The following is a 144,179-nucleotide window of genomic DNA, read 5'->3' as shown; positions in this document are numbered from 1 at the left end:
AGACCCTTTTTATTTGACCCTGCTGATTAATAACAAGTTTGTGAAGAACTGCATGATAGACTCAGGTGCAACCATTAACATAATGCCAGTAGGAGTCATGAAGGAATCATGGTTATGGGTTTATTGTAACTATGGGAGATATTATGCCATGTATAATAGGTCAGTACCGGTTATAGGGATTTTAAAGAACCTAGAGGTTAAAATCGTAAACTACCCAGAAGCTACATATCATGTAGATGTGACTATGGTTGATGTTCCCCCACATTATGGAATGTTGTTATCAAGACAATGGACTCTTGTTATGGGTAGTAATGTTCAAATTGATTTGTCTTATGCCACTACACCCGTGAATGGTCAAGATATTAAGCTTGAGAGAGAGTCGAGGTTTGAAACCATAGTAGAAAAGGTAGATCCAAATAATATGGTGAATTTTTGTGACATTGAGATGGGAAATTTTAGAGTTGAGCTAGCTCAGCCTCTCTTGCAGAACTCAAACCCCATTAGCATTGAAGCCCAAAAGGATCAAGGAGAGTTATGGCATATGTATTTTGATGGAGCATGTAGCAAAGAGGGCTCACGGGCTGGTGTGATATTCATTGCACCTAATGAGAAAACTTTTAAGTATTCTTTTCAATTGTTGTTTGAATGCACAAAAAATGTGACAAAATATGAGGCCCTATTGCTAGGATTGAATCTTGTTGTTAAACATGACATTAAAACATTGTTGGTATGGGGAGATTTAGAGATTTTTATATCACATGTTAGGTCAAAGTATTCCTCTAATAACAAAAGATTGAAATAATATTTCCATGTTGTTTGAGACACAATTCAATTTTTTGATGCATTCAATGTAAGTTGGGTGGAGAGATCCAAGAACATAATGGCTGATTTTTTAGCCAATGTGGCTTTGAAAAGTGATGATATTACTTTAGTTGGGATTTCAGAAGTGGAAGTAAAAAATAGACCATCTATTTTAGACAACATTTGCAATTGGCAAGTGTTCAGTGATGATAATGATTTGTTGAAGTTCTTGCATTGCGTGGATGAATATGAACATCAAGAAACATATTTTAATGCTTTTGTAGAAGTTACAGATGGTGTGTTGATTGTTTTTGGAAATTAAGTTATCCAACAGAAGACAAATAAAATCCCAAAGGGGTTGGTTTCTTTAGAAAGGGTATTTGATAATAGGGATAACCAAGTAACTAAACCATCCGCTGTCAACAAAGAAGACTTGGAGGAAATCAATTTAGGGACTTAGTCATCTCCTAAAAAGGTATACATTGGCAAGAATATTACACCTCAAATTAGATCCATGTTGACTACATTGTTAAGGAAATATAATCTTGTGTTTGCATGGTTGTATGATGATTTGAAGGCCTAGAGAGAGGATCTATTTCAGCATGAGATTCCGCTAGATCCAAATGAAAAGCCTTTTAGGCAAAGGCAAAGGCCTATTAGTCATGTGCTTAGGCCTAAGATGCAAGAAGAATTGATGAAGCTCAGGGATGGTGGTATTATCAAACCAATAAGGCATTCATGTTGGGTCTCAAACCTTGTCACGGTGAGGAAAAAGAATGGTGACGTCAGACTATGTGTAGATTTTAGAAATTTGAATATGTCATCATCAAAGGACAATTATCCCCTACCAAACATGGAGGCTATGCTACAAAAGGTAACTGGCTGTGAATTACTATCCATGATGGATGGTTTTTTAGGTTATAATCAGGTGAAGGTGAAGGAACCATAGCAATATAAAACTTCCTTCACAACTCCATGGGGGACTTATGTGTATGTAAGAATGCCTTTTGGCCTGACAAATGCTAGAGCTACCTTTCAGAGGGCCATGGATGTAGCATTCTTAGATTTAATTGATATCATCATGATGGTGTATTAGGATGAATTGACAAAATTTTCTAAGAAAGTTGAGTATCATTGCTTCCACTTGGAGAAGGTATTCACAAGAGCCTTAGAATATGGGATATCACTCAATCCCAAGAAGTGTCATTTTATTGCGACTGAAGGAAAATTTTTGGGTCACATTGTATCAAAGGAAGGAGTGAGAATAGACTCAGAAAGAGTAGAAGCAATTGATAAGATACTAATTCCAAAGACTATCAAAGCCCTACAGTCATTCTTTGGCAAGATCAACTTTGTCCGAAGGTTTATTTCAAATTTCGTTTAAATTGTTAAACCTATTTCAAGGATTATCTAAAAGGGGGCCAAGATTGACTGGATAAATGAAGCCATAGAATCATTTTCAACAATCAAGAGGGCAATTAAGGAGGCTCCTATTCTAAAGGCCCCTAATTTTAGGAAGCCCTTCCAAAAAAAATATTTTTCATCATTTCATATTGTTGCTGCAATTATGCATCAAAAGAAAGATGAGGGTCATGAACAACCTATTGCCTTTTATAGAAAATCCCTCCAAGTAGTTGAACTTAAGTATGACATAGTGGAGAAACGAGCATATAATTTGGTGAAAGCAGTTAAAAATTCCACATCATACCTTGTAGGTGCCAAAGTTATAGCCTATGTTCCTAATATTGTAGTCAAAGATATCTTTGTTAAATTAGAAGCAATTAGCTGAAGATACGGATGGAAAAACAAAGTTCAAGAGTTCAATATTGATATTAAAATTACTAAATTGGTTAGGAGAATGGGATTGGCAAAACTCGTGGTTGAAGAAAAATTGGAAGTTCTCCAAGTTAATGCCTTATCTGCTTCAAAAGATACAGTTTGCAGCATTCAGTGTACCCCCTGGTACACAAAAATTGTGTATTACCTCAAGCACTTGAGGTGTCTAGATGAAATGAATGAAAAATCAGAAAAGAACCTTGAAATTGCAATATTAAAGTCATGTATTCATCAGTGGTGATTTGTACTATGGAGATAAGGATGGTTTTCTTTTATTTTCCTTGGATGAACAACAAGCTAAAGTGGTGTTAGAAGATATGCTTTCTGGAGTATGCAGAGGTCACTTCATAGCTAGCACTACTACTCATAAAGTGTTGAGGGCTAGTTACTTTTGGCCTACCTTGTTCAAGGATGCCCATAATCATGTGTAGAAGTGTGAATCATGTTAGAAGTTTTCAAGCAAGCTAAAGTACTCGAGGACATTGCCACTCAGACCTATCCAAGTTGAAGCTCCATTCTACCAGTGGGGTATTGACTTCATTGGAGAGATTGCAGAGAGGTCAAGTGGTGGACACAAGTGGATATTTGTAGCTACTGACTATTTTACAAAGTGGGTAGAAGCCATCCCAATAAGGCAAGCAACAAGTAGGACTGTCATCAATTTTTTGATTGATAATATTATAACCAGGTTTGGTGTCCCAGTAAGGCTAATTATGGATAATGCAATGAGTTTCAGATCATAAGAGTTCACGAAATTTTACAAATCATAGGAATCTGCATATCATATGCATCACCATACCACCCCCAAGGTAATGGGAAAGCAGAATCCAGTAATAAAAGCCTCATGAAGATCATAAAGAGAACATTGGATCATAACAAGAAGGCATGGGACTCCAAGTTGAAGATGATAGTATGAACAGACAAGATCACAGTTAAAAAAGCCATAGGGAAATCTTCTTTTTAACTAGTGTATGGCAGGCAAGAAAGATTGCCAGTGAACAAATTATCCCTGTGTATAAGGTCATCCAGGAGAATGACTTAAAAAATGTTTGATCCCATGAAAGAGAGAATGGAACAACTCATGGAATTGGATGAGATTAGAAGTGATTCTCATAAGAAAATTCTGAAGTTGCAATAGAAGAGCAAGTATCTGTTTGACAAGAGAGCATCTGAAAGAAAGTTCAATGTTAATGAAATGGTGCTCCCATGGAATGCTAGAGCTCAAGAGAAGGGAACACATGGTAAGTTTGAGGCTCTATGGTTAGGCCCTTGTGTTGTAATAGAGAAGAATGGTGAAGATTCATATTTCCTCACAAACATGAATGGTGAAATACTAGAACTACCTATGCATGGAAAATTCCTAAAGCATTTCTTTGCTTAAAATTTTTCTCCATGCATAGGAGTTTAGGTCTTGTATATATTTGTAAATACTCGGTGTATTTTTTTCCCTGGTCTATTGCCCCAAATATCTGGATTCTTGCCTTGACCCTGCGGTGTCAAGTGTCCCCAACTAGAGCTACTATTGGGAGTGTTAAACTTTTGCTTCTATCCATGTTTTTGACCTCTTTGTGAGATTACTAAGTAGCGTTCTATAAAGGTTTTAGGGATATGGTTGTGCTTTTAAACTAAAACCCTTGGTCCTATTATAATTATTTGTTGATCGACGATTGTGGGTTTGCTTCTTTTAAGTTGTTTCAACAAGTATCTTCAATCGTGGGATTACCGACCCCTTATGTTGTGCCTAGAAGCTTTGACCGATCATTTTAAATCAAAATTCTTTTATGATACCTGTTGGTGCCCAAAACCACAGATTGGAAAACCCAAAGACTTGCCAACTCCTTAGGAAATCCAATCAACCTTGGCCAACGAACAGGGATGGTCGAAGACCAAATCCCTCTGCACTTCAGGCTCCACAAGACCTAGGTGGGTGTACCCTTCCCTATCACGCACAAAAGAGTTATTTAAATATGGATTTAAGCCTCTAAGCAAGTTTACACAATTGGCAAATAGTGTTCTGCAACTATGCTATATCATGTGCTTTAGCTAAATACTTTGAAAACTGAAAACCGAATATGAATATGAATAAAAGTGTATGTTAAAGATATTGTATATTGAAAATGAAATTCTTTCAGGACTTGAATGAAATCTGCAAGGATTAGTTCAAATAGGATATGGAAGAATGTTTCTCTGTAAGGACCTTATGCATACTGTTAGTAAATAGATTTGTCCTTCAACAATGAATATGCAAATTAACTCCCAATGCCCAGAATGAAAAACAAAAAAAGCACTAACAGTTGGATCGATTATCATGAGATTGAAAATCTTCCTCTGAATTTTAAAGGGTACAGCTCCCCGGTCATATATTCAATAAATTAATTGGTTTTAAACCACACATTTGCTTTTAACCGGAAAGCAACTAAAGGCACTAACACCTACTCATAACCATGAAGTAAATGTGAAGATGACTAAATACTAAATAAAGTGAATGCAGGAAAAAGAAAACACAGTTCAGATTCCCAACACCCTTAGAAAATAACTAAAGAGGTAGGAGCACATATCCTTCCCAAGAGGTAACTCAATCTGAAAACAAAATTTCAGAATTAATCACATCTACAGCTTGTCATGACAAGAATGGTACTAAAAAATAATATTAATGAGACAAAGCTCAATAAAATCTGAAGACAGCATTAAAGAATTCAAAGACTCCTGAATGCCTTCTCCATTCCTTCAATATCAAAATGAGTTCAAAGACTCAAGTTCTGTACATTACAACTGTAGGAAAAGAAAACATGCTCCCTGCTACATTAAAAAACTCATAAATAACCTCTTCTTTGTCAGCAGCACACAGACTTCCCAACAAAGATTGGAACCCTTTTCCTTTGAAAATCTTCCCATAAATAATGTTTTGTGCCCCGCTGCTTTCGGTTAGCATAACTTTTTCAGTTTTGAAGATAACTGATTTTTGAAAATATTTGTAATTCTTCATTCATTTCCAATGCTTTTTTTCCTCTTTTTTTTTTTTTTTGCATTCCCAATCTTTATAAACTTTGGTTTAAAAGTTTACAATGATGTAGATTAGAAAATAAATGACATGTGTAACAATATCTAGACATGTGGTACTTTGTCATAACACTCTATATCAACCCAAAATGAAAAACTCTTTATGTTGGGCGAACTAAAAAACAAATTTATGACAGTCAAAGTATGTCTCGGTGTGGGGGCCATAACTTTGTTTTCCACCGTTGGATCTTTCTCAATTTTGGATATGTTGGCCAAAACCTAGTTTTCTGCATTTTGATTGGAGCGATTTCAAAACTAATGTCCCAGTTGAAATATATTTGCTACTGTGTGAGGGTCTATATGTCTATCATAAAATCAGACTTGCCAAAATAATGTTCTTAGTGACTTTCACATCTTTTGCTCTCAAACACTCTGCACCATAACTTTCTTTAACAATGGCCTCAGATTAGATCATGTGGATATGAACATCTAATGGATATTATTGAATCCATTCATATGGTTGACATATAGGGAAGCAACTATTTCCATGCAGATTTGGAAAACTCAACAATCTTATCCTTCATGAGTTCGACGGTAACTTCTCTCACAGGCAGCACACAACCAATGGTGGTAAACAGTAAGTCACCAACCAAATCTAATCAAAGAACAAGTTACTTGGAAACTACAAACGATTTCATTCTCAATGTATCTTGCGAATGCAAGGAGTCACTGATGTTTGGAGTTTGAGAATTTCAAGTCAGGCCCAATCTTTTGATCCCTTTGAAAGCCTGTGAACTGAGAGGCTGAGTTTACAACTTTGAAACTTTGAGATTGAACCTGTGCCTTCAAAACATTGATCATTAAAATTTATTGAAGTTCTAAAAATAGTTGAACCTTCTTAAACCATTGAACCAACCTGAACCTTTTTTGAATCTGGTTGAAATTTTTGATGCAAAATCTAAAATGCACTGCCACACTTTTGAACTGGACTGCTGAACCTGCATCTTCGTACCTGATTGAACTGTTTGAACCTATGAACCTCACTAAACCTAGTGAACTGTGAACCTTGAACCTTGAACCTGCGAAGTTCAATAGTTCAAGTTCAATAACTGAAAATCACAAAGCCCAAAATTTGAACTTTGAAGTTTTTGAACCTGCGGGCTTGAACCAAAATAGTTCAAATTCAAAGAACAAAAATTACAAAGCGCGCTCTAGCTGAATTCGAACTTTGAACTTGAACCCAAACTTTGAACTTGAAAAGGTTCAAGGTTCAATTTCAATGACAGTTGTTCTTTTGGGCTACCATAGAAAAACTTGCATAACTTTTTACTAAGAGTTTTGTTTTTTATGAAATTTTAACTGTAGAATAAATGGGCCTAGTAGAGCACAACCCAGAAATCATTTTTGCATAAGAGACAAAAGAATTGAGATTTAATCGTTTGGTTATATGGGTAAGCTAAAAATAAAACAATTAAAATCTCTCAGCTGACATGGAGTTTGGCCACAAAAACTTCAATATTAAAATATTAACAATATCTAATTTTTAGCTGATTATGAGACTTTAGGCACGAGCAAAAATATAGGGGTAACACATACAAATCAAAATCTTAGAAATAAATGACAGACCAGTACCTCTATCTAGGAATATGCACGATACTTTGTGGACAAATAATTCGATTAAACTCTTGAGACAGTTTTCAGGCAACTTGTAACACAAGAATATCAATACAGAGGTTCCATTAAGTGCTATAAGAACATGAAGAAGCAAATCTTATATTCAATTATAACAACTTGTGGTGGCACACCGTATTAAACCCTTTATCAGATTTATCAAGAGGACAAAATGAAATTCATCAACACAAAAGTATACATGAATTCTGGAACTGAAACAGCGAATCTTGTATATTAATTTCTAGAGAGTGAATGCATACTGTATGCGGGAAAAGAGGGTCGATAGAACTCAAAATGTGAAAAATGGAGCTCTATGGAGCCTTGCTCACACACCCATAGGACTTCTTGGTGCAAGCTATGGAGTTATGAAGCATAACTCAGCTTCCCAAGGATGGTTCCATGGTTCTCTATCTTGCACGGTCCCTCAAACCAACGTTTTTGCTCTCAAATCACTGAGCAAAATGGTTTAGGGATGACAAATGCAAGAATGAAGGATGATTTTGTTGATTTTAATGTGAGATGCATCCTAAGTTATGCATGAGTCTAGAAATGCAATAAACTAATTATAAGATGACAAGGTTAGTAAACAAACTCTCCTAGCATGCTATATTAATTAATGATTTAAGCTAATGATAATAGAAATACTCTAAAATGCATATTAGATTAATTTCTATTTTAAAGAGAGGCTAAATGATGAGCATATATGAAATGAAAGCTTGAATGTATTTGAGCATAAGTATGATACTACAAACTTGGATGATCAAAATGGAGGGATGAGAGCTCTATTTATAGCAAAAATAGGGCAATGGATGGCCAAGATTGAAAGATTCAATCAAGGGTTGAGTTTGAAAGTTGGGAATCCATGTTTGCAATTGACACCAATGAAATGGTGACAAATTTCAACATAAGACTGGTTGAGAAAAGGGGTTGGAGACATTAAATGCCCGAGAAGACCTCATGGTTATCTTAGGGGTAATGGTTATGATTAAGTCAAGATTACCCATTGGATAAAGCTTTTATTAAAGGATAAACTCTTGTGCAAATAATTAAGGGATAACCATGGTCAAAGCAATGAATGCTTGAGGAGACCCTTGGGTTGGATGGAGGTTTAAGTTAGGCAAAAAGTCTCTAACCATGTAAGAGGGTTGAGTTAACCATTAATGGTTTGTAAGAGAAAGTTGTTGGAGACTTGGAGCCTTTAATGGTTATTGAAGACTTTGAGGGTTTGAGAAGTGACTTCCCTTTGTTTAGGGATGTGACAAAGTTTAGAAGATGGGTTAGGTTAATTTAGAAGTGATTAGAAGAGTCTAGAAGGGGGGTTAGGAATAGGGTTTAGGAAGTGTATGTGGGAAAAATGGATTAATAAAATTAAAAATGTGAAAAATATGTAAATACCAATCCACACACACACACAGGACTTCTTGATGCAAGCTATGGAGTAACGATGCGTTACTCAGCTTCCCAAGGAGGGTCCCATGGTTCTCTATCTCACAATGTCCCTCAAACCAATGTTTTGCTCTCAGATTACTGAGCAAAATGGTTTAGGGATGGCAAATATGAGAACGAGAGAGATTTTAACTGTTTTTAATATGAGATGTGTTATAAGCTAGATGAGATGCTTGAAATGCAATAAACTAAATGATAAGATGACGAGATTAGTATGAAGATTATCCTAGCATACTATATTTAATCTATGATTGAACTAAAATGGTAAAGAACTTATTCTAAACATGCATATTAGTCTAAAAGAGGCTAAATGAAGAGCATATAGATGATATGAAAGCTTGAAAGAATTTGAGCATAAGTATGATGCTACAAATTTGAAAGATGATTGTTAAAAATGGAGGAATGAGAGCTCTATTTATAGCACCAACAGGGCAATGGATGGTCAAGATTGAAAGGTTTAATCAAGGACCAAGTTTGAAAGTTGGGGATCCATGTGCACAATTTGCACCAATGAAATGGTGACAAATGTCCACACAGGATTGGGTTGAAAGAAGAGGTTGGAGGCATTAAAGGCCTGAGGAGACCTCATGGTTATCTAAAGGCTAAGGGTCAAGTCTAAGTTAGGTTTACCCACTGAATTAGGATCTAATCCAAATATAAACCTTTGTGCAAATGATTAAGAGATAATCATGGTCAAAGCATTAATGACCTGATGAGACTCTTGGGTTGGGTAGAGGTTGAGTCAAAACAAATGTTTTAACCATGTGGGAGGATTTGAATTAACCATTAATGGTTATTGGAGACTTTGGGGATTAAGTGGTTGAAGGTTGGAAGCCTTCAATGGTTTTCAAAGACTTTAGGGTTTTAGTGGTTGAAGGTTGAAAACCTTCAATGGTTATCCAAGACTTTGGGCCATTTGAGAAGTGACCTCCCTTTTCTTAGGGATGTGACAAAGTTTAGAGGAGGGTTAGGTTAATTAGAATCGATTAGAAGATTCTAGAAGGGGTTAGGAAGGGGTTTGGGATTTTGCAAGTGGATGGGGGGGGGTAATAGGATTTAATTGAATTATTTGATTTTCATTCAATTTGGTTGCAATTTGGAGAAATTAAATAAATATGATTTATTCAATTTAGGATAACTATTTAATTAAATTTGAATTTAATTAAAAGTGGCTAGGGGGATTTAATTGAATAAAATGATTTATTCATTAAATGGGTATAGTGAATTTAATTAAGTGATTTACTTAATTAAATAGAAGAATGTGAATAATTTAATTAAATTGGATTTAATTAAATAGAAAAATGAACATAAAATATTCATTTAGGAATGTGGTCATTTTTATACGTCTACAGGAAGCAAGTGGGAGATGTAGGATTTTGCAAGTGGATGGAGGGATAATAGGATTTTAATTGAATAAAATGAATTTCATTCAATTTGGTTGTAATTGGGGAAATCAAATAAATTAGATTTATTCAATTTAGGATAAACTATTTAATTAAATTTGAATTTAATTAAAAGTGGATAGAAGGGATTTAATTGAATAAAATGATTTATTCATTAAATGGTAAAAAGAAATCTAATGAATTTAATTTAAATAAATTGAGTAATTTACTTAATTTAAATAGAAGAATGTGGGTGATTCAATTAAATTAGATTTAATTAAATAGAGAAATAAACATAAAATATTCATTTAGGAATATGGTCATTTTTATACGTCTACATTTTGCCCCTCTTTGAAGTGACGTGTGTGCACATGTTATTTCAAAGAAAATGATGTGTTATCGTGATTTATGATCAAATGAAATTTTTATGTCGCTTTTATGATTTTCAAGTCGTGCCCTAGATTTGATTTGATGTGTGATGCCCCAGATTTGATATTTGAAGGTGATGCCCCCTCGGGAGATGAATCAATATTTGAAAAATTTTGATTTGATTTGGTGATTCGTGTTTGGTGTGTATGATTTTGTCTATGTGAAATGTTTAAATTGATTCATCTCCCAATAATTTACATGTTTTAGGGTATAAGGGAGACCGCGAACAAATTGTATGCCCATTTCTCTAACCCTAATTTCATTTTTCTCCTATAAAAGGGGAAAAGTGTTTTGATTTGATTCATTTGTGCATTGTTGACTTTGGAGAAAGAGATTTTGAAGAGAAGTCAAAATGCCCATTTTGTATTCCAGGCATCGTTTTGAGCGCGTTCGGAGGCACCGGAGACCTGCCGCATATGGACCACTAGTAAGTCAACGCTTTTGACCCTTTTTTGATTTTTTATTTTGTCATTTTTGGTCAGTTTTTTATTTTTGAAATCCGGTTTCATCGATTTAGCGCATAAAAGTCATAATTTAGCACATATGATAATTTAGGTAGCGCATAGTATTTGAATTTAGGGCTGCATCCGAAACAAATAGGGTAGTGCATAAAAGTTCTAGGTTAGCACATGGCGGTAGAGTAGCGCATGTTGAACATAGGGTAGCACATTAGGTCAATAGGGTAGCGCTTGAGTTAGACCTAGCGCATAGGGGTCACAGGGGTTCGCATGGGTAAGGGGTTTTAGCGCGTAGGTTAGACCTAGCGCATAGGGTCAAATAGGTAGCGCCAGCAAGTTATAGGTTAGTGCATAAACTGGTTTTAGCGCATAGGGTAGGTTGGGTGGTGCATGGAGGAAGAAGGATAGCGCGTAGAGGCAATCTAGTGCATAGGGTAAATAGATTAGCGCGTGGGGAAAGCAACTTAGCGCATGGGTGTATTCTAGTGTGGGGAGAACCTGTTTTAGCACATCAGGAAAAATTTTGTGAGATGGGGTGATTTGTGAATGAGAAAAATTGATAGGATAAAGCCAGTTTTGTCAGGATAGGTGTAATTGGTGTGTTGTTGTGTTTTGTTGTCATGGTTTTATTGATTTGTCCAATATGAGTGTTGATATAACTTGTTTTGATTTGCGATATTTCAAGTTATGCATAGATATTAATGTGTTGTTTTGATTAAAGCATGATTTGTTTTTGCACTTTGTTTCAAGTTCAATGTGTGAAGCCTGATTTGTGTTACAAGCTGATATGGGTTGGAAACTTGAGTTGTTTTACAAGCTGATATGGGTGGGAAACTTGAGTTGTTTTACAAGTTTATGTGATTTGGGGACTTGAGTTATTTTACAAGTTTTGATATGGTTTTTGATAACTTGAGTTGTGTTACAAGCTGATATGAAGTGATAGGATGTTGAACTTGATGTAGATGAGCAAATTGTTTCATGTTGTTGATGTGATTTTCATTTTGATATCTTTGTTTTGATTTGGAAATTGATATTGGACTTGTTTTGTTGGTTGATAGGAGCGATTGGGCGTGGTTCAGTCGCATGAGAAATTTCCTAGGCCTTGGACTTTGATACCACGGTTGACACAGGCCAACCTGGACGTTATCGAGAGATGCGGTCTTACGTCCCTATTGGATATGCCTCGGTTCACTGTGAACCGGGGTTTACTTACAGCGCTCACAGAGAGGTGGCACAGCAACACGAACACCTTCCACTTTGTCACGGGTGAGATGACAGTCACGCCAGAGGACTGTTATAGGATTCTGCGCATACCAGTAGTAGGTTCATTACTACCTTATGAGCAGTCGGAGGAGGGTGGCACAAAGGCACTTCGCCGCATATTCCATGATGAGACAGTATGTGGATATGAGATCCCTTGGCAGGAGTTTCTGGACTTGGATTATGTACCACTTCCATCAGTACTGGCAGGGTTTATAGGTGGCTTTCTATGTCCCAACTGCAGGTCGAAGGGACTATCTGTGGGATGGGGGCTGGTTTTAGAGGACATGGTTACACAGGGCCGCAGGTTCGCTTGGGGATCGACTATGCTAGCCCATCTGTACAGGGATTTGCACGAGGTGGTATACCCGAGTTACAGCAGTTTGTCAGCTGGCATGACGCTCTTACAGGTATGGTGTTGGGAGCACATTCCAGCAGCCAGGCCATTAGCAAATAGAGATAGGCTCGTTGGACGTGCCTATGTCTATGGTTACAGGGGTCTAGTTGTCCAGTGGAAGCTGGGCAAACTAGAGCATTGGAGGAGAGTGTTGGATGACATTGATACGATCACTTGGCGACCGTATACAGGGTGTGAGGTATGGGTGGAGGACGGGCTGGAGATGCCCTATGTTTTCATGACAAGATACCTGATCGGGAGGAACCCATTCATGATCGAAAGATTTGTGGTCACCAGAGTTTTGCGACAATTTGGTCGACAGTAGGGTATACCTCAAGGGGCCTGCTTGTATGCACGCCAGAGGCAGGACATACCAGATTGGGGTCTGACTATTGATAGTGCGGCGGTGGTAGAGGAGTTTGTCAGCTTAGCGGGCCAGATATGGGATTATGCCCCAGAGATTTTGGATGTGGGCATGACAGACGAGTTTGCCAGATTGTTCACCATGCGGGCAGTGGCAAGGATATCAAATCCAGAGGAGATGCGACCGTCATTTGATGATGATGATGATGACGAGGGAGGTGGAGATGATGAGGATGATGGAGATGGTGGAGGAGGACGACGAGGGAGAGGAGATTGGGGGAGGAGAGGAGATAGAGGGAGGAAAGGAGATAGAGGTTTGGAGAGAGCAGTTAGATGGGCGGTGATGGACAGAGGGAGAGGCGGGGTGGCCATTGGAGCAGGTGGAGAGGGGAGGGTGGGGGAGGTTCCAGCTGCAGTGGGGGGAACTGATGAGGCGACATGGCCAGCTCAGAGGAGGAGGACGGATGTGCTCCCGCCTCCAGCACCAAGGATAGGCAGAGGGAGAGGGGATACCCCTACATAGGTACCCCTATGGGTCCGGATCCCCACTCATGTTGAGGATGCACATATTAGGACCCTATAGGTGATGGTACAATAGCTGCAGGCATAGCTATTGACATATCAGCGACAAATTGCGCAGTTGATCACTGAGCAAGACACGGAGATAGAGCGGCAGGGTCGAGCGGAGGAGCTTGCAGTGAGCGTGTAGAGGGCAGTGGCGGGTGGTCCGATGAGAGACACCCTAAGAGAGCTATCTTTGAGAGATTAGGAGGTGGAGTACTACCGTCCTCACTATGAGGCTGCGATACCCAGGGATCGCTGAGTACAGAGCTTTACATAGTCGAGATCTAGTCGATCTCGAGATACTGGGTCGCAGTTCAAGAGCCGAGCTGTGACAGGGCCATCGAGACATGATCCCCCTGGAGATCCAAGGGTGGGGACTTCTGGAGCTAGACCATCTCCGTCAGGGGATAGCCATACTTGAGAGACATTGTCTCCATTGTATTTTTTATCATTGTATTCTTTGTACTGGGCATAGATACGACAAATTTTGTACATTTTGATCATTTTTGAGATATATATATATACGACATTATTGTCTTTGATCATGTGGTGTGTTATATGGATGTATGTGCTATGCGTTCTTTTCTTTACTTTATGATGATGCAATGCTTAAATATATGATATAATGTATGATGCAGGTTGTATGCTTTGATATGCTGTGAGATGTATCTTGAAAATGAGATGTATGGTAATGATATGCTGTGAGATGGATCTTGAAAATGAGATGTATGGTAATGATATGCTGTGAGATGGATCTTGAAAATGAGATGTATGGTAATGATATGTAACTGATTGTAAAATGATATGCAACTAATTGTTTTTGGAGCATCCTCATTCTGTATTTGCCATCCTGATATAACCATATGTTATTTTCTTTCGAGATAAGTGTCATCATTGAGCTTTGGTTTGATTTTGGGATATGTTGAAAATTTATACAAGCATAATGGTATAATTGAACCATAATGACCTGAGAAAAATTTACATGATGTTTGATTTTGCAAGATAGCACAAGCGTCAAGGTATAATTGAACCAGGACGACCAGAGTGCGGATTGCGTATAAACAGACAAGATTAAACCATTGGTATGCGTGAAGTGGAATCATGCCTTCAGTGATATTTGATGTATCACGTCTCAAGGCAAGTATTCACACAGTACAGATGATCGCCTCCCAGATAGAAGACTAAGAAAATATTGGAGTTTCTCCATGATCTCTAGCTTTGAAGCATTTAGTGAGAAAAGGCAGAGAATCCAATAATTTTAAAAAGTTCAAAATGCAAAAATAGTAAAGATTTTATGTGACAATGCAACATTTAGTACTTCTGAAAATCATCCATCCTTGGTATTTCTGTGATTCTTTGTTTTGTTTTGCAATGAAGTGTAGTTTTGGTTGTTTGGATGTAATGTTTCTGAGTTTTGCAAATAGTTTTGATGTCTTGAATGTGTTGCAAGTTTTGATGATTTATTGCCCCTAGCTGAGTGTGCCTCTTGATGTGAATATGTACAGTGATTTCCAAGCCATGGTGGAATGTGGATATATATGGATAGACCAGGATGTGACTATGCTAAGTATGTCCTGAATGGATATTTGCTAAGTGTCGGGCGATGGCCGATAGTGTTTGATGGATATGGATAAAATGGTATGGATATAGATAGAGGATTCATCCTCTCACAATAGCGCCTATTACCAGGTTTTCACCAGTTGCTTTTATTGTACCTTGTTATTTGTTTTTTCTGGATTTTTTTAATTTTTTTGCTTGTTTTGCCTTTTTCCATGTATTAGACTACTCAAGTGTAGTACTTCTTCAGATGGATGTTGTTAGTTGGTTCATCGAGCACATCTCCTTCTGAAGTTGTTAGCTGATAGGTACCTGATCCATAGACTGAGATGATGACATAGGAACCCAACTAGTTAGGTTCAAACTTCCCTTTCTTTTCTCGATCTTGCTGATTTCTTGGATTTTCTTTGAGAACTAGGTCACCAACTTTGAAGTTGCGAGGGATGACCTTGTGATTATAGGTCCTGCACATGTGTTGCTGATATACTTTGAGATGAGTGTAAGCATGTTGACGTCTTTCATCTAACAGTTCCAGTTCTTGCAGTCGGTTAACTCGATACTCTTCATCTGGGATTAAACCTTTCAAAGAGACTCTGAGAGATGGGATTTCTACCTCCAGAGGTAAAATGGCTTCTGATCCATATACCTATGAGTATGGTGTTGCTCCTGTAGGTGTGCGAATGCTAGTTCTATATGCCCAAAGTGCTGGATTAAGTTGTACATGCCAATTTTTGCCTGCATCATTCACTATTTTCTTTAGGATTTTTAGTATTGTCTTGTTAGATTCTTCTACTTGACCATTTCCCTATGGGTAGTATGGTGTAGAGAACCGATGTTGGATTTTGAATTTTTCACATACTTCTTATACATCTTGGTTTTTGAAAGGTTGGCCATTATCCGTGATGATTGAACTTGGAATACCATATCTGCAGATCAAATAATTTAGGATAAAAGAGGCAATTTGTTTCCCAGTTACTGTGGTCATAGGAACTGCTTCTATCCATTTGGTAAAGTATTTTGTTGTAGTTATAATGAACTTGTGTCCATTGGAAGATGAAGGATGAATTTTGCCGACTAAGTCTAGTCCCCGCTGACAAAAGGGCCAGGATGTTGTAAATGGTTATAGTTCCTATGCTGGTGCATGTATCAGATTACCATGGATCTGGCATTTAGGACACTTTTTTGCAAAGTGATAAGAGTCTTTTTCCATTATCAGCCAGTAATATCCCATTCTCAGAAGCTTTTTAGCAAGAGTAGTACCACTTGAATGCGTGCCACAAATACTTTCATGAAGCTCATGTAAAGTAGAGTCAGATTCATTACGATCAAGGCAACGATGAAGAGTACCATCTAGACCTCGACGGTATAAAGTATCAGTAGTGAGGGTATAACGGGCGGCTTGTCGGATAAAATTACGTTTCTGGTTATGGGATTGGTCAATGGGTAAGATATTGTTCTTAAGGTAGTCGTATATTGGTCCATATAACAGAGAATCTGAACTAGTCAAAGCATAGATAACATGGGATTCAGAGTGGTCATAGGCTGGGGAGAACAGTTGCTCTACCAGGAACTCATAACGACTCTGTTGCTCTGGAATTTGTAATAATGAAGCGATAGTAGCCATGGTATCAACTGCTTTGTTGTTCAACCTTGGTATCTACTCGAAGGTGATGTGCACAAAATACTGTTTGAAGTCATCCACCATTCGTTTGTAGGGTAGCAGCTTGTCATCCTTTGTTTGATAGTCATTGTTGATCTAATTGACGACTAATTGTGAATCTCCGTAGACTTTTAACTCCGTGATTTTCCATTCTACGGCCATTTTGATGCCTATAACCAATGCCTCATATTCAGCCACATTATTTGTGCAGGGGAACATAAGCCTATATGATCTTGGTATAGTGTGTCCTTCTGGAGTGATGAAAAGAATACCAACACCTGAACCGTGTTGGGTGTAGGATCCATCAAAGTATAGAGTCCATTGTTTGGTAGAAAGAGCAAGAACGTCCCTATCCGGAAATTCAATCGCCATAGTTTGTTTTCTTGGTAGCAGTGCTTCAACTAGTTGATCTGCAATTGCTTGTCCTTTGATGGCTCTTCTTTCTATATATTGGATGTTGAATTCATTGAGAATCATGACCCATTTAGCCAATCGTCCAGTAAGAGCTGCTTTGCTAAGTAGATATTTGAGAGGATCAATTTTTGCTACTAGCTTAATGGTGTGTGCTAGCATATAATGTCGGAACTTCTGAGATGCGAAGACCACTGTTAGGCAAGCCTTTTCAATGAATGTATAGTTGAGTTCATAGCCATTCAATGTCCTACTGATGTAGTAGATGGCTTGTTCCTTTCCTTGTTGATCTTCTTGTGCTAATAGTGCCCCCAGCGATATATCTGTTGTTGAGATATATAGGATAAGTGGCTTTCCTACGACTGGTGGTACTAGAACTGGTGGATTCATCAGGTACTGTTTGATTTGATAAAAAGATTCTGCACACTTGGTCTCCCATCTAAATGGCACATTTTTGTGTAGTAAATGATTGAATGGTAGACTTTTATCTGCTAGTTGAGCGATGAATCGCCTGATTGATTGAAGTCATCCTTGTAGAGATCTGAGTTGACTAATATTCTTTGGTGGTGGCATCTCCATAATGGCTTGTACCTTTGCTAGATCTACTTCAATACCTTTAGCTAAGACTATGTAGCCTAGTAACTTGCCTGATGTAACCCCGAAGACACACTTCTTAGGGTTGAACCTGACTTGGAATTTCTCCAATCGATCAAAAATCTTTTCTAGGATGCCGAGATGTTCTGCTCTAGTGAAGGATTTAGCTAGTAAATCGTCCACGTAATCTTCCATAAATGTGTGCATCATGTCATGAAAGATTGTAGTCATTTCTCTTTGATAAGTAGCCCCTGCATTCTTTAAGCCAAAAGGCATAACATTCCAACAGTACGTTCCCCAAGGACAGGTTAATGTGGTTTTATCTTGATCTTCTAGGGCTATTTCGATTTGATTATACCCTGAGAAACCGTCCAATAGTGAGAGCATTGCATGGCCCGCTGTGAGGTCTACAATTATGTCAATACTGGGTAGAGGAAAGTCATCTTTTGGACAAGCTTTGTTGACATCTTGAAAATCAGTGCAGATTCTGATACTGTCGTCTGGTTTTGATACCGGTACTATATTAGAAATCCATTCTGCATAGTCAATGGGTCGGATGAATCCGACATCTAATAGTTTCTTCAGTTCAGCTTTGACCATGAGTGCCACCTGTGGATTCATCTTTCGTAGCTTTTGTTTGACTGGTTTAACTCCTGGAGAGATGGACAAGTGATGCATGATTAAGTGTGGATCTACTTTGGGCATATCGGCATATGTTACCAAGCAAAGTTAATTTGTTGTTCTTTAAAGAAAATGATAAATGTTGATCGTTCCTCCTCTGCCAGAGATTCTGCAAGGTGTATGTTTCTGACTGCTTCTGTGGTACCAATGTTGATTGATTGAGTGGGCTTAATCAATGCAGGTGATCACTCATGAAAGTGCTCAGGAAGAGTGTCAAGCCTCCCATCTTTAGGTGCCTTAAAAAGGTTTTCACCCTCAAATGCGTCCTTTATTTTTACTTTTTTGTGATCTTGAGCTGCCATTGACTGGTTTTCAGCATCAGATCTTTTACTTGGTTCATTTTTGCGACTGAGAGACTTGGCACTCCCTGATTGGCAGACATCATTACTTTGTTCACTAGTAGAGCCTGTTTCCGGGTTAACGGTACATAGGTAGTGGATAATAGATTCATCATCTGGGAAAATTGGTATATCATGGATTTCAGGTTCATCCCAGTCTATGAGGTAAGGAAAGACAAGTGGTAAGGAATCATTTGGTGGATTAAGTTCTGCTACTGTAAGTGTTAAGATAGAGGTTTCATTGTGATTGTTCTTGGTTTTAAAGAAGTCCAGGATTTCGTCGAGGTCTTCGATGGTATTATCTTCCATATAGACTTGTTCATAATGTTTTTGTTCACTTTCCTTGGCGTCATAGATGCTTTGTGGTCCAAATTCAAGAGGTCTATCTTCTGTGTCATGCTCTTTCTGAGAAAGGGGTATAGTGCCAGTGTTATTAGGGATATTTGTAGTAGCATTTGAGCAGGTACCCCACTCATATTCATTGGAATCAGTTTCAGAGGCATCATCCCAGATTCTATCAGTGCTGTAAACTGGTATGTTGTATGGTGAAAACAAATCTTTGATAATGGATACCATTTTGATAGTTTTTGTTGATTCGGTGTCAGATCCTGCTTCTACTTTCTGTATTTGTTCATAGACTGTGCCTCCTTGGGGAGAAATAACGGTATCCTAAGATGATTTTATTTGTTCTTGAAATAGTGGATTTTGAATATGAGCTACTGCTACAGATATGGCCTTCTTTTGGTTTAGAAGCTTTTCCTTATGTAACTTCTATTCTTGACGTTCCCATGCCTTGCGGATTGTTTCTGCTGACTCAAATAGTGCTTCCTGCCAGGATTCTTCTTTGTATTTCCTCTTTACTTTCCATTGAGGTTTCACAGTTATGCATGGCGGCTTTCTTAATAGGAAAGTGAGCTTACAACCCAATCCTGTTTTGTCTCTACTGGGTTGTGAAGGAAGATCTATGGGTTCAGTGACTCCTTTACGTTTCCCAATAGGTCCTTTACCATCATATCCCATTTGCTGCATGATTAAGTATCCTTTTCCATATAGATGTGTTGGTAGAACAATGTCTAGAGCAGCTGCTCTGTTATCTTCTTCCTCATCTTTGTATAACCAGCTAAGAACATCCTTATCTTCTGATTCGTGTGCTAGAGTGCCCAATTGGATGAAGGTACCATCAAATTTGGTGATGGGCTGAGTGACTAGATGTGTTGATGTAGTAGGCAATCCATGAGATCTAGGTGATGTTGGTAATTTGGCCAAACACAAGGGCTCCAAAGAGTACTCTCCCATACCTTGGTCTTTGAATTGCATTTGCTGCTTGAAATCCCCAGATAATGAGTTGGACTTTGCTGTTTGTAGATTTGATGTTGAAGATCGTTGCTTTTCTCTATTATGAGGAATTAAACTATCCTGGGCTACCCCCATTGCGTTGCAATGTTGAAATGGATTGTGATCAACAGATATGGAGATTTCTTGTCCGTCATAAGGAAATTTGACACACTAGTGATACGTAGAAGGCACTGCTTGCATTTCATGTACCAGGGTCGCCCCAACAAAATATTGTAGGTGAGATCTTTGTCTAAGACCTGGCACATAGTATCCTTTTGCATTGGTCCCACTTGAATGGGTAACATCACAGTTCTTTTAGAGGACCTTTCCTTATCATCATATGCCTTTATGGTAATCTTCTTATGGGAATCAATAGACTCTTCTGAGAAGCCTAATGCACGGATAAGCTTTAAAGTACATATATTAAGTCCAGCTCCTCCATCTATTAAGACCCTTTTTACTCAGTGTTTGTAAACGATGACTTCGATATGGAGAGGAGTGTTATGCAGATGACTCAAGGAAGCATTGTCATGCTCTAAGAAGGTGAGGTTATGAGGTCTTTTCATATGGGCGACCATGGCTTGAAATCTGTCTGTATCCAGATTTTGAGGTACATTGGTTTCCAATAGCACTTGTTCCAATATGTCTTTGTGTTTCGGTGATAGTTTCAGCAATTCTAGTATAGATATCTGAGCTGGTGTTTTACGTAGTTGGCTAACCAAGTCATATTGGATTTTTGGTGTAGTAGTTGTAGGCACAGTATGTCCTTTTAAGACATATTTCTGAATTCGGGTTGTCACATTGACATATTCATGATCACGCTGATCTCAGATGGTGATGACATTTACTTGATGATCTTCAGTTGATATGTGATTTATGGTGTTGTTGTAGATATGGTTGATATGAGCTCCGCGTGTATCATTCGAGGTTGAAGCTACATCTTTGTTGTAATTTGGAAGAGGATTTTTAAAGGCTCCATGATCACCATTTGTTTTGAGACCATCCACCGCTAAGTCACCTCGATCAATCATGTCTTGCACAATGTTTTTGAATCTCATGCAATCGTTCATTCGATGACCCTTGTTACGATGGAAATCACAATAGTGTGAATCATTCCACCAAGGTGGTTTGATTTGGGGTTCATAGTTGTTGATTGCAGGCAAGGAGAGAATTTTGTTTGCCAAAAGTTCTCTGAATGCTGATTCTAGTGATTGCCCCAGTGGTGTGAAGACACGCTTTTGGAAATTGTTCGTGTTGTCGCGTGAATTGTTATTAGGTCCTGGATTCATGTTTTTGCTTTGAGTATCGTTGGTGTTGTTTGGGTTGAGTTGTCCTTGATTGGCGTTTGGTGCATATGTGTTAGTATTTGGATTAGCATTTTTAGGATTTTTCGTGGCTTGAGGATTTCCAGATAATGCAAGCACTGGTTGCTTAGATTTGGGATCATTCGTTTCATTGTTGCCTTCATTTTTGTTTGTAGTCCAGAATCGAGATTTGTCCAAGTTGTTGTTGTTCTGGTTGTTGTAATTTGATGAGTTTGTTCCTTCCTTGAAGAATTTGAGTGTTCCCTTTTTGACACAGGCTTCCTCTACTTGAATGTCATTTTCAATCAATTTAGCGAAAGACGGTATGCATTGGAGTTTGAGCCTGTAACTCATTTCACTATTCAAGTTGTCGATGAAGATTTCCATTTTCTCCTTTTCAGGAATATCTCAAGGATATCATGATACCATACGCCGCCAGCGTTGAAGGAATATCATGAATGTTTCGTTGTTCTTTTGTTTGGTGTTGCAGACGTCTAGCATGGTTATGGCGTGTTGGATGTTATAGGAGTATTGTGTTATGAATTTGTTAACCAATTCATCAAACGATCTGACAGGTGGTGTAATTTTGGATAACCATTCCATTATTTGCCCTCCCAAGCTTCTTGGGAATAACCTCATCAGATAGGTGTCATCATGAGCAAACTCAAGACTCATGGTACAAAATTCTCTGACATGATCACGGGGATCACTTTTTCCATCGTATTTGTCAAATTTAGGCACATCTGAGTTTGGAGGAAAAGGGATCATGTGCAATCTCCTGTCAAAAGGATAAGGACATATTTCATTTAAAGAGTACCACATTGTTGTCCCTTGTTGTATGTCTTGCATTTGCATTTGTTGAGTAAGGGCAGCCAAAGGTACATTGTCTTGTCGAGGGAAAAGTTCTTCCCTTGTATTGATCCTAGGTTGAAACGGTGTTTGGAACGGTATGTTTTGCTCGGGAAGGTATTGTCTCGGTGTATGTTGCTCCAGTATGTTTTGATCTGAGATGTTTTGCATTGGTATATTTTGTTCTGGTATGTTCTGATCCGGGATGTTTTGTTTAGGGTCTCAAATTTCCCTTTCTCGTTGTAGTTCTTGATATTCGTAATGCTGAGGGTGTGTCCTAAACACATCTGCGTCAAGGTTGTCAAGGAGTTTTACTCCTTTACTTGTGAGCATGAGCAAATATTTTTCTTTGTCATTTTCCATAAGCCTTTCTACAAGCTTTTGGAATGAAGCATTTTCCTGACATTCTTGAAGAAGCGCTTCAAAAATTTCAGTATCCTCTAGGTGTGGACCCTCAAAAGGATTTGACAACCTTCGATTCATACTAGACTTCGCGTGTGTCTTGCTCTATTGGTTTTGTTGAGAGCGAGTAACAGGCATTTTAGTAGAAACTTTCAGTGACGAAGGGGACAAAATCCTCTTCAATGTGGTGCTCGGGGGTTGGAGGTTCTGGCTGGGGTGTGTTATAAGTGATACACTCATCAGGTAAGAATGTCGGATTGATCCTTCCTCCGCGGTTTATGATTTGATTAAAAGCGGATTTGACAATATGCCCTTGTTTTTAAAGGCTCTTTGTCAAATTTGTTGGATTTGTTTTGGATATAACGTTTGACATGATGAAGGAATACTCGATGAGTTTTGAAGAGTTGACGATTGATGTATAAAAGCTTATTTCTCTTGATGAATTTGGAAAAACTAGGTTGTTGTTTCTTCAACGTGATGTTACGATAAAGGTTCTTTCTTCTCAGAATATGGGGATTAGTCATGCATGAGTGATCAATGGTTTCCTTTGATTTGTTTGGATTCAGTTGATCTTGTTTTGAAAATTTCAAGTTTTACTCTATCAAAATGAAGGTTTAGATTCCCATTCACGACAAAGTGTGCCAAATGATATGGATAAAAGCCTCCCGATATGGAGACTTGATTTGACAACCTGATATTGTTTAAAACAAGTGTTTTTTAGATGAAATTCGTAAGATGGTAAAGGATTCTGTTGATACTTATGATGAGGTTTTTGGATTATGATAAGATAGATATGTTTTACCGTTCGATCGGTTTTGGATTTTTACAACGTTTGTTTTGACACAAATTTGGTTCAAGAAATAGCTTTTAAAGTCTTGTTTTCGCTACTCTGCTTTGATGAAAATGTTGCTGATGAAAAGAGGCTTCTAAAAATGTTTTCAAAAATTTTAAAATTCCTCATTGTTATGCCCCCTGTCTATATGTTTTTGGTCATGCGCTAAAATAGAGATGAAATGCACTACCAAAATTACTCCACGCGCTAAACGAATGACCACACGCGCTAGGCTGCCCCCAGACACGCGCTAAAGTTTTGACTGTTCAAAATTTGTTTTCTACCTGTTTGAAAAGTTACGCGCTAATCTGGGTCTGTGACGCACTAACTGTTAAACCTGATGCACTAATGTTTGGTTCCTACGCGCTAAGCTAATGCTTCAACGCGCTAGACTATTTTTCTGATGCGCTAAATGTTTTAACACTGTTTTGGACTTAGAATAAAATGCTACTGTTTGGAACAGACGTGCTAACTGGATGGTTTGATGCGCTAACTGAAATACCCTAAGCGCTAAGGAGTTGTCCCCATGTGCTAATCAGCCCTGTTTTTTCCTTTGGTTGGTTTTTCTGCAATTTTTGGGTTTGATTGTGAGTTTTTCAGCTTAGATGGATGATTTTCTGAAGTAATAAATGCAAGCACAGCACAAAAAGTATAACCATTTTGCCTAATCTAACAAAAAGTGTATGTTCTGCGAAGATGTGTTCAAATCCCCAATGTTTTAACAAGTTTGGATACGAATAATACACTTCAGAAAGACTCTTTATTCAAAGGTCATAAATAACATCATAGCCCACTAGTCTTGATACTCCGTCAGCTCAAACAGTCGTGTCACCCCCTAGAGGGCGCCCGTTTTTTTGCCTTTTGCCAAAAATTAACCCAAAGTGAATTGCTTCATAGTTGAGTAGTTATCTTGGGAGATATATGGTGAGTAATCTTGGGGGCAGATTCTTCCCCACCCTTGCACTATGATGTTATAAATGTCTGGTTATTGACTCGGTTCAAAGTTTCTATTTCTATGGCTCGTAATCAGGCTTCTTGTTCGGTCGCAGTGATAAACTCCCTCAAGAGGCTTCCCAACCTTTAGAACAAAGGCTTTACGTATCTCAAGGATACTGGGGGATGGCTAATCGTTGTGCGCAACCATTGAAAGGGACTTTCATCTCCTTCCACTTTTGATTATAGTGGGTTGGAATACTTGGCGTCAAAGTCGTTTCCCACTTAGGTCGTTCCCTTCACACTGGCCATAAACGGCTTTAAGAGTTGATTTCAACTCCTCGAGAAGGCAGGTCTGCTAAAGGATGTAAATGCTTGAAGGAAAGAAATCTTTTTAAGAGAGGTCTGGCTTTTTGATCACCCAGTTAAGGGGAGAGAATATACCTTCCTCTTTCGATACAAGGCAATCAAATTTCTTTTTAAGCCTTCAATTCAGTGATTTGCTAACCTTTACTTGGAGATGTTGCTCCAAGAAAAGCATGGTGTTCCTTTTAGTTTCTCAAAGCAATGATTATTTAATCTAGTGAAAGAATCTGGTCAACAAAGCAAAATTATCGATGTAGTCAACAAAAGAAAATCGAAAAAGGGGAATAACTTCCCTCTTTTGATTTTGAACAAAACTTTGTAAATGAGGTTCTTTCCTTTGCGAAATTTTAAAATGAATCCTTTTATACACCAAAGGATGGTGAGGTTCTTTTTAGAGCTATGTTTGCAAAAAGAAAAGTTTGTGTTGTTCTTTTTAGAGCCTAAAATAAAGGTTTTCTCCTATGAAAGCAAGAAAATTTTTGATAGTGGTTCTTTTTATAGCCTAAAAACAAGGTGAGTTCAATTTTAGGAAACGAAAATCAAATTTTAAACTAACATAGGTAAGTTAGTAAAAATCTAACTATCTTGATCCTAAGACGAAGCTCCCATCTACAATAAAGTTGTTAGAAACCTGCAAAATAACCAATGAAAAGATGTTAGGTATCTCAGTAGACTTCCACAAGTCTAATTTCTAACTTTTGGTTACAATTTTTGTTTTTCTTATTTCTGTCTATGATGCGCTATAGAACAAATTGTACGTGCTACAAAATCACGATAATGCGCTAAGATAAATCAGTGATGCGCTATACTGTCTTCGGGATGTGCTACTCTATGTTCCAGAGACGTTGCTCTATTTTTCTCCTGTGCCAAAACCTACAGGAAAAATTAGTATGGTGATGCGCTAATAAACAGACTTGACGTGCTAGATGATGGACTCAATGCGCTGAACAGTCAACCAAATGCGCTAGGCTATTAACCGGATGCGCTAAATAGTTAACTCAACGCGCTAATTCATTTTTCCCGCGTACCTACATAAGGGGTTAAATTAAAAAAATGATTTGATATATGGGGTAATGCCCCACGGTGGGCGCCAGAAATGTATGCGGGAAAAGCGGGTCGATAGAACTCAAAATGCGAAAAATGGAGCTCTATGGAGCCTTGCTCACACACCCATAGGACTTCTTGGTGCAAGCTATGGAGTTATGAAGCATTATTCAGCTTCCCAAGGATGGTTCCATGGTTCTCTATCTTGCATGGTCCCTCAAACCAACATTTTTGCTCTCAGATCACTGAGCAAAATGGTTTAGGGATGACAAATGCAAGAATGAGGGATACTTTTGTTGATTTTAATGTGAGATGCATCCTAAGCTATGCATGATTCTAGAAATGCAATAAACTAATTATAAGATGACAAGGTTAGTAAACAAACTATCCTAGCATGCTATATTAGTTAATGATTTAAGCTAATGATAATAGAAATACTCTAAAATGCATATTAGATTAATTTCTATTTTAAAGAGAGGCTAAATGATGAGCATATATGAAATAAAAGTTTGAATGTATTTGAGCATAAGTATGATACTACAAACTTGGATGATCAAAATGGAGGGATGAGAGCTCTATTTATAGCAAAAATAGGGCAATGGATGGCCAGGATTGAAAGATTCAATCAAGGGTTGAGTTTGAAAGTTGGGAATCCATGTTTGCAATTGGCACCAATGAAATGGTGACAAATGTCAACATAAGATTGGTTGAGAAAAGGGGTTGGAGACATTAAATTTCTGAGAAGACCTCATGGTTATCTTAGGGGTAATGGTTATGGTTAAGCCAAGATTACCCATTGGATAAAGCTTTTATTAAAGGATAAACTCTTGTGCAAATTATTAAGGGATAACCATGGTCAAAGCAATGAATGCTTGAGGAGACCCTTGGGTTGGATGGAGGTTAAGTTAGGCAAAAAGTCTCTAACCATGTAAGAGGGTTGAGTTAACCATTAATGGTTTGTAAGAGAAAGTTGTTGGAGACTTGGAGCCTTTAATGGTTATTGAAGACTTTGAGGGTTTGAGAAGTGACTTCCCTTTGTTTAGGGATGTGACAAAGTTTAGAAGATGGGTTAGGTTAATTTAGAAGTGATTAGAAGAGTCTAGAAGGGGGGTTAGGAATAGGGTTTAGGAAACAAGTGGGAGATGTAGGATTTTGCAAGTGGATGGAGGGATAATAGGATTTTAATTGAATAAAATGAATTTCATTCAATTTGGTTGTAATTGGGGAAATCAAATAAATTAGATTTATTCAATTTAGGATAAACTATTTAATTAAATTTGAATTTAATTAAAAGTGGATAGAAGGGATTTAATTGAATAAAATGATTTATTCATTAAATGGTAAAAAGAAATCTAGTGAATTTAATTTAAATAAATTGAGTAATTTACTTAATTTAAATAGAAGAATGTGGGTGATTCAATTAAATTAGATTTAATTAAATAGAGAAATGAACATAAAATATTCATTTAGGAATATGGTCATTTTTATACGTCTACACATACAATAGCTACACTTACAGATACTCCATTACACAGTGATTTCTCAAAATGATACTTCCATTCCTATAGACTTCTCCAATACAAACATCCCATAGCCCCTACTGGCAGCCTGACCGATTGTGAATTGTTTTGGATCCCTTTTTTAATTGAAAAAGACTCCCTATAAATACCTAATCCAAAAGACATATGTGAAAGGACACACCCTTTCGCATATAGGAGGGAGTTACAGACAGTTGTTTTTCCAAAGGACACACCCTTTGGTTTACAGAGATAATTACATTTGAATCCCTAAAATACACACTAAATAAAGCTTTAATAATACATCCTTTATCCTCTGCTTTGATAATACTTCCCATAAATATTCAATATCTCCTACACATAAAATAAACCAAACAAATCCCTTATTAATTAAAGATTAAATATATTCCACTTTAGATTAGGCAATAATCATTTTACCCTATGTAAAATACTTATTTACAATAATTCACTTAAATCAAAGTATTAAACACTTGTAAATACTTATTCCAATAATAGTTTTCATTAAATAACATAAGGTAAAAGATTTTGTATAGTAAGTAAAAGAAAATACTTCCCTTCCGATAATGTTACAATACTTTCTCACCTTTTGGTAATCTTTAATTTGGGTCAGAAATATTATATCATATAAAGTAACCTTTGCAAAAACCAATCAAGCATTAAATGACTCACCCTAATGAATATGTTCAAATTATTTACCTAGGGTGAAAATAATATGTATATGGAAGGATCACTTAAATAAATAAATGTTTTTCATCATTTTACTTATGGTAAAAGTATATTTTCTCCAAAATAATAATAATCATTCTTTGATCTTGCATACAATCAACCCTAATATATACATGTTCCATTTTATTCACTTAGGGTGAAAAATATAAATGATCAAATGATAATATCAAAATGCTAAAATTTATTAGGTCATCAAATTATAGAATTAACCATGGTAAAAGAACTTATAAAATATAACTTCCTTTGTGATAAAATATATACCTTTATAACCTCTCAAAAGGTAATTTCAAAAGATAATATTGAAAACTATTATTATCGTATCAAATGTTGTAAACAAGATTTCTTTTACCAAGGTGCTCCTGAAAATCATCAAATTATAATATCAAAACATTAAATTAAATTTCTTGAGTAAGGGATACTTCCTGTTAATATGCACCCAAGAAATATATTTTTGCCTATAGTATCCTGCACAAAACATAAAAAAAAATCAACTAGCTTGATAGGTCATATGTTCCTATTTCATAGGGATATATTTAATAAAATCATTGATAATATTTTCCCCATAAAGAGACACATGATTAAAACATTTAGGGTAAAATGTTTCTAATAAAATATGATATTAACATAAAACTCCAAAAGTAAATGGAAACTTCTTGAGTAAACATTCAAATAAGGATATTAAAGATTTGAGAGTGTTTTTACTTTCACTTGAATAATTTCCAAAGTAACAAAGAATTTTCCATAATAACCTCTTGAAATTAATTTTACCTTTAAAATAATAAATCAAAAGCAAATGATTAAAACATACCTACCTCCGCTTGATAAAAATACATTACCTTGGCAAATATTCCAGAATAGATTTTCATCTTGAAGGCAAACTCAATTTGGCTGGAAATAATTTAACACATGGGATGCATAGTTGCAACGAACCAAACCATTAACTACATGATAAAATGGTTTACCCTAATATAAATTATTCAATTTATTAACTCTAGGGCGAATAATGTGCATATGAAAAGATTAAAAATCCACTTAAATAAACAAATGCTTTTTATTATCTCCACTTGTGATTTGAAACATTTCACACCTTTGAAATATTTTTCAAAATAAGATCCATTTATATGAAATAGCATTTTACCTTAATATATATTTTACCAATGTTTTAGGGTAAAAATAATTTATTTAAATCACATCTTTCAAAATGTATTTCCACATTTCAAGATTACTTTAATAAATTAAAATCTTGTGGAAATATTTGCAAATTATTATCCATAGTAATTTACCCTAATAAACATTTTCAAGTAATACAATAGAGCAATTGGTAAAAGGGGAGGGTAGGTATGGGTAGTTAGGAAGGTCGGGTTGAGAGGTTGAGTGTTCAACTCCCTCTCCCTGCCCTTTTGTAAAAATATATTTTATTTTTTAAATCATTTATATGCAAAATATAATCACATTGCAAATAATATTCTTGGGTAAGATATACTCCCTGTAGAATATTTTTTTGTAATTTTAGGTTCCACCAATACCCATGGATCAAAATGCTTTAAGTCTCAATGCCCTAGTGATTGCCTATGTCACAATTCCCTTACCCTTCATAAGCCTCCATGTGCATAATTGATCTCCTTAAGTGTCGGCTCTAGCACCTTGGTCATGCGGGATAGTGGGATCAACCCTTGAGCACTGAAGAGGCTTACCCCGCATTGGTCTCATATAATGGTTGCGAGCCACGCAAGATAGCGGGGAGTGTTGTTGATAGAGGGAAAGTTTACCCCACACAACCTTCATATTTTGAAAGTTTCCCGTGTGGGATAAGAAGTCACCCAGTTGAAGCAAAATTTTTACCCCACATGATATCATTTGGTTGAAATTTTAAAGGAAGTGAAGTGACCAAGGCACCTTGTGGGATAGTAGGGACTGAGGAATTGCATTAGGAATTTTACCTCATAGGACTCATAGGTTGTGTTCATTAGAGCTACGGGCTAAGAGTACAAGTGAGGAACAAGTGTCTCCACTACCTCGCATGACTATAAGATGAGATAAAATTTGTCGAGTAGAATATATTCTTACCCCACAAAGGTTGAAGAAGGAAACATAGAAGGCTGTGAGCTAAGTGACTAAAGGGGATTATGTGGTTCCTTCTATCCCATGAGACCATAAAAATTTATCTGTTAAAGTAAAAGGAGGATGCAGGATCCCTGTGCGGGGTAGCGGCAAGAACGAAGCGTTAGTGGTGTTCTTACCCCACACGATTGAAAAGATCTAATGAAGGGCGAGGCGGGGAAAGAAATGCTGACTAAGTATGTTCTCCTCGCCATCTCGTAGTAATAAAGAGGAAAAATGCCAAGGAGTTCTTTGCTAAAGGGCAATGCTCGTGCGGGCTAGCGGGGATAATGAAAATCAATGGAGATTCATATCCCACGAGGATCAAAGATGAAGAAAGGAAGAAATGTGGGGAGGAAAGGGTTAGGGAACTTAATACTCCCCGCAATACCTCACCTAATGGAGAAGGAAGACTACAAAGGGGAGAAAAGTGGAATTATGCAAGGATAAATAAAGCAACTCACTCGACAACAGGGAATATGTAAATGACAAGTGACTATTACCCCGCAAGGATAAAGGAGGCCCGTGAAGAGTGACATAGGGTAAAAGGAAGATGGGGAAATAGTTGTCCCCACTATTATGTAGCGACAAAGCTCAGTGCATATTGAAAGGGTGATAAGTCCTCTTTAGCGAAAAAAATACATCGCAAGACAACGAGATGTATGGGGATGTAAATCTTTATTCTCCTCGCATGAGGAAAAAAAAACCCTAAAAGGTGATGCAGGGAAACTAGTGATGAGAGATATAGGGCTCCCTGCTATTTTGCAGGGATAAAAATCAAAGGATGACGAAGCTTTTGAATATCAGTATTGATTAAGGGTGACTAAAGATGAATCATATGCTCCATGTCAAAAATCAAAGGAAAATATAAGGATGATCTCAACCATCTATCCATGCATCAACGATTGAATTTTAATTTTAGAGCCACCAACCCAATATGCCATGCACATAGGAATTAATGGTGATCAATCTGTGTACCATAAAAGAAAAATTCGAGTGCATTTTCAAGCACCTAGCATTCGAAGAGCAACTAAAGTGATCCTAGAACGATTGAAGAGCGAGTAAAGGTGAACCAGTGCATCCTTCAATAGTTCAAATCTACCAAATTGTGCTTTTATAAATTTGTAAGTCGATTTCAAGCCCTCCATTTGCATTTTGAGAAAGAGTAGTGATTGTGTGTGGGTTTGGGTTCTAGGGAGAAGATTTGCATTTCATGCCCTAGTAGTGCGGGAAGGGGTTTGTTTTAGTAAATTTGTTGCATCACCCTATTTTAGAGTGTCATAATGGCATCATCTGCTGAGAATACTCCCTCCTCATCCACTGTGAAGGCTTCTCAAGCAGGAGCAAGACCATTTGTGCCTGAAATTACCCATGCTATCCCGCTAATATCAATTCACCCCATGCTAAATATTGCTAAAGTGCTACTGTAGTGTCCACCCTCACAACCACACCTCGTGCTTCTTCTGAGCTAGAGCCAAGTGCTCCACAAAAAGAAAACCCTCCTAAAGCTAAAAGAAAGAGGGTATCTAATACAGTTGTAGTTTCAACTAATGATGAGTCATTTGATGACCCAAGCCCTCCCTTGAAAGCCAGGAATCCCACTCAAAAGAGAAGGGGAGTGACTATAAATTCCTTTGCCAAAAAATATCTGTAGAGGCCTCCACTACTAAAAATCCACTAGCTGAGGGGTCACACCCATAGGGAGAGGCCTCTGAACCTAAGAAAAGGAAAACCATTGCCAAAAAAGCCACACCTAGGGCTCCCAATAAGACCATGAAGACTCCTACAAAGGGGGATCAAGATCCTTCTCAATCTAAGCAATCTGTAGAGGCCTCGGTTCCACTGGCCCCATCAAAAATAGCTAAGGAAATTTATAAGAAAGTGGAGGAGCAGATTGAGGAGATGGAACAAAGGAAAAAGAGGGAGGGGAGGAGGCTTCATCAGGACCTCATTGAGTTGTTCCAAGGTTCAACCATGTAGGAGAACCTTAAATCTGCATTCAATGACAATGAATCTGGATGTAGGGATGCCCATACTAATGACCGAGATGGGACATCTTTTACTAATTTTATGGAAACATGGACAAGTCCATTCCAGTGTTAAATTCATGGAGGCTCAATTTGGAAAAAACTAGTGGTCCCAAATATTTTTTTGAGCCCATGCTAATTAGACAGTTGGCCAAGAACTATCACCCTCAAAGCATAACTGTGAAAAGGGTAGATGGCCATGTATTAGTCGATATTACAAAAGAGGCCATAATAGAATGTTTTAATTTGGATAGGAATGCCCTTAGAGGCATAAATAAAGATAGAATAATAAAATAATATTATGCCAAAAAGGATTTCTATAGACGGAAGATTTTGCCTCTTTTCTTGAGGAAATTGTTCAAAGGAGGAAAAAGTTGTCTCTTGGAATCAGAGAGGGAGCCTTTCAATTTGACCCTTTTTGAAGATTACTTTACTAAAAATTACTATGCTCTCTGCCAAATTTTGGGTGAGAATTGTGGATTGACAGTTATGCCTATGGATTTCATGATGATGGAAATAAGGATCCAACACTCAGACACCAATGAATTATATGATTTTGTTGGGATCATTCAAGACAAATTGCATGAGGGGCTACTGAAAGCAAGGAACCCTAAGGAGGGTTTAAAATTCAAACATTATTCTTTGTTGTGCCACTTAATTCTTTATCAAAACCGAACTAGATGGGAGGAGTCCTTGAAGGTCAATCTTTTTGATCCAAGGACACATACAAGTTTACTAGTGCAGAGATGGACTTACATATGGGACAAGGGGTCCAAAGTTTCTGATTACAAGGCATTCTTTGATTTTTTTGTTATCAGGGTCCTCATGATGATGGGAGTTACATTAACTAGGCTCCCAAAAGATATAATAAAGATCTTGAGGATCAGGAGTGCTAAAGAAGACAATGTTGAATATCATGAGGGTGCTTTCACCCACAATTTTGGGGACTTCCTCTTTTATTATAATTGCACACTGGTCAGGGTATATGGGTGCGATCATGCACCTCACATGTTGCCCATTACAGTTTCTCTGAGACTTGCATTCATTGAATTCATTTGGCAAATGTTGTGGTCAGAAAGGGACCAAATAAGAACAAAGAAGAAGGGACAACACCTTCCCTAGGTAACAAAGTATAATGAATTTAGTGTGGGGTGTGACACCCTTGATAAAGTGAAATATTTCCTTGTGAATAATTATAGGTTAAAGGTTGGCCAAGCTAGGCATTCTGACCCGAAGGAATATATAAATGATGTAAGGGCAAATAAGCTAAGAGTGAGGGGTTTCACTCAACAATTTGATGAAAGGGAGGATCTAATTAGAAATGCCACTCCCTAGAAGCCTTGTAAAGAAGAAGGAAATGGGCGAATTTGAATAAATTGGAGAGAGAAATAAGAGAAGAAGACACTGAATTCTAGGGATTTTTGGCAAAAGTTCACCCCCAACACATATAAGTCAGTAGTTTTGTAGGGGGTAGAACATAAAATAGGTGATGCAATCATAAGGACTTTGGTTGACACAACTGCATCAGAGGCTGCCACTGTGTCAATGCATGCAACCCATTTTGCAAAGATAGTTGTGGAAGAACAATAAAAGAAGCATGAAAGTCTAAAGGCCTTACACTTGGCCCTCAATGTTGATCATAGGCAACTCTTAATAGAAAATGCAAATTTAAAATATGATTTGGCTAAAAAGGAGTCAACATCTTTAGTGGGTCCCAAGCCCGAAGAGTTGGAAAAGATGAAAGAAGAAATGCAAAAAATAAGAAAATATGCAGAAATGAACTATTTGAACATCATAAGGTCAACAGTGTTGCAGATCTCTAATAGGGTCTTAGGCAGATTGAATGAGGTTCATGTCTCCTATTCTTTAGCGTCACAATTATGTGACCAAATTGATGACTTTCTTTCATTTTTCAGCCTATTAGGACTATTTGGTTCCCAAAGGTTCAAAAATTAAATAAAATTCTTTTAGCCATTAGGAATGACCCTAAAGCACCTCAAATTGTGGGGGCTACATGGAAGAATTATAATTTATTGTTAAAAGAGCTTCTTCTCGTGGAGGAGGAGAGGAAAGCTTTGAGAGAAAAGATTGGGTCATTCAAAGGCCTACAAAAGTGGGACATCCCTACAATTTTGACAAGCATGAGGGCCAAGTAAAAGTACTTCCTAGATGGAGGAAGGACTTCACATTAAAAGTTAATGCAGTTTTGAATGCATTAGAAAATGAGCCTAAACAGGAGAACACCTACCACATGATCCTTGATAAGATCATCGATGTGGATTCTCTCAACTACAAATTTGTGTTGGAAACTGCTACCATGCCATCTTTGAAAGAAAAGGATGCAATGACTAGAATACAGAGCCTAAGGTCCTTTGTATGGCTAGCCAATGAAGTTGAAGCTTGACATAAAAAATATTATTCTTTAGAAGAAGATCAACTTGAGGAGGATGTGTAATAAAGGTTGCACCAATTTTGGTATTTTTTCCTTTTTTCTTTCCATGTGTAGGTTGGCAATTTTGGCAAGGTGATATTAATGCCCAACTACTTCGTACCAATCTAGATGCACTTGTTCCAACTTCAAAATCTAGACCATTTCTGCAACTAGTACAAGTGCAGAGGAGGCTACCTAACAAAATTTATCAAAGTTGCGACTGCAAGATCCATATGATATCTTTGCAGGTGGTTGTAATTAATGAGTTTTGAGGAAGTACACGTCAAGAATGTCTTGAAGATATAGTGTAGCATTTTGTAAAAAGTAGCGAACAAGATTTTGACATGTGTCACAATTGGCCTGAAGCTTGTTTTGCTCCATTGTTGTTATAAAAGGGAATTCAAGGCCATTGTGACATGATTCTGAAAATTTTGCAAAGTAGTATGTAATATAGGCCAAAAGGAATACAGAGAAGGGTGAACATTTCCTTGCTACATATGTCCATTTGAGATGTAAAATTATATTTTAAAGATTAAGGAATGAAAATCATTTTTGTGGTTTCAAGTAGGAATGTGTAATCTGGATATGGGTCTCTTTTAATGAAAGAGTTCAAGTCTATTTTCAGGATTACTGCAATGTGTGTTTGATTGAAAATATTAGTCATTCTATTAGGGTTTTCAGAACAAATTGTGCAAGTCATAATATGTTCAAATTTTTAATGAATGTGTTTCATAGAAAGTGTTGATATTATGTGGGTTGGACTCTGTTTACCCTAGGCAGGCACTGATCAAGTTTAATTTTTCAGAACCATTCTTATTTTACCTTTTATATTCCTTGTTTATCTTTCACATTCTTACTTCGCCTTTTATATTTCTGCAATAGGAGCAATGGTTAGTTTAGAAAACTAGTCTCAATGCAAGAATATAAGATATAAACTAAGGTTGTAGCCAGAACTAAAAGTTTATTCTTCTTTCCTTGGTATATTTTCATTGAGACATCTGCATAACATAACAATGTCAGCCCATGTATGATTTTAGTATCCTGAGGCATTGTTAAGGTCTACCCGCCTTGGTCTTGTAGAACCAGAAGTGTAGGAGACTGCAGCCTTGGCGGTCGAGTCTTGTTCGTTGGCCAAATCCAACCTTAGACCTGTGGATAGGAATGTGGCTAAGTCTTTAGGGTTTAGGGATCCGTTGATTTGAGAAACAGTAGGTCATGAGAAAAATCAGTAGAGAAAGTTTGAAATTCCTTCACATGAGTCAAGGGGTGACCTTTTTTATTATACAACTCCAATTGAGGGACTTCCATATGTTTAGGAGGAATTGCATAGATAACTTCAGTAGATAATGGACTTGCTACATTAAATATGGGAACATTGAACTTAGATTAAGTAATATTTCAACCAACTATTGTTGTAGGGATGTAATAGTTTAGGCTAAATTATTGATGGTTTATTAAATGGATGGATTGAAATCAAACATGTTGTCTTGTGATGGAAGAGTAAAATTGTTATATGTAGGTGGAGGTTGAGAATAAGGAGGTGGAACATTATGGTATGTTGGTATGGGAGATGATTGGGATACAAATTGAAGAAGACTCATGGAAGGAGGTATCCAAGAATATTGATTAATGGGATTGCCTCCATGACTAACATGTGTAGGATTAACATTTTGTGTGGAAGTAGCCATGATACAAGATGTAAATGTAGGCACACTAGGCAACGATATAGACATAAGAATGGAATGATTGACTTGACTAGTGGGTTGAAAGTAACCAAGCACTTCAACATAACTTATGATAAGCATGATATTATTGTAAACAATATGAGAAACATCGTGCAATAAATCAACACCAATTTTATCACTTTGTACCATTCTTTTTAATCTTTCAAGCAAAGGGATTACCTCGCTTTATGGGTATTGTTGACTCATCCATTGTTGAAGATTTCCAAATTCATCATCAATCTTCTCCAATTGGTCAATAGTAACCCTGGTTACTGATTCATCCACGTCATGAGAATTATGAGGAGATTGAGGATAAATGTTGTTGTTTGTTGGGCTAGAGGAAGCACCAGCATTCTCATGGAATGAGTGATCTAATTGAGACTCCATACCCTTAGTGGTTAAACCTTGGGAATCCTTAATACTATAGCTTCTTCTCGCATGAATATTGTATATAGGACTCATGGTAACAAAACTCGTGCACAAAGGAGGGAAATTTGAATGCCAAAATTGAAAACTATGATTAAACAATATAATTTGTTATAACAATGATTGATTAACCAATTAATTAAACAACTTGAATTGTAATTTTGAACAATAAATGCCTTTAAATCATAACATAACATGTCATAATAATAATATTATAAAATACACTTTAAAAAACATGCAACCCACAAGTTAATTTTAGAATAATAAATTAGGGTTTTTGTGAATTTAACCTCTAAATTTGTGAAATTCAGTTGATAATAACAATTATGAGTGCAAAATTGAATTTCAAAATGCATACAAAATCAGATTTGAGACAATAAATCATAATTAGGCATGCAAGATGTAGGGTTCACCAAAATGTAGGTGAAAAATTAGGAACTAGGGTTTCACTAAGTAAATCCACTAAATAGTTCAGTTAACCAAATTACATTAAAAGAGGGTTGAACCCAATAGATCTAGGCTCAATACCAATGAGGAAAGGTCTGAGATTCTGATTGGATTCAAGTGGTTTGTATTGTTATTTATTCATTGAATTTGTACTATAACTATGAAATTAGGGCAAAACAATGAATTATTAAAGTAAACTGATAGAAATAGTTGGTTACAAATATCCCACTGAGCCACAAAACTTGGATTTGGGCAAAAGGAGATGTCTTGAACCTATTCTTAGAAGTTCAGTTTGATTTTCCATGACCAAGTAGTACAAATTTGCCCTAGTCCTCCAAATTTTCCACCATTGAAAGCTTAACATGTTCGTCATTGTCGACTGTCAAAATTACCAAGTACAACTCCGCACCTATTTCTTGCACACAAAAAAAATATTTTAGGAATAGGGATTTGCCTTACGTCAAACCTCAATTTTGGAATTAACCATTAAATTGAATTAACAAATGTAATGAAATACTGTAATAAAGTACTTTCCTTTTGAGGGAAAGACTAAATCTAAAATGTAATGCTTGAAACAAAAATGTTTAACTTGATGAAGTTTTGTTTGTCTCACACAAATATTTTAGGGTTTCATTTAGGATGTCTTCTTAAAACATTGATCATGAATGCCATCTTCAATGCTTGAACTTGACTTCACTTCTGCTCCAATGCTTAATGAATGAATTTTTGCTTGCTCACTTGAATTTAATTTCGTCAAAGTGTAATTGAGATCTTGATTTCAATTAGGTGATTTAATAGGTTTCAAATGAGCGGGGTAGACCTCCTTTTATACTTGTCTATCAAAAATAAAATTGAATTTCCAAAATAGGTCACGGATCCAAAGTTTTGCTCATTTGTGGTGACTATTATGAGGCCCCAATTTAAGGCTTGATTAAGAGGACCAAGGCATGGTACGCCCTCGTCCTAAAAATAAGGACTCCAGAATGGAGGGAAGACAGGGAAGATAGCGAGGATGTAGGGTATATAAGTGGTGTGAGCAAAATAACCATTGCAATTAGGACTCAAAAAGCAGAATGTCAAAGTGAGGCCTAGGTGAGGACAAAGTTGTAGGTGAGTACAATTTAGGATGCTACACTTGTTAAATTCTTGAACACTTAATGTGAACATCAAATCTCATATTATAAATAATAACCAAAGTGTAACTGTTGTCACCAAGATTGCACCCATTAATGCTCAAGTTGAAAGCTCAACAATCTTGTGAAACGTGGGATGATTTCCAGGCCTATGGTTTGCCTATAGTGGAAATCAACCTCCAGAGTGAGCTGGTTCTCTTTTATGAATCTCCTACAAATGACTTTTTGGGAAAAGGGATAGGAAGAAACTTGAATTGAAACCTATCCTAAAAGGCGATGCACCAAATGATTGACTAAGACCTGCAACTTGCTTAACTCACAAAATCCTTTAACAAAAAGACATGAATCTCTCACAACTCAACTAACGATAAGATGCATAAGTATTTCCTAGAAAGGACTAAATGCAAATATTTCTTGAAGGAAAACAATGTGTTTTCACAACTACATGCTACTAAAATCAGCTAGCACAACCTAAGACCTGGACCTATCATGTATCTTCCTACACCAACCATATTTGAATGAGACATATTTAAAGGATTCAACATAAACCATAATAAAACATCAAATCATTCATCCATGATATGAAATTCAAAGTATTGAGAAGGAATATTGCTACTATTTTATTAATAAAGAAAGGAGTTTGTTGTTACAAAACTCAAAAATTGAGTCACGATGCTTGATGCCCAGCTGAAAAAGAAAAGGGTAGAGAGAAAAGAACTAGATAGAAAAGAAAAACATGAATACTTATAGAAGAAGAGGCTTCAAAAATATCTGAAGATGAACTGATGTTGAATTGCTTCTCTTATTTCTTGGAATTGACTCCAACTGATAGCATTCACCTTGGAAGATGCTCCAATTCGCATGATTGATGTACCCTATTCGAATTTGATGAAGAAACATGAAAAAGGGAGGTCCAAACTGATGGTTATTAATTTCTAACTACCCCAAAATCTAACTCAAGTGGTAACCAACCCTTGAGTAGTCAAAACTAACCTTGAATTGTCGATAACACCTTTAATCTCCTCCTTTTTAGGTATCCAAACTGATGGTTGATTTAGAACTCTTCCTTTTGTCTCCTTATCTTTCCTTTGAATTGATTGGCATGGTGAATAATTGACATCAATAATTGAAGCTTATTTAAGTTTATTATTGTTGATTTTATGGTAGTGCACGTTAACCATAGGCAAACATCAGATTTTTTGCCTTCCCAACCATAGACGATAAGCTCTTATCGTCACCCCCGAGCACACTAAATGTCCTTCATGTTATTGAATTCATATCTATTGATGCAATCATTCCCTTGCATATATATGAATCAATACCTCCCAATAGAACTCAATTTGGCAATATATTTTTGGTGCCAAGGATAGGGTCAGACCTATATATGAGTCTCCCTTAGTTGCAAGTTACATTTAACTTAATCACAAGTTACACACAAGTGGTTCACCCAAATAGGGCTTGCCCCAAATTAGACTCATACAACTAAGATATCCAAATGCCAAGGCCGACAGGCCACTTGGCATTTTGTGCACTAGGTCGGCCCTAGAAGAGATCCAACCTAGCTACACAACAACAACCATTACCTCCTTTAGGCATAGGAGAGGATTAAGGACTCAAAGCATCACATATTCTCTAAACTTTGTTTATATCATCTTCTATCTTTATCTTAGTTTGAGATGTCTTTATATGAATGACTTGTTTGGACTATATCCTCTTTCATGACTATTACAGGCTCACTGTGTGCCTTGCATTCTCATCTTGATATTTTGACAAGGATCCATGCTTTGTTCTTGCTTCTATTTTTTGTTATGAGATTTTTTTTGTTGTTTTAGGGGTATTTGAACTGCTCTTATGCACTATCTTATTTGATAGTGAGGTCAATATGTCTTCATATCATTCTTTGTGACTTGGATTGACTATGATTTTTATGTGCTATGCATTCTTATCATACCGCATTGTGTTCTATTGATGACCTATATAGAAAGCTTTGTAAAAAACAAAATAACTTCTATTTGAATCTAGTGGTCTCTTTGCATTCTTTGTGACTCTTTGAAGTTCTATCATATCATTGACTAAGACAGGCTGCTCACTGTGATGTATCATTATGATACCTCTTGACAGTCAAAGTTGTCTTTTTCATACAAAATACTAACATTAAAAGTGATGTAGTTGATCCTTGTGTTTAAAGATTGTGCTTGAACCTTTTGAATGTTTGCAAATATGTGCTAACAGACTTTTAAGACTATGGCTTGGTCTTGCTCCATGATTGGGACTACTATAAGGAACAAAGACCATCAATCTCAAACCCAACATTGAACTTTCTTGTACGTGAAGCTTTTCCACTGTCATATTATTGAGGCATTGTCTTTGATATGGAGTAAGACTCTTTTGTGTTCATCATTATACTCACTGCCTCATCTTTATCTTAGCATGGGAATTGAGGCATTATGCTTTGTTTGTCTATGAAACAATGAAACAAAACTAGCATAAAGCTTCATCATGGAATATCTTGAACATCTTTTCTTAATCACTATAAATGTCTTTGGTACCTTTGGAATAAATCTCCTTTGTATTATTATTAGCTAGTCCTCTATGACTGAAAATTGGCTCTGTCCTTCTTTCTTAGGACTCCTTTTCTTTGGTCTAGTCAAGGGCAGGGTTTGTAGAACAAAATCCTCATTCTATTGTAGCTCACTGATCTTTATGCATTTAGTGTGTATGATGCTAATGAAGCATTGTGTATCATGTCAATGTCTATAAACTTAGAATCTTTGTTGTGATTGTTTATAGTCATTGTATTTGGGTTGGTTGCTATGAGACTTCTTGACTGTGTATGTTGGCTTGATGATGATTGTAATGTACTCATCATTTGTTGGCATTGATGAAACACTCTCACACACACATATGATTATATTGACTACCGGTGTAACTTCAATTGTTTACTCTGACAACCGGTATGTTAGAGGTTATACCAAGAGGTTTATCTCTAACCGGTACTTTGTGTCAACCGGTATGTGCATATGAGATAGTCTGTGATTATACTAAGTCAGCATCAAGATGAAGATCAAGATGGAGATCAAGCGAAGATTTAAGGACAACGGTTCATATGTTTTACTCAAACCGGTATTTGATTGTTCCAACTAGTATTTGGTAATTTTGTGATGAGTTACTTGCACCGACTGCTCAGTGGTAATTTTTGTGATGAGTTACTTGCACCGACTGCTCAGTGGTAATTTTTGTGATGAGTTATGATCACTTGTCCAGATACACTGCACCTAGTAAATTGTGTTATGATTTCTTAAGGCCGACATGAAATCATAAGATCTATATATTGACATTGCAATGAATTATTTGATATAGTGAAAAGTGTTATGTTATGTGCGAAAGGAAAAAGAGTTAAGTTGCAGAGTATGAAGGAGAGCAGTGTTGAATATGTTTAGAAGGATTTGATTAAGCAAGTATTGTGCTACTTAGAACAGATCAAACCATTCTTGTTGTTTTCTAACCATTACAGCAGAATCAAATCCCCTAACCAGGTAATATCTAACAAGCTTCAATGTATAAATCCTTTAACAGGGTGATCCATTAGTTTGGATTCAGAAATCCTCCACCGAGGTTACTCCTAACAGGGTACTACCTTTAATAGGGTATAAGCTTCTAATCAAGCTTTGGGATCTCTAACAAGATTCGCTCCTAGCAGAGCACTTTGTAGACCTTAACCGGTCAGTTATCTATTACTATAGATAGTTAACTTGTGAGTTCCATCTCACCGTGGTTTTTACCTACTTGGGTTTTCCACGTACAAACACTTGTGTTATGGTGGATGCTTTACTTTTTGTGGATGTTGTTATATCATTTTGGATTGCATGCATTGTGTTTAAAATCTTTGTTAAGTTCATCTACCGGTTAGTGTTTAAAGTAGTTTTATTTTTGGTGTCACTGATTCACCCCCCCTCTCAATGATTTTCAAGTCCATCAATTGGTATCAGAGCCTAACTTCTTTGAAGCCTAATGGCTTAGAAGGGAGCCTTGAAACCACCACGGGGGACATGAGCTACTTCGAGATGGCTAGAGAGCTAGAAGCTAGCAGAAATGAACTTGAAACCCTTAGGGTCAAATTGAAAGCTTCAGAATTCAAGAGAAGAGAGTTAACTGAACAACTATTAGATATATCCGATAATAGTTATTCAGATGAAGCCAATATTGATGCTTTAGCAGAGGAAGTTGAAAAGTTAAACGGTGAGAAACTAAATCTGAGGAGAGAGCTAGAAGGTCTCACTATCCACGTGAGTCAAGAATTGGAAGCTAGAAGAGCTGCTGAAGATCTTATCAAGGAAAGAGATCAAGAGATCACAAAGATCAAATGGGAAAGTGTCACTATGCATGAGCATTTGATTGCTGAAAGAGAAGAAAAGGAGAAGTTGCAGCTAGATCTTGAATTGGCATCATCTCTGAGAGAGAACCTGTCAAAGCATAATGAAGATCTCATCAAATAGCTTACTGAAGCCAATGAGAAATTGGAGAAGTTCAACAGAAACTCTACCATGCTGGAAGAACAAATCCAATCACAAAGAATGAAGGGTGATATCTCTGGACTTGGTTTTCACACAACTGAAAAAGGTGAATCCTCCGGTACAAAGAGAAACAATCCTAAGAATAAATATACTCCTAAGATCAACAAGCCTACTGGTAAGAAGGTCTTTAAACCTGTTTGTTTTGTTTGCCATTAACCTAGTCACACTGCAAATGTTTGTAGAGACAAACCTAACATAAATGCAAGTTACAATACTAATGCTAGGTACGTGTCCAAAAAATTTGAAGGTCATTGCTTCACATTTGGAATGTATGGACATAGGTCTATTGAGTGCAGATATGGAGTAAACAATCTTGTACCACACATGCATCCACGACCAAATGGTGACCAGATGAGGAATTTTAACAACTGGGTAAACCTGAACTGGCAAAGACCCTACGACAACTGGTTTAGTCCATTTGAGATGGAAAAGGTAACAAATTTTATTTGCACCATCTGCAATAAATTTGGTCATGTGGCTATGAACTGCAGAAGAAGAACAAGAAGAGAAAATGCAAGACCTTGGAGATCATTTGGTATGGCCTGTTATCATCGTAACAAACCAGAGCACTTAGCAAAATTTTGTAGATCGAGAAATAGCAAACCAGTCAATTCTTCTAAGGATCAGAAAGGAAAGAAAAAAGTTAATGTTGAAGAAACCAAAGAGGAAATGAATCGGATTTGGAAGAAGAAAAGTGATGACTCGGCTGGAGAAGAAACTCTTCCTTTACCCAGTGAAGAGAACCATGTGCCAGTGACTTAAGCCTTTTAATATGGCTAAGGGGAGCTTAACGGTTAAAATACCTCTGGACCCCTCGAGAAAAATGAGTGGGAAAAGAATTTTGAAACATGAAATTTTGATAATTTTTTGTCAATATGCTATCAACCGGTTTTTCCCCTTGAGTGGTGAAATTAGGGTTTGTAACCCTAAACAGGTGATCATTTAATGCAGTAGGTAAAAAAGATAAAAGTGAGTTTTACTTTGTCATTTTTACCCTAACACATTCAAGAAAGAAATTTGGAGCGTTTGCTGAGCTGAGAAAGATTGTTTTGTTGTAAATTGCCGAATTGTTTCGTGATTGAATTGAAGGTTGCAGAAGGTCGAACTGGTGTGCACTTGGGCATTTCAATCGGTAAACGAGGCAACAGTATGAAACAAGGTATTTCTTTGAACATACTTCTTCGAATTTTGTTCATCTGGAATGGCATCAACTTCAAAGACTATGGAGAGGTTAATGATCACTTCTAAGCCTATGGAAGTTGTAGAGGCATAACAAATTGTGTCGTATAATGCATTGTCACAAGTTACGAGTGGAGTTGTGATCAAGGTGATTTGTCTAGTTACATTGACTGCAAAATAGAACATTTAGGATCTCTATACATTTATACACAGTTGAAATCACTTTATGATAAGAACGGAAAGATTGAAACAAAGTATGCTAGGGTTTTCGAAAAAGGGTTTTCATAATGCCGCTTACTTTCTTCAAGATTTCGAGGATGAGCATATCAGAATCATTTTTAGTTGATTTCATGGAGAGAATATGTATTTAGAGAGAACTCACACAATAACTAAGGAAGCCATTCAGGCTATAACTAGTTATTTCTCAATCGGTGAAGTACCTGTTCTGAGAAGAATTTCAAAAGACGCGGTATTCTCTTTAACCAGTTCTACTTCTAATAAGTGTGCATTTTCTATCAACAATATTAGAGACCCTGCAGTGAAACTAGCAGCAATGGTAATAGGCTACCGAGTATTTTACTCTAGTAGACTTAATAGTGTTCCATCTGGAGCAATTCATACTGCTCATAGAATGATTGTTGATAATGCAAATTATGATCTTTGTGAAGCCATCAGAAGGCAATTATTTCAAAATTTGCAATCAGTTAAAAAGGATAACAGTCAGAAATTCAAGTATGGTCAGCTATTGGTCAGATTATTCTTCTATTTTTAGAACTTTCTACCAAGAATTGGAGACATTGAGTGGTCAAAGGACTCACTGGTCTCGACACAAATTAAGAACAACATCAAGGTTGTAAAGAATACTTTCCCTACTACCATGAACAAATATTTTAATGAGTTCCAAAAGAAAATGAGTATGAGAATGAGACTACCAGAAGAAGTGGTAAAGAAATTTGAAAAGGATATTATCTTCACCGTTACCACTGATCTTTGCCTGATGCAAGCAATTGAGCCAAGAGAGGAAGAAATGGATGACATGAGTTATGAGGTAAACTATGAACTACTGGTTGGTTATGCTAATGCCCTATTAGCATCACCTAAAGACAAAAAGAAGGCAAAATTGGACATTGTGGCAGTCCAAGATGAACCTGCACACACCAGTACTGCACCTATTAAAAGTGAAAAATGAAAGAATAAAAAATTTGATGAAGCATCTCCAACAAAAAAGAGTACTAGGGTTACTCAGAGTGTCCTAACCAAGAAGGAACCGGAACCCAAAGTATATACTAAGAAGGAGACAAAGAAGAGAGGCAAAAAATTAATTTTGCAACCAGAGTCTGAGGGAACGGATTCTGATGAAGAACCAAAGAAGGAAAAATCAACCGTCAGAATATCCAAGAAGGTTAAAGAAGTGCCAAAGGCAATTGTGCCTATTGATATAGCATCCTTCAAACCAAAAACCCATTTTGAAAGAACAATGAAGACACTAAGGAGGAATAGGTTTGACAATGTAAAAGAGCATTTTGATTTGTTCACTGAGAATGAGAAATAGCAGGTGATTCAACAGGTAATCATTCATTTGTGTCATTATAGTAGATATCCACATAAATTAGAAAATGATATCTCAAATTATTTGTACACTATTCTTTTGAATAAATGGGAGGAAGCTATTAAATTAGAAAAAAAAATCATTGATGAGGTATTTGTACAATATTTCTCTGAATTTTCTAAAGATGATATTAGTGCCTTAGTTGCTTGATACAAATCTCAGTTTACATTCAAAGTAAGAAGACTAAAGTTACTCAGTGGAAAGAAGGCAATTGTTGAAACTGAGACCCATCAAATAGCCTGTGAAATCAGAAGGATGGAAGAACTCATCCAATCCTCTATGAATGAGGATAATGTTGCTAATGATGTTAATAGATCAGAAATGGATGAAGAGGAGATTATTCAACCTGATAAGGTCTATCCTCTCAAGAAAAAGGATGAATCCATTATTCATGTTGTTGATGATGTTCAGGACACAATTGACCTATTTGGAGATAACACTGCACCAGATATGGAGCCTCCTGCAAATGTTGATGTACAGGATACCTTAGTTGACAACCGACAAATCAACTAAAAGTGGACAATCCACCGGAAACAGAACAACTGGAGAAACCCCAATCTCCACCGGTCATTCAAGCTATTCAGAAGGAGACTACTGAAAATGTTGTCACATAGTCCTCTGAAAAGGAAACAAAGAAGAATATAGAGAAAGCAATCATTGAGGTTGTATCCCCTGAACCAGCAAAGCAGAAACAACTTGAAGAATATGACGATGATTCTCTAAGTATCTCAGGACCTATTGATATGAACAATTTGAGCGCATCAGAAATGATGAAGATTGCAAATGTCATGCAATCTAGAGTGCATAAGAAGAGATTGAAAGAGCAAAGGGTTGAGGTTGAAACAATTCAGACTGCAGTAGATATTTTATCTAGTCTGCTACCGGAAACATCTACAGCACATCTATCTACACCTATTAGCAAACTTGGTCAGTTAGTTGCAGATGCATCTGATCAAATCAAGTCACTAGAAGATGTTGCCCAACTGTATGCTAAAAAGAGTCACAAGAAGAAATATGGAGAAAAAATGGCAAGGGATATTGATAGTGGCAAAATGGCTCTATCACACAATAAAAGTTTGTTGAGTAAAGCTATTGAAACAGGAGGAAAGTATCTTGCTTCTACCTCCAATGTTACTTTCTTTTATTCTGACATTTCAAAAAGTCAAATTGAAACAGAACAATAAATGGAAAGGATATGCAAGGCATATGTCCCACTCCAAGACTCCATACATGCCTTTAACAAATCTGTAGATGATTTGCATAACAGACTGGACATCTATGATAATGAGAAGGCAAACAGACTCTGATCTCTTAAAGAACTCAAAAGTCAGCTCACATCACAGGTAGACATACTTCAGAGAGCCCACTCCAATGCAAAAGCTATTCTTGCAACGCTTGAAACCTGTACACTGGACTCAATGGAAGAATTTCATTCACAACTGTTGTCTACATTTGAGTATACTAAGAACATATTGGAATCATGGGAAAATGCTTTGTCACAGATGAAGAAGAGCTACAATGCTATTTTTATGAGATTAGCTAATGCATGAACTTTTAAGTTATTGTTGTATATGCTGAACACTTTGATACAAATTTTCTATATATATATATTACTTTTTCAATTTGGCATTGTTGTCAAAGGGGGAGTAGAAATATGTATGTGTGTTTTTGAAAATTTTGTATAATAATTTTGTATAATGTATGCATTAAGGGGGAGCATGAGTATATGTGTAAATTTGTTGTGTATGCACACTTAGCGGTATTACTATAAAATTTTCGAAGTGTTTCCATCAATGCCAAAGGGGGAGATTGTTGGCTTGATGATGATTGTAATGTACTCATCATTTGTTGTCATTGATGAAACACTCTCACACACACATATGATTATATTGACCACTGATGTAACTTCAATTGTTTACTCTGCCAACCAGTATGTTAGAGCTTATACCAAGAGGTTTATCTCTAACCGGTACTTTGTGTCAACCGGTATGTGCATATGAGACAGCCTATGATTATACTAAGTTGGCATCAAGACGAAGATCAAGATGGAGATCAAGCAGAGATTTAAGGACAACAGTTCATATGTTTTATTCAAATCGATATTTGATTTTTCCAACCGGTATTTGGTAATTTTGTGATGAGTTACCACATTTCATGATGAGTTACTTGCACCGACTGCTCGGCGGTAATTTTTGTGATGAGTTATGATCACTTGTCTAGATACACTGCACCTAGGAAATTGTGTCATGATTTCTTAAGGCCGACATGAAATCATAAGATCTATATATTGACATCGCAATGAATTATTTGATATAGTGAAAAGTGTTATGTTATGTGCTAAAGGAAAAAGAGTTAAGTTGCAGAGTATGAAGGACAACAGTGTTGAATATGTTTAGAAGGATTTGATTTAGCAAGTATTGTGCTACTCAGAACAACTCAAACCATTCTTGTTGTTTTCTAACCATTACAGCATAATCAAATCTCCTAACTGGGTAAGCTCTAACAAGCTTCAATGTATAAATCCTTTAACAGGGTGATCCATTAGTTTGGATTCGGAAATCCTCCACCGAGGTTACTCCTAACAAGGTACTACCTTTAACAGGGTATAAGGTTCTAATCAAGCTTTGGGATCTCTAACAAGATTCGCTCCTAGCAGAGCACTTTGTAGACCTTAACCGGTCAGTTATCTATTACTACAGATAGTTAACTTGTGAATTCCATCTCACCGTGGTTTTTACCTACTTGGGTTTTCCACGTACAAACACTTGTGTTATGGTGGATTCTTTACTTTTTGTGGATGTTGTTATATCATTTTGGATTGCATGCATTGTGTTTAAAAGATTTGTTAAGTTCATCTACCAGTTAGTGTTTGAATTAGTTTTATTTTTGGTGTCACTGATTCACCCCCCCCCACCCCTCTCAGTGCTTTTCAAGTCCATCAATTTATGCTTTCATCATACCCATTTACAATGACTTGAGCATTATGGTTGTATGTAAATGTGACTAAGGCCTCTCTCTATCCTTTAGACTGAAAAATACCACTCTTGGACTGTGTAACAATCCTATACACTGCTCATTTGCATGCTCTTTCTTGTTGTACGAATTGTCCATATACTCATTTTTGCAAAGCTCTGACATTATTAGTTGTTCTATTGCTCTGTATAGGATCTTAATCATTTATTGTCTCTAACACTTCTATAGGATGCTTTTATGTTCTAAGATCCATTGCTCATTGTTCTATATTGTGATCTTCTCCACTACTTGCCTTGATTTTCATGATTTGCCTAGGGTCTGTGATGTGCTTGGCATATCATACATTTTTTTAGCATTACTCATACAAAGACATCTGAAAGAGAGTTCTGAAATAAATAGATGATATAGAAAGAATGCATGAGCTCTTCAAATAGATGCAAGGATGAGAACACACCTGTGATGTGCTTGGAAAGATTGGGAAGACTTTTGAATATTCACCAAATGTGTGGGCTTCTCCTACTACCATCCTTTCAACTTCAGTTTAGTGCATGCAACATGTTGTTTCAAATTTATTCTTCTTGTTCACTCATGCAAACTAGTTGCACAACTACCCCCTTTAACACTTTGGCTACCATTGAAGACCTTCTTTGAACTGGAACTTGCATAACGGGTGTGTAAAACTAGGGCTTCTTGAACTGAAACCAACAATAGCCTTAATAGCATGAAATTTGTTTTTCTTTATGCAACATGGAGATTCCATATATATTCTTTAAACTCTTTCCCCTCAAATATTAGAATAAAGCTCCCCTTTGACTTGATGTCACGTGGGAACATCTCTCAAAGCATTTTTTGAGTGTTAAATAAAGCAAACACACTATTTATATTTTATTTATTTGATATCATAGTCTAAGGCTTTGAAGATGATATTTTTTTCTCTTGCCATTCTTCTAACATCAAAAACTCCCTCTAATCCCTCATTATAAGATTTAAGACTCAATACAAGGCTATTTCAACCTGGGTGGCAAAAATAGGTAACATACCATGGATCATGTTTTTGTTTCTTTGAAAATTTGCTATTTGAAAATGATTTTAAAGGTTGCAATATTTATAAAGTTCCTTGCCTTTGATATACTCTATCTCAAAATCATATTCACTTAGCCTCTCTAACCATATTCTTTGTCTGACATTTAGATGGGATTGTGTGAAGATATGTTTGCGCTCTTGATTGTCTGTCTTTATTTCAAATGGCTTCCCTAATAAGAAGTTCCTCCACTTTTGCAAGGTGTGAATAATAGTTGCTAGCTACAAATAATTAGGTGCATAATTCACTTCATTATTTTCCACACCTTCACCTCATATAAGTACCCCTCTTAGAGATTATATAAAACATTTATTACAATAACAAAATTTCCATATGGATCAAGGAATTTTAGGATAGGTGTTTAGTCCTTCAAAATATGAAATGCTTTGTCACACTACTCAGTCCACAAAAAATTCTTACCCTTTCTTTGTAATAAAGTTATAAGATTAGCAATTTTAGAGAAATTGTCTTCAAGTATTCTATTGTACCATGCTAGACCTATAAAGCTCCTTTCTTCCAAACCATTCTTTGGAATTGGTAACCTAACTATTGCTTTTATCTTATTTGGGTCAAAAGTGATACCTTATTTTGAAATGATGTACCCAAGATAATGAATTTTATTTTCAAAGAATTCACATTTTCATAACTTCCCATATAGCTTATGATATCTCAAACTTTGCAACACTAATTGAAGGTGTCCTAGGTGTTCCTCTTCATTTTTGGAATAGATCAAGATGTCATCCAAGAATTCGAAGAGAAATTTATCTAAGTAATCATGTGTAGTGTTGCAAATTTCACACTTACACATTGTGCCCACCATATTTTTGACATAAACCTATGATTAGGATTTCATGATTTTGATTTCATAGGTGACAAATTTGAAGCATATGGTTTAATTTTTTAACAAATTTAGTCGGACAATAGTACGACATGTAGATGTCTGCACAATGTGCTAACATCCCAATAGTTTTTGAGATTCAAATTAGAATATTCCATGTATTTTGCACTTAACATGTGTGACAACGAACAAATGCACTTGTAATGACACATTTTGCCCATAATGAACAATAAACCCCTCTCTTTTCCTCATTTTTACAACCTCTTGTAAATTTTCTCACTCTCTTCTCTCCTCTTTCTCAAACAACGAATCTCTACCAAATTTATCTCGTGTCTTTTTATTCACAACAACAAAGATTCATCTCATGATCTCATCACATATATTGCTTCAAGAGGGTTCCTTAGGCTGTTGGTAACACTCTCTTGTCATTTGTTTGTTCTCTATTATTTATGATCTCATCTAGTATCTATTATACATCATGATAGGGCTTTTGCAAATCAGGGTTTGTTTCTATCACCTATCTATTTTCTTTATGCCTTTTTGTCTACTCTAATATTGCTTGGTTGTTTGTGCCCTATACAACCTCCAATATTTTTTCTGTCTTTGTGTATGCAAATGAACAGGTTTGGAAAATTGGATATCACTATCTAGAAACTGTTGATATGTGGTGACTGATCAACAAAGTATTGTACACTCAGCATGTATCCTTGCCGGGGTCCAGGGTCGGGCTGGGCCCCGGGAAAGCGGGTGAAGCCCGCTACGAGGGTTCGGGAGCGACAGCCCCCGAGAAAAAAATTTTTGCCATTTTTTGTTGATGAAAACCGACATTGTAATAAAACCCTAAAAAGGTCGACTTTGTTTGTTGCCCTAAAAACGCATATTATAAGCGGCTGGGATGCTTAAGGCATTGTAAGGTTGATGTACTATTTTTGTTGGATAATAAGAAAGATTGGACGGCTGTGTATGGTGGACGTAACCCATTCTGGGTGAACCACGTTAAATCTCTGTGTTATCTGTGTCCTGTTTTATTTCTTTATCTTTTGTATTTAAATCTGCATATAATTGTTAGTTCATATTTGCTTTGGATCTGCTTGAAACCCTAACAGAAACCTATTGGTTATTCTTGTTAGTACGATAGCACAACAACAAATATTGCTCACGACACACTAGTGTCCAAGGTTGAGAGTGGATCTATTTGGTTTTGATATTTGTAGCTTCTACACTTTCCATTTCTATAGTACAAATATTTTTATCTTACTATATTTCTATATTATTAAGAAAATTTCAATTTATCTTATTTATTACGCTTACCACAAATTTAGTTTTATTATACAATCATTCTTGATCATTTCATTTAAACCATTTTGATCAATCAATTGAGGTAACTAAGGGTTATTCACTAGTTGAGACCCTGTTGTCTTGATAATAGTGAATCCCCTCTTTACATTTTAGTGAACTTGATGTTAACATGTCAAATATTTTCATTCAAAATTTTAATGTATTTTATAGTAGATTTTTAGAATATGGTTTTGATATGTTAGATGATGCTCTGGATGATTTTCTAGAGGCATATTGTTCTATAAAATATTTGTTACACAAACTCCTTTGTTAGAATCTCCCTCTTTATAGGACAAGAAGTCTATGAATGCCATTATAGTTTTTGTTGTCCCTAGTAGGCCTAAGAGTGATTCAGATGACCTTGGGATGAAAAGACAATCAAAGATCAAAATGGTTCAATGGTTCATGGGTATCAAGGTCTTTCATGGACAAACCACTAGACAACATAAGGAAACCTCAACTAGGCTACTAAGCTAAATGCAAGAACCAACACTCCACCCACATATATTACTGTTATCAAGGATTTAGGGTCACTAGAAGACATCAAACTAACCCTCCTAACACTTGGCATTGACCGGATATCACCAACAAGGGTATTTCCTTCACACAAGGCTACTAGGCATATTAAGATAGTCCAGGCGATTTTTGGCCCTTAACTTTTCAACCCCTGGTCATAGGCACAAAAAAAACCATTTTGAGATACCCTTTTGGTAGTTACATAACATATGTAAAAACAATATTGGTTGTTTTGGAACGTTTGGGTCAAAAAAATTGTTGTCCTCATTTTTAGGGGGCAAATAGGTCACTTTCACAAAGGAGATACCCCAAAAACATGCACAAACACCAAGACAAGGGTTCAAACACTTGTATTTTGTCTCCAAACCACCAATTCCACCAAATTTTGGTTCCCAAGAGTTAAATGTTTGTGTCTCATACCTACTCCAACCCTCATTCTCATGCTTACTTGGCCTAACACATGATGATGTTAGGCAATCAATGCTTCATTTCTACTCCAAAACACATCTCCTGCAAAAATGATTGAAAATTTACTTCAATGACCCATACACCTACCATAACACCAAATTTGGGCTTCATATCTTAGTGGGATGGTGAGATCTCTTCATTTCTTTGTAACAACCCTCAAAACAAGGGTTTTAGACGCACTTTTAGAAGAAAAAAAATGTTTGTACTAGGCTCAAAACTCAATTAAATTCAATAAAAATTGTGCCAAATTAAAGGTGATTTATAGGGATAACAAATTATTTTGGTATTATTTCTTCATTTGGCCGCACACAAAAGTTATGATCAAAATAGCAACGTTGTTGCAGAAAATTGTAGGAAAAATGTTTCTAGTTTTATTGATTTTTCTCCTCCAAAGGCTACATATGATCTCAACAACCCCAACCACAACCAAAATGAGGTTATTTAAACTTGCTTGGACCTATCCCAACTTTTCCCAACTTCATTTAACTATTGGGATTAAAAAATATGCATTAGTGACATAAGAAAGTTGTAAAGTTGTAATAACAACTTTACAACTTTTGTGACAATTTTTACATAACTTATCAAATTGACTTCAAACTTGGTCCCAATCTCTAAAACATGTCAAAAATGACTTCAAGACAAAAATAAGTTAATAACATCATTTTCACTCCATTTGGGAACATTTAGAGTGGTTTGACTAGTTTCGACCCAACTAGGACCTTATAGGTCTTTATGACAACAAATGGCATTTAAAGCCTTATAATTGATTGGAAATGATTGACAAAGACTACAAATGATCCATAGGAAATTATTACAACCTTGTATCAACACAAAATAAAATATCAAGACAAAAAACTTTTGTGAGGCACTATTGTAGCCCAAGTGCTCCTGCACCAAAGAGATCAATCATTACACTGGCTAGTACTTCTCTAAAGAGAGTTCATTCTATCTGTGGTGTCCCTTTTCAAAATGATGCAAAAGATGTTTTTACAAGATACACACAATCTAAGGCTCCCTCTTATAAAGTGGCATCCCACACTTACAATACTCAAAGAAACAAGAAAACTATTGACCAACTTGCTTCTTTACCACCTACTCAACCTGATCTTCATCAAGCATCTATACCTACATCCAAGAACTAAAGAAAATACGATCTTCTCAAACAACTTCACATTACTCCCACTAAGATCTCACTTTGGGATTTTCTTCAAACTAATTTAGTTTACCAAGGTATGCTTCAAGAACCTTTGCAAAATATTCTCTTACCTTCTTTTGGTAGGCCAACAGATGTAAATCTATTGATAGATCATAATTGTGTAGATTCACCAAATATCATGTTTTATCCATGTGAATTCCTACCTCCAAAAGTGCAAAATCAAGAAAATCTTTTAATGAATCATTTATGTGAATAACATATGCATTAGAAGTATTCTCATTAATACCTATTTAGCGCTAGATGTTTATAGTCTCAATCTATTTCCTCAAATCAATGTTGATTAGAACTCTCTTACAACTTTTTCTATGTACATTTATGGGTTCAATAATGTTGGTTGGCAAGCCTTCAACACTATGATTTTTCTTTAAGGTTGGGACCCCTTATTGTGCCCACCCTAGTGTATGTTATGCTAGGACCTCTATCATATAATCTTCTCTTGGGAAGATTGTGTATTCCCACCTTAGGAGTGATTACTTCTACTCTACATTGTTCCAAAAAGTTTGTTGCTAACAATGAGGTAGTCACAATCAAATTTGACCTTAATGTTATACATCTATATAAAATGGCAACAGATGGTCAAACTTTGGTCACACCTATCTTTAAGAATTTCATTCCATTGTTATCTTCTAATTCGCAACCATCCACACTAGTTTTATCTATCGAAAAGGATGTCTCTAAAGAATATTTTTCTAAAAAGAAAGATCCTCTTAAATTTTAGAATCATGTCTTCTACTCCCATTTCCTCTTCTTCTCAACAAAGTGCATGTTTGGGCAATGATAGGGGGGTCTTTGTATTTCACCCAATCTTTTATCAAAGAATACAAAGTCAATCCTGTTGGAGTAATAAGGTTCTTTACTTAATTAATTAAATCATATTGTTTTATTAATTAAGTCACCTTTTACTTTATTTTCACTTAAGCTAAATTTAGGAGGCTAAACTTAGGCACATTAATAATTAATTCATTATTAATTATTAATTGTTTTTTAGGGTTTAGGTTTTTAGGTTTTGATCTCCTTTTATAAGGATTGATCCCTTTGTAATCCTTTACAACAATCTAATTATTATTATTGCATATTCTTGCTCTAGGGTTTCAAAGCAACTTTTGTGTTTTGTATGAATCTTCCATTGTTGTGACAAGTTATTTGCATACAGGTGTTCATTGGGTTCTGTGAGGTTGTATTTCACAACTTTAACATGGTATCACTGAAGCATGAAGAACCACTGAAGCTTGAAGAAGCTGCAAACATTGTCCTAGAATGCCTACTATGATGCTGAAATAAGAACCTCCTTTGAAACAAAAGATGATCCGGATCAAGAAGACATGAATCTGCATGAGTTCCCTCAATGAAACTACTCGAATCTGAATCAGATGGCAAACACAGACCAAACATTTGGAACTCGAAGATACAGATGACGCAAGTACCAATAGTCCGAAGAACTGATCAAGTTAAAAAATGGAAGGTTGCCTCCAAAAAAGAAATGCAAGAGTGTCCATATGGTAAGTGCTTCATCTCATCGATTTGCATGGGTAACCAGTCGCTGCATTCGCCTAGTACATAGGAACAAATATTGAATACATAGCTTACTCCAATGCAAAACCAATGCAAAAGTTAGTCAAGACTATTCACCTTGAATGTCAAATATCATTGTTGTCAATAAACCTGATGGTTGTACTCATGTTTGAATTTACTTTCTTGATATCAATAAGGCTTCTCTTAAGGATGAGTTCCCATTTCCTAATATCAATATGATTGTAGACTCAACTACAAGTCATGCCCTATTACTGATATCATCTTTCTGGAAGGTTAGTGAAATGGGTGATGTTGCTCTCTTAGTTTTATCTTAAATTTGTATCTCAAAAGTAATTAAAGATGAATTTGTCACTGATCAACTAGAAGAAGCTCCCTCCCGTTATTCGTTTCCTAGTCTAGACATGTTTCCAAATGAGAACTTGTTTACATTAGATCATGAACCTATATGGGAAATGTAGTTTGATGGATTGAGATGTAAAACTAGTTCTAGGGTAGGTGTAGTTTAAATCTTACCTAAGGAAAACTAGTTCCTATTTCCTTTCGCTTAAAATTTCGTTATACAAATAATATCACTAAGTACGAAGCCCATATTGTTGCCTTGTGTGCCACAATAGTATTAGATATCAATTACGTTCATTTTCATGGTGTTGCCTATCCACATAGTCAAAATTTCAAGTGTTACCATTTATTTCAAAGTCTAGATCAACATTCTTCTTTTGGATGTCTAAATAAGCTCATTTTCTATCATAAAAATATATGTACTTAGTTGTTTTTATGAGCGCATTAAGTTTTGGTCTTAGTTAAATACTTTCATCGAACTTTGACAAGCCTTCTCATACTCATTCAAGTCTCTCCACGGTCTTCCTTTTAAGTGTTTGGAAACATTTGTTGGCCTAGGTCCTTTGTTTCAAAAGTCCTTTTGAACTCCCACACATCTCATAACACTTAGTTTTTAAAAGTTTGATAATATTCACTATTGGTTTTGCTTTTAAAGTTTTTAAGTGCTTTAGTTCTAAAGGCTTTGTTGGAGCCTGACACTCAATGCCCACCTTACTCTTCGGTCTTTAATGAGTCTAACCTTATTCAACCTTAAACTCTTATGTAGTTTCCTAACCAAGTCTAAGCCCGGTCACTTAGCTCTTCAAGAAGTTTGTAAAGGCGGAAGTAGTTGGGTTTTCATAACCCAACTTTTTAGAAAGATTGTTCTTTAAAGCAAAAAAATAATATTGAAGTTCAAGTTAAATGGCAGGCCACTAGCAAGTTACCAAACCTCATTGGACTCCAACACCTCATCTCCTCGAGTGGAATTCACCTCATCAAAGTATAGCTTGCCCAAATCCTCCTTAGCTAACATCCTAACCTCCCAACATGCTAAACATGAAGTTCACCTTTCAAGATGGTGAATGTTATTTTCTCTTAATTTGAGAAGTTGTTAATAAAAAAATATTTTACCACTTTAAAATTCCAATCTTCAATAACATCATTATTTTTTCCCTCGAAGGTAGAAATGTCAATGTTTGCTTGAATCTTAAAGGGGGTCTGACTATCAATTGGCATTTCTAGTGGGGCCCATTAAATATTTGAAGCATTTACACAAATTGTTCATCTTTGATTTTTTTCCTTTCTAGAGCCACATCAATAGCTTGTTCTTTGTTGCCAATCTTCAATTGTTTGCATCTATGAAGAAGTCAATATGAGTGATCTCTTGGTTTTTACCCAAATTTTTACTAGCCTAACCACATTCAATGGTACTTGTAGGAATAAATAGCTTCTAATACCACTAATCTAAAATAAGCTATTAATTTATGGAATAATATACTAATTTTGAAACTTATTGTTTTATGAACAACAATTGAACAAAAACATATTTTATTTCAACTGAAAATTTATACAAAATGGACAAGCTCTATAGATGAGCTCTATGCCTCCTCTCTAATTGCATGCTTTGAATCCAAACATTATGTAACTTTTCTCACAAGGCCTTGAAATCTTCCTAAAAATAGAAAAGTAGGGTGGTTGGTGGAGAATCACAATATCACACTAAGTAATGACTTGCATACTCCTTCTAAGTATAAATGGAGAGTCGGATAAGAACAAACTCTTTAGAAAACTAGACAAAATAGTTCGAATTAATAAATTTTGGTGTCAATACATGTTGGTATCATATCCCCTAGCTCATTGTAGAAAGTAGCTTGAAAATGTGCTAGTAAGCATACATCATGAACTATATTGATCTAGATTGGATGGTCCAATTGTTGCATCACCAAATTCCATTCCAAATGGTCTAAAAAGTGCAAGTACAAAAAAAAACATATAAAAATACTGAACGAAATAAATCTTCATAATTGGCCGGCTGCTGCTTGGAAGACATTAGATGTTTTATGTATCATTATTGATGATGGATCATGGAGTGTGATCCAAAACATTGATGATTAAAAAATATACACACAATCTAATCCAGAAGCTGCAACAACATTATAAATGGTTTTTCTTCGTTTCATTGTCTTTTTCAAGGTTTTCCCATGTGATCTGCTACTTGGTTTTCTAATTTCTGCATAGCTTTCGACAGCATAAATATTTTAGTGAATTTGACAATTTAAATTGTAGTAATAAGTTTTTTATGCAATGCATTTAAAGGACTTGCTTTACCATAAAACCAACAAGTGGACCTGCAAGCCACAAGTGAGCTCAAAGCCATCAAATAGCAGAAAACCAAATCAATCGCCAAAAAATAGGTGACTCTAATGTCTAATGAAATGCTATACAATCTTATGAATGTAGTTGAAAAATTGTAAACTTTGCTTAAATGAAAAAAAGGACAAACCTTGGCATAAATTAAAAATACCAAGAATTAGGATGAGGCTTACTCCAAGGTCTCGTTGCCTTCACTGTTTACTATGTAATGTTAACCTCCCTCTTGGTTCCTTTCTAATCCTTCCTTTTAGGCAAGCAAGAACAGCGCTACAATATAGTCATTTTCCCTCTGATCATCGTTCTTTCGAAAACACAACATTTTGCAATTATCATTAATTGATTTCTATAACGAGGAGAAAGGATGAAATTTAGATGATTTTCATACCCTATAATCGTGGGCCTTTTTGCATCACACTTTTTATACAATTAGGTGGCAGTCTAGTAATTCATGTCATTCAAATTTGTTGCATTCTTAGTCAGCTTATAATTACACTTTTTTGTGTCCGCTCAAGTAATTTGGCCATAATTCTAATAATCAGATTGCTTCTTCTGAAATGTAATAAGTAACCCGTATACATATACTTGATAAACCAGGTAACACAGCAAAGGGTGTACAACATTCAAACATTTAAAAACATATACAAATTTGAATATAACACACTACACTGTAAATATCTCGGTGCTTTAATTTACAAGTTGTTCACCAAATGTTAAAGTTGCATAATTTCAATGTCTACAGCACACATACATGATATCTTTGTGTATTTATGAGTCTCGATGGCTCATGGCTTGCCTAAACCTTTGCCCCTTGGCCCCAGGCCTGACCCCCTAATGACAATTCAAAAAAGAGTGAAATCTCAAAATGACAGTTATCAGGGGAGAGAGGCTAAACATTTTATCAAATATAATGTATAAAATGGCTCATAAAAGGCATTTACTATCCAATTGGAAGCCTCGAAGTAGGTAACACGATCATCAAATGAACTGTTAAGAAGTTTTCTACAGAAGCAATGCTTTAGGAATATTAAATATAATATACAACTTGGACAAATCGATCTCAACAAGAGGGAAGCAATCTATGTGGTAGTCTAAAAATCACTAATTGGAGTAATCAAAACAAGTTTTCTACAGAAGCAATGTTTTAGGAATATTAGATATTATATAGAAATTGGATAAGTCAATATCAGCACAATGGAAGCGATCTCAAAGTTTCCGATAGTCTCACACTTTTCCTCCTCTACTGCCTACATAAACCAACCAAGAAACACTAACAAGTAAATCGAACAATATGTTATGCAAACTTATGTTCCAATCGCAAGCTTTCCATAGTGGAAAAAGGAAGGTGGTAAGTTTCATATGGTGCATCAGTAGTGATTGTCCAGAGTCCATGCACTCTACAAAGTACAAAGAATTCTTGATATAAAAACAATCTTGAATGCATTATGTACAATTTTCGTTAGTTAACTAAATGGCAACTTCAATTACAAATCAAACTACATAGTATATGGCAACTTTAGTTGGCTGCTTTGTAATGGGTCCGGGCCCTTTCCCATGTTTATCTAATCAAAACTTTAATTGAAGGCCAACAAACAATCCTGATGTTCATTCAGCTGTAGCAAACATCAGAGGCATAAAATATTGATAGGATCAAATTAAAAATCACCAACCATCTATTATGAAATTCAAGTACAAAATATAGAGAATAATAAACAAAGCCCGTAAGATAAGAAACTATACTTTTTTTCATTTATTTTCAACGTCAATCCTGAGACAAATTACCTAAAATAACTTTTTTAACATGAAATAACCAAACAAGTGTCCATCTGTGTTGACACCTGGGCAGAAGTACCGGAGGGTATATATTTTCTATCTACATGGACCAACCTGTCACCACGCTGCTGTTTATATGGTCAAATAAGCAGAAAAAAGAATCCATTATCTGAATAAGTTTTAGAGATGTGAGCACCAATTTTAGTTCCTCCTTTCCCATTCAGAATTTATATAACTTCAACATCAATAGATCATACTGGCAATAACCTCAAATAAGCCCTATGTTCATACAGCATCATAATTGATGTCTTTGAAACCAAGCATGGCCCTGAGTGGGTCATCAATCAGAACATATTTATTTCTGTTCCAACATGATATGATTTAACCCGCTGTTTGGAAATCTCCAAAGTCATCATCAAAACTGTCTTGTTCTCCATCATTTTTTTTGCTAAGCCCTTCATTTTCCCCTTCATCAATAGTTGAAGATTTTGTTGATTTAGTATGCATGGTGGCTGATGGTGAAGGCATCAACTTTTTCTCTGATCCATAACAGGTGGCAGAAGGTGATGATGGTGCTGGTGGAGGAGGTGGTGGTACTAAACACGGTAATGGACGACACTTGTCTCCACTCTCATGCAATGAAATTTTGTCCAGCTCTTGCTCAAAAAAGGCAGACTTCCTGGTTCCAGTTCCTTTTTGTGGCTGCAACGATTGATAAGCTTGAACAAGTTATAATATGGTCACAGTAAGCAAATTGTTGTTAAAAGACATAATTTAAGATATTCTTCTCTAGATGTATGTTACCACACAAAAGAGTGATTGACTGCCAGGATGAATCAGCATGGAACATGCACAATACAATGAAAGGTAATCAAGCATTACATTTTTCAACTGTAGTTTTAGTGTCTGGCCCTCTTTAAGACTGTAGTCGATAGATTCTTTTGTTTGATATTGCTGCTCCATTTCCTCTGCAGCCTGTTTTTTATCCAAATATCTGTTTTCTCTTAAGTACACAACAATTTATCAAATTCTTACCAATTTTTTGAACTAAAAAAGCTTTGAAAGAATCATGCAAACAAAACATGTAATCATTACAGATGGAAAAAAATATCATCTTGACATAACTTCCTAAATCTCTTCACCGTCATCAAGCAAAGAAATTAAAAGCAATAAAACAATCCTTCAAATAAGTTGTGGAATGTTTAGGACAGAAAAAATAACTTAGCAAAACTGCTGCGCTAAGACATATAGGAGGATTACAAAAAGGCCCAATTTATTCAGGCTTTTTCAAAACACCAAAAGACAGTAGGGAAGATCACTTAATCAAGGTCAGGAATGGTTATTAACAAGATTAATGACAGAATTCCCGCAGTTACAACATACTTCATATGATCTTATCTTCTCCATGTTTTCTAATCAGTTAAAGTCTGTAATGGAGATGAGCCTTAGAAATGTGGAGTAAACACAAAGGATACTTGATATGGTCATAGAGTGCAGCTTGAAAATCATATGCTTCAGGTCTCTCTCGGAAACCAATTCCAATAAAAGCATGCCTTGTCCGCTCACCTGCAAAAATTGCATATTAAAGATATCTTCATATACACAAACAATGTCATTAACCTAGTGAGCCAAATGAATATTATTTGAGTTCCATGGAATGCATCATCTGGTGAGGGGGCTGTGTTGTTTGTAACAGTATATTCAGATTAGTTTTAAGAAGTGGAGAGCAAAAAAAGTAGTAACAACCTATGGTCTTACCATAAACAACAAGCAAATTAAAAAAATTCTACTGACACCAAAACAATACTTCACTATGGTCAAATTTAATATACACTTGTACCTTGAGATGCCAAAAAAGCCGCAGCCCAAAACATATAGACACACAGACACAAATAGAAAGTCTGTCTGAAAAGGCACATTTACTTTTACTTATTAATCTCATATTATAAATTTCCATTTCCATTGCATAGGCAGTGAAGAATTTGTGGGGTGGCATCTTTCATGACAAGTATGGTCATTTTTTTTTTTGTTAATGAAAATGTTTAAATGTTAACAGTAATAAAAGTTACAAAAACCCTGTCCAAGAACATGCTTGCAGAGGCAGATTAAAAGAACCCCTGCTTGGATTTCAAACCAGTTAAAACCAATCAAATAGAAAAATAAATCATGAGATTTTCACACTAGAAACTACTAATTAGCATACTGTTGATGTGTCTTTTGTACACGACCAAACACAGAATAAAATATCCAAAGGTATCTTATCCTCTCTTGAATAAAGTTCCCGAATGCTGAAGATATCGCAGAAGGATCAATCGGAGAAACTCCAAGGTTTTGTTATGTAGGTTCTCTACTCATGGATAAGCACCAGTGGTCATTGTGTTTGCTGTTTTACAAGGGGCCTTACGTACTTTCTGGGAAAGATTGTTCTTGCAACTACTTTTCAATGAGGAACTGAATTCTCCTAATACTAACTGATGTTTCAAAAAAGGGCAAAAGATAATGGTTTTAAGGAGATGAGACTAAACTAATCCTAAGAATGACTCAACGAGGACTGGTCTTGATAAAACTCTACCAATTTCAGTACTGCCAAAAGATTACAACTCTATTGTAATTGGTGCGATCTTCTAAGGGGATTTAATGATTTTCTAATCATCAATGGGATAGATACTGTCACAACAATACATATCAATATCTCCAATAATGATCGAATTCTTTAAACAATCTCAATGTCTCCAGTTGACCACACAAGGCTTACTTACAATCAGTAAGGAGCTAGTGGTTTGGACTATGAGTCTTACCAAAGATCAAGCACAACATTCGTCCTTCAATCTTAAAACTTAAATACTATCTCTACTAAGAGTGATTCAAGAAGATAAACAACCATGAAAATAGCCACAAGGATTGCAATAAAACACCATAACTTCAATATTTCATTGATCTCATAGCCAAAATAAAACAACAATTGTTCAACTTTCTCTCTTCACTACTTATTTCTCTGTTGCTAACAATCTTAATCTTATTTCTCTTTTCTCTGACTCTAACTCTCTAACTCTTTAAAATGAAATGAGTGAGGGCTTATATAGCACTCTCAAATACAATGAACCGCCTGGATCAAACGAAGATCAACGGCTGAGATTTTGACACCTAAACCTTCATTAAGGTTTGTTACAAAAAAGACCCCATTTAGATAAACATTATCAATCCATAGCCAATAGAAAATGGCACAAATAACGAGGAAACATAGCCCAATGGGGATAAAGTTGCCACATCATTTCATAACAACTTTTCATCTAGAATTTTGTTCCCTTTTCTATGCTCTTTTCTGGCATATTCAATGAATCTAGATGTAATCCTCTCAATCTCAGCAATGGGAATCTCATGAAGGTTCCTCATTCGTTCTTCCAAGTGAAGGACTTGATCAAAGGCTGCGAGAAGGGTCGTCTCCCATCCAGGCTCTAGCTCTTTTGTTTTCTCGATCAGGAACATAGTAGCATACATCTGATCTCGTTGTTTTTTTGTGACCATGCTCTCTTCTTTGCAAAAAATAATCTTGATCCTGTCTTCCAATTCTTGGGCATCTACATCTGTCTCGATCTCTATCCTTCTGTCAAGGATTGTACAGAATACATCAAACACTTTGTCTTGAATAGGATGGATAGTGCCTTCAACTCGGCTGCATCTGGCATTGATGTCTTCGAAAAGAACTTCCTTCATCTAGAGCAAAGTTGACCATTGCAGAAGGCTATGGGTTCCTCCATTCATTATCTTCTCTTGTACTAAAATTTGTCTTGGTGTTCTTATTACTTGCAAGACCGGGATGACAACGTCTCTAGTGTGAGTGAATGCATCCACAGTTATCAATCGATTATGAATGATCTCAAGGACCTGGATAGCCCGATGGACTGTCTTCATCATTCTTGTTACAAATTCAATGGCTACCTTGTAAGATTCATCAATCCAAGAACTCATGAGTTGGGCTAAGTTCTTCATCCTTTCGGTCTCATTTGTTGATTCGGGAGGAAGTGCATGCAAAGGTGATACTGCTGGATCCTCTCGCCTTAATGGTTGATTAAGGTAGCTAAAATAATTCCTCCAAGCACTAACCTCCCTTTCTAGCTTCTTATTTTTTTCCATTTCTTCTTTGAGTTTGTCATTAAGTGCTCTCACTGAATCAGTTGCTTCTTCCATGGCCTGCTCAGAGGTAAGTGGACTAAGATCAAACGTCTCTAGATCATATTCCTTTGCCATAATCGCATCCTTGTCCACCACTGGTGTGGCTACCTATACCTTTCTGGATCCTGCATCATCTCTAATTACTTTTGACATCTTTGTAGCCTTCTTCTTTTTGATCTCTTCATGGGAATTTCCTATGAGACTTTCCAAGTCGAATACTTGTTCTTCCTCTTCAACCACAACTACCCTTGTCAGTCTTTCTTTTCGCCAATCTGGAATGGAAGACTTTCTTTTCCTTACCTGTATTTCCTTAGGTAGAGGTCTATCTTCTCTGAAAGGAGATGTTGCTTCATCATCATTCCTTTCTTCTTGTTGTTCATTAGCACCAACCTGGAGAGATTGACTTGATAAATGCTGAGGTGTTTGTCCTTTACCTTGTTTATCATTATGCACCATGGATTCCATAGACTCATCAATTTCATACACTATCTGTCTTTGATCTTCTCCTTGACTTATTTCTTTTTCATGCCTAGAAGACGTACTCGGTGGACGACCAGGATTCACTTTTTGTTTCTTCTTGGAAGGTTCTCTCTTCTTAGGTCCTTCCTTTCTTTTCGATCCCTTGGAATGAGAAGTATTCTCACTCACACTCGCTTCTCCTTCTTTTGTTCTTGTTTCTAGGGTGAATGTCATGGCTACATTCTGCTCCTTCAATTTTTGATGTTGTACGTCCACCCATCTGCGAGTGCAATTTAAAACACGATCCATCAATGCTCTTAGGTCTGCAACTTCTGGCTCATTCCAGTCTATCTTCGTTTCTTCATCTTCCTTCTCATAGGACGATTGGAGATATCTATCATTGTCCTGGGCTTGATCAGCTACTCTATAAACCTTACATTTCCGGATAAGATCCAAGGGTAATCAAGAATGAATCTTTCTTTTCACCTCTACATCATCCTAGACATTCATCCAAAAGTCCACCTGAAACTCATGTTCGTACTTCTTCCCAACTGTCTCTTCCATATGACCATGAGGATCGAAATTCTCTCTTGAGGCAAAGGATGTGAATGAATACAAAGATAATTCCTTTTTTGCATCCTCTGCGGCTTGAGAATTAGGACATACTTAAATTGAATTTCCCAGTAGAATGGGTACGGGGATACCATTTCCATGCTTATGTCTTGATGCCTTAGCATAAGCTGCCAACTGTCTAGTCACCTCAAGTAATATTATTCTGTCCGTAGGATATCTTGGCAACATATAAGGAGGTGAAGGGCACCCATGGACCCTGATGTAGGTGAATTTTGGAAACTGAATGAACCATGCACCATGCTTCTTCACGAGCTCTTGTGCCTCCGGAGACAGTCGGTGGTGAATCCCTCCTTGCAATGTCCTGGGGATATACATCGTGAAGGTGTCATTGACTAATTTGTAGCAATTCTTAGGTGGATGATGTAATTGAACATAAGAATCACATGCTCTTATCTCTCATGTCCCTCTCCCAACAACTCCTCTATGGAATATATAACATATGAACTCATGTGGAATGACTTGGTAGGGACTAGCCTCCTCAACTAGACGTCTAGGTTATTGCTAATGATTCTAGCCCAATTGAACATTCATTTTCCTTGGACGATCACTTGAATAAAGAAGAACATCCACTTGCCGAAGAAGAAGGCCTGAGAGGCACCAATAACCCGATTGAGCATGGTTATCAAGTCCCTGAATTCTTCTTGGAAATCAATTTTGTGTGGCGTATTAGGTATCTTGTTCAAGCGAGGCCTACTCTTGAGCAACCAACTCTTGTTGATGAAGTTCAAACAGGTATCAGGATCATCTTCGTAGATAGACCTAGCTCCTTCCAAGCTCTTGTAGATCATATCTCTCGGCTCCGGGAGATGAAAAGCTTCACTTATAGCTTCTTTTGAAAGATAAGCTAGGACACTTCCATCCTCGGCTACGATCGTCCTTGAATGTGAATCATAGTGTCGGGCACATTCAATCATCAACTCGTGACATTTGACTGCAGGAGGAAAACCTGCGGCCTTGATGATGCCACTCTCAATTATCTTCTTGGATACGGGTGACGGCTTGCTGATGTAGGGTGCTTCTCAAAACTTCTTCATATTGAAGTTTCCTAAATTGGTGTCTCCGATATTGCTCCATTTGGACACGATCCTGGTCTCCAAATCATCGTTCTTTTGATCTTCTTTGATGAGAGCCTGTCAAGTAGTGGATCCACTGGCCTTGGGGGTCGTCATTTGATACCTACAAAAGAGGCTTGAGTTAGGTTTGAGTATAATACCTCAAGATAGGAGATTTGAGACCTTTTAAAGAAATGATTAGATTACAATTTGAAAATAGAGTGATAAGTCCTTAAAATTATGAATTTTCAAATTGATATTCCTTATGAATCAAATCAGATTATTGAAGACTTAACCTCACAAAGGACTAATATAAAAATTTGAATCAAATCTTCAATATGCTCTCAAAAATCTGATTGTACATACCTTCTCCTTGATTTCTAGCTATCAAATTGAAAAAAATGGATAAAGAAAAATGAAGATTTGCTGGACGAAAGGTCTTTGATCTGAATTTCAAGTTCTTCCCTTGATGATTTAGCCTTCAATCAGCCTTCAACCAGTCTTCTTCAATCAAGAAATTCGCCTAAACCTGCTGAAATTCGCACCCCTAATTCTGCTCCTGAAATTCACTTAGAAAAATGAATGAAAGAATGAATGAAGATTTCAAAATACACCTTTCCTTTATAGGGCGCTTTCATCATTTTACTAATAGGCCGACTTGTATAAATGTGCAAATAAAATAAAATAAAAATTCCTTACAAGCTGGCCGACTTAGCAAATAAAGCACAAAAAAAAAATATTTGAGCGCCAAAGTATGAATTTTTTGATTTCAAGTTAATTTCAAAGCCCAAAGGTCATTTTTGCCAATTTTAACAATTGTTTAACCAAGGCATATTTGCTTTATTTATCAAAGATAAGGCTTAATGAGCGATTTGAAATAAGAAAAAATGTGCCTTGAAGAAATTCGCTTGTGGATTATTTGAAGAGACAAGGTAAACCTAGAATATGTTAAAGTTTCTTCAAAATTTGATGAAGGCATATTTTCTTCATATTCACTAGAATGTTCAAGACATGAGAAAGGCTTAAATCACCCCAAGGAGGCTGGCTTGAATATCTCACCTAGGTACATTTACTCCATCTATCAATACCCTCACAAACTTGATTTTCATTACTTCATGCTCTTGTCATCATGTCCTTGCAACTTGTCTTTGCCTAGCTTAAACAAGGTGAAAAATAGGCATTTCCAAGGATTTCGCCCTGGACCCTTTGGAAGGGCCAGGAGCAGTTTCCATAATTAGGTCTCAATTACCTCACTCCTTTACTCCAAATTTCTCTTAATGGTGGGCATATGCTAGTTTTAGTTCAACAAAGCCTAGGGATTCAATTTTTTGGCTTCCACCATGGGTGAATTAGGTGATCATGAGAATTTCTCTCTGGACCCTTTGGAAGGGTCAGGAGCGAAATTCAAGTCTTAGGTCAAAATTCACACTTTTTTCATTCACAATCCCCTTTAAGGCATACTTGTGGCCATCTCTAAGCCCAATCCACCTTGATCACTGTCTTGGCTCAACACAATCTTGGAGGAAACATGATATTTTGTGAATTTCGCTCTGGACCCTTTGGAAGGGTCAGGAGCGAAATTCAAGTCTTAGGCTTGATTCTTCATCTCCTTCACTTCAACTCATCTTGCAAGGCTAGATAACATCATTCCAACCTCAATCACACCCTAGGAATCAAAGACCTGACTTCACACAAGGAGGAAATAGGTAGTTTGAAGAATTTCGCTCTGGACCCTTTGAAAGGGTCAGGAGCGAAATTCATGTTTTTCTTGTTTACCCTTACTCAACTCCATTCTTTTCACTTTGTTTCCTCTAGACTCCCTCATTTGAATCCATTTCTCAACCTGGCAACATTTGCTTGATCCCTAAAAGGCTTGAAAAGGAAAATACGCTCAAAATCCTAGCCAGGGACAAGACCTATCCAAAATTTCGCTTTGGACCCTTTGGAAGGGTCAGGAGCGAAATTCAAGTCTTAGCTCAAAATTTACACTTTTGGTGGTCAAAAATCATTCAAAGGCAATCCGAAGGGCTTTTCTCACCTTGGTCTAGGCCTGACTTGGCACAAAATTTGGAGGATAAGATGGATTTTAGGGTTTTCGCTCTGGACCCTTTGGAAGGGTGTTGATGTGTTTTTTGTACACGACCAAACACAGAATAAAATACCCTGAGGTATCTTATCCTCTCTTGAGTAAAGTTCCCAAATGCTGAAGATATCGCAGAAGGATCAATCGGAGGAACTTCAAGGTTCTGTTATGTAGGATCTCTACTCGTGGATAAGCACCAGTGGTCGTTGTGTTTGCTGTTTTACAAGGGGCCTTACGTACTTTCAAAGAAAGCTTGTTCGTGCCACTACTTTTCGATGGGGAACTGGATTCTCCTAATACTAACTGATATTTCAAAAAAGGGCAAAAGATAACGGTTTTAAGGGGATGAGACTAAACTAATCCTAAGAATGACTCAATGAGGACTGGTCCAGGTAAAACTCTACCAATTTCAGTATTGCCAAAAGATTACAACTCCGCTGGAATTGGTGCGATCTTCTAGGGGGATTCAATGATTTTCAAGTCATCAATGGGATAGCTACTATCAGTAAGATACATATCAATACCTCCAACAATGATTGAACTCTCAAACAATCTTAATGTCTCCAGTTGACCACACAGGGCGTACTTACAATCAGTAAGGAGCTAGTGGTTTGGATTATGAGTTTTACCAAAGATCAAACACAACATTCGTCCTTCAATCTTATAAACTTAAATGCTATCTCTACTAAGAGTGATTCAAGAAGAGAAACAACCATGAAAATAGCCACAAGGATTGCAATAAAACACCATAACTTCAATATTTCATTGATCTCATAGCCAAATAAAACAACAATTGTTCAACTTTCTCTACTTATTTCTCTGCTACTGACAATATTAAATTTTTTTCTCTTTGCTGATTCTAACTCTCTAACTCTTTAAAATGAAATGAGTGCGGGCTTATATAGCACCCTCAAATGCAATTAATGGCCTGGATCAAAAGAAGATCAACGGCTGAGATTTTGACACCTAAACCCTAATTAGGGTTTGTTACAAAAAAGTCCCCATTTAGATAAACATTAGCAATCCATAGCCAATAAGAATTGGCACAAATAACGAGGAAACATAGCCCAATGGGAATAAAGTTGCCACATCATCTCATAACAACTTTTCATCTAGGATTTTGTTCCCTTTTCTATGTTCTTTTCTGGCATATTCAATGAACCTGGACGTAATCCCTCAATCTCAGCAATGGGAATCTCATGAAGATTCTTCATCTGTTTTTCCAAGTGGAGAACTTGATCAAAAGCTGTGAGAAGGGTCGTCTCCCATCCAGGTTCTAGCTCTTTTGTTTTCTCGATCAGGGACATAATAGCATACATCTGACCTTGCTGCTCCTCTGTGACCATGTTCTCCTCCTTGCAAAAAATGATCTTGATCCTATCTTCCAACTCTTGGACATCCACATCTGTCTCAATCTCAATCCTTCTGTCAAGGATCGTACACAATACATCAAACACCTTGTCTTGAATAGGGTGGATGGTGTCTTCAACTCGGCTGCATCTGGTATTGATGTCTTCGAAAAGAACTTCCTTCATCTGGAGCAAAGTTGACCACTGCAGAAGGCTATGGGCTTCTCCATCCATTATCTTCTCTTGTGCTAAAATTTGTCTCGGCGTCCTCCTTATCACTTGCAAGACCGGGATGACAACGTCTTTAGTGTGAGTGAATGCATCCACAATTATCAATCGATTATGAATGATCTCAAGGACCTGGATAGCCCGATGGACTGTCTTCATCATTCTTGTTGCAAATTCAATGGCTACCTTGTAAGATTCATCAATCCAAGAACTCATGAGTTGAGCTAAGTTCTTCATCTTTTCTACCTCATTAATTGATTCGGGAGGAAGTGCATGCAAAGGTGATATTGTTGGATCCTGTCGCCTCAATGGTTGACTAAGGTGACTAAAGTAATTCCTCCAAGCACTAACCTCCCTTTCTAGCTTCTTATTCTTTTCCATTTCTTCCTTGAGTTTGTCATTAAATGCTCTCACTGAATCAGTTGCTTCTTCCATGGCTTGCTCGGAGGTAAGCGGACCAAGATCAAATGTCTCTAGATCATATTTCTCTGCTAGAATCTCATCTTCATACTTGTCCACCACTGGTGTAGCCACTTGTATCTTCTTGGATCCCGTATCATCTCTAACTACCTTTGACATCTTTGTAGCCTTCTTTTCGATCTCTTAATGGGAACTTCCTATGAGACTTTCCAAGTCGAACACTTGTTCTTCTTCTTCAACCACAACTAACCTTGTCAGCCTTTCCTTTAGCCAATCTGGAATAGAAGACTTTCTTTCCCTCACTTGTATTTCTTTTGGTAGAGGTCTATCTTCTCTGAAAGGAGATGTTGCTTCATCATCATTCTTTTCTTCTTGTTGTTCATTAGCAGCAACCTGGAGAGATTGACTCGATGAATGTTGTGGTGTTTGTCCTTTACCTTGTTTATCATTCTGCACCATGGATTCCATAGACTCATCAATTTCATAAACTATCTGTCTTTGATTTTCTCCTTGACTTATTTCCTTTTCATGCCTAGAAGATGTACTCGGTGGACGATCAAGATTCACCTTTTGTTTCTTCTTGGAAGGTTCTTTCTTCTCAGGTCTTTTTCTCTTTGATCCCTTGGAATGAGAAGTATTCTCACTCACACTTGCTTCTCCTTCTTCTGTTCTTGTTTCCAGGGTGAATGTCATGGCTACATTCTGTTCTTTCAATTTTTGATGTTGTGCGTCCACCCATCTGCGAGTGCAATTCAATACAGGAGCCATTAATGCTCTTAGGTCCGAAACTTCTGGCTCATTCCAATCTATCTTCACTTCTTTATCTTCCTTCTCATAGGATGATTGGAAATATCTACCACTGTCCTGGGCTTGATCGGCTACTCTATAAACCTTACATTTCCTGATGAGATCCAAGGGTAATCTAGAATGCATCTTTCTTTTCACTTCTATATCATCCTGAATATTCATCCAGAAGTCTTCTACTTGAAACTCATGTTTGTATTTCTTCCCAACTGTTTCTTCCATGTGACCATGAGGGTCAAAATTCTCCCTTGAGGCAAAGGATGTGAATGAATATAGAGATAACTCCTCTGCATCCTCCGCGGCTTGAGAATTAGGACACACTTCAATTGAATTCCCTAGTAGAATGGGTACAGGGATTCCATTTCTGTGCTTATGTCTTGATGCTCTAGCATAAGCTGCCAACTGTCTAGTCACCTCAAGTAATATTATTCTGTCTATAGGATACCTTGGCAACATATAGGGAGGTGAAGGACACCCATGGACCCTGATGTAGGTGAATTTTGGAAACTGAATGAACCATGCACCATGCTTCTTCACGAGTTCTTGTGCCTCAGTAGACAGTCAAATGGTGAATCCCTCCTTACAATGTCCTGGTGATATACATCATGAAGGTGTCATTGATTAGCTTGTAGTCATTCCTTGGCGGATGATGCAGTTGAACATAAGAATCACATGCTCTTATCTCTTCGGGTCTTCTCCCAACAACTCCTCTATGTGGTAGCCCTGCATACTCAAAACTTCTGACTAAGGAATATATAACATATGAACTCATGTGGAAGGACTTAGTAGGGGATAGCCTCCTCAGCTGCACGTCTAGGTTGTTGCTAATGATTCTAGCCCAATTGAGCATCCCTTTTCCTTGGATGATCACTTGAATAAAGAAGAACATCCACTTGTCAAAGAAGGCGGCTTGAGAGGCACCAGTGACTCGATTGAGCATGGTTATCAAATCCCTGAATTCTTCCTGGAAATCAATTCTGTGTGGTGTATTAGGTATCTTGTTCAAGCGAGGCCTACTCTTGAGTAACCAATTCTTGTTGATGAAGTTCAGACAGGTATCAGGATCATCCTCGTAGATAGACCTAGCCCCTTCCAAGCTCTTGTAGATCATATCTCTGGGCTCCGGGAGATGAAAAGCTTCACTTATAGCTTCTTCTGAGAGATAGGCTAAGACAGTTCCATCTTTGGCTATGATCGTCCTTGAATGTGAATCATAGTGTCAGGCACATTCAATCATCAATTCGTGACATTTGACTGCAGGAGGAAACCCTGCGGCCTTGATGATGCCACTCTCAATTATCCTCCTAGCAATAGGTGACAGTTTGCCGATGTAGGGCGCTTCTCGAAACTTCTTCACATTGAAGTTTCCTAGATTGGTGTCTCCGATATTGCTCCACTTGGACACGATCCTGGTCTCCAAGTCATCGTTCTTCTGATCTTCTTTGATGAGAGCCTGTCGAGTAGTGGATCCACTGGCCTTGGGGGTCGTCATTTGATACCTACACAAAAGGCTTAAGTTAGGTTTGAGCATAATATCTCAAGATAGGAGATTTGAGACCTTTCAAGGAAATAAATAGATTACAATTTGAAAATAATGTGATAAACCCTTAGAATTATGAATTTTCAAATTGATATTACTTATGAATTAAATAAAATTATGCAAGACTTAACCTTACAAAGGATTGCTATAGAAAATTAAATCTAATCTTCAATATGCCTTCAAATATCTGATTGTACATACCTCCTCCTTGATTTTTAGCTATCAACCTTGAAAAAGGATAAAGAAAAATGGAAATTTGCTGGATAAGAGGTCTTTGATCTGAATTTCAGGTCCTCCCCTTTGATGACTTAACTCTCAATCAGCCTTCAATCTGCCTTAACCAATTTTCTTTAATCAAAAAATTCGCCCAAGTCTGCTGGAATTTGCACCTTTAGTTCTGCTCTTCCAAATTCGCATAGGAGAAAATGAATGAGTGATTTAGAAAATTCAAAACACACCTTTCCTTTATAGGGCGCTCCCACCATTTTACCACTAGGCCGACTTGATAAATGTGTGAATAAAATAAAACAAAACCTTTTACAAGCTGCCCGACTTGGTAATAAAGCAAAAATAAAATGTTTTGAGCGCCAAAGTGTGGATTTTTTGATTTTAAGTTAATTTCAAAGCCTAAAAGTCGATTTTGTCAATTTTAACAATTGCTTAATCAAGGCATATTTGCTTTATTAATCAAGGATAAGGTTTAGTGAGTGATTTGAAATAGAAAAAAGTGCCTCGAAGAGATTCGCATGTGGATTATTAAAAAGAAAAGGTAAATCTAGAAGATGTTTTTCATAGACACTAGAATGTCCATGGTATGAGAGAGATTTCAATCACCCCAAGGAGGCTTGCTTGACTATCTCACTTAGTTACATTTACTCCATTTATCGACACCTTCATGACCTTGGATTTTCACCCCTTCAAGCTCTTGTCATCATGTCTTTGCCTAGCCCAAGCAAGGTGAAAAATAGGCATCTCCAAGGATTTCGCCCTAGACCCTTTGGAAGGGTCAGGAGCGATTTTCTTGATTAGGTCTCAATTGCCTCATTTTTTCACTCCAAATTCCTCTTAAAGGTGAGCATATGTTTAGCTTTAGTTCAACAAAGCCTAGGGATTCAATTTTTTAGCTTCCACCAAGGGTAAATTAGGTGATTATGAGAATTTCGCTCTGGACCCTTTGGAAGGGTCGGGAGCGAAATTCATCTTTTAGGTCAAAATTCACCCTTTTTCATTCACAATCTCTTTTAAGGCAATCTCTAAGGCTTGATCACTGACTTGGCTCAACACAATCTTGGAGGAGACATGACATTTTATGAATTTTGCTCTGGACCCTTTGGAAGGGTCAGGAGCGAAATTCAAGTCTTAGGATTAATTTTCCATCTCCTTCACTTCAACTCATCTTGCAAGGCTAAATAACATCATTCCAATCTCAACCATGCCCTAGGGATCAAAATCCTGACTTGACGCAAGGAGGAAATAGTGGATTTGAAGAATTTCGCTCTGGACCCTTTGGAAGGGTCAGGAGCGAAATTCACCTTTTGCTTGTTTATCCTGACTCAAGTCCATTCCTTTCACTTTATTTCCTCTAAACTCCCTCATTTGAATTCATTGCTCAACTTGGCAACATGTGCTTGATCCTCAAAAGGCTTAAAAAGGAAAATTCGCTCAAAAACCTAGCCAGGGACAGGACCTATCCAAAATTTCGCTCTAGACCTTTTGGAAGGGTTAGGAGCGAAATTCATGTTTTAGCTCAAAATTTGCACTTTTGGTGATCAAAAATCATTCAAGGGCAATCCAAAGAGCTTTTCTCACCTAGACCTAGGCCTGACTTCACACAAATTTTGGAGAAAAAAATGGTTTTAGGGTTTTTCGCTCTGGACCCTTTGGAAGGGTCAGGAGCGAAAAACTTGTTTTAGGCTTCTTTCTCCATCCTTTCAACCTAAATCCAGTCCAAAAGGCAAGAAAACACTTCTTCACACCCATCCAAGCTATAAAAACCCAAAGTTTGACTTGGCTTGTAAGGAAAATAGATGATTTTAGAAATTTCGCTCTGGACCCTTTGGAAGGGTCAGGAGCGAAAATCTTGGTTTAGCTCAATTCCCTCAAATTCAATGATTTATTAGCAACTTAAAGTTATCCCTAGGGACCTCTCCCATCTCAATTCACCTTAGTCTACACTAGGCTTGGCATGAAATTTGGAAAAAAAGGTGGTTTAGTGGAATTTCGCTCTGGACCCTTTGGAAGGGTCAGGAGCGAATTTCCTTTTCTAGGACAAAATCTTCACATTTCATCGCTTTCAAACATTCCTAAAGGCAAAAAACATGTCCATTCTTCCTTCCAACATGCCTTGGATATTAAAAATTTGATCAAACAAGGAAGAAAATGAGGTCCAGGTAGATTTTCGCTCTGGACCCCTTGGAAGGGTCAGGAGCGAAAATCATGTTTTGAGCTTGATTCTTGATTCTTCCAACTCCAATCCTTTTTGGGAGGCAAACATAGACCATTCTTCTTGCATCTCCACCAAGGTCCTGATCTTGTCTAAGGGGAAAATGAGTGTTTTCAAGAATTTCACTCTGGACCCTTTGGAAGGGTCAGGAGCGAAATCCCTACTCTTGGCTAGTTTCTCACCTAGGTTCATCTCATTCTCCTTCAAACTTGATCAATTCAACTTCCTCCTATCGCAATCAAGACGATCCACCATCCAACTGGCTCCAGGCAAGGTCAAACTAGGTCTTTAAGGCCAAAAGAAGGCTAAATGGAGGATTTCGCTCTGGACCCTTTGGAAGGGTCAGGAGCGAAATTCTCCTTCTAGGCTAGCTTTCATCATCTCAAAGTCTAAAACCTCTTCTCCAAGGCAAACATGCATCAAAACCTTCTCAACTATGCCTTAAAAGTCAACAATCTTGGTTATATCAAAGAGCAAAGTGGAGAAAAGGTGGATTTCGCTCTGGACCCTTTGGAAGGGTCAGGAGCGAAATACATGCCTTAGGTCAAAATCCTCATCTTTTAATGCTTTTAATCACCTCTTAGGCAAGAACGTATCAAAAACCTTCACCACATGCCTAAGGAACAAGTGTTCTTGAGCAAACCAGGAGAAAAAAGGTGTCTTCTTGGAATTTCGCTCTGGACCCTTTGGAAGGGTCAGGAGCGAAATTCTTGGTTTAGGTTGATTTCACACTCAATTCCATTCCTTTTCATTCCAGACTTGATCAACTTCACCTCATCACCCTTATGCCCTCTTGCAATCCACTTGGCTCAAAAATCTTCCTTTTCAATGCCTTAGACCAAAATTGAGGGTCAAATGAGGATTTCGCTTTGGACCCTTTGGAAGGGTCAGGAGCGATTTTCCTCTTCCAGGCTAACTTCCATCATTTGATTGTTTCAAACTTTCTTCCTAAGGCAAATATACACCCCAGTCCTCCATACGATGCACTAGAGGTTTCAAACTTGGTCAAGACAAGGAGCAAAGCAGAGGGATACGAATTTCGCCCTGGACCCTTTGGAAGGGTCAGGAGCAAAATTCTTGGTTTTAGCTCATTTTATACCTCAAAACTCCTTTCCTTGCCTTGGATATAACTTTTCAAGACCTCTTTAATCATCATCAAGTGAATTTGCTCATTAATTTCAGAAATCGCCTCCTGAATCTCCCCTTGGCCACTGACTCTGCTTAATCGGCTCTGACCTGGAGGAAAAGACTGACAAGAAAACCAACATTCCTGGCCTACTCTGACCTGAGACCTTTCATCTCTTTAGCACAACCTATCCATCTTCATTCCCCTAAAAGGTAAAACTCCTCTGCAACAACCCTAGGGTTCAAGGCAGACAATATCTGACTTCCCAAATCCAGACTTTACTCAGCTTTGAAAGAAACCCTAAGACGAAATCTTGGAGAGAAACCCTAATCTACCCCACCCAGGCGACCACTCACTCACTCAAAACACCCAGCAAGCAGAGAAAACCTAACTAAAGGAAAGCAAAACCGAAGAAAAAGAGGGGGTCCCCATTCTAATGGGGCGATGTGTGAAATGGTCACAACAAAGGGTCAAAAGCGAAAATCTTGTTTTGAGCTCATTTCTTCATCCTTTCAACCTCAATCAACTTCAAAAGGCAAGAACACACCTCCTCACACCCATTCAAGCCATAAAAACCAAAAGTTTGTCTTGACCTGCAAGGAAAATAGGTGATTTTAGGAATTTCGCTCTGGACCCTTTGGAAGGGTCAGGAGCGAAATTCTTGTTTTTGCTCAATTCCTTCATGTTTGAAGATCATCAACAAGTCAGAGTCATGCCTAAAGACATCTCCATTCTTAACTCATCCTGATCCATACTTGTCCTAGCATAAAATTGAGAGCAAAGGGAGGTTTTGGGGAATTTTTCTCTGGACCCTTTGTGATGGGATAGGGTTTGGGATAGACTAACCTAGTCTATGCTCCTAGATCCTTTCCTTTGATCACCAGGTGTTCTAACCATCCCTAGGGTCTCTAGGACTTCCCCTGCTTGTGGAATCCCCTGACCTTGCCCAATCCACCCACCAACAACTTGACTTACTTCTCCTAACGTCTCACCTACTCATGAAACTCAAAGAACCCTTACTTAGGCTAATAAGGGTTTGGCTTGTACCACACCTTCTGAGGTCCTAGCAAGGATAGGACAGGTCTTAGACAAGGTTTCCCATCCATTCATGTGCCCCCAAGAGGTTTCAACCTTTCAACCCCTTACCGATTTCACTATTTTGTCTTTTTCCTACAAAATAGGGCTACAAGGAATGTGCCCAATTAGGCCTCCTATCCGGACTTTTAGGGCTCCCTCTTGCAGACGATGCATATGCTTGTGAAACTTCCCAAAAGACCTGCTATTCATTTGGCAAGGGCTCAAGGATTTTTTCTGGTTTTGGGCCTCCAAGCATCCGTACACTGCCCTAGGTGAATTTTGAGGTTTTTAAGGGTTTTAAAGAGGGTTTCTAGGCCTGCCAGGGTCACAATGTTGGTTTAATGTTCTTGCCACCTTGTCTGGATTGGTGGAAGCTCCTCCTTCTCACCAATGGTGCTCCACTCACCCCTCTACAACTCCTCCAAAGGGTGCCTCCTCCTCTAACCTTCCTTGCTCTCTTGGACCTCTGCAACTTTAACCCTTCCTAGCCGAGCACTGTCTAGTCTCGCCTAGGAGTGGGTCTTTGGTTGGCTCCCCTGCAGCTTCAAGGGCCCTGCTTGCTTTGAAGTAATGTACAGGGTCTGTACTCCTGTTCCCCATGGTTTCATGGTGATTCCACAATGGGGAAAGGAGTTATCAACCCATTGACACAAACCAGTCCAAAACTGGACAGTAAGAAGGAAGTTTACAAAATATTTACAAACACACAACACCTGCAAAACAAAACCTAAACTAAATGCTCAAAATGAAGGTATATACACCATATAAGACTTTCAACACAGTTTTGCTTGAAGATCAACTCATTATCAATCCTTCATCGCTCCATTAGTGCCGACTGGCAACAAAATTGCAGTCACAGTCAAGTCACTTTCCTTGGGCCGTACAAAACTAACATCCAAACCATCATCTTAGGGTTTGCAACTACATATAGTACCCTTTCCTCGGTCTATGTGCCCACATTAGGGTTGTCCACGCTAACCTAAGGATTTTGACCTACTAGGTGGAAAAGTTGCTTGACAACTTTGAAAAGTTGTCATGCAACTTTTGAGCAACTTTCTCAATGTTGCTTTTCTTGACTCCTAGGCCCACATTGGGCTATCCTATGGACACCACCATGCTAATAAGGACCCTAAACACCTCAAAGGCACACATACCCTCTACTCTTCAAGAAAACTCAACCTAGACTCATGAACCTAGGACCTAAACTAGACCCAATGAGCACATGGCTCTTATTATATTTACAATGGCTTCATAAAGAAGCAAGAACACAACAAAATCAAATGGTGGGAGCCCTTTGAAGGGTGCTCCTGCACCACTTTGGAAGGGTCAAGAGCAAAATTCCCATTCTAGGCTTGATATTTCATCTTTTCAACTCCAATCCTCTCTAGAAGGCAACAAAAACATCATTCTTCACCCAAGGAACAACGTTTGTGGCCTAAGCCTGGAAGCAAATGAGGTCAATAAAGAATTTCGCTCTGGACCCTTTGGAAGGGTCAGGAGCGAAATTCATCCTTTAGGCCAAATCTTTATCTTTCAATGTGTCCAACCACCTTTCAAGGCAAGAACATACCAATCCACCTTCTATCATGCCTTAGAAACCAACGTTGTCCAAAACAAGGAAGGAAATGAGAGCTATAAGGATTTTCACTCTGGACCCTTTGGAAGGGTCAGGAGTGAAATCCTTGTTTTAAACTAAAATTCTTCATCTCCTCCACCTCTAATCACCCCCTAAGGCTAGAACATATCAAACCTTTCCAACATGCCTTAGAAACTAAGAATTTGGTCTTAACAAGGGAGAAATTGATGTCCATGGAGATTTTCGCTCTGGACCCTTTGGAAGGGTCAGGAGCGAAAATCATGTTCTAAGCTTGATTCTTCATTTTTCCAGCTCCAATCTTCTCTGGGAGGCAAACATACATCACTCTCCTTGCATCCACACCAAGGTCCTAACCTTATATATGGAGAAAATGATTGTTTTCAAGAATTTCGCTCTAGACCCTTTGGAAGGGTCAGGAGCGAAATTCAAGTTTTAAGCTAAAACTCTTCATCTCTTCCAACTTTAAACACTCCCTAAGGCTAGAACATGTCAAACACCTCCAAACATGCCTTAAAAACTAAGAACTTGGTCTGGACAAAGTAGAAATTGAGGTCTATAAGGATTTTCGCTCTGGAGCCTTTGGAAGGGTCAAGAGCGAAATCCTCATTCTTGGCTTGATCTTCTACTTCATCCCTCCAATTCTTACTCAAACTTGATAACTTCAACTTCCCTCCATCGCAATCAAGGCAATCCACCATCAAACTAGCTCCAAGCAGGGCTAACCTAGGTCTTAAGGCCAAAAAGAAGGTTAAATTGAGGATTTCGCTCTAGACCCTTTGGAAGGGTCAGGAGCGAAATTCTTGCTTTAGACAAAATCGACACTTTCCAACATCTTCAATCACTTCCTAAGGCTAGAACATATCAATTTGCCCTCACCATGCCCAAGAAACAAGGTTTCCAGTGCAAACAAGGAGAAAAAAGGCGACTTCAAAGAATTTCGCTCTGGACCCTTTGGAAGGGTCAGAGGCGAAATTCATAAATTAGGTTGATTTCACCCTCTATTGCCTCAATTCACCTTCAAATTTGATCAAATTCACCTTTCCTTATCATCATCAAGTCGATTTGTCACTTACTTAGCTCAAAACAAGGTCTTTCCAATGTATTAGGCAAAAACAGAGGGTCAGATGAGGATTTCGCCCTAGACCCTTTGGAAGGGTCAGGAGCGAATTTCCTCCTCTAGGCTAATTTCCATCATTTTGTCGCTTCAAACCTTCTTCCTAAGGCAAATATGCATCCTAGTCCTCCACACCATGCAGTAGAAATTTCAAACTTGGTCAAGACAAGGAGCAGAGCAGAGGAATATGAATTTCGCCCTGGACCCTTTGGAAGGGTCAGGGGCGAAAATCTTGATTCCAGGCCTGATTCATTTTGGAATTACTTGACTTTGCCCTGGACTCAACCCTTGGTGCATATCCTTCCACATTCTTGCCAATTTGCTCAACAATTCCTGAAATCGCCTCCTGAATCCTCCCTTGGCCACTGACTCTGCCTAATCGTTTCTGATTTAGAGGAAGACAAGACTTTGACATGAAAACCAACACTGCTGACCTACCCTGACCTGAGACCTTTTATCTCTTTTGCACAATCTATCCATCTTCAATCTCCTGAAAGGTAAAACTCCTCTAAGACGACCCTAGGGTTCAAGGCAGACATCCTATGACTTCCCAAATCTAGGCTACACTCAGCTTTGAAAGAAACCCTAGGATGAGCTCTTTGAGAGAAACCCTATTCTACCCAGCGCAGGCGACCACTCACTCAGTCAAAACACCAAGCAAGCAGAGAAAAAACCTAGCTAAGGGAAAGCAAAACCCAAGAAAAAGGGGGGGTCGCCATCCTAATGGGGCGATGTGTGAAATGGTCACAACACATACCACACTAAATATGCAGTAAAAGTTGCATTGCATTTGGAAGAAAGAACTCAATTCTTCAGGAGAATTTGACAATAGTTATTGATCTTCTTACCACTATATCATCTAACTCCTTATCTAATTGGTTGGTTCAGTCAATCAAATTTTAATTTTTTAGTTATTATCAAAAATTATAGCAAAGTATCCTGACTCTACAACAATAAATTACATCTCTGTCACAAAGGTCTTGTCAAAATGAGATAATTATAACACGAGATACTGCATACAAAGAAGTCAAGGATGTCCTGATGTACTCATCACACTCATTGCTAGATACGTCAAAAGCTTTTGAAGTGATTGGCATCTGATTATGGAAAGAAGTGAAGATTCAACTTTCACGAAGATATTCTCACATGAATAGACATTTACATATCAACACCATTTTTAATCTTGATAAAAATAATAGCTGGAATCTGGACCACGTTTCAATTCTGAAAAAAGACTTAGATAAAAAGATACTTTACCATCATAACCATTTCATAACATTAGAAAAACAATGCTACAAAAAGAAAAAACAGAAGGCATTTATATATGGTGTTGCAGCAACAAGACATGACAGATGTTTCACATAGTTACAAGCTTGCAGATAAAACGCTCTTCATTACCTGCCATTCTTGGCAATCTCAAAACATACGTACCCTTATACCAAAGGCACCAGGCCAATAAATAAATACTGATAAATCTTAAATATTCTTTCATACACCTCACAGCCAAAAGAAGATGAATCCCATCAAATTTCATGAGTTTTAAAAAAGCTTCTCTTGCAACAAAATATTTGAGCCTCCCATTAGTTAAGAAAGAACATACGAAAGCAAGCTGGTTGGATCTCATGAACAAAATGCAAGCAATTTCCAGTGACTAGACTATATGCTAGCTAAGTGTAGCAGGTACACTGAACTGATGAAATTGGATTTACAGGCCATCCTAACATTCATTTTAACATTGTTGACCTTGCAAATAGTTCCGATCAGTCTCCAACTCTCCAATGAAAACTTTCATGGAGAGATTTGTCATTACAATTTGAATATCTTATAACTTTTAATTTCATGGGGTAAAATAGTATGGCTTTTCATGTTTAGGAATTAATATCAGACATTCAGCTATTTTAGTATTTAACAAAGAACTGGAATTGTTGGCATTTGTAGTAGAAAACAAAAAATGAACAAAGGCGGGAGTGCACAGGCAAGGGGGGGAGTTTGTGCAGGTGATGGGGCTGCTGGTTCCCCCTGCTCCAGCGATGGTGAAGGTAGCTCTGATGATGAAGACCCGGGAGGTGCTGGTGGCAGCCTGTTTGCTGGTGTCTCTGTTGCTAATGAGGGCTCCTCTGGCAGGCATGGTTGTACTGCAGGGGATCTTGTTTGGCCTGGCTCCTCCTCGTTTTCTTAGAGATCTACTGGGGCCTGCCCATTCCTGGGGTGTGCAGAGATGTTGATTGTGCTAATGCCTTGGTTCAGGGTTCTGTTGAGGGGGTACCTGAGGGTTTTTCTGTGTCAGATCCAGCTGTTGGCTCCTCTCTTTTGGGGGGGATTTCTGAAGATTTGAAGACCCTATGGGGGTCTTCTTGGAGCAAGAAGGTTCTTGATTCGGTGGAAGAAGAAGATCTCTCTTCCCCTTCTCTGCTCCTCATTTCTCCCCTTTTGATGGGGTTGATATGTCTGATAAGGAGGATGAGCTCCTTTTGGACATCCTATTGGAAGATCGTTTTAAGAAAAAGAGGGCTTTGAGTTCAGATCTGGAAGCCTCTGATGGTGGTAAGTTTTTGTGGTTGAAAAAAGGGTCTCCTCAACTTCCTTGAGAGATACTTCCTCCAAATCAACTCACAGTTCTATGGATAGGTCAGATCCCTCCCCTTCTTCTATGGAAGAAAATGGGTCTCTGTCTGAGATAGTGGAAGATGAGGCAGTTTGCTGTCCTCCTTATACCCCAATTTGTTTTGGAGAATGTTTTGAAGAACAGTGCAGAGGCTGATTCTGGGGTTATTGTCTCTTCTCCTGGCAGAGATTAGCTGAATTTTGCCGGTCCTGAGGATGATGCTCCATGTCCTTTTGCTTTGGAGCAAGTTTCTACTATTGAAGATGGACTAAGGAAAAGTAGGGTCTATGAATATATGGTTGGAAGGAAGCTTGAGAAACCACACCACATGTCAAAAGGAAGCATGGACCAAATGGTTGCACCATGCAGATTGTGACTACAATGCCAATCATCATGTGCTCATTAATGTTGCAAAAATTAATAGAACACAATCTTTTAATATTCTATTTATTAAAAGGATACAATTACAATGAGGTTCATCTCCTTATATAGAGATTGGGGAGTGAAACCATCCAAAAGTATAAACATTGCATGACTCACTTAAAGCTAAAAAGAGAACATTAAAAACAAATAGAAATAAAACTTGCCACTAAGGTGACTTTAATACAATCATAAGCCTTATCTTTTAATTTAAAGTTTACTTCACTAAAAACAAAACATCACAAACTAAAAACACCTTGAATCATGAATATGCCATTCTTCAAAGCTTTTCTTTGAAAACAAACCATACACCAGGTAGAACTCCATCAAGCTACCTCGAACCTTCGTAAAGGTGTAGCTCTCGAGCTGAATTCCTGAGTTCCCAGATTACCAACTTCCCAAACTCTCAAATCATTGATCTCCCAAACCATTGGACAACAGTCCATGTTGAGTTTTATCTATATTGGATTCCTTCATGTCTTCAAAGTGTGGATTTCTTCAAATATGTGCAATTCATTTGACATAATAATCTTTCCAAGCTCTCCTAGAAATACATCTGGAGATCTTTAACATGGCAACAAAGTGTGTCGCCATTAGCTTCAAGAAGTACCTCACACATTTTACTTCAAGATACCCATAGACAAAGTGCATAATTGTCCAACCTTCTAAGTCTGCTCCATCATTATTGTGCTGGTCATTAGAGCAACACCAACAAAATTTTCCATTTCCAAAAAATATAATAAAACTGAATATTTTCAAACCTTAGTAACTTCTTGCTGAAATTTTGAGTAACTTTAGGACATTAATCTGCATAAAAGCCTCACATGAAACATCCATTGTTATCCACAAGCCTTTGACAATATGCAATTTCTTCTAATAGATTCCCACAAGCTAGCCAGGCTAAAAAAATTATAATAGAAGTCATAGTTGAAAAACTCGCAAAACTTGCGAGTCAAGAGTTACTTGTTGATTTTTTGAAAAACTTGCCACGGTTTTTGCGAAAAACTCGCGAAAAACTCATGATTTTTTGTGAAAAAACTCACCCAAATGAGTATAATTTTTCTTTTTTTTGTGCAATTTTTAAAGTTTTATATGATTTTTAAAGAACTCTTATAAACAACAAAGTGCCAAACACCTAATTTCACTCTTAAGTGATAAAATTGTGAAAATGGCATACACCATGAAGGTTTGTATGGTTTCAAATGTCTTAATTTGAGCTTGGTGGCGGTGACTCCACCCCTCTACCTCGCTTTATATCGTGACAAGGTGCACTCCAAGGGCACTACCCTCAGATCCCATTGGGAGCACTGCCCCCACAAGGGGCATTAACCCTAAACCCCATTGGGAGTGTTGCCCCAAACACCCATGAGGGGCACTGCCCCTCAACCCTGTTGGGCATGTCACCCCCAAACACTCATGAGGAGCATTGCTCCTCAACCCCATGAACCCCATTGGGGTCTATGATATGTATTAAACTCTAATTTTGATTTATATATGATGGAAATAAATAATATGTTATACAAATTTCTTAATTTATATGGTTTTTAAGAATATTTTTAAAAAATTATGTTTTTTAAAATGTCAATCAAATTGTTGAGTTATTGCTGAGTTTTTCCCTGAGTTTTTGCGAAGTCCCAAATTTTTAAAATTTTCAGGCTTGCCAAGTTTTTGCCGAGTCCAAGTTTTACAACTATGATCTAAACAATGATGTTTCAATCTAAATGAAGGTGCCATAAAAAATATGTAAGAAATGCTTAGCATAGAAACACAATTTAGAGCTAAGAGGCTACAAAGGAGAGATCCAAGTGACCTCAATGGTGTTAAAGAGGAAGAAAATATTGCAATCTTTTTGTCTAACTCTACAAGTTTGTCAATACTAAGTGTTAGGTATTGTTCTAAAGGAAGGTATCTCTCTCTCTCTCTCTCTCTCTCTCTCTCTCTCTCTCTCTCTCTCTCTCTCTCTGACACGTGTAATGTAAATATAGTAAAAAATGTCAAATGTCATTGTCTTACCAAAATTCTCCTCGATGCAAAGTGCAAAGTATCTGGAGACAAAAATAATAAGAACAGATTAGTTATGTTCTAAAATTTTCATAAATATCATTTTAAAGAAAGAATAATAGCAATTCCTTGGCCTACCTCAATACCATAGAATAAATGGTACCTCTTAGGAAAGACAATGAATAAATACTGCAAGAAGAAAGATAACAGCCAGCCTCTACTTATACAATAGCAACTTCTACTATTTTCAAGTCATTATCTATTTTCAAATATACTTTTAATATACATTTTCTTCTTCTTCCACAAGTGGATGTTTTTAAAGATCATAATTAAATTTTGATAAGCTGACCTGCTACTGTCTATTACAGGCTCTACAGGAAGTGGTTGACCTCTTCTTACAAATGCCTGAGCATACAATTCACCTGCAATACATGTATTTAAAAGCAACGCTCATTATGTTCTTGACCTTAAAACAGACAAATGCATAACATATTTGATCCAAGGAAAGTCTAGCTTCCAGAATTTCAGATATAATGTGCCAGACCTGTATTCTTATCCTCAAGCTTTACCATGCATTCCTCCCCTTTGCTAACAACCCGCAAGACACCCTCCCATGCCCATTTGTTTACATTCCACTCATCTGCCCTGCCAATGAATACCACCAACTATAAGCAGCAACCTTTCCAGAAAACATTTTAGTATTTTAAATAATTTCTTACAGTGCATATTTTAATATTTTCATAATAAATAGCAGAATTGAAGATGCAGGAAAAGCTATGCCAAGGATTCTGGTTCAAGTTGATCTTTAGTACAACTGATATCTAAAACACAAATCTTATCCAAATTTGAATGATTCTGAAAACGGCAAGGCAAACAATATAAAATAATATTTTCAATAATGAGATCATGAGTCCGGCAAAGAAAATTCAGCAATCCAAATTTAAACTAATCTGCTTAACTATAATTATATTTTGTTGCAGTTACACAAACTACTGCTGTATGTGCAATGAAGATATGTGATGATCACCCAAAAATGGCAAGGTTGATATAAGGACCCTATTGGTTTTTGTAACTAGGTAGAAAACAAAAGTTGAATTTGTTAGTTTTAATTAAGGTGAAGAGCAGATTCCAATTGCCTAAGGCAACATTGGAATCTGCCCTTAAGGGCTGGGCCCTTTTACCTTGAAAGGGTAACGTGTACCCTTTAGGGCTGGGCCCTTCTCACACGCCACTCTCCTATAGGGCCGACCCTATAACTCACGCCTCATAATATGCCTCTCTTATATTTATTACAAGCCGACCTTGAGAGAAAGGTATACATATGTGTACTTCAAGATGAAGTAACTCAATTCATTATTACATACATTATCAGCAAATGCGATCTGCTCTGCTCCTAAATGTGATCTGCCCTTCTACACTTGGTGAATCTGCTCTTTGACGAACTCCAAGGACAGTTGGTTATAATGCTGCTTCAGCCTGTTGAAGTCATCTTCTGCTGATTAGGTTCTTGGTCATCTAACAGCTAGGGCATCATTCTTCATCATCTTGGCAACTTGCTGTTTGGACAGCAATCAGAGATAAGTGTTGTAATCAGAACATTATGCTCAATACATAATCAGATCCGAGGATCTTTCTTGCTGGGTTTTTCCTCCTAGGAGGTTTTCCCAGGGTACTTGTGTGTTGTGAGTTCATTCTGTTCATTTTCTCTACTTATGCTTAATTCTGGAAAATCCTAACACTAACAGCAATCAACATTAATCTGAAAATTAAGATAGACTTCTATTTTTCTGAGTATTATATTAATCTGAAAGTCTAAAATCAACATGGTATCAGAGCTCTAGGTTCGTATAGAGGTTGTGATCAGATTTGTGCTCCTATCTAACCTGCTGTTCAAAGGTTTAGTCCTCATGGCTTCTTATATCAGGGCTGAAGATAGGTTGGAAGGTCACACAAATTACTCTTCTTGGAAGGTCAAGATAATGATGGCATTGAATGATCTTGCTGAATATGTTGGCAAGAATGCTAAGGAACCTGAGGATGAAAGTGAGAAAGAAGATTGGAAGAAGAAGGACTTCAAAGCTCAAAGGGCAATAATAGACTCCGTCAAAAATCACTTGGTGCCATCCATCTCCATGAAGAAGACCGCTAGGGAGATGTTCACCACATTGAAAAAGATGTACGAAGTCAACAATACCAGCTACATACTTGCTTTAAGGAATCAGCTCTCTTACATCAAATTAGAGAAAGAAGAACCTGTCGCTGCTTACTTCATGAGAATCTCTGAGCTAAGAGATCAGCTTGCCACCATTGGGAAGAGCGTTGAAGACAGTGACCTATCTATGACTGCCCTAAATGGTCTTCCTCCCTCTTGGGAACCGTTTGTTCAAGGAATCAGTGCCAGAGTTGAGCTTCCTATGATCAATTAATGGGAGATTGCATTCAAGAAGAGTCTTGGTTGGCTGCGAAAGGAAAAATTAAGAACCCTTACGATGAGCAACATGTCCTCTTGGCTAAGAAGGAAGGCAGCCATTGGAAGAAGAATGATCTCAAGAGAAACAGAGATTTCAGCTCTTCTACCCCTTATTCAAGGAAGAGACCAAGAGACTTATCTCACATCCAATACTTCCGATGCAACAAGCTTGGCCACTTTGCAAGGGACTGTCAAACTCAGGACGAGCAAGAAGATGCAAACATAAATGAAGTATCAAATCCCCACAATTGTGAAGATTCTCTTTTGATCTATTGGTTTGTTGATCCATCCTTAAGTTAAAACTTCTGATCTTGTTGTTTTATTTCAGTAATGATGTATTGGAAACTAATCCTTACAGCTGTTCTAGAAGGAAAATTATTAGGTTTACAAGCATGATCCAAGAAGGCCCACTTCAGCTCATGTCATCGGATCTAGATTTGAAAGTCTACTCAAACTTTCAAACTTTCTCCTTATTAAGGATACAAATTTGATAAATTCTATTTTAGATTTAGGATTGGTTCCAACTTTAAGTCACGAAATTTGTTGTGGATTTATCATCTAGATAGGGTTTTAGAGGGAGTCTCATGATACTGTCAAAATACCTTATTTCAGTAAATCTTATTGCTGGTTTTCTAAACTTTGTGTTTCAGCTCTAATGATGGATTTAATAGAATATGTCTAATGTATGATCTCTACTTGATTATAGCAAAGTTATTTCCTTTCTTCTATCATATTTTATGTTGAAACTAACGGGTGTTCTTGTTTTATTCTATGATACACTGGGTGTATCATCCACCCTCTGTGGAGTGCAAGGTGGTAGTTCTTTCTCACCCTCTGCGGAGTGCAAGGTGAGTCCACCCTCTGCGGAGTGCAAGGTGGTAGTTCTTTCTCACCCTCTGCGGAGTGCAAGGTGGTAATTCTTTCTCACCCTCTGCGGTGTGGCAGGTCGTTCTTCTCAGTGGAGAAGCTTATTGTATCCTCTGCGGTTGTGCATGATTCATGTTGTATGTTTATGTATATATCTAAGTATTCATTCTTGCAGGAATGCATAAGGAAAGGTCTCTTTCTTCCTTTGTGGATGTGCATGATGAAAGATCATGAAATTCTGATGATATATGCAGGGCCCAGGAAAGTGTGAAGCTATGAAGTTTTGGATTCATCCTTTGCAAGCATTGCAAGAGGAATTTCATGGAAAGGTCCATATTGTGTAAACTTGTGTTCAAATTGCATATTGTATGTATTACTTAGGGCTGGGCCCTAATCATGTAATTTGGTTGTAAGATTCTGATTGTGTACTTATTTTCCTCCCTAGTTAAGAGGGAGTGTTGGCTTTTGTAACTAGGTAGAAAATAAAAGAAGAATTTGTTAGTTTTAATTAAGGTGAAGAGCGGATTCCAATTGCCTAAGGCAACATTGGAATCCGCCCTTAAGGGCTGGGCCCTTTTACCTTGAAAGGGTAACGTGTACCTTTTAGGGCTGGGCCCTTCTCACACGCCACTCTCCTATAGGACCGACCCTATAACTCACGCCTCATAATATGCCTCTCACCTAAATGAAACGTGTTAAGGAAAAGGTAATTAATAAATTATATATTTATTACAAGCCGACCTTGAGAGAAAGGTATATATATGTGTACTTCAAGATGAAGTAACTCAATTCATTATTACATACATCATCAGCAAATGTGATCTGCTCTGCTCCTAAATGCGATCTGCCCTTCTACACTTGGCGAATCTGCTCTTTGACGAACTCCAAGGATAGTTGGTTATAATGCTGCTTCAGCCTGTTGAAGTCATCTTCTGCTGATTAGGTTCTTGGTCATCTAACAGCTAGGGCGTCATTCTTCATCATCTTGGCAACTTGTTGTTTGGACAGAAATCAGAGATGAGTGTTGTAATCAGAACATTATGCTCAATACATAATCAGATCCGAGGATCTTTCTTGCTGGGTTTTTCCTCCTAGGAGGTTTTCCCAGGGCACTTGTGTGTTGTGAGTTCATTCTGTTCATTTTCTCTACTTATGCTTAATTCTGGAAAATCCTAACACTAACAGCAATCAACATTTATCTGAAAATTAAGATAGACTTCTATTTTTCTGAGTATTATATTAATCTGAAAGTCTAAAATCAACAGACCCATACATCCAACTATTTAAGCTTTGGAACAAAAGAGAAAGGTTTAATAATTAGCCACTTAAACATGTAGATCAAAAGCTCAGACTATCTTTTCTGGTCTGTGCTTAGTTATTATGACCTTTCGTACATGCTATTTTTTTAAACCAATTTGATATATTAGCTAGGAACCTTCACATTTCCCCAATCTTACCTTATGTCTATAATTAGTGAAGTAATCAAACTTTAGTGTTATAACTAATTAGTAATATAAGATTTCCAATTTCAGCAAAACAGTTTCACAAAGATCTTTTGCATACAACAAAATGAAGAAAGGAAAAAACTATAGCAATTAAACAGTATTCAATACTTTAGACCAACTGATGAACCTAAGGCTTCATTGAAAAGGGCCAAAGCTGATGTAAAAGCATCTCAGGGGTTTGTTCAGCCATCAACATGAATCAAAAATACTTTTTACTGTATTTTTAGAATTTGCAGACTAACCTTGTGTTTCCAAGTGCAGGAGGCAATCTCTACACTTCAAGTCAAGAATTAAACTTGCCAAGTACTCACAAGTAATTTGCAGGGCTGAGTTACCTCAAACTCATTTTTTTGGCCATGTCTGCCACGTGGACTCAACATATGCAGGAAAATTATGGGATGAAGAAAAAGCACAAAAAAATGCAGATTTTGGTCTTATCAAGCAAACCTGACCATGTGATTTCCTCGAACAGTAATTGAAAATTTATTTGAGTGAATTCTAACAAGTTTGAGGAGCAACTTTCTGTGATTTCAAGACTCTAGGTCCATAAAACATTTCTTTGTCCAAGCATTGCAAGAATCTTATTTCATTCCTAAATGTTAGATTTAGGCAGGGAAACATGGGGACAAGTCCCTAGGGTTTTTAGCCCCTGTCCCCGCACTGGGGATGGAGGCGGCTTGGGGACGTTTCCTAACTAGTTGCAGCCAAGCATATCTTGAGATACTTGTGTGGCACAGATGGCTTGAAATATTCTTCCAGTGTGGACCTAAATCTAGAAGGCTATTCTGATTTTGATTGGGCAGGGAGTGTTACTGATCGAAAGAGAACCTCTGGTTGTTGTTTCAGTTTGGGATCTTCTATGATTTCCTGGTGTAGCAGGAAGCAGTCTTCAGTGGCACTGAGCACCGCAGAGGCAGAATACATTGCAGCATGTGTGGCAACTCGCGAAGCAGTATGGCTTCAAAAGCTCCTTGAAGGATTGTTTGGACAATCATTGGAGCCTACAGTTATTCATTGTGATAACCAAAACTCTGTGAAGCTTTCTGTCAATCTTGTGTTTCATGACAGATCAAAGCATGTGGAGATCAAGTATCACTATGTCAAAGATATGGTGCAACGGAATACGATTCAACTGAAGTACATCAGCACTAATGATTAGACGGCTGATATTCTCACCAAGCCTCTTGCTCGAGTAAAGTTTGTGTATTTTCCAGACAGGCTTGGAGCTGTGGAGAATGAAGCCCTAGCTGAGAAGGAGCCTCAACATTAGTGATTTCTTGAGGTGTACTTTAATGCATTCTTCTCTGTGAGAGAAGTTTGAGGTGCAAACCCTTGGTAATGCATTCTTCTCTGCGAGAGAAGTTTGAGGTGAAAGCCCTTGGTAATGCATTCTTCTCTGCGAGAGAAGTTTGAGGTGAAAGCCCTTGTTCCACCCTCTGCGAGTAGGCAAGGTGGATGTCATGGAAGAAATTCCATGATGTAGCACTTGCGTTTATTCACCCTCTGGGAATAGCTATGGTAAACGTCATGTTGAGATGATGACATCACAATTCTGTGATTGGCACTTGTGCTTATTTGTTTTCCATCCATGGGAGCAGCCATGATGGACCCACCCTCTAAGATTAGCCATGGTGGATGTCACTATGTGACTCAGATATTGAGAAGGACTCCTCCCTAGCTAAGAGGGAGTGTTGATGTTTTTGTAGCTAGGTCGGATTCCTTCTAGGGCCGACCTAGCATATGGGTGACTAATTGGCCAATGAGCAAAATTCAATGTAACTTGTAAATGAGTCTGACCCTATAATAAGCATTGTAACTTGTAAATGGAAATAGGGAAGACCCTATCACATGTAACTTGGAATTGTATCGGTCCGATTCCTTCAGCAAAGAGGCAAATTTATACCTTCAGCAAGTGACCTAATCCAAGGGGCAGCGAACTCACTTTCAGGGACAGCGAAGGTGTTCTTGGGGCAGCAAAACATCTTCTCAATCAGCGCACTGTCAAGTGGATGATTCACACTAGCAGATTGCTTTACTTGATTAGCTAACCAGCTACAGCAAGGATATTCAGATAAGTTTGCCCTAGAACTGTCATACTATTGTATGCCCTAGTTTGGTTTATACTGTGCTGATATATTGCTTCAAGTGTTGAAGCAAAACTTGTAAGAATCATACTGATTTGGTCTAATACAATCTGAGATTTTGATTGCTGGGTTTTTCACCTCCAAGAGGGAGGTTTTCCCAGGGTACCCTTGTGTTTTGTGTGTTCATTGTGTGGATTTTGTTATTTGCTATCAGTCTGATTAAAAACTAACACCCTCGACTATCCTAGGGACAATGGGCCATCCCCACATTTCCAACAGCACTTTTAATATAAAAAAAACACTCAAAAATTTAAAACACGGTTATTTTTTATTTGCCTTTGTGGACCCCATGCCCCTCTAACCCTAATATGCAAACACAAACACTCCATCTTAGGCATTTGACTTCAGTTTTACATGATAAAGAATATGGCAGCCAAGTAACAAGTTAGAAAGACAAAGACGAGGGTTTGAAGGTGTTGGAACAACCGGCATTGATTAGTAAACAAGGAGAGGAGTGAGGTAGCAACCAGCAAGAGAAGTGAAATAGGTATGTTAATCTTCCATTAGTCTTTCTTTTTTCAATTTTTTCAAAGTTTAAATGATGAAATGTATGACTTTTTGTGTTTTTTTAATTTTCAGTTTGCAAATACCAAAACAAAACAAAATGAGCAGCAATAGTGAAACTAGTGGGCATGATGAGAGGGAAGAACAAAATGATAACCAATCGGGTGAAGAGGGACAGCCTCAAAATCCATTTGAATGCCTTTCTTAAGTTTTAAAACCACATGCAAAAGGCCCCTTAATTCTAAAAAACCTCTTCTTCAATTGGTGACAGCCTGTTGTGACCATTTCACACATCGCCCCATCGCAAATGGGGACCCCCTCTTTTTGCTTGTTTTTCGCTTGTTTTCGCTTTCGTTTTTAGGGTTTTGTTAGTCCGTTAGTTGTCTGGATTTAGGGCTAAGCCTTAGGGTTGTAAATATTGCCTTTTCGAGCCAAAATCCAGTCACTTTTGAGAACTTTTGAGCTTCTTGTCTAGAATGCAAATTTTGAATGCAATAAATTCGCCAAAATGGTCTAATTTTCAATTGGAATATTCATGCAGAGCTTAAACTTGTCTAAATAATGACCGTCAATATGAATTTTTGTCTGACTGAATATTTTGACCAAATTTTGACTTTTTTGAAGTTTGATCCTAGGCATTGGAATTGATTTGTTTTCGCCTCGTGAAGTGTTAAAATGTGAAAAATCTTGTTATTTTGGCCTGTAGGAGCAAGTTCGCTCCTGTCCCTCAGTGAAGGACGGGAGCTCATTTTCAGATATCTCATCATCCTTGTGGAGTCCGGACAAATTTTACGTTTGAAGTGATAGAGAACGACAAGATCTTTCCATTGAATATAAATTGAAGATTTTCATGAGCACAGAAATGCCTCCAGGGGAAAGATCGCCCCTGTCCCTCAGTGAAGGACTGGAGCTACAATTCAAATTTCGCCATGTCCATGCAAGATTTTGATGACTCAGCAATTGGAGGACGTCCGAAGGAAGATACTTTGCCAAATGAATATAATTTGAGATGCAAAAAATGAAGGAAAATGACCTATATTGACTAAATCGCTCCTGTCCCTCTCCAAGGGACCAGGGCGAGGTACCTTGTAGCTCTCGTCCCTCTCCCAGGGACCAGAGCGATTTCCTCCATTTTGCAAAATCCAGACAAGGGTCAAGGCAAGTTTACGTTCAAAAACGAAGGAGAACATGAGATGAATGCATTGAATATAAATTGAAGATTTTTGGGACGTCCATACCAATGCTAAATGCCTAGTTCGCTCCTGTCCCTCAGGAAGGGACCAGAGCGATTTTTGATATAATTGCCCTTTTTTGCAAAATTACAAACAATGTCAAGGCATGGACGGATCGAGTAAAGAAGGACGAATCCGTTGAATATAAACTTGGAACCTGGCAAAGTAAGATGAAGGCCACAAAGGAAGGATCGCTCCTGTCCCTCTCCAAGGGACCAGGGCGATACAATGGTGAAGATACGTCCCTCTCAAGTTCAAGGTCGTCCCTCCAAGGTTCGAGCCCGATCCAAGCCAGGACGAAAGGTGGCGAGGACATTTCAAGGCGCTTTCATCATGCGTAAACACTTAAAGGACGTTAAAATGAAGAAATTGACACCCTATAACATAGATCGCTCCTGTCCCTCAGGAAGGGACCAGGGCGATGTTAGATGCATTGGTCATTTCATGCGAAATTTACGTAAGGATAAGACATTACAATGTTTTAGAGGGTCCATGGTACGACAACAAGATGATAAACAAGAGTTTTGAACGTAAAATGAGCATCATTTTGAGCATGGAGACTAGATCGCTCCTGTCCCTCTCCAAGGGACCAGGGCGATTTGCTTTGGATTCCTTGTTTTGCTTCAAGATCAAGCTAAGTCAAGACGTCTTAAGATAGCATATGGTCCAAGGCATCGTTTGAAGACAATTTGCAAGAGTTTTTAACGTCCAAACATTGCTAATCGAGGTAAAAGTCTCCCATCGCTCCTGTCCTTTGGACAAGGACCAGGGCGATCCTATCAAAAGCGCTCATATTCCTCCAAAATCGAAGCAAGGCGAGGTTAAGCAAGACAAAGGACGGCGTTTGGAAAACATCACAATGAAGGATCGAAGGTCAAAAATGCATATTGAACGTGAAAAAATCAAGATCGCTCCTGTCCTTTGGACAAGGACCAAGGCGATATCATCAAAAGCACGCACGTTCCTTCAAGGTCAAAGCGAAGCAAGGTTAGGTAAGGTGAAGGACGACGTTTGAAGGACATTACCATGAAGATCGAAATACAAAGTTGACAAGGTCAAGGAAAGGACATGGATCGCTCCTGTCCCTCTCCAAGGGACAAGGGCGATGATCCTTATAACATCGAAGGTACCTTGCAAAAGCAAATAGAAATAAGCGCAAAGGACACAAGCAATGATATTTCGAAGGTCAAAAATGCAAGGTGAACGCAAAAACATGGAGATCGCTCCTGTCCCTCTCCAAGGGACCAGGGCGATAATGGTCATAGGATGCACTCGCTCGCACAAGGAAGAAATTCAAGTTCGAAAGACCACCAGATGATCGATTTGGGACGTGAAAATGAAGGAGTTGAACGTTGAAAACGCAAGAATCATGCTAAAGATGGTGAATCGCTCCTGTCCCTCTCCAAGGGACCAGAGCGATGAGGTACGTCCCTCTATTTACATATTTTTGGCGCCAAATTAAGCAATTCGAATTTACTTTAAATGCTAAATCAATTTAAAAAATTAAAAAAATCCATTTTTATTGGCATTTAATGTGGCGTTAACATTTATTAATTATTTTTGCCTTATTTAAAAATCGAAATTTGCAAATAAAAAAACGCAAGGCATTAGTAATTAATTAATTAATTAATTAATAAAAAAAATCGATTTGAGCGCTCATATATGGAAGTCGGCCTTGTTATGTCATTGCAAATCATTTAAAAATCGTTTGAAATTGTTATATTTCATCAAGTCGGCCAAAGAGATAAATCGATGAGGGCACTATATATAGGGGGGTGAAAACTATTATTTTCACATCATTATTTTACCTCTCTACATGCGAATCAAGGAAGACAAAGGAAAGTGTTAAGTGTGTTTAAAGATAGTACGAATATTATCCAAGGTGGTGCGAGTTTCATTCATCCAAGGGTGGCGCGCTTAGCTATCAAAGGTGGTGCGATTCCAAACCAAAGATAGTGCGAATATTATCAAAGGTGGTGCGATTCCAAACCAAAGGTGGTGCGAATTTGAAGATCACGCCTAAGGCGAATTTGCTAAAGACTTGGAGATTTATTTGTGCGAATTTGAAGATCCATTTGAGACCACGTCCAAGGCGATAAGTGAAGATCACATTCTATCCAGAGGTGGCGAAGTCAATCTTGAGGGGATCATATTGAAGATTATTTATACCTCAATTTTGCCTAGGCAAATTTTGTTTTTGCATTCTAGAGTTAGCTCTCTATCGAGGTATGGCGATTTAATTGTTATTGCTTTACTCATTCATCGTCATATTTCAATTTTCGAATTTTGAAATTTTGATTCTTGAATTTCTCTCAGCTCAATCGTTGTATTTTAGGAAATGATAACTCTAGGGACTTATCATGAGGTTTCCTAAAATCTATCTCTCTTATCTACGTTATTTGTTTCAAAAATCTATTTCTTATAATGAAATGTTGTGTAGGTATGGCGACCCCAAAGGCGGGAGCATCCACCAGTCGCTCGGCTCTCATGAAAGAAGATCAGAAGACTGAAGAAGTGGAGACCAAGATCGTGTCCAAGTGGAGCAACATTGGAGATACAAACTTGGGAAACTTTAGCACGAAGAAGTTCCGAGAGATCCCTTACATCGGCAAGCCATCACCTGTCGCCCGGAGAATAATAGAAAGTGGCATCATTAAGGCGGCCGGTTTTCCTCCAGCTATTCAGTGCCACGAGTTGATGATCGAGTGTGCCCGTCATTACAATCCACAGTCCAGGACCATTGTGTCCAATGAGGGAAACATTTTGGCGTACCTTTCAGAGGAGGCCATAAGTGAAGCCTTCCATCTTCCAGAGCACAGGGACATGATATACAAGAGCATTGAAGGAGCCAGATCAGTGTACGATGATGATCCAGATGCTTGCCTAAGCATAATCAACAAGAACTGGCTACTTAAGAGTCGTCCCCGTCTGAGCAAAGTACCGAACACACCACACCGGATTGATTTCCAAGAGGAGTACAGAGATTTGATTACCATGCTCAACAGAGTTACAGGAGCACCTCATGCCTTCTATTTTGAGAAATGGATGTTTTATTTCATCCAGGTGATTGTTCAAGGAAAGGGTACAATACATTGGGCTAGAATAATTAGCCATTGCTTAGACGTACAGTTGAGAAGACTCAGGGCTACTAAGTCCTTCCACATGAGTTCATACGTCATCTATGCCTTAATCAGGAGCGTTGAGTACGCAGGACTACCTCACAGAGGAGTGATTGGAAGAGGATCCGGCGAGGTCAGAGTTTGTGAATCCTATACCTACTTGCATCATCCACCAGGGAAGAACTACAAGTTAATCAATGATACTTTCACGATGAACATCACCAGGACGTTGCAAGGAGGGATTCACAACAGATTATCTCAGGATGCCCAGGAGTTAATCAAGAGGTACGGTGCTTGGTTCATTCAGTTTCCCAAGTTCACTTACATTAGAGTGTATGGATGTCCTTTACCTCCATACATGTTGCCGAGGTACCCGACAGACAGGATTGTGTTACTTGAAGTAACAAGGCAGTTGGCAGCATATGTGAAGGCATTCAGACACAGACATCAGAATGGAGTTCAGGTACCTATTATTTTGGGTAATTCAGTTGAGGTATGTCCCAATGTCTCAGCCATGGATGACGCAGAGAGGGAGTTAGCCTTGTATCCTTTTTCATCTTTTGCTTGGAGGAATAGTTTTGATCCTCATGGACATTTAGAGGAGACAGTCGGTAGAAGATTTAGACATGAGTACCAGATTGAAGATTTTATGATGAATCTCCTAGATGATCTCGAAGTGAAACGAAAGATACATTCTAGATTGCCCTTGGATTTCATCAGGAAATGTAAGATTTACAGAGTAGCCGACCAAGCTCAGGACAACGGCAGGCACATCCAATCTTCATATGATAGAGAGAGCAAAACAATAAGTTTGAATTGGAATGAGCCCGAAGCCGTGGATTTAGATGAATTGATGGCACCAGTCTTGTCTTGTACTCGCAGATGGGTAGACATTCAACATCAGAAGTTGAGAGAACAAGGCATAGCCATGTCTTTCACTTTGGAAGAAAAGCCAGCCGAAGGAGGAGCCAGCGTTAGTGAAGGCAATCCTAATCCTAGGAATTCAGGTGAAGGTAACCTTCGATGTGCCAGTGAGGGCAATCTCCATCCAAGAGGTTCAAAGAGAAAGGAAAGATCAGAAAAGAAAGAGCCTTCCAAGAAAAAGCAAGGTGCTAACAAAGATCAAACACCAGGTACTTCTTCCAGGCCAGAAGATAGAACAGTTCGAGTGGAAGAATCCATGGAATCGATGGTACAGAATGACAGGCAGGAGGAAGAACAGGCACAGCATGTTTCATCCGATGGATCTCTCCAAGACTATGATTTAGAAGAAAATAATGAAGTAACATCTCCTCCCAGACAAGAAGAAGTAGTACACAAAGAAATTCAAGTTCAAGAGACAAGATCAAATATCCCAGATTGGTTGAAGGAAAGATTGACTAAGGTGATCGTAATTGAAGACGAGGACAGTGCAATCGATCTAGAGAGCCTTGTTGGACGTTCACATATGACAACAGAGAAGAAGAAGGCTACAAAGATGTCCAAGATGATTCGAGATGAGACTGGGTCCAGAAAACTGCAGATAGCTACACCGGCAGCAGACAAATATGAGGGTGAGATCCTAGCAGAGGACTATCATATACAGACTATTGAGTTAGGACCATCCACAGCAGAGCAGACTTTAGATGATGCCACCGACACATTTGAGGCATTGAAGGACAAGTTCAGAGAAGAAGTAGAAAAGAATAGAAAGCTTGAGAAAGAGGTCGGTGCATGGAGAACATATTTCAGTCACATCAATGAACCTTTGGGACGTCAGGATCCAGTTAGATCACCATTGCAGGCATTGCCCCTTCAATCAATCAATGAAGCAGAGAGATTCAGGAATATGGTCCAGCGTACATGTAATTGGATGGATAGATCTCACACGGTGGCCATTGAGTTTATTACAAGGATGTCGAAGATCACCCATCAGGCTAACCAAGTCCTTGAGATAATCCACAGACTGATGGCAACAGTAGATGCATTTGTCCATACCAAGGACGTTGTCATTCCTGTCTTGAAAGTTATAAGACATACATCCAGAAGAATTTTAGCACAAGAGAGGATCTTAGAAGGTGATTCTCACAGTTTGTTTCAGTGGTCAACCTTACTCCATATAAAGAGTGTTCTCTTTGAGGACATCAGTGTTAGATGTGGTCAAGTTGAGGAGGTGATCAATCCGATCCAGGACAGAGTATTTGAGGTACTTCGTACCATTCTTGGCAGAAGGATCGAGGTCGAGACAGATGTGGATCTACAAGAATTTGAAGATAGAATCAAGATCATCTTTCGCAAGGACGCAGATGTTACAGATGAGCAGTATGATCAGATGTATGCCACCATGCTCCTAATTGATAGAACTAAGGAACTTGAACCTACTTGGGACACAGCTCTTCTAGATGCATTTGATCAGGTTATCCACTTAGAAGAGAGTATCAAGAATCTTCCCGAGATTCCAAGCACAGAAATCGAAGGAATTGTGACAAAATTCATTGCATATGCTAAGAAAGAGAATTGGAAGGGGAATAAGATTCTAGATGAAAGGTTGTTACAGATGACATGACATCTTAATTCTCATTGGCTGATACCTCCTAGATTTTTGTGCCAAATTTAATATTTGGCTATGTATTTAATGTTGTTCAGTAAAAAGGAGGTCATTTGTAACAAACCCTAATTAGGGTTTAGGTGTCATGATCTTGTCCATTGATTTACTTTCAATCTGGACCTTTCATTGTAACTGGGGATGCTATTTATACCCCCATTTTCATTTCATTTGTAACAGAATGATCAATAGAGAAATAGAGAATAGAGTTGAAGAATTAGAGTTGTAAGCAATTTTTTATTTTGTAGCAAGATTGAGTCTTGAAGAGAGAAGTTCAAGCAATTGTTGTATATGATGACTTGGAAATCAATAAAATATTGAAGTTATGGTGTTTTGTTGCAAGTTCCTTGAGTTATCTTCATGGTTGTTGGATGTACTTGAATCACGCTCAATCAAAGTAGTTTGTTAACTAGAAAGACTAAGTGTGAGATTTGATATTTGGTAGGATTCGCAATCCAAACCACTAGCTTCTTGCTGATTGTAGGAACGCCTTGTGTGGTCGACTGGAAAACACCTTGAGTCCTTAACCTTCAAGCATTTTCGTATCTAGGATATGTACCTTCGTAGTAGTGTCCTTGGTCTTTGATGCATTGAACATCATTATTACCTTAGAAGATCGCACTAATTTCAGTTGAGTTGTTGTCTTATGGCGAAATTGAAATTGGTTGAGTCTTGCCAAATCTCATTCATGCTAAGTCGTTCATAGGGTTAGGCTAGATTAGACCCCTTAAACCCTATCTTTTTCCATTTTTTTTGAAAGTTCCTTTTAGATTAGTAAAACCTTCGAACTATTGAATCCGTAAGAAGCCTTGAAGGAAACAGCAAATCACATCATACCACTAAAAAAGCTTGTCCACACGTGGAGACCCCACTAAAAGAACCTTGGAGTCCACCTAACTGATCCTTTTTGCAGATCTTCAGCAGTTAGAGACTATTTTCTCAAGAGAGGATAAGATGCCTGTCGGTATTTTATTCTGTGTATGATTGTGTACAAAATACACGTCAACAGAATTGGCGCTAGAAGGAGGGCTCTCTTTTCGTTTCAAAGTTCGAAGTCCGAAGATTTTGAAAAGATATTGCAAACATGATCATGAAGTGCGATGGTGTTGCCAGATGAAGGACGGAATCAAGTGGTGCAACCCAATTTGCAAATAGGCAATACCCAAGAAGACATCATTTCCGCATTGAATCAAGTAGCTTGGAACGCAAGGAGAAGTCAAGTTGAATATAACAGAGTCAGAATCATCTTAGAGCAAGAGGAAGATATAGCCGAAGAACATCAAAGGGTCATAGCTAGGAATCTTCGCAATCAAAGGAACCCACAATAATCCTTGCAAGACTTCACGCTGGATCGCATTGGTTCTTTCTCGCCCGAGAAACATCAAAGGTTGTTGAGGTCCACACCAGGCATCAAGGATCTAAGTGAACTTCAGTTTACTTCCAAAGCAAAGCGAGTTAAAAGAGAGGACACTCCCAAAGAGTTCGAACTAAGATTGGAAGAATCTCCTGAGTCATCACAAGTTCTTCAAGAACAAGTCCAAGCGGCAATCCAATCTAGTATCCAGGCAATTTCACAAACAAAGAGCCAAGCTAGTTCATCAAGTTCAGTTTCAAGGAATACAATGGCTCATCGTGCTCCACCACCACCTCCTCCTCCTCATGTACTCAATGGTGCGACGTGGCTAGTCAACAATCCATCACCATTGGAATTTGCAGTTTATCATGATATGCCGAAGAATCCAGAACACTTTTGTTCCAAGTTCAATGTTAGTGATTTCCATCGCACAGCAGAAGATCACATCAAGATGTTCGAGGACCTTCTTCGAAACAGACAAATTGAATATGGAGATGTGGCATGTAGGCTTTTTCCCTACTCATTGGGAGAAGAAGCATACTTTTGGTTTATTCATTTGCCTACAGGGTCCATCAGGACTTGGGACGCGATGAAAGACGCATTCATTGCCAAATTTGGCATCCCAACTACACCAGCAGAGTTATACAGACAGTTTGTTGAGGTTCGAAGGAGAGAACATGAACCTATTACCTCCTTCAATGACAGATTTCACCGAGCATACACAATGCTACGTCCTCCTTATCTTATTGCAGATCCAAGGGAAATTTACTATGGAGCCTTAGATCATCTCACAGCCATGTTCGTAAGGACACATCCAACTCCGAATGATCTAAATGCGGCATATACAAGAGCCATTGAAGTAAGTAAGCACATGGGACAAAACATCACTGGACCACTACTACACATGGGATCCGTCGCAGCACCTAACCAGATGCAGGCAGTTGGCACGGCTTTGGCCAACCAAACTCCAGTCATGAATCCAATTCCGCAAGCGACATATCCCAACGTACAGCCGGCGAATCAGTTGGTCCTTCACCCAGGAGCTCCAATTTCTCAAGCCCCACCCGCTCAACCTGTGTACCTGCAAAATGCTACAAATTCGTCAAGGACACAAGAAGAGAAAGATGAAATGAAAGAGCTGATTGAGCAAGTCAAGAAGTTATCAACTGAGGTCACCCATTTGAGGAACCAGAATAATCAACTCCAGAGCATGCAGAGGGCCAACCATGGCCAACACGCGAACAATCAGAATTTCCAAGGGAATAATAATCAAGGATTCAGAAACAATTATCACGGAAATAACAATCAAGGTTTCCAAAGAAGACCATGGAATACAGCTCCCAACAATGGAAATGTGGTGACGCCCTTGGACAATCCACCAAATGCGCAAAGTCAAGAGAACCCCTCTTCGGGCAAAGTGTTTTTAGCCGAAGCAGCCTTGTCTAGTTGGTGCAGACTCCACAACACGAACCAACATTCCGAGTTGCAGTGTCCTGAGCTCAAGATTGCAGCCGACATTTTCCAACAAGAGATGCGTACCACCAATCCACCTGAAAATCCTCCCACCACAGGGTACGAAATTGTTCCAACCACGCAGTATGGTCAAGCCATGATCGTTGAAACCTGCAGATATTCACAAGAAGAAATTAGTCCAGTACAAAATGGGAGATTTCCTCCAGAATCGGCCAATGGACCGATGGTGCCACCAGGATCTCAGTTTCCGCCAGCATCTGCAAATGGACCTGTAGAGGATTCAGAATACTATTTCCCACCATTGAACGACAGTGTTTTAGTAGAAGGAATCAAGGAAGTATTTCACCAATCGTCAGGAGGTGCAAACCAAAGAGTTTATCACAGGAATCAGAGAAATCCCGAACCATTAACAACATCGATTCCTCCAAACAATTTTTCGACTCCGCCGGATCCCCAAGCTAGTAACGTCCCTGAATATCCACAAAACACTCAAGAATACAGACAAAGAAATATTTCATCTCCTGCGGGAAATGAAATGAAAAGATTGGCCGCCTTGGTGTTAGATGAACTCAAGAAAGTCAAGGTAAGTTTACCGCTCTACGAGTTGCTCAAAGTGTCTGAAATTAAAGAGGCAGTGATCAATAGTTTAAGTGAACCTAGTGCAACAAGGTCAAATGTTCAAGCCACTATCAATGTGACTCAAGAGGAAGCCGATTCTCAAGAACAACCCGAGCAAAATGAGTGCATGGTTCAAACTATAACCTTCCCAGCTAAAAAGGAAGATATGTTAGAAGGAAAAATATTACTCAAAAGAGGCGAAACCAAGAAAGCTCAGCCTACAGTCAAAGAGAACCTCACCACTAACTTGGTTCTGCCCGAGAAGGAAGTTACAATCAAGAAAGATGTGGTTAAAAAAGGAAAATCTGCAAGCCAAGCCAGTCACTCGAAAGAGGAGAGCCCAGCGAAGGAAGATCACTCGAAGATCAATCAAGTTAAACATCAAGAATCAAGTGAAGGAAATTCAGTGCCTTCTCAAGGAAAGGACGAACCGGCCCCGTTCCTGTTATCAGTCAGAATATTTGGAAAGCTATTACACAATTGCCTTTATGATTCCGGAGCCTCAAGCAATGTCATGCCTTTAGCCGTTTGTCAAAGACTGGGAATAACTCCCGCACCTACCAAGAGAAAAGTCACTCAGCTTGACAAGACAGAAGTTCCAGTCATGGGGGAATTGAACAATATTCACATGCAATTGGCCGCAGACCCAAGGATCCAGAATTTTATAGATATATCAGTAGTGGATATTCCAGATTCATATGGAATGCTCCTGAGTCGAGATTGGTCCCGAAAGTTGAATGGATATGTATCGACCGATTTCGCACACATGTGGCTACCATGGAGAGGAGTCCCGAACCAGATTAAAATTGATAGCACCCCAAGGTTGAGATTGATGATAACTGAATATGGAGAGGACAATGAAGTCCTATTTTTAGAATCCGACCTAGGAACATATAAACCCAAAGTAGAGGAGATCTTAATGATACAAGATATACAAGATGAAAATACCCAACAAGAGGTCATGGAGTCAACCGAGATCGTCATTGAAAGCGATCAAGGATCCGACCAAGAAGACGAAGGGATGTTTGAAAATTTCAGAAGGTTTGTACAAAGAAACATCCAGCAAAGTGTGCAACTTGGTAATATAGCATCCGTCCGAGATCTGCTTCTTCCGAATTGGTGTAGAATCCACAATGCCGTCCACTCAGAATTATCTTGTGCTTTATGCCAGACCGCATTGGAACAAGTATACAAAAGGGTCCCACAGACACCAACTATAGAAGAAATTCAAGACTCAGAGAATGAAAGCTATACAGACACCGAAAGTTCTGTAGAAGATGAAGTTTCGTCCGATACAACAGATGAAAGTCATGAAAGTCCAGAAACGGACAATCAAGAAAATCAAATATGGACACTAAGGTTCGACGGATCTAAGTCCAAACAAGGATCCGGAGCTGGATATGAATTAATTAGTCCTAAAGGAGAAACATACCTTGCCGCTCACAGATTACAGTTCCCTTGCACCAACAACGTAGCGGAGTATGAATCTTTGGTTCATGGATTACTGTTGGCCATCCAAAAGGGGGCAAAGATACTGCAAGTATACGGAGACTCAGAAATCGCAATAAGGCAAATCAGGAAGCAATATGTTTGCCATGACAAAAGGCTAACCAAGTATAGGAATCGAGTCTGGGATCTAATTGAAAGTTTTGAAGCTTTCAATATCAATTCAATTTATAGACATCAGAATCAAGTGGCCAATTCACTTGCACAGGCCGCGAGCTCATTGATTCCATTAGCAATGGAAGGATTAAAGAAGTTTACAATCGAATTAATATCAGTTCCTTCAGTCCCAGATAACATTACCTATTTCCAAGTTTTCGAAGACGACAAGCACATTCTAGATTTCCTAACCAGCACGGACGTTTTCTTAACACAGATCATAGATGAAGATGAAGTGGGTGAAGCTGAGTTCGATGCCGAAGGAGTTCTGAACTTAAAGACAAACACTATTCCGAAAGGAATGGTTGAATTAGAAAGGATTTTTGATCCTGACAAGTTGAAAGAAAAGAAGAATCACAGTGTAGAAGGCAATATGTGTGACGTGATCAATCTAGGTGACGAGACACAAGTTAAAAATGTTTTCATTGGAAAGTCCTGCACAGCGACTGAAAAAGATGGAATCCTAAAGAACATGAGGGACTTCCCAGATGTCATTGCATGGAGCTATGAAGATCTCAAGACCTACGACACTGCGATTATCACTCACACAATCCCTTTGAAACCAGGAAGCAAGCCATTCAGGCAAAGACAAAGACCCGTCAATCCTTTGTTAGAACCGCTGATATACCAAGAAGTGAAGAAGTTACTCACAGCTAAAATCATATTCCCAGTAAGACACTCGACGTGGGTCGCCAACCTGGTACCTGTTAGAAAGAAAAATGGAGAGATCAGATTGTGTGTGGATTTCAGAAATCTTAATAGAGCGTCAGAGAAAGATAACTATCCGCTCCCATCATTGGATGAAGTACTACAGATCGTCAACGGATCGCAGATGATGTCCTTCCTAGACGGATATTCAGGATACAATCAAGTCCTAGTCGAACCTGAAGATCGAATAAAGACTGCTTTCACCACCAAATGGGGAACATTTGCCTATAAGAGAATGCCTTTTGGACTCATAAACGCCGGGGCCACATTCCAGAGAGCTATGGATATCGCTTTCAGAGATTTAATTGGTAAAAGCATTATTATATATATGGATGACATCACAGTTTTTTCCAGACAGAGAGAAGATCATGTGGACGATTTGAGAAGAGTTTTCCAAAGATGTAGAAGATACGGTGTCTCCCTTAATCCGAAGAAATGCATATTTGGAATCACAGAAGGAAAGCTTTTAGGACATGTCATTTCAGAGAAAGGAATATCTATTGATCCTGAAAGGGTGAAGGCCATATCTACTATCAATTTGCCAGCAAGCAAGAAAGAGCTCAAATCATTTTTCGGCAAAATCAACTTCGTCCGAAAATTCATTACTGGATTTGCCGAGATTGTCAGGCCATTGAATGAAATGTTAAAGAAAGATGCAAAGGTCGAATGGACTCCACAAGCCAGAAGGGCATTTGAAGAAATAAAGACCGCAATCATGGAAGCGCCAGTCTTGATTAGCCCTGATTATCTCAAACCATTTTATTTATATTCCTTCGCTTCCGAATACACTTGTGCCGCCATTCTCACCCAAAGAAGTGAAGAGAGGGATGAAAACCCGATTGCTTTCATGAGCACCCCGTTGAAAGATGCAGAATTGAGATATCCAAACATTGAAAAGCAAGCATACGCATTAGTAAAGGCAGTAAAGAAGTTCAGACATTACCTCCTGAGAGCCAAGATTTATGCAATAGTACCTGATGCGGCAGTCAAGACTCTTCTCATGCAAAATGAATTAGGTGAAAGAAGAGGAAAGTGGGTCGCCATTATCCAAGAATTTGACATCGAGATTCAGCCCATGAAACTTGTCCGAGGACAAGCTTTGGCGCAGACATTGGCAATAGATGGGCCAGGATTAGTCCAACAAATTTATGAATTAGAGGATGTCACGCCTGATGAATGGTACAAAGACATTGTGACATATTTGCTTAATCACAGATGTCCTGCTCATATGACACCTACACAAAAGAGAGCATTAAGATTAAAGTGTCAACATTACATGCTTCAAGGATCTGTTTTATACCGCAAAAACTATGAAGGAGTGTACCTGAGATGTGTTGACAAAGGCGAAGCAAAGCAGATAATTGAACATTTCCATTCTAAGTTTGGAACCGGACATGGAGCCAACCTCACCACAGCTCACCAGATCCTAAGAGCAGGATATTACTGGCCTACGCTTTTTAAAGATACATTCAATCACATTAAGACTTGCCACACATGTCAAGTCGCAGCTATAAGAGAGAGAAATCCTGCCATGCCACTGAATCCGGTGATGGAAGCCAGACCATTTGCTAAATGGGGAATGGACTTTATTGGTGTTATTAACCCCGCATCCTCAGCACAACACAAGTACATCATTACAGCTACAGATTATTGTACCAGATGGTCAGAGGCACAGGCACTTAAGGTTTGTTCTACTGAAGTTGTAATCAAGTTTCTAGAGGAGAACATAATCACAAGGTTTGGATGCCCCTATGCGTTGGTTTGCGACAATGGATCGGCATTCACGTCATTGAGATTCTCAAATTGGGCTTTTGAGTACGGGATAACCCTCAAGTTTTCATCAAATTATTATCCTCAGGGTAATGGATTAGCAGAATCTACAAACAAAAATTTGCTCAGTGTTATCAAGAAATTATTAGAGAGAAGCCCCAGAGAATGGCACACCCAGTTGAGATTTGCTTTATGGGCAGACAGAATCAGAACAAAGAACGCATTAGGCATTTCGCCTTATTTTCTAGTCTATGGTCAGGACCCAGTCTTCCCCATGCAACTCAGGATTCCAACCTTGAGATTCATTCAGGAGTACATGGAAGACACTGATGCAGTGCAGGCCAGATTGACACAATTGATGAACCTAGAAGAGAGAAGAGATCAAGCACTAGATAACTTTGCTAAACACCAAGGAGTGGTGAAGAGATGGTTTGATCGACAAGCAAGAGTCAAGGCGTTCCGAATTTCGGATCTCGTCCTGTATTGGGACAAAGCACATGAGAAAAGAGGAGAACATGATAAGTTTGATAAGCTTTGGAAAGGTCCTTATCAAATTTCAGAGATATTGGGAGAAAATGCATTTAGGTTGCAGACTTTAACTGGAGAGGACATTCCGTTGCCTGTCAATGGGAGATATCTCAAACACTATTTCCAATCCTAAAATGCCAAGGCCTTCCCTTGTACATAGCTAGTTTAGTTTGCTTTCGTCGTTTTCCGTTTGTTTGTTTTTCTCGCGTTGGTTTGCCTTTTGTTTTTTCTTAGTTTAGGTGCTTTTGCTTTTAGGTTAGTTGTTTTGTCCTGAGGGGTATCCATTTGACATTGGGTGATTTTGTTATATTACGCTCTGACTTCCTGCTGGATTGTTGGATGCATTTGGAAAATCATGAGGTCTTTTGGAATTACTAAGGGAGTTTCTTTTAATGAAGCTTTGAGTCAGGACATATTTGCATTGAAGTAGATTAGCTTATTGAACTCACGTATTTTTGTCCTTCAGTTATTATATTTTCACACACTTATAATCTCCGAGTCATTATGGTTTACAGGCGAAGCTGTGATCAGTGAAAAATCTAAAGTCTAGCTTCAGCGCCACCGCAATCCTCAAACCCTAGTGAGTTTCACTACTCACGAGCCAAAGAATTGACAGAACTGAAAAGCAGTATCAAAAGAAAAGATGAAAAAATGAGAAAATCAAAAGAAAAGAAATGAGCTAAGAGGAAATATCAAATTGGCTAAAGGGAATATGCGAATAACTCCATCGGGGCTATAGACGCCTGACTGGCAGTGGAGCAATGTTCGTGAGCTTGCGGCGATAACCTCGTCGGGACTATGGACGTCTGACTGGCAGCGAGGCTCTATCCAGGATGCTTTTGGAGTTTAGACGAACTACGTAGCTTATCACAGGGGAACCTGGAGATCATGATTGTCTTGTTGAGGGGAATTAACGCATTTGCACACACATGGGTAACTGTGGACTTAATACTTTGTCTCAATATGATGGTCTCTTCTTGTAAGTGTTTCTTAACTCCTGGATTTGTTGAAGGAGGTTTTCTGAGTCTTCCTTTAGAAAGATTGATTCCCAAATGTTTTTGCAACATTTCTCAGTGGTGTCGCCAGATGTTGTGACCATTTCACACATCGCCCCATCGCAAATGGGGACCCCCTCTTTTTGCTTGTTTTTCGCTTGTTTTCGCTTTCGTTTTTAGGGTTTTGTTAGTCCGTTAGTTGTCTGGATTTAGGGCTAAGCCTTAGGGTTGTAAATATTGCCTTTTCGAGCCAAAATCCAGTCACTTTTGAGAACTTTTGAGCTTCTTGTCTAGAATGCAAATTTTGAATGCAATAAATTCGCCAAAATGGTCTAATTTTCAATTGGAATATTCATGCAGAGCTTAAACTTGTCTAAATAATGACCGTCAATATGAATTTTTGTCTGACTGAATATTTTGACCAAATTTTGACTTTTTTGAAGTTTGATCCTAGGCATTGGAATTGATTTGTTTTCGCCTCGTGAAGTGTTAAAATGTGAAAAATCTTGTTATTTTGGCCTGTAGGAGCAAGTTCGCTCCTGTCCCTCAGTGAAGGACGGGAGCTCATTTTCAGATATCTCATCATCCTTGTGGAGTCCGGACAAATTTTACGTTTGAAGTGATAGAGAACGACAAGATCTTTCCATTGAATATAAATTGAAGATTTTCATGAGCACAGAAATGCCTCCAGGGGAAAGATCGCCCCTGTCCCTCAGTGAAGGACTGGAGCTACAATTCAAATTTCGCCATGTCCATGCAAGATTTTGATGACTCAGCAATTGGAGGACGTCCGAAGGAAGATACTTTGCCAAATGAATATAATTTGAGATGCAAAAAATGAAGGAAAATGACCTATATTGACTAAATCGCTCCTGTCCCTCTCCAAGGGACCAGGGCGAGGTACCTTGTAGCTCTCGTCCCTCTCCCAGGGACCAGAGCGATTTCCTCCATTTTGCAAAATCCAGACAAGGGTCAAGGCAAGTTTACGTTCAAAAACGAAGGAGAACATGAGATGAATGCATTGAATATAAATTGAAGATTTTTGGGACGTCCATACCAATGCTAAATGCCTAGTTCGCTCCTGTCCCTCAGGAAGGGACCAGAGCGATTTTTGATATAATTGCCCTTTTTTGCAAAATTACAAACAATGTCAAGGCATGGACGGATCGAGTAAAGAAGGACGAATCCGTTGAATATAAACTTGGAACCTGGCAAAGTAAGATGAAGGCCACAAAGGAAGGATCGCTCCTGTCCCTCTCCAAGGGACCAGGGCGATACAATGGTGAAGATACGTCCCTCTCAAGTTCAAGGTCGTCCCTCCAAGGTTCGAGCCCGATCCAAGCCAGGACGAAAGGTGGCGAGGACATTTCAAGGCGCTTTCATCATGCGTAAACACTTAAAGGACGTTAAAATGAAGAAATTGACACCCTATAACATAGATCGCTCCTGTCCCTCAGGAAGGGACCAGGGCGATGTTAGATGCATTGGTCATTTCATGCGAAATTTACGTAAGGATAAGACATTACAATGTTTTAGAGGGTCCATGGTACGACAACAAGATGATAAACAAGAGTTTTGAACGTAAAATGAGCATCATTTTGAGCATGGAGACTAGATCGCTCCTGTCCCTCTCCAAGGGACCAGGGCGATTTGCTTTGGATTCCTTGTTTTGCTTCAAGATCAAGCTAAGTCAAGACGTCTTAAGATAGCATATGGTCCAAGGCATCGTTTGAAGACAATTTGCAAGAGTTTTTAACGTCCAAACATTGCTAATCGAGGTAAAAGTCTCCCATCGCTCCTGTCCTTTGGACAAGGACCAGGGCGATCCTATCAAAAGCGCTCATATTCCTCCAAAATCGAAGCAAGGCGAGGTTAAGCAAGACAAAGGACGGCGTTTGGAAAACATCACAATGAAGGATCGAAGGTCAAAAATGCATATTGAACGTGAAAAAATCAAGATCGCTCCTGTCCTTTGGACAAGGACCAAGGCGATATCATCAAAAGCACGCACGTTCCTTCAAGGTCAAAGCGAAGCAAGGTTAGGTAAGGTGAAGGACGACGTTTGAAGGACATTACCATGAAGATCGAAATACAAAGTTGACAAGGTCAAGGAAAGGACATGGATCGCTCCTGTCCCTCTCCAAGGGACAAGGGCGATGATCCTTATAACATCGAAGGTACCTTGCAAAAGCAAATAGAAATAAGCGCAAAGGACACAAGCAATGATATTTCGAAGGTCAAAAATGCAAGGTGAACGCAAAAACATGGAGATCGCTCCTGTCCCTCTCCAAGGGACCAGGGCGATAATGGTCATAGGATGCACTCGCTCGCACAAGGAAGAAATTCAAGTTCGAAAGACCACCAGATGATCGATTTGGGACGTGAAAATGAAGGAGTTGAACGTTGAAAACGCAAGAATCATGCTAAAGATGGTGAATCGCTCCTGTCCCTCTCCAAGGGACCAGAGCGATGAGGTACGTCCCTCTATTTACATATTTTTGGCGCCAAATTAAGCAATTCGAATTTACTTTAAATGCTAAATCAATTTAAAAAATTAAAAAAATCCATTTTTATTGGCATTTAATGTGGCGTTAACATTTATTAATTATTTTTGCCTTATTTAAAAATCGAAATTTGCAAATAAAAAAACGCAAGGCATTAGTAATTAATTAATTAATTAATTAATAAAAAAAATCGATTTGAGCGCTCATATATGGAAGTCGGCCTTGTTATGTCATTGCAAATCATTTAAAAATCGTTTGAAATTGTTATATTTCATCAAGTCGGCCAAAGAGATAAATCGATGAGGGCACTATATATAGGGGGGTGAAAACTATTATTTTCACATCATTATTTTACCTCTCTACATGCGAATCAAGGAAGACAAAGGAAAGTGTTAAGTGTGTTTAAAGATAGTACGAATATTATCCAAGGTGGTGCGAGTTTCATTCATCCAAGGGTGGCGCGCTTAGCTATCAAAGGTGGTGCGATTCCAAACCAAAGATAGTGCGAATATTATCAAAGGTGGTGCGATTCCAAACCAAAGGTGGTGCGAATTTGAAGATCACGCCTAAGGCGAATTTGCTAAAGACTTGGAGATTTATTTGTGCGAATTTGAAGATCCATTTGAGACCACGTCCAAGGCGATAAGTGAAGATCACATTCTATCCAGAGGTGGCGAAGTCAATCTTGAGGGGATCATATTGAAGATTATTTATACCTCAATTTTGCCTAGGCAAATTTTGTTTTTGCATTCTAGAGTTAGCTCTCTATCGAGGTATGGCGATTTAATTGTTATTGCTTTACTCATTCATCGTCATATTTCAATTTTCGAATTTTGAAATTTTGATTCTTGAATTTCTCTCAGCTCAATCGTTGTATTTTAGGAAATGATAACTCTAGGGACTTATCATGAGGTTTCCTAAAATCTATCTCTCTTATCTACGTTATTTGTTTCAAAAATCTATTTCTTATAATGAAATGTTGTGTAGGTATGGCGACCCCAAAGGCGGGAGCATCCACCAGTCGCTCGGCTCTCATGAAAGAAGATCAGAAGACTGAAGAAGTGGAGACCAAGATCGTGTCCAAGTGGAGCAACATTGGAGATACAAACTTGGGAAACTTTAGCACGAAGAAGTTCCGAGAGATCCCTTACATCGGCAAGCCATCACCTGTCGCCCGGAGAATAATAGAAAGTGGCATCATTAAGGCGGCCGGTTTTCCTCCAGCTATTCAGTGCCACGAGTTGATGATCGAGTGTGCCCGTCATTACAATCCACAGTCCAGGACCATTGTGTCCAATGAGGGAAACATTTTGGCGTACCTTTCAGAGGAGGCCATAAGTGAAGCCTTCCATCTTCCAGAGCACAGGGACATGATATACAAGAGCATTGAAGGAGCCAGATCAGTGTACGATGATGATCCAGATGCTTGCCTAAGCATAATCAACAAGAACTGGCTACTTAAGAGTCGTCCCCGTCTGAGCAAAGTACCGAACACACCACACCGGATTGATTTCCAAGAGGAGTACAGAGATTTGATTACCATGCTCAACAGAGTTACAGGAGCACCTCATGCCTTCTATTTTGAGAAATGGATGTTTTATTTCATCCAGGTGATTGTTCAAGGAAAGGGTACAATACATTGGGCTAGAATAATTAGCCATTGCTTAGACGTACAGTTGAGAAGACTCAGGGCTACTAAGTCCTTCCACATGAGTTCATACGTCATCTATGCCTTAATCAGGAGCGTTGAGTACGCAGGACTACCTCACAGAGGAGTGATTGGAAGAGGATCCGGCGAGGTCAGAGTTTGTGAATCCTATACCTACTTGCATCATCCACCAGGGAAGAACTACAAGTTAATCAATGATACTTTCACGATGAACATCACCAGGACGTTGCAAGGAGGGATTCACAACAGATTATCTCAGGATGCCCAGGAGTTAATCAAGAGGTACGGTGCTTGGTTCATTCAGTTTCCCAAGTTCACTTACATTAGAGTGTATGGATGTCCTTTACCTCCATACATGTTGCCGAGGTACCCGACAGACAGGATTGTGTTACTTGAAGTAACAAGGCAGTTGGCAGCATATGTGAAGGCATTCAGACACAGACATCAGAATGGAGTTCAGGTACCTATTATTTTGGGTAATTCAGTTGAGGTATGTCCCAATGTCTCAGCCATGGATGACGCAGAGAGGGAGTTAGCCTTGTATCCTTTTTCATCTTTTGCTTGGAGGAATAGTTTTGATCCTCATGGACATTTAGAGGAGACAGTCGGTAGAAGATTTAGACATGAGTACCAGATTGAAGATTTTATGATGAATCTCCTAGATGATCTCGAAGTGAAACGAAAGATACATTCTAGATTGCCCTTGGATTTCATCAGGAAATGTAAGATTTACAGAGTAGCCGACCAAGCTCAGGACAACGGCAGGCACATCCAATCTTCATATGATAGAGAGAGCAAAACAATAAGTTTGAATTGGAATGAGCCCGAAGCCGTGGATTTAGATGAATTGATGGCACCAGTCTTGTCTTGTACTCGCAGATGGGTAGACATTCAACATCAGAAGTTGAGAGAACAAGGCATAGCCATGTCTTTCACTTTGGAAGAAAAGCCAGCCGAAGGAGGAGCCAGCGTTAGTGAAGGCAATCCTAATCCTAGGAATTCAGGTGAAGGTAACCTTCGATGTGCCAGTGAGGGCAATCTCCATCCAAGAGGTTCAAAGAGAAAGGAAAGATCAGAAAAGAAAGAGCCTTCCAAGAAAAAGCAAGGTGCTAACAAAGATCAAACACCAGGTACTTCTTCCAGGCCAGAAGATAGAACAGTTCGAGTGGAAGAATCCATGGAATCGATGGTACAGAATGACAGGCAGGAGGAAGAACAGGCACAGCATGTTTCATCCGATGGATCTCTCCAAGACTATGATTTAGAAGAAAATAATGAAGTAACATCTCCTCCCAGACAAGAAGAAGTAGTACACAAAGAAATTCAAGTTCAAGAGACAAGATCAAATATCCCAGATTGGTTGAAGGAAAGATTGACTAAGGTGATCGTAATTGAAGACGAGGACAGTGCAATCGATCTAGAGAGCCTTGTTGGACGTTCACATATGACAACAGAGAAGAAGAAGGCTACAAAGATGTCCAAGATGATTCGAGATGAGACTGGGTCCAGAAAACTGCAGATAGCTACACCGGCAGCAGACAAATATGAGGGTGAGATCCTAGCAGAGGACTATCATATACAGACTATTGAGTTAGGACCATCCACAGCAGAGCAGACTTTAGATGATGCCACCGACACATTTGAGGCATTGAAGGACAAGTTCAGAGAAGAAGTAGAAAAGAATAGAAAGCTTGAGAAAGAGGTCGGTGCATGGAGAACATATTTCAGTCACATCAATGAACCTTTGGGACGTCAGGATCCAGTTAGATCACCATTGCAGGCATTGCCCCTTCAATCAATCAATGAAGCAGAGAGATTCAGGAATATGGTCCAGCGTACATGTAATTGGATGGATAGATCTCACACGGTGGCCATTGAGTTTATTACAAGGATGTCGAAGATCACCCATCAGGCTAACCAAGTCCTTGAGATAATCCACAGACTGATGGCAACAGTAGATGCATTTGTCCATACCAAGGACGTTGTCATTCCTGTCTTGAAAGTTATAAGACATACATCCAGAAGAATTTTAGCACAAGAGAGGATCTTAGAAGGTGATTCTCACAGTTTGTTTCAGTGGTCAACCTTACTCCATATAAAGAGTGTTCTCTTTGAGGACATCAGTGTTAGATGTGGTCAAGTTGAGGAGGTGATCAATCCGATCCAGGACAGAGTATTTGAGGTACTTCGTACCATTCTTGGCAGAAGGATCGAGGTCGAGACAGATGTGGATCTACAAGAATTTGAAGATAGAATCAAGATCATCTTTCGCAAGGACGCAGATGTTACAGATGAGCAGTATGATCAGATGTATGCCACCATGCTCCTAATTGATAGAACTAAGGAACTTGAACCTACTTGGGACACAGCTCTTCTAGATGCATTTGATCAGGTTATCCACTTAGAAGAGAGTATCAAGAATCTTCCCGAGATTCCAAGCACAGAAATCGAAGGAATTGTGACAAAATTCATTGCATATGCTAAGAAAGAGAATTGGAAGGGGAATAAGATTCTAGATGAAAGGTTGTTACAGATGACATGACATCTTAATTCTCATTGGCTGATACCTCCTAGATTTTTGTGCCAAATTTAATATTTGGCTATGTATTTAATGTTGTTCAGTAAAAAGGAGGTCATTTGTAACAAACCCTAATTAGGGTTTAGGTGTCATGATCTTGTCCATTGATTTACTTTCAATCTGGACCTTTCATTGTAACTGGGGATGCTATTTATACCCCCATTTTCATTTCATTTGTAACAGAATGATCAATAGAGAAATAGAGAATAGAGTTGAAGAATTAGAGTTGTAAGCAATTTTTTATTTTGTAGCAAGATTGAGTCTTGAAGAGAGAAGTTCAAGCAATTGTTGTATATGATGACTTGGAAATCAATAAAATATTGAAGTTATGGTGTTTTGTTGCAAGTTCCTTGAGTTATCTTCATGGTTGTTGGATGTACTTGAATCACGCTCAATCAAAGTAGTTTGTTAACTAGAAAGACTAAGTGTGAGATTTGATATTTGGTAGGATTCGCAATCCAAACCACTAGCTTCTTGCTGATTGTAGGAACGCCTTGTGTGGTCGACTGGAAAACACCTTGAGTCCTTAACCTTCAAGCATTTTCGTATCTAGGATATGTACCTTCGTAGTAGTGTCCTTGGTCTTTGATGCATTGAACATCATTATTACCTTAGAAGATCGCACTAATTTCAGTTGAGTTGTTGTCTTATGGCGAAATTGAAATTGGTTGAGTCTTGCCAAATCTCATTCATGCTAAGTCGTTCATAGGGTTAGGCTAGATTAGACCCCTTAAACCCTATCTTTTTCCATTTTTTTTGAAAGTTCCTTTTAGATTAGTAAAACCTTCGAACTATTGAATCCGTAAGAAGCCTTGAAGGAAACAGCAAATCACATCATACCACTAAAAAAGCTTGTCCACACGTGGAGACCCCACTAAAAGAACCTTGGAGTCCACCTAACTGATCCTTTTTGCAGATCTTCAGCAGTTAGAGACTATTTTCTCAAGAGAGGATAAGATGCCTGTCGGTATTTTATTCTGTGTATGATTGTGTACAAAATACACGTCAACACAGCCCTAGACAAAGAGAATTTGGGGGGCAGTAGATTGTGGTTGTGTCAGATTTGTAAAAAACAATTTAATGGGAGCTATACAAGAGTCTATTCTCATCGATTGGGTTTTACAGGCCAAGGGGTTAAGGTTTGTAAATAAATAAAAGACAATGAGAAGGTAGAGTGTTATAAATTGCACATGGAGGCAGAATCAAAGCCTATGGGGCTGCCAATGCAAACACAATCTGCATAATCAGCTATGCATATGCCCTCTATGTTTGGTAGTCCTAGTGGTAATATTAGTAGTGATATTCATGTTTCCACAAAACGAAGGAGGAAGACTACTTCTAGTGAGCAGCCAATATAGTTGCAAATTTGTTCAATGTGCATGCACGAGATGTGGCAAAGTCTTCCATGACCAAATTTTTCTATGCCCATGCCATCCCATTCCATGTAGCACGTTCTCCTTACCTCAAACAAATGTTCAAAGATGTAACTTATGTTGGTTCCTCATTTACCCCCCCTAGAGAATATAAACTATGCACTACACTTATTGACAAAGAATATTCCAAGGTGTGTGTGGTGATGGAGGACATGAGGCAGTGTTGGATTAGGACGGGTTGCTCTATTGTCATGGACGGGTGGACCAATATTAGGCATCAGCCACTTATCAACACAATAGTCACACGTTCAGCTAGCTCATATTTCCTTAGAGCTATTGATTGTTCTGGGAAGTGCAAGAATACAGAATTGCAATTTCATAGTTTGAGAGATACCATAGAGTACTTTGGGGCATCCAATGTTGTGTAGGTGATCACTGATACAGCACATGTGTGCAAATTAGCTGGTTTGATGATGGAGGGTGCTTACAAGCACATTTTTTGGACCACTTGTTGTATTCATGCATTGAACAACGCATTGAAATACATAGGGAAGATAGACTAGGTGCAACAAATGGTTGTAGAGGCTAGAGATATTTAGATGTTTATTTGTAACCATTACACCTCACTTTCTCTCTTCGGGACATTTTAAAAGAAGGAATTCCTCAAGCCTGTAGAGACAAGGTATGCCACCTATTTTATTTTGTTAGGGAGGATGCTTGAGGTGCACGAGGCTCTATAGTTGATGATGGTTAATTCAAAGTGCACTAGGTGGTCTAATGCAAACACTATAGAAGGGAAAAGCATCGAAGTCCAAATAAAAGATTCTTAATGCAGATTGAGGTAAAAAAATTGTTATTATTATTTTTTAATAACTTGCGGGTTTTCATTTTATTAATAAATTTTAAATTTATAATATAATTGCTGATTTTATTTTGCAGATATATTTGCTCTTTCATTTCACTAGTTGTGGATGTCATTAGAAATGTTGATATAGACTCACCAAGTCTTGGAGAGATTTTTGAGACAATTGGCAACATGCTTGGAAAAATAAAGCAAGCAATTTCTAATAGGGATCCTAATTTGGGATTATATGAGCAAGAAATTAAGCCCATTGTGATGTGGCGGTGGAACACTATGAACACCCTACTTCATATAGCAACCGTTGCTCTCAATCCCGAATGGTATGCACCAAGACCTGGTAGATTGCCTCCCTGTGATGACAAAGAGGTAAAAGAAGGGTTTATGAAGGCGCTTGGAAAAATGTATTCAATTGAGGAGTCAAGTTTACTTCGAAGACAATCGCTTGCCTTTACTAATCTTCGTGGTCCAACATTCAGCAAACTAGAGGCGAGAATAGATAGAGCTACGTTAGCTCAAAAGGATCCTATTCGATGGTGGACATGGCATGGGAAAGATGCATCAAAGTTGAGGACGCTTGCTATACACCTCCTTTCACAAGTAATACATTAACATAGTGTTGAACATTTATTTCATCATAAAAATTGAATGTCTTAATTAGTAATTTATTTTTCACCTCTTTCACAGGTTGCTAGTTCCTCTACTATAGAGAGGAATTAGCTGACACACAAATTTATTCACTCTATCAAGAGGAATAGGTTGGCCTCTAGACGTGCAGAGAAATTGGTGGTGGTGCATAGTGCTTTGCGTCTCTAGAATTGTCAAACTTTAGAGTATTGACAAACCCCTGCTTTACGGTGGGATGTTGATCCAGAGGACATCGTTTACTCCCTTCGGTGAATGCTTTAACTTACAAAGTAAATAGAAATATAACAATGATCATATTCAACACAATAATTCAGAAACAACACATTGATGTGGCCAAAAGATATAACTTTTTTATCAATATGTAATGGGTATAATAATAGAGAGTCCCAATTCCCGATACAAGCCTGAACTATATAGTACTCGGCAGTTGGTTAAGGGTGCCAACCACTGGCAACTAAGAACTACCCGAGAACTACAAACCATTACATTGCCATTTATTAAACAAAACATTTATTTATTCTTATTGGCAAAACTGCTGCCAATAGACATCGCCCAGATTGATGACGAGGATATATAGGAGGGAATGGTTGGAGTTCCATTAGATGAGCCAGCCCCTCATACTCATAGTGGTAGTGACTGAGCATTAGACTTTAATTTTGATGCAATGTTGGCAGATGCCGACTAGAGGCAACCATCATACTTTCCATTACAATGTTTTACAGTTTCTGACATTTGTGACTTTGTCATTTTGACATTTGTAGCCTTTGGGCATTTTGGTGTATGCAGTATTACTATTTTTCAACTTTATGTCATATACACATTGACATGAATTATGGAAGCAATTAAGTATTAATTTGTTCAACTCTCATGTGAACTCTATTTTTGTGTTTTACTTTTGATTCTATAATGTATATGCCAATATGATTACATTTGCAGCTTTATCAATGGTATCATATGTATATTTGAAATTTCCCTATATTTTTTAAATTTATATATATATATATATATATATATAGCCGTCCCCTTTGCCATACCCTGCTGTCCGCAAAGTTGGCCTAAAAAAATCCTATCCCCGCATCCCAGAAACTTGGTGGAACATAGGATTTAGGTTTTTAAGCATAATTGGAAAGCATTAAATTCGGTTTTCATAAGTTTAAATGTTGATTTAAGTTACTGTTTATGTACAAAAAGTCTGATTTTTTTTTTACTAGTTAGCATTTATCAAATTATGGTGCAAAAAAACATTATTTTGCTTCACTTATTAATGCTATTCATTTATGTTTGAAATGCAAACCGTTTTATATTGATTTTATTTTATGTTTTAGGCAAAAATGTTGTCTTTTTTACTAGTGTGGCCTGTTGGTTTTTGTTTTGACTTTACAACATTATTTTTAAATTGTAAATGTTGTTTTTAACCTAAAAAATGTGGCATTAAAATGTATTTTTCTATCAAGTTTGCACTTAGCAAGCTAGTATATGATGGCATCAACATCAGCAAGTGCAAGCAGACCCACCCATGGAAGGGGTGCTACTTGGAAACATGGCACACCAAGACCCTCAAGGATTATTGTTTGTAATTATGTGGATAGAAGATAGGTGAGGGCATCAATCACCTTGAGTAGCACCTCACACATATTCTTTGCCATGACATCAAAGTGTCTCAATGCCACGAATGAAGTAAAATGAAAGATGTAGACAACCCTTGCATTGATGGATTTAAAGAAATTAGAGAAGATGAGGACAAACATAGTCATAGAAATAGCTATAGTCATGGTCCATGGATGCATGGCATATCCATCTTGTCTAACTCGAGCAAGGCCCAATCACAAGGCTTTTTAACCTCAAAACACACCTAGAAGACAACCTTCACTTCAAAGTACTAAATGAAACAAGACGACACATAAGGAAGTAGATATAGCATGCTAATTTATGGTTCTACAACCACCTTTGTTTTGACACAGCGAAAAGCCCATATTGGGAGTATTTGGTGTTGAGAATTGCAAGGAAAAAGACCAAGTTACCCTCTCCACATGACTTGAGTGGATAGTTGCTCCAAAAGACTACCATAAATGTAAAATCAATGTCGGAAGAACAAAGGAAGCGTGGCACAAGTTTGGATGTACCATACTTTTACATGGGTGGACAAATGGACAAAACTGCAACCTCGCTAACTTTCTAGTGGTTTTATGTAGTGAGGTGGTGTTATTAAGGTTCATAGACACCTCCATTCAGGAAAGCATATAGAGAATTTGAGTCTAATGTTGGAGGATTTTGTGTTTGAGATGGGCGGTGAAAATGTTGTGCAAGTTGTAATCGATAACGCAGCAGCATACGTGGTGATGAAGAGATTGTTTGAGTAGAGGCATCCATCACTTTTTTGGAACCCTTACCCTGCCCTTGATGTTCTTTTGGAGGGCATAAGAAAAATTGATTGGGTAAGACTAATGGTGGAAGAAACTAAAAATATCACAAAATATATCTACAATCACCCTTGGGTTCTGTTGTGACGTTTTCACACAGCCCCATTGCAAATGGGAACCCCCACTTTTTGCTTAGATTAGGTGTCTTAGTTTTCTTAGTTTCTTTAGTCGTTAACCTTTGCTAATGGGTAAGAGATGTCAGGTTGTGGTCATGTTGCAAAATTGCTAGAGGTTGTAGGAAGTTGTCAATAATGTTGCAAGAGTTGCCAAGGTTGTCACGAAGGAGTCAAGGTGTACGAACAAGGAAATTCCCTTCTAGGCTTTGATTTTCGGAAAATAATGATTTTGAAGGAAATAAAATCTTCCTTGTATAATGAAGTCCCTCTCTTGTGCATTTCAATTTCCATCTTTAGGAGAGAGAAAAAAATTCTAAGGCAATGGACTTGGACAATCAACCTCCAACATCAAGCAAGAGCCTAAGCATCAACTTAAGTTGATAGGAAGTAAAATTTTCTAAGTATTAACCTTGCGGATCAACTCAGGTTGATAGGAAGTCTCTAAGTGTGCCTGCAGATCAACTTAGGTTGATAGGAAAGTGAAATTGCTTAAATTAAAGTATCAACCTTCAATTATAGGTAAAGGGCTGCAAATCAACCTCGGTTGGCAAGAAGGATTAATGAAGAACATTTCAACTTGGGCTAATAGCAAACCTCTTGCGCACCAACTTAAGTTGGAGGGAAGTAAGCAAGTATTACAAAGTCACCTGTGCACCAACTTAGGTTGATGAGAAACTAAGTTTGCTTATTCAAATTCAACTCTCAATGATGAGAAAGAAGCTAAGGATCAACTTCAAGCGATAGGAAGTTGATCTTTCTAAGAAGATGAAAAGTGCAAATCAACCTAGGTTTGTGAGAAGGGTAAGTAAAGGGAAATAGAATGTAACTTCCAATCATCAAGGGTAAGATCCGACCATGTTTCCAAAGGAAGAGAACTAGACGTTGGAAGAGAGGAAGTTGATTTGCATCTAACTAAAACACTAGCGAATTTCAAGAGGCAAAAGTAAATTGGTCCTTTAGGAAGATGGAGGATGAAACGTTTTAAGTTGCAAAGATGAGGATAGAGAATCATTAAATATCAAATTGGAACCTCTAAGGATGCAAGTTGGTGGAATTGTCAAGTGAAGGAAAGTGCGAATTTAAACCAACACAAAAAATTGCTACAAGGCAGATCGCTGGAAGGTGGAAGTTCGAAGGGTAGAGGTTGATGAGCGCTCCAAAGTAAGATGACATTTCATCTATATCAAGTCGGCTGAATGTGAAGAGGTGCGATTCCTTATGGGAATTAAAAATAAATAACACAAAAAACGTTTTAAGTTGCAAGTCTGCTAGCATAAGAAGGTGAGGAGGTGCGACTTCTAACTCCCAGTCATATAAGTATAGGGAGAAAGACATCTTAAATAAGACAAATGCAATTCAAATAACCTCTACCATTGTAAATTTGCCCAGCAACAAATTCACCCATGACAAGTTCGCACAGCAAGTAAAATAAGGAAATTTGTCCCAAGTTGATAACATTGCATAAGGAAGGAGATTCGCTGGCTTTGGGTAAACAAACTCACCTTGAATTAGCATCACAAACTCATCTAAGGAACTAAAGAAATCGGAAAGTCAAGTGCCACGAATCTGCCTTGAAGAATTAGCAGTTGGAAAGAATAGTTTTTGGAAGGAAGAATCAAAGGGGCTGGTCAAAGACCAAAGCCCAAAGAATTTTAACTCTGATTTCTGAGTGCTAATTAAAAATTATTCATCCCTTACTCGGAAATTGAATTGCAGGATTTGGTCATTAGTAAAGAAGGAAAGGTATGACTCAGATTTGCTGAGTAATAATCAGACTTCCAAGGTCACAAAATTCAGGTTTTGAAATACAAATTGAATACATTATCATGCTATCTTCCAGATTTAACATAAATGATTCCAAGTTTTGGTTTTGCAAATCTGAAAGCATGTATATTCATCAAGAAAATCAGAACTTACGAATATTTTTTAAATTAAGTTTTAAATCGTCCTTCGAATGTTCTAACTTCTAGCTTCGTACAGTTTCTTGTCACGGAAGATACAGCTACGAATCAAGGCAACTTGGATAAGGCGAATTGGCATCAAAGAGGAAGGTTGAAAGCTTGAAAGTGTAGAGATAGAGAGTACCACAACATCAACACATTTGAGCCAATCCAATCAAGCTACTTCCACATCAGCAAGTCCAAGTTCAATGAACCTGATTCATTTCATGGTGGAGCAAGTGACACATGGCACCTTATCAAATACTATTTTATGTACCTAACCTACTCTCATTGGTTAGAAATCGAGATGGACATGTGTCCAATTCATTGTAATGATCTTATTGGCCAGAAGAAGGTTTGTTGTAACAAACCCTAATTAGGGTTTCCATCTTGTAATCTTGGCCATTGATTATGAATCAATCTGAGCCATTGAATTGTATTGAGAGCACTATAAAAGGCTCAAATCTCTCATTTGTAAAGGGTTAATAATAGCAAGACAAGGAGAGTAGAGTAATAGATAATAGTTCATAGATAGCAATTAATAGTTAGCAATTAGGAAGTAGAAGTTAGATTAGGAGAAGGCAAAGATTGTTGCCAAAATCTTGTTGTAATGAGCATATGATTCCATTGAAGCTATGGTGAATTAATGTGTCATTTTAACAAGTTGCACGGTCTCTACTTCTCAATTCATTTGCTTTCATGTCGATTAGATGAATGATTGGAATTATCAATGATTAATGATGAAATTCATTTATCCATACCACTAGCAATTTGTTGATTGTAAGTTTGCCTTGTGTGGTCAACTGGAATCCTTAAATGAGCTTAACTTCAATTGTTATTCACACTTTGATATGCATCACCTTGATGGTATCCTCGTTGTTGATAGTGATTTGAACATCACCTGCTTTCCTTAGAAGATCGCATTAAGCTTTGCAGAGTCGTTGCTTTGCATGTCAAAGCAAGGCTTAGTCGAGTTTCACCAAAGGTTGTTCATTGTTCTCAAATTCTTAGGAATAGTATAGACTTCTTAAACTCTATCTCTTTTGCCAATTTATTTTCCAATCAAATAGTTAGAATCTAAGTTCCAGCAACATCCAAACATTCAACATTCAAGTATTCAATGTAAGTCCCCTTGGATTACCAGCAATCACATCAACCAATTGAGCTATCTACACGTCAAGACCTGACTATAGAAACCTTGGAGTCGTCTTGGTTGATCACATCATTTAGCATCCAAGAAGATTTTGATCAAGAGAGGATAGAATACTTTGGGTATTTTATTATGTGTTCAATTGTGCCAAAAAACACATCAACGGGTTCTCAACATGATGAGATGTCACACAAAGGGAAAAGGGCTTGTGTGAGTAGGTGTGACACATTATGCAACTAACTTTCTCATGTTGAAAAGCATTTGTAATTTGTTAAACACCTTTGAAACAAATGTTTGTGAGCCAATCATAGCTAGACTCATTGTATTCCAAAATAGTTGATTGAAAGAAGGTTCATGGAGAGAATCATAAAAACAATTGATAATGTATTTGCAAAAAGAGCTACATATATCATTAAGGTAACTTCAAAAATCATTTTTAAATTTAAAATTGAATCCTTTAATCACACTTTTATAAAGTGTTCATTTTAATTGTAACTTTAATTTTATTATAGGTGTTAGAGCCTTTGGTGAGTTGTTTGACTTCATGGATGGAGAGCGAAACCTAAGGGGTACATCTTTGAGGCCATCTAAAACTACTACAAGGGAGATATAGAGAAATTTGAACCCATTTGAGAGATATTTTATTGATGGTGTAACAATTAACTCTACCAACCCATTCACATAGTATGCACTACCTCAACCCCAAGTTTTTCTTTTCATATGACTTCCCAAATTTTAATGGGGAGGTTAAGAAGGACCTTCCAATATGAAATGAGAGGATGACACCTGATATTGCAGTGAGGAACCTGATTATTCAAAAGTTGCAAATTACAAGCAACTTAAAGGGAAGCTCTTCTCTTTGCTACTAACTATTTGAGAGAATCATCCAAACACCAAGTAACAAAAATTGGAATCTTCAATTACATCTTACAATTATCGCTTACTTACAAGCTTTTAAACATCTTATTTGCAATTGATTGGTGCGAAAATTAGATCAGAAATATCTCATATCTTCAAATGCTAAACCTTCATATCTTGTCTCAACCTTGTAGTGCTTCTACATTTGGAATTTGTTTGAAGCCATTCACAAGAAGATATGCAACAACTTGTCACAACGCCTCAATGACCTCATTTTGTGCAATACAACCTTCACCTTCACAAAAGAAAGCTGAAGGACACAACTACTTGGAAACCTATATACTTGAATAAGATTGATCCATATAGAGACTCAACTACACAAGATGAGAACATCCCTATTTACAGAAGACGAGACTATTGATTTCAAAAGGCATCAACGGAGGGTGCAGCTAGAACAGAAGAAAGAGACATTGGATTGGATGACATCATTCCACATTATGTTGAACTTGAGGCAAAGGAGTCATCATTGCCTTCTAGTACAAGAGCGGAGCTGTAGCTGACTGCAAGGAGTATGCCCCAATTCTCACCAAACGAGGAAGAGGAAATTGTAAAGTGTTGTACTTGCATGGAGAAGTTATTTTTTATAAATATTTTCAATGACAATCATCATAAATACATAATACATATCATACGATATTGTACTTTTTTTGTATTCAAATATAATAGAAAACACTCCCTCAACGTTACAGATTCATTTGTTACATTTTGTAATTGTATTTTGCATTAAATTTATTTTTTAAAGAATTTAAGTATTTTTTTATTTGTTAAGTTTTGTTGAGTTATCAATCCAAGACAAATTTGGGTTGGCCAAGTCCAAATTTCGAAGTATGCTTCAAATTAGTCAAATTCAAATGTTGTCCTTCTCATTTGGACATTTGCCTTTAGTTGGAATTTTTAAAAGGCCCATTTGACACATGTTCACTTGCACATGACACCTCATGTAAGTTGAAGAGTCATAATGTCTCATAAGAGCACTTGGGGTGGTGGGGCACTTGCATGTTGCTTATCTAAATTGCATATTTGACCTTCAGTTGCATGTCAATGACTTTGAAAAGGAAGCTTGTATGTGGATTTACAAATTAAAGAGAATCTTGCATGCCTTGTCTTAATTGTGTTGACTAGGTGGAGGTTACGCTTGACTTCTTGACTTTGCATTAATCATTGATGAATGGTGCCACATTTGCAGTGAGTTACAAAGTTAACTCCTTGACTTCAAACTTTAACCCCCTTACAAAAATGGCAATACGTTTGGAGGGAGATACATTTGTCATTTACATTCTTGACCTATTGATTAGAATCTTCAAGATATGCACCATACTTGGAGTTATACTTGGAGGTAAAAGATTGTAGAAGCTTGTCAGATAGGGTTTCCACTTTCTCATCTAAAACTTGAATAGTTTCTTATATTTCAGCCTTGATGTTCTTAGGGTTATTATAATCTGTTAGACATCAATTTTGCAAAAGGAAATACTATCGAAATTTCCCCATAAACAATGATGTGATCTTGTGATCCATTGGTAGTGAAAGTTGGTGCTTTTTCTATGATTTGTGGTAACACATTGACTTCCAAAATCATCAAGTTTGAGAGTTGTTGCAAGCATCTTGTTCCCTGTTTCAAATCAATAAATTTGATAGTCATAAGAGTAATTATGGTCTATCAGAATCAATAAACAAGAGTATCTAATTAGTTTCCAAATCAATACAAAAGCATCATTTATATGGTCTTGTTCAATGACTGGGTGAGTGCAGTTTCTTGGAGAATCTGATGTCTTTAGAGAGTCTTCAAATTCTATTTGTTCAGTTTTTTAGGACCTGTTGACATGTTTTTTATGACAGCGTCTAACACAGAATAAAGTTTTCCCAACAGTCACTTTACTCTCTCTTGATCAAAGTTCAATAGTATGCTAAGATTGCAGTAAGTTCAAATGATGGACTCCAAGGTTCCAGTTATCCAATGGATGTGACTCAGTGGGCTTGATGTGATATGCCGGTAATCCAAGGGGACTTATGCACACTTAAGAAGATTTTAACAAATTTATGGCTTTCAAGGAATTTGATCGTGAATGATATGTCAATGAGAAGCTCTTTTTTAGGATTTTGACTTCGTAAGTGTTGAAAGTAAAAGGGAAGGGTTTAGAAAGCCATGCTAAATCTAAGAACAAAGAAACAATGGTTGCTTGAGTGAAATCAACCACACTTTGCTTCGCCAACTTAGTACAACTACACAAAGGCGGTGCAATCTTCAAAGGTTGTGCAAAATATTTTCATAACACCAATGAACACCATCAAAGAACAATGTCCACCTAATGATCCACATAAAAAGGCTCAGACTAACCTTGCACTGTTAATAACAAACAGCTATTAACAAAAGGTATGAGCAAAGATTTCACTACAAACAATATCATCAATCTCGTTCATCTAAGTGCTGAAAAACAAATCTACTCTAAGTGAGGAAAGCAAGACCATGCAAGCTACAAAACAGGACAAGTATACACCTTCAAAAGTATAATGTATTAAGTTTACTGCTTCAATAGCTCTTCGCAACAATCTTAGACTATCTCACCTCCCTTTACAAATGAGGGGATCACCCCCTTATATAGACCTCAAGTCATGATTACATTCAAAATCCTAATTAGGTTTTGCCCTAAAAGATTCCACACACATGATGCAACAAGGTGGGAATATTCATTAAATGCCCATTATACCCATTAACAATTAGTTCCCACATGCCCAAAATGGCGTCCACTTGTGCAATAAATGCACCATTTTCCATCAAATCTGCCCAATACATCGTAAATGCAATAAATATTCCTCCATGCAAAATCGCCCATGATGCCATAAATGCAACATCACCTCCCGAACGCGATGGCTACATGCGAAAAGATGTTCCACTACCCCGACATGCATTGACCCAGCCACCACTTGGTCAAATATTCCAGCCATGCATGCGCCATTATGTCAAAAGATTCCTGTCCAAAAATGGACGGCCATTATCTCGCTCATTAATAGCATATGCAATGAACCTAGTGATGACGGCCTCCAATTCCCTTATGGAGACACTTGGTAGGCTTCCCATCCTGAATTCCATCAAGGCAATTTCTTTCTCGCACTTGGAGAAAAGCTTCTCCCAATCTGCCACTAACTCCTATGTTTTCTGTATTATGTTGGAGAACAAAGAAACACTTACCAAGTGTGTTGTGGAAAATGAATCTACAAAGAAAAATTCATGCAATTTGTCCCTAAGGAAGTTCACCATCAACTCTTCTTCAGTCGCCCCTCTAGAAAATAGTGCCTCAACTGCCTTAAAGATTTCCCCTTGCACTTTCCTAATTAAGTCTCTCAAGGAAGCAGACTCCTTGTTCAATCTTTCAAAATATTCTTTTCCAGTGCAGACGGTGAAAAACCACCGCGGGAAATCATAAACATCATTCTCTTGGACGACCTTCCCGTCAATCAATGTCTGCCTAGGAATCTCCATTAGCTCTATGAGTCGTGGAATAGTCAAGTCTTGGTAAATGTGCATGTCCTCCCATGAACTATCCACGACTTCCAGCATGTTCAGGGTTGTTCAGGATTGTATGACTTCTAGAATGAAGACGAGCCAAGTTCTCAATGAATCCTCTTGCTGAAGTGAAAACACCTTCCACCCACTCCTTAGAGCACTGAGCTCTCTTCCTAACTTCTTCAACACCATCAATGGATTCCTTAGGAAGAGAGGAGGGAAGAACTAAGAACGGGTCTTCCTCTTTGAGTCGATGTTTGAAACTCCGCACATATTCGCACAATACCTGATTTTCCCTCTTCATCCTTTTGCACTTCTCTTTCATCTTCTTCATTTTCTCCTTCATGGCCAAGGAAGATTCTTCAAAATCTTCCACTACTTGTGTTGTGGATGCACGCCCCAAATCAACTTCTCTGATCACATATTCATCAAGCATGATCTCATTTCTGTTTGTCCATCATAGGCTCGACCAAGTGCAACAGTCTGGATCCGGATTCATCATGTGTGATCTTAGAAAATTTCTGAGCTACCTTCTTTTTAGCTGGTTTATCCATCCTACTCAAAAGTCTTTCTAACTCTTGCATTGGATCTATCTCTTCCTCTAGATCCCTTCTCACCGTTTCCCTAAGCCAATTAGGAGTAGCGACTGGTTGATCATGAATTTCTGTGTGCCCTTGATCCTGCGAAACTTCCTCCATGTCTCCAAGAATTGTATCAAAGAAGGCATCCTGTTCTTGTTGTTCTGTGCTCGGAGGAATTTATTGCCTTTGAATTTCCGATGAAACAGGTTTGTGAGAAGTGTTGGCGCTAAGCAAAACTTGTGCTAGAACATTGCCAAGGACATTATCCTAAGGCTGACTTCGTGGAATCTCTTGTGTAATCATTTCTACTTCCTGCACACTAGAGGAACTAGCCGACGATCGTGCTTCTTTTGCCCTCGACCTTTTCGGCTGAGACTCTTCTGGCTAAACTTGTGGTTGGATTTCCGGCTAGGTATCTTTCCTCTTCCTGGTTTTGGACTTCTTAGAAACATTCATTTCTTTGCTATGTCCAGCTCCTTCCTACTGAACTTCTCCCTCTTCAACCTGGGCTTGAGATGATCCTTCTGTTGCATCACTGTGGGAATCCATATTCCCCATCAATTGGTAACTAAGGCACACATTTCCTTCCCTCAGCGACCTGATGTGCCGATCCACCCAATGCCTGGTAAATTTCAAAACTGGCCTAGCCAAGACCTCTAAATCATCTTCTGGTTCTAACCAGTCTGGAACCTGGATAGGTGTATCCTTCAACTTTTCAATTCCCAACTACATCACATCCTTATTTTCCTTTACCTAATCTGACACCTGAATGATTTCACTAATTCTAATCAAGTCAAGGGGCAATCTGGAAAACATTTTTTCCCTGATCTCGAGATCATCCTTGGCATTTGCCCAAAAATCTTCCGAGTGAAATTTATGCCTGAACTTCATTTTGGCGACCATCCGGATTTTATTATATGGATCAAAGAAGGATCAGGACATATGGAATGTCAAGTGGTAGAATGCCAATTCTTCCAAGGACTTTTCAGCAGCTGCCAATGAAGGACACAATTCAACATAGTCACCTAGGACAATAGGGAATTCAATGGACAGCTCCCTTTTCTTTTTTTGAATAATGTCATAAGTAGTCGATTGCCTGGTGAGCTCCAGTAACACCAGTTTGTCCATAGGATACCTTGGAAGTTTGTGCGGCTGAAAGGAAAATCCTTGGGCCCGGATATAAGTAAATATTGGAAATTAAATGTACATCATACACTGTTGTTGCTCTATCCTTAAGTCTGTAAGTCATGGAATGACACGCCGAAATTTCGAAAGTTTCTCCAATAGCTTTGGCAATCAGGTTGGCCAAGAGCTTGCCCTCTGATGTCAAAATCACTCTTCTTTCTTCATCATAGTGCTTTGCGCACTCCAAAATCAATTCTGGACATTGAATGGCTTGAGGGAAGCCTCTAACTAAGACAATTCCGCTCTTAACAAATTTAACAGCAATAGGTGATGGATTGCGTCTAGCTGTTCCAAAAACCTTGTGCCTGAAAGCACCCATCTGGAAGGTTCCCAGGTTGGTGTCACTGATTTCCTTCCACTTGGAAATAATCTTGGACTTTGGAAGGAATCCCTTCATCTTGTTCTTTATTTGCGCCTGCCTAGAAGTAGTTGCAGCCTTGCTTGATTCCGCCATTCCTACAAAACAAAGGGACTTAACATTAAAAATCTGCATAAGGAATTAAATAAGATAGTGGAGAAGAAATTCCAACCGATAAATTCCTAACTAGGAATAAAATAAAACCTCCCCGATCAAGAACTTCTTGAAAAGAAATGAAATTCTTCGCCTCTGAATCTTTATCACTTCTCTCCAATCTCAACTTTCTCCAAAATCGCACATGAGAAATGAATTGTGTTTCATCATTTATATAGAATTCCTCACCAAGCTGCCAAGTTGGCAAAAATTTAATCTTAGCAGTTGCATTAAGAATGCATCATACTTTCCTTAATAATTCGCCATGCAAATGGGTCCCAAAATATCATCTAGTTCAAAAATGGAAATTTCCATGATTTCATTAAATCATAAGCATGGAATATTCCTTTGCATGTTGCCAACTTGCCGATTGCGAGAATCTTTCCATTTTAATTTTCAAAGAAGATTTTGAAAGATTTTTCTTTCCTTAACGAATTTTGTCGATTTATCCACTTGAAAAGAAATCGTGATCATCTAGATTTCTGGAGAGAGAAATTTTATCCAAGAAGAATTTTTTTTGCTTTTTAAGTCCATCTTGTTCCAAAGAAGCTTTTTCATCAATTTGTCACATTTCCTAATTTTTAGGAATTTTTTCAAATTTGAGTTCCGAAGCTCAAGAGAGAAACTTCTCTAACTTGACCAATTTTGTCTCCGCCTCGAAATTTCTTCAATTTTAGGCGAATTTCCATGCTTGAGGATGATTTTTTATTTACTTTCCTAAGGGGTTTTTTCTTTCCTCCTTATCCTTGGGCACTAATTCACTACCATGGAGGAATTTTGTTGTTTGGAAGGAATTCCTTCCCTACCCCTGCCTAGCACTCTTCACCTTGTTTGGGCATGAAAACCACCATGTGGAGGAATTGGTGCCCACTTACCATGCTTGGGCACTAATTCCATGCCTTCGAGGAATTTCACTTTTATCAACTTTTCCTTCTTGCCTCCATTCTGACGCCCTATCTTGGATTTGGGCGCTAAACTGACCCCCTGCAGGATTTTTCGTCTTTGGAAATATTCCTCCATACCTCTGTTTTGGCAATCTAACTTTGACTTGGGTGTGGAAATCATATAGTTCAGGAATTATGGTCATGGAGGAAAATTCCTCTATGACCCAATCTAGTGCTCAATACCCCTACATGGGCGTTGTTTTGCTAGTGTGAAGGAATTTGGGTGTGGAGAAAAATTCCTCCACAACCTCATTTTAGCGCCCATGCACATTCTTGGCGTGGATTCCATGGTGCGAAGGAATTTTGCATTTGAAGAGATTTTCCTTCACCACCCAAGTTTGGCGCCCATGCTATCTTTGGAATCCATTTTTGTTCATTTTCCAGATTAGGGTGCCATGCCCAGATTGAAGTGGGTTTTCATGCCTTCAGGAGATTTTTCAATGCCTTTCCACTTTTGGAATGATTTCAAACAGCCATTTTTAGATCAACTACCTGCTTTTTCAACTTTTCGGATTTAGCCAAATATTCAGGAATGCTCAGTCTTCAATGTTGGAACCCTTGTCTGTGAAGAAACTGCCAAAAATAGACTAACCAAAAATAGTAAGTACTTCAAAAAGTCAAAATTAGGGCAAACTGAGGCAAGATGACACTTACTAAAAATAGAAACTTACTAAAAATAAAAACTATTAAAAATACTAAGTTTGATTTTTGGCAAAATAAAGACAATCTAAGAGGCAATGAAATCCCTAAAAATTAGGAACTTTCTAAAAATAGGAAGTTGCTCAGAATTCCCTCAAATTTCACTGGTAGCTTCCTTGTCCTTGAAGGACCCTAATTCCAATGCAATGTTCAGTTTTTCCAAAACCCTAAGGAAAAGACCTCAAATCTAAGTTTGAAGGGCAAAACCCTAAAATAGGCAAAACATGTTCCAGACTTGGCCAAAATCACTCAAACGACTTGATCAAATTCACCCCAAAACACTTGCAAACTGAGGAGACCGAAGAGACTACAGCGAAAAGACCCAACGAACCAAAACCAAAAGACCACGAGAACCTAAAAAGCAGGGGGTCCCCATTTGGAATGGGGTGATGTGTGATTAGGTCACAACGGGACCCTTAATGACCCTATTAGAATATGATGTAAAGTCTTTACTACAAGAGAAAAGTCAGCATTCATTTGGATCCCTACCCTTGTCTGCACCATATGGTATCAAAGTTGGTTGATCTTGAATTTAGATGAGTATCAATATCCTCCAACAAAAGAGTACTGAGTAGGAGTAGAAACATCCTCCACGGAGTGGCTCGTGGAAAGAGGATGTTAAGAGAGTTTATATACATTTTTGATACTACCACTGCTTAAAAAATTGGTTATTAGTATATACAGTGGCTGGTGAAAGGCAGACAGATCTGACACATAACAGTTCTGGTCTGCCACTGTTATGAATTAAATATTACTATTATACATATTGCAATCTATGTTAGTATTTTTATTAAATTCTGCATACACACATTATCGGACTGCATCTATTAAGCCGACTTATTAAACACATCCCCTATGCATACCACAAAAAACAAGGATGTTACTGCCTGTAACTTAATAACAGTTCTGTCATACGGTGGTTATTTCTGTTTTACTGAATATATACGTATTACATTGTAATATAGAACAATAGACATTATCATTCTTATGAGTGACAAAAACCATACCTGAGGCATGCCTTCCCTTGATTAATTTGGATGACTTTTGGCTGGCGCTCACTCATCTTTTTTTGTGTGTTTTTCCTTTCATCGCTGATACTCTTCCCTAATGTATCTTGCACGATGGAATGGTTGTATCGCTTGGTTATCGAAGAGACAGGTCTCTTCCTAATCATGTCTCTCCACTAGTAGTTTGCATATCCTCGATTTATTGATGATTATTTGTTAACGAATCGCTAGCCACACGATAGTCTCTATTTCATCGCTACCTATAAATGTAATCATGTTGGATTATATTGATTATTCAGGATGAGATATCTCATCGATAATATTATTATATTCGATCAAAAAACATATTCCTCATTGATGCTGACTATAATTATCTCGTGGCCAGTCATGGATATTAGTTTGAGCGCTGGCTGTTCATACACCGATATTCGCCAAGTCTTTATTCTCTTCACTGCATAACATCTCGTTTTCTTCTAAAGGATAAATTCGTTAGCATTTATGTTATTCTTAATATATCCATGGAATTATCAGTGATGAGTAAATGTCATTGATTCTTTGCTCATTGATATATTATTATTATTGTTACATTCACTGTCCCGTCGTTTCTTTGTTTGATTGCTGCTTTCTTCTAATTCTCATATCACTGTAGCATGCATATTACAAGGTTGGCAGCATAGATAGTCTTAAGTCGCTAATGATTGCTGTGATTATCATAGACTTAACCAATTTATTATTGATACTCATGACTAAGTATCATTGTCTACAGCTTAGGGGACAACTCTGACCGGCAGTCCACTTAGGCTTGATTTATTTTGCAGGTTATTGATGAGGATAAAGGCAGTTTTTATATTATTTTTGTTACATATATTTTCCGAATTATTTATTATTATATTTGTGTATGTATTTATAAATGTTTATAATATAATATTAATTTACTTTATTTGGATATTTCAAAAAATATTATTTATCAATAAATATTAATAATTTCAAATAATCATTTATATTAATTTATAATAATTGCTTCATTTAGGTTAAAAATAACGATCAAAGAGGGGACATGACAAATACCACATATAAGGTCATCGCTAAGGTGATGATTCAAAGAATGAAAAAAATGTTAACAGGCATAATATTTGATGAACAGAGTGGATTTATTCCACAAAGATCTATTATCGAAGGAATTATCATTGCTCATGATTATTCACACTATTAGAAAGGCCAATGTAGACAAAATGTTGATTAAACATGATATAAGAAAAGCATACGATTACATGGATAGGAAGTTATTGCTTCTAGTCATGGAGAGATTTGGCTTCTGCAAAGAATGGATTGCATGGGTGAAGAGTTGCATCACCACTCCTAGAATCTCAATCTTAGTCAATGGCAGCCCGCAAGGTTTTTTTCAATCTACTAGAGGACTAAGACAAGGACCTCCTCTCTCCTTTCCTCTTCATCATACTGGGAAGATCCGTCTCTAAAATGAGGCAAGAGGGCAAATGGCAAGGGGTGAAAATTGTTCCAGGTTTGAAGGCTACCACACATCAGCAATTTGCTGATGATACCATGCTCTTTGGGGTGGCATCTTTAAGGGAAGCAAGATGCATCAAACAAACTCTAGATAACTACTGCATTGTTTCGGGGCAGAGAGTGAATTGGCATAAGTCTGAAATCATCTTTTTCGATACAAACTTGAATAAGAAGAGGGAAATTTGAAGAATCTTGGATATAAAATCAGGGAAACTTCCAGATAGGTTCTTAGGCATACCACTTTTCGCAAGTGATTGCAAGTCAACTGTGTGGAAAAAATTAGTAGTAAATGGCTGATGGCGGTCAGATGGCTCATCATGTTAAGGACTGTTGTATCTGCCTTACCAATTTTCTCAATGATGTGCTTGAAAATCCCAGTCAAGATTTTTAAAATGATTGAACAAAAAATGAGGAATTTTTTTTGGAATGGGAAGCAAGAGAAAGACAAAATCCCATTGTTGGCATAGGAAAAAGTTTGCAAACCAAAGCCGGCAGGGGGGGTAGGGCTGAGGAACTGGAGTACTATGAATGAAGCAATGGGAGCAAAGTTAGTATTGAATATGTACTCTAAACCGAATCAGAAATGAGTTAAAATCTCAAGGAACAAATATCTAGACTCTCAACATAGAGAGCAGATTCTCACTATTCAGAATGTCCCAAAGGGGTCAGCGATTTGGAACTTCTTAATGTCTTGTAGGCATGTTATTTGTGATCATGTTACATGGCAACTGGGTAATGAGGAAAGGGCTGATTTCTAGTGTGACTCCTGGGAAGGACACAAAATGCTTAGGGAGGACCCGAATGTTAGAGAAGTACCGCACATTTTGGAAGCCAATTGGGGTAGGAAAGTATGTAACTATGTGGAAAAGGTTGTGGACAATGATGTATAAAAGTGGAAATGGAGAGATGTGTCCCGGTCTGCATCTTAAAATTCAGCAAGACGTGTGCCTCGGAAAAATTCCTAACAGGGGAGAACGATGAAAAAATATGGTGCGATGATAAGAGTGGGCAATATTTAGTGAAGATTGGATATAAGTTGCTGGAAAATGAGTTTGAGGATAATGGGTGCCCGGCTAGACTATGTTGGAATAAATGTTGTCGTCCTAAAGCAGGCACCTTTACGTGGTTGGCTTTAAAAGGGAGAATTCCAACTGGCAAAAGACTGAGTAAATTAGGATTCCATGGTTCATTCAAGTGTATGCTTTGCAAAGACACAGAGGAAACTCTTGACCACTTGCTTTTGAATTGTGAATTCACCACAAACTATTGGAGATTTTTGTTGCAGAAGCTCAACTAGCAAATCCCCTTACCATCCTCAGTTAGTAATCTGTTTCAAAGCTGGAAATTGGTTCAGAACAAGTCAATTTACTCTAGTATTTGGTATGTTGCTCCCTCGATTTTGATTTGGCAAGTGTGGAAAGAAAGAAATAGGAGAATCTTCCAAGGTAAAGAAGAAAATATGCGGCATATGTTGGTGAGATTGGAGACTGCAATTCAGAAACTGTCAATGCAGCAACTCATAATCATAATTTCCAGAAATACCCCTTTAATATGGCGGACAAGATTATCTAGTCACAATGGCCCCTTCTCAGGTTCAAGCCCTTAAATGGGCCTCATTGGATTAATCCAATCAAGCAAGCTAATGAAGGAGTTGTGTGGCAAAGGCCAGAGAAAGGATGGATCAAGATCAACTTTGATAGGGCATCTAAGGGAAATCCTGGTCCTTCAGGTGAGGGATGTTACAATAGGATGAAATTGGAAACATCATTGCAATCAGTGCTCAAAAGTTAGAAAAAGGCATTAACAACAAGGCGGAAGCTCAAATGCCGATCCTTGCACTTAACCTGGCTTCCTAGCTTTCAAGCTCAAAGCTTCATCTTGAAGGCGACTCCCAAGTGATAGTAAATTCAATTGATGAGGGTGAAGCCCAAAATTGGAAACTAAACAAATATATAAAGATTATAAAGCCAAAACTAGATCAATTTCAAGACTTTAAAGTCTCCCATATTAAATGTGAAGGTAATAGAGAGAAGGACATTCTATCGAACTACGGGTTTTTGCTTGAGGCAACGACATGATGGAGTGGTGGGATGACTTCAGACGGCTGCACCTAGCCAATGAAGTCATGATTGGTGATGATGTGACAGATGGGACGGGAGTTCCTCAAGTGTGTGAAGGAGACGAGTAGAGGTAGTAGTGTGGAGGACGATTGCAAATGGCAGTGTGCAGCCATTGAGAGATCTACGAGGGTTGCGCAAGCATTTTCAACATTAAGTGGCAATGCGTGCAAAGTAGGGGAAGCTGGCCAAGTCATGATGCCTTCGCTTTAAATGTGCAGGCCTTGAGCTTTTCAATGCAGCTATTTTTGGAAGGCAGTGAGAGAAGCACGGGAGGCGAGTTGCAGGGAGAGTTGGGGTTTGATAAGTTTCTGCGGAGCAATATAGAGGCCAATTTTTCCTCTTGACAGACAAGTAGCAACTTGCCTTCATGGGGAAGATTTTAGAAGAAAGGATGAGGAACATCTTTAAAATTGAAGATCCGCGTTTCTTGAGGATCGTTGATAAGTTTTGGGCGGAGGAGTATATGAACTCTGAGTTCAGATATTGCACAAACATGGATGTGGCTTTTGTTTTCTTTGCTTGGTGCTTGGAATTGGGCAACAAAGATGTGAAATGGGTAATGAGGAAATGTGTCAGGGAAGAGTGGAAATTCGATATGGAGACCCTGATGGCAATGGTGCGACCGGGTGAAGGATTCATCACCAAGAGCAGAGAATAGGTTTGGGATGTAGAATTTATCCCACCATTGAGGCCTTTTCTGGTTTGGGGAACAGATAGTGACAGAGAGCAGCAAAGGGTGAAAGCACGAGGTGGCTAGACACTCATCAAAGAGTACCTGTGCAACTGCGAGCAAGTGGAGCAGGCGACGAGCAGAGAGGAGCCAAGGAAGGCAAAATAGAAATTCAGCTTCCGTAAGAAGGAAGACTATTAAATCGGCAGTGAGATGTCGAGGGAGAAGGAGCCGAAGTCGTAAGTGATGTGTGAAAAGCAGTTTTTGTAGCTGTTGATGATTATATTACCGAAGGACAGACTCATATGTTTAGCAATAAGTATACAACAGTGGTTTGTAATAGTTTTATATGATGCTTTTGTAATAGATGTATATGATCTGGGTGGTATGTAGTAGGGTTTCCTGTTTTGGAGAATGGGTGCTTTCGTATATACTGATAGTGGGTTCAAGCATATGCTACTTGATGTCTATGTAATCTCTCTTTTTTATATTAATAAATATAATATAGCCTTTTACCGATCAAAAAAACCAAAAAAAAGGTACAACCATCAGCAACATCTCTATAGAGATCCCAAAGAGATACATAAAGAGAGATAATCAATGTTTGACCCTGACTATACCCCTAAAGAAATCAGAAAATTTGTGGGCTGTTCGGAGGCAACCAAAATATGTATCATGAAGGCCCATGATAGCAGTAATAAAGAGCTCAATATAACAATATTTTGAAACCTATGAAATAAGTTGAAATAAAAGATATCCATAAATAGAACCAAATGCCTTTGTAAAGTTTAAAAAGGAGAAAAAGACTTGGGCATTGACATGCTTCCTGAAGGATAGCTGGAAGAGTGAAAATCTGATTAGAAATATTTCCTAAAGCCTTCCCACTACCCACTTTAAATGCTCAAAAATCCGTAAGTCCAAGATTAAGACATCAAGTTTAGAAAATGTATGCCCAACCACCCTCACTTGTGAATGGGATTAATAATGTATTGATGTATTCCAAATAGGATGAGGGAAAGATCTAAGCAAACAGTCCTCAATAAATAGATTTGCAAAAGGAATAACAACTCATTTCATGCAATATTGAAAAAACTTGGCTCAGAGCCCTTCACAATCTATCCTTCAACATAATAGTTGATTTTTCCCCAAAAGTTGCACCTAAAAATATAATTATCATAGCATAGACAATGATTGAATGATGCACAAATTTCAATGTCAAATTTTTACTACACATATCTTCTGTGTTTGAATCCACAATAGCAAAAAGACAACTGCTAATTAAAAGAAACACTTTCCTTGGATAGATACAGAGCTAGACATTGTCTTCGATATAAAAAGAAAGATCTGGTTATTGAACCTGGTGAGATGCAAAATTAGGCTGAACAGAAAGCAAGTTTAAATATCGAGAAAAAACAAAACTGTGAATTGTGAATGTTTTATGATGGGATATAATCTAAACAAGCAGCAAGGTGTATTTTTTGTCCTAAAGTAACCGTGGGAGTGTGTTCATATGAAGCATTTTTTCATTCAAAGAGAGAGAAGTGGAAGTTGGAAGAGAGAGAACCTGTATGATGCTGAGCTTTTCCTTGGAGGTATCTGTCACGAGGAGAAAAACACTCTTTAGACACCATATTAGCATTTAAACTTTGATATCAAATAGAAAAGAGAGTCCAAAATAAAATCCTTCTATTTATAGGTAGAATTACAAGCATCGATGCAAGCAAGAAAGAAGGGTTGTAGTATCTTGCTTTCCCATGTTTTCATTAGCTTTCCTTTGCTGTCAGACAGAAATGGAATTTCATTTTTAATTGTAACTTAAGTTTGTTCATATATTATAAAATAGAATGCAAAGTGCAAAAGAATCTTAAAAAGTTAAAATTCAGTGCTTCTAATGCCTAGAAAAGAACAGCAAAAATCTTCAACTTGGCTCTATGATCAAAACACAGAGCACATTTACTAGATAAAAGGAGCTTTATGCAAATAAAAGTGGTCAGTTCATCCAAAAATCCAAGAAAAGTCGCAATAATAATACCCTTGGTACCCTCACAAGCAACATTATATCTCACCTTCCAAAGGTCAGAGAGTGGGGCAAGGTAGAAAGAAATAAATATGTTAATAGACCAATTACGAAGTGAAATAAAATCATGTCCACAAATAAATGAGAAAAATCAGAGAACTAGTACCTCAGTTTGAATTCAGATGCATCAGAGACAACAATGTGTATAGAATGATGAATAAATGGTGAATCCTAACTTAGTATCACATATGCAAAAAAGCATTTCAGATCATACAATGATGAGCTCTATTGGTTCCAAATAGCACACAAACATACAGATATACCACACACCCATAAATAGAGTGTTGCAATCCAAGTGAGTGCTCAAAAAATAACAATTGCCTCTAGAATTAATAAGAATGAAATCTAAGATGAAAGATGTACAAAAAGAAAAAAAATAAAAGCACTTGTCTTTAAAGTTTTTACTTAGATCGCCAAGAAATATCGTAGATTCTAAGAAACAATTTGTTCCATAAATAATCAATTACAGTAACATTGTTGAAGCAATTATATGTCCTCACTCATGGAATGACGTTTTGATCTAACTTGGATGAAAACTATGTAACTAGGTAAATTTCCAAAAGCATTCTCAATCATTTACATGGGCTTGAGGAAACATCATGTCTATTGTTTTGGATTTCTCAATTTTACATCAGAACTTGAACCACGTTAACCTAGAGATTACATCCCAACAAACCCCGAGAAAACAACTATCTCTCAAAATGACAGAATAAAATTTACTACAGTATGATTTTCAACCTAATCTGTTGTGAAAACCATCTTAGGGGATGAGCATAAATCCCAACTGGGTGGTCCAAACCTCTTCCAATTATGCACAAGTGAAACTATTGGGCTTTTACTGTTTGCAGAGCTGTGGTAATCCCTCTGGAAAAAAACTTCAATCTCCTTATCATTTGACTGTTTGCCAAGCCCCTGTACCCATTGTTATACAATTCCTCCTCAGCCAAGCTTTAAAATTGACAATTCTAATAAACATAGATTAGCATTTCAGCCCAAACATGCACCAGCTCGAAAAAATCAATGAAGAAGCGACGAATTCATATTATTTGGTCTATTAGACCTATTGCAAAAAACTAACCTTGTTTCAAAACATTTTCCTGTATCTGTGGATCGAAATAATGAAATTTTCCCCAAAAAATACCAGCTCTCTAGCTCCCTGATAGATTTTAATATTTGATTAATTTGTGGTGATTGGAATAATGAGGAAATTTGAAGAGACGTGATGTAAAACCAAATTCCATAACTTTCCTTTAAAAATCAGCATATATTCTCTAAACAACTACCCCATCAAAAACACTCATCTGACCATACCCTTTCCAATCTTTTCTCTTTGCAATTTTAAAATGTATGACCGATCAGAGGGTGATCAGCATGGGAAAAAAAACCTGGCAGAGAAATCTAATTCAAAACCAAGCACATGACATCAGGTTTGATATTGAGCTTACCATATAGACATAACATTCATTTGTCTGAAACAACAACAATTCTGCAGCTTCAGCGCCCTCTTCTTCTCTTGGTTCAGGTTCCCCGCCACTTTGTTCATCCTTCGCCATTGTTTACAACCCTTAAATTCATAAATTACAGGAACCCACATCAATTCCTTTGGCTTTTGTCAATAACCTCAAAATCTGGTTTTATGCAGAGTGCAGAAATTGCTGAAGAACTTACCTTGGAAGTGCTCCAAAGTCTGGTTTCAGTCGCTGGTAGAAAAAACAATACACAATTCCTTACCCCATCGAGAATGCAATCCTCAAACAAAGCAAATTGGAATATTATAAGGGATATTGCACAAATTAAAAAGAAAGGTCAACAAAGCAAAGATTTGATTTGGGTATAAAGGCTTAGAAATAATAAGCATTCAACTCAGCGATCCACAACATCGTGTCTTACGATTGCGTATATACATGAGAGAAAAAGCCCATTAGTTCATATGACTAGTGGAGGTGAATACATCGGACATGCTCGTTGGTCAAATCATATTGGCCTACCATTTCTTGATAGAACAACATATTGCAAGGGTTAACTCACCAGAAAATAGAAAATTAATGCAACGGATAATGAGTAGTAAGTCAAAGTTTGGACAGTTCATATTTTAATTGATAGAGCTTTGATTAGAAATTTAGCATTCAGATATTAAATCATGAAGAAGACAAATCTAGCTTCTAAAACAAGTATTAGGTGACTTACTTTAGCATTCGATTTTATTTTGTAGCTACGAAGTTTTTAAGAATTTGGTGGACTATATTCTAAAATACTGAATTAAAAGGTGGCGTGTTTTAGAAAAAGCCCTATGAAAGTAGTTCAAGCCTATGGAGTACGAGGTGTGATACGCTCGAGGGCGTAGTCTTAAGAGGATGAATTACATTCAAGTGAATGAATCAATGATTGGTTTTAATGATGTTAATGAGGGTGAACAATCTAAGGGATCAAGAGAATAAGAGTCTTAAATCCTCTTAATATTTTTTTGATGTAAGATTTTTTGCTATGAATCTTGACTAAAAAACTATTATCTAGTTGTTCTTATCTCCGTCAAATAAATGGTGCATGTTTTTTTTTTATGAAAGCAGCGTTAACAAGGGCACTGACCCTTCACATAGCCAAAAGGCTATCAATTAGCATACAACAGCCCATAGAAGGCAAAAGAGAGACAAACTAAGCAGGAGTACAAACCCCAAACAAACAAGGTCGGATAGGCCAAACAAACATGTCAAACCTGCAACAACTCAAAACCCAACTCAAGAGTGGGGAGAAACACCCAAAACTTGACAGAGAGGAGTTTAGGAAAGGGGGGTAGACTTCCCCTTCCGCCTACAACAAACAACCCTCCAGGCAACACTATCGATAGGAACATTCAAAAAAAAGTCAGGCGGGAAGGACCCCGTAGAGTTATTGTCAGGTTGTTGCTGGTAAACAACAGTAGGTTGTTGTTGCAGAACAACAACAAGAGAAGAATCACCAAGAGTAGAGCGGAGTTCAGAGCGGCAACAACAGATGTAGGAGTCATGGGGGCGGAAGAGGTCACAGCAGTAGTAAGGTTGGCAGAGGCTTCATCGGAAGTAAGAGGCACCTCATTTCGAGAGGAGACATCATCCTCCTGAGAGGAGTCGACAGAATCAGTCTCAGAGGCATTGACTGTCAAGTGATCTCCAGTAGCATCCTTCCACCAAGTAGCAGCACCTCTGCGGTGGGAGAGAGAGCAGTCTGAAGCTAAGTGACCTGTTGAGAAGCATCTTCAGCATCGAAAGGGGAGGCCCTCATAATTCAAATAATGAGTTCATGGCCTATCCCCAACCATTAGAACCGCATCCCTAGGGAGGGGCAGAGATATGTCAATATCAATTAACAAGCGAGCAAAGGTAGAACGACTCATGGAAGTGGTGGCATCATCAACCTTCAAGAAGTTGCCAAAGGAGTTACTGATGGCCTCAAAACAAGAAGGCTCCTAGAAATGGAGGGGAAGATTAAGAAGATAGACCCAAACCGAATGAACAGTAAGAGGTTCATTAAGAGGGTTGTAGGAAGATGTTCAAGGCTTGACAGAGAAAGAGTGATCTCCCCAAGCCCACAACTTACCCAGAACCAAATCGCGATCAAGAGTAGAGGTAAAGGAAGCAATGAAAAAGCCTTTAGCATAAGGAAAAAGCTCAATGTCATGAGCAACTAATAGATTCCAAGAATCACTCACCCAGTGATGAAGGTCTGGAAGAGAAGGCCAAAACCCAACAAATCTACAAACCAAAGAACAGTGCTAGTAAAAATCAACATTTTCCACAACCTCTTGGCCATAGACCACAACAGGGGAGGTCTTGGCACAAGGAAGAGGACGAATTCCTTTGTGAGGATGAGCAGCAGATCTGGCCATGTGAGCAAAGCTTTGGCTAGCAGCAAACGAAAGAGGTTTGGGAGGAACAAGATCACCCACAATAGGGATCATGGCACCCATAGCACCAGAAGCAACCAAACCCCCAGCTTCAACACCCGCAACAGTAGAAAGACTGTCCATGGCAGCAGAGGAAGGAGCAGCACCTGCACCCATAGTAGCAGAACCAACACCCAAACCCTCAGCAGAAACGGTACCCCCATCTCTAGTACCCACGATAGAGTCAAGCGGTTGGGAGGAAGGTTGGGCGGAAGGTTGTGTAGTGCCATTGGCAACCACAGCAGCAACAACCCAAGGAGGGGACACACTCGAGGTAGAAATGCCATCACACTGCGTAGAGGGAAGCGCAGGACCACCGCCATCCTTGGCACTGATAAGAGAAGTATGGGG

At 38.1% G+C, this 144,179-nt stretch overlaps 1 protein-coding gene across 1 annotated transcript; it reads right to left on the bottom strand.

Moving 5' to 3' along the window:
• Positions 1-60,208: 60,208 nt before the first annotated feature.
• LOC131074282 (uncharacterized protein At1g03900) lies at positions 60,209-142,107 on the bottom strand. Its single transcript, XM_058010868.2, has 9 exons — positions 141,578-142,107; positions 141,355-141,473; positions 139,397-139,428; positions 85,923-86,023; positions 85,728-85,800; positions 85,391-85,422; positions 61,730-61,820; positions 61,137-61,248; positions 60,209-60,956 (listed from the first exon to the last, which is right to left on the bottom strand). Exons 2-9 carry the CDS (start codon positions 141,460-141,462, stop codon positions 60,636-60,638), a joined length of 870 nt encoding a protein of 289 aa, XP_057866851.1. The 5' UTR covers positions 141,463-141,473; positions 141,578-142,107; the 3' UTR covers positions 60,209-60,635.
• Positions 142,108-144,179: the final 2,072 nt, after the last annotated feature.

This window comes from Cryptomeria japonica, chromosome 7 (assembly GCF_030272615.1).
Source record: "Cryptomeria japonica chromosome 7, Sugi_1.0, whole genome shotgun sequence".
Classification (NCBI taxonomy): domain Eukaryota; kingdom Viridiplantae; phylum Streptophyta; class Pinopsida; order Cupressales; family Cupressaceae; genus Cryptomeria; species Cryptomeria japonica.
The sequence above is the reverse complement of the archived record's forward strand: the minus strand, read 5'-3'. Positions and strand labels throughout refer to the sequence as shown.

Coding starts and splice junctions, on each gene's coding strand:
- LOC131074282 (XM_058010868.2), bottom strand. CDS start 141,462: ATGGCGAAGGATGAACAAAGTGGCGGGGAACCTGAACCAAGAGAAGAA. Junction 61,249..61,729: donor GCACTCTATGACCATATCAA/GTATCCTTTGTG, acceptor AAGAGAAAACAG/ATATTTGGATAAAAAACAGG. Junction 60,957..61,136: donor TAAAACTACAGTTGAAAAAT/GTAATGCTTGAT, acceptor CAATCGTTGCAG/CCACAAAAAGGAACTGGAAC.